The 142,188-nt window shown below is 44.1% G+C and overlaps 4 protein-coding genes, 1 long non-coding RNA gene and 16 other non-coding genes across 24 annotated transcripts; 2 read left to right on the plus strand and 19 right to left on the minus strand.

Annotated features, from left to right (window-relative positions):
* Positions 1 to 918: 918 nt before the first annotated feature.
* Positions 919 to 4,540, plus strand: LOC137348996 (zinc finger protein 383-like). Its single transcript, XM_068014246.1, has 2 exons — positions 919 to 1,301; positions 2,074 to 4,540. The coding sequence occupies exon 2, from the start codon at positions 2,123 to 2,125 to the stop codon at positions 2,906 to 2,908; it is 786 nt and encodes a 261-aa protein (XP_067870347.1). The 5' UTR covers positions 919 to 1,301; positions 2,074 to 2,122; the 3' UTR covers positions 2,909 to 4,540.
* LOC137348999 (zinc finger protein 239-like) lies at positions 3,125 to 30,513 on the minus strand. 3 transcript variants are annotated; one of them, XM_068014253.1, is made up of 3 exons: positions 30,243 to 30,468; positions 27,887 to 29,870; positions 3,125 to 3,371 (listed from the first exon to the last, which is right to left on the minus strand). In XM_068014253.1, the coding sequence occupies exon 2, from the start codon at positions 29,232 to 29,234 to the stop codon at positions 28,872 to 28,874; it is 363 nt and encodes a 120-aa protein (XP_067870354.1). In that variant the 5' UTR covers positions 29,235 to 29,870; positions 30,243 to 30,468; the 3' UTR covers positions 3,125 to 3,371; positions 27,887 to 28,871. The 3 variants fall into 3 exon arrangements, with proteins under 3 accessions (XP_067870354.1, XP_067870355.1, XP_067870353.1); XM_068014254.1 differs by lacking the exons at positions 3,125 to 3,371; positions 30,243 to 30,468 and adding exons at positions 17,254 to 18,058; positions 30,480 to 30,513; XM_068014252.1 differs by lacking the exon at positions 3,125 to 3,371 and adding an exon at positions 17,254 to 18,058.
* On the plus strand, positions 7,701 to 17,138 carry LOC137349001 (uncharacterized). The gene is made up of 3 exons (XR_010969191.1): positions 7,701 to 7,776; positions 8,210 to 8,292; positions 14,407 to 17,138. It is a non-coding gene; the product is annotated as an uncharacterized lncRNA (long non-coding RNA).
* A 33,406-nt stretch (positions 30,514 to 63,919) lies between the features above and the next one.
* LOC137348998 (oocyte zinc finger protein XlCOF15-like) lies at positions 63,920 to 73,505 on the minus strand. Of its 2 annotated transcripts, none has more exons than XM_068014251.1 (2): positions 72,360 to 73,505; positions 63,920 to 68,985 (listed from the first exon to the last, which is right to left on the minus strand). In XM_068014251.1, exon 1 carries the CDS (start codon positions 72,935 to 72,937, stop codon positions 72,485 to 72,487), a length of 453 nt encoding a protein of 150 aa, XP_067870352.1. In that variant the 5' UTR covers positions 72,938 to 73,505; the 3' UTR covers positions 63,920 to 68,985; positions 72,360 to 72,484. The 2 variants fall into 2 exon arrangements, with proteins under 2 accessions (XP_067870352.1, XP_067870351.1); XM_068014250.1 differs by lacking the exon at positions 63,920 to 68,985 and adding an exon at positions 70,068 to 71,109.
* Positions 73,506 to 74,770: 1,265 nt separating this feature from the next.
* trnan-guu (transfer RNA asparagine (anticodon GUU)) lies at positions 74,771 to 74,844 on the minus strand. The gene has a single exon. It is a non-coding gene; the product is annotated as a tRNA-Asn (tRNA).
* Positions 74,845 to 77,542: 2,698 nt separating this feature from the next.
* trnan-guu (transfer RNA asparagine (anticodon GUU)) lies at positions 77,543 to 77,616 on the minus strand. Its single transcript has one exon. It is a non-coding gene; the product is annotated as a tRNA-Asn (tRNA).
* A 2,679-nt stretch (positions 77,617 to 80,295) lies between these two features.
* Positions 80,296 to 80,369, minus strand: trnan-guu (transfer RNA asparagine (anticodon GUU)). Its single transcript has one exon. It is a non-coding gene; the product is annotated as a tRNA-Asn (tRNA).
* A 2,679-nt stretch (positions 80,370 to 83,048) lies between these two features.
* trnan-guu (transfer RNA asparagine (anticodon GUU)) lies at positions 83,049 to 83,122 on the minus strand. Its single transcript has one exon. It is a non-coding gene; the product is annotated as a tRNA-Asn (tRNA).
* Positions 83,123 to 90,702: 7,580 nt separating this feature from the next.
* trnan-guu (transfer RNA asparagine (anticodon GUU)) lies at positions 90,703 to 90,776 on the minus strand. The gene has a single exon. It is a non-coding gene; the product is annotated as a tRNA-Asn (tRNA).
* Positions 90,777 to 92,271: 1,495 nt separating this feature from the next.
* On the minus strand, positions 92,272 to 96,035 carry LOC137348559 (zinc finger protein 774-like). Its single transcript, XM_068013859.1, has 3 exons — positions 96,013 to 96,035; positions 95,050 to 95,271; positions 92,272 to 92,518 (listed from the first exon to the last, which is right to left on the minus strand). The coding sequence occupies exons 1-3, from the start codon at positions 96,033 to 96,035 to the stop codon at positions 92,272 to 92,274; spliced, it is 492 nt and encodes a 163-aa protein (XP_067869960.1).
* On the minus strand, positions 93,455 to 93,528 carry trnan-guu (transfer RNA asparagine (anticodon GUU)). Its single transcript has one exon. It is a non-coding gene; the product is annotated as a tRNA-Asn (tRNA).
* A 172-nt stretch (positions 96,036 to 96,207) lies between the features above and the next one.
* On the minus strand, positions 96,208 to 96,281 carry trnan-guu (transfer RNA asparagine (anticodon GUU)). The gene has a single exon. It is a non-coding gene; the product is annotated as a tRNA-Asn (tRNA).
* A 2,726-nt stretch (positions 96,282 to 99,007) lies between these two features.
* Positions 99,008 to 99,081, minus strand: trnan-guu (transfer RNA asparagine (anticodon GUU)). The gene has a single exon. It is a non-coding gene; the product is annotated as a tRNA-Asn (tRNA).
* Positions 99,082 to 101,759: 2,678 nt separating this feature from the next.
* trnan-guu (transfer RNA asparagine (anticodon GUU)) lies at positions 101,760 to 101,833 on the minus strand. The gene has a single exon. It is a non-coding gene; the product is annotated as a tRNA-Asn (tRNA).
* Positions 101,834 to 104,514: 2,681 nt separating this feature from the next.
* On the minus strand, positions 104,515 to 104,588 carry trnan-guu (transfer RNA asparagine (anticodon GUU)). Its single transcript has one exon. It is a non-coding gene; the product is annotated as a tRNA-Asn (tRNA).
* A 2,679-nt stretch (positions 104,589 to 107,267) lies between these two features.
* Positions 107,268 to 107,341, minus strand: trnan-guu (transfer RNA asparagine (anticodon GUU)). Its single transcript has one exon. It is a non-coding gene; the product is annotated as a tRNA-Asn (tRNA).
* Positions 107,342 to 110,024: 2,683 nt separating this feature from the next.
* On the minus strand, positions 110,025 to 110,098 carry trnan-guu (transfer RNA asparagine (anticodon GUU)). The gene has a single exon. It is a non-coding gene; the product is annotated as a tRNA-Asn (tRNA).
* A 2,679-nt stretch (positions 110,099 to 112,777) lies between these two features.
* Positions 112,778 to 112,851, minus strand: trnan-guu (transfer RNA asparagine (anticodon GUU)). Its single transcript has one exon. It is a non-coding gene; the product is annotated as a tRNA-Asn (tRNA).
* Positions 112,852 to 115,541: 2,690 nt separating this feature from the next.
* Positions 115,542 to 115,615, minus strand: trnan-guu (transfer RNA asparagine (anticodon GUU)). Its single transcript has one exon. It is a non-coding gene; the product is annotated as a tRNA-Asn (tRNA).
* A 2,680-nt stretch (positions 115,616 to 118,295) lies between these two features.
* Positions 118,296 to 118,369, minus strand: trnan-guu (transfer RNA asparagine (anticodon GUU)). Its single transcript has one exon. It is a non-coding gene; the product is annotated as a tRNA-Asn (tRNA).
* Positions 118,370 to 121,049: 2,680 nt separating this feature from the next.
* On the minus strand, positions 121,050 to 121,123 carry trnan-guu (transfer RNA asparagine (anticodon GUU)). The gene has a single exon. It is a non-coding gene; the product is annotated as a tRNA-Asn (tRNA).
* Between the last annotated feature and the right edge of the window lie 21,065 nt (positions 121,124 to 142,188).

Here is a 142,188-nt window from a genome sequence, read left to right on the forward strand (position 1 = left end):
GGTACACCACTGATCACAGGCTTCCACTCACAAAAACAACCCTCAACCATTACCCTCTGCCTCCTGTCACTAAGCCAATTTTGGATCCAATTTGCCAAATTGCCCTGGATCCCATGGGCTCTTACCTTCTTAACCAATCTCCCATGCGGGACCTTATCAAAAGCCTTACTGAAGTCCATATAGACTACATTAACTGCTTTACCCTCATCTACACATTTCATCACCACCTCAAAAAATTCAATCAAATTTATTAGACATGATCTCCCCCTGACAAAGCTATGCTGACTATCCCTGATTAATCCCTGCTTCTCCAAGTGGAGATTAATCCTGTCTCTCAGAATTTTTTCCAATAATTTCCCTACTGCCAGCTTACCGGCCTGTAATTACATGGTTTATCCCTGCTACCCTTCTTGAATAATGGTACCACATTCACTGTCCTCCAATCCTCTGGTACTTCTCCTGTGGCCAGAGAGGATTTGAAAATTTGTGTCAGAGGCCCTGCAATCTCCTCCCTAGAACATTTAAACAGTAGGAATGTACTAAAACTGAATCAGATCCTTTTAAATTTTAAAGCTAGGATATTAACAGGTGGGAAAACTTTGTAAATCCCTTCATACATGTTAAGTACCTGAACGTTCTCTCTCCAGTGCGCCTGTGTGAGTAAATGGGATGACTGAGTGAATTCCTTGCCACGTTCAGTTGGTGCACACGCTCTCCCCAGCATGGACATATCTATCAGCTTTCAACTCAGACGGAAAACTGAATCCCTGCCCACAGCCAATCTCGCATAAATTCGCTCCATTTTATTATGTAACAATGGCGGACGAAGCTACCCAGAACGCTCCGTGCGAGTGAATACGACCCATTGTCAGCAACAGGGCCACAACGCGCAGGCGCACAGAGGCCACGCCCCCTGAAGCCGCCAGTCTCGAGGAGCATGCGGAGTGCGGTTCCAGAAACCCGAACAGGGGTGAGCACAGGCTCAGCGATTTTTAGGCCCCAAATCAGAGCTACAGGGCCTGGCGGTTGTGCGGCGTGGGCCTCGGAAGGCGGGGGGGACACCATTGAACCGATGGTGCCGCGCCTCCCCCATCCTACCTGCCGCTTCCCGATTTCTTCTCCCGTTTCCACCGAATCCGACCCACAACAAAGGACAGGACCGAGGCCGCCCAGAGTTCCCCGCGCCTGGTCCTGGGGAGCATGCGCACTCTCAGCACATGGGGGAAATCAGCGCTTTGGATAGAGTGGTTTCTGGGGCGCAGAGAGTTGTGGGAATCTATCGCCGCCATTAGTGGCTGTCGGTAAGTCTTTTATGAAGCCTTTTATTGCAGACGCAGTACCGAGTCAAGAAACATAGACGGACGAATTTAGAGCTGGTTTGTATCAGAGTGTGTGTTGGATGCGGAAGTCGGTCCCTGGTTTGGCCTTCCAATGTAAAAGAGCATTGCTTCAGATAGAAGTATTTTGTAGACCTTTTAATCTTTTTTCTTTTACTCTTTTTTCCCATTATTTCTTGCAATATGTTTGCGGTTAGCAAGGCCAGTTCTCCTGTTGAGAAGATAATGGTGGGCCTTCTTTGTGAACCGCTGCGTTCCATGTGGTATTCCCACAATGCAATGATTTCCAGGGTTGTCATCCAGTGACGATGAAGGAACAATGATATATCTCTGAGTCGGGATGGTGTGTGGCTTGGAAGGGAACTTGCAGAGGATGGTGTTATTTTGCACCTGCTGCTCTTGTCCTTAGGTGTTGGGAGATTTGGTGGACGCTTTCTCGAGTTGCAGATGTAGAAAGTCTCTCTCCTTTGCCACCTCCCACCTCTCTTTCGCTCCTCCCATAGCACCAGAGTCTTGTTTAGGCTGAGACTGGTTACTAACTTCCCTTCCCTGAAAGCCATTAGTGAACCAGTTGGAGATGGTCTTTATGAAAATCTGGAAGCTTTCAAGGTCACTTTTCCCTGGTGCCAGCCCACAATTTATCACATTCATGAGCGTTCAATTTCACAACCTGCTTATGTCCTTCAGTAGCTTCTCTCTCTCACTCCCTTTTTCCGGTTTTGAATACATTTTGCAGGGTATTAGAAGGCGAGGATTCGTGAACAGAGTATCATTGGCCTTTGAATATGGAATCAAAAAGCACCACTTGCAGTGGGGAAAAACCGTACACATGTTGTGTGTGTGGTCGAAGCTTCAGTCGATCATCTGGTCTTTCGAAACACAAGTGCTGTCACACTGGGGAAAAGTCATGGAAATGTGGGGACTGTGGGAAAGGATTCAGTTATCCTTTTGAGTTGGAAAGTCATCGATGCATTCACACCAGGGAGAGGCCGTTCACTTGTTCCATGTGTGGGAAGGAGTTCACTCATTTCTCTGCTCTGCTGAGGCATCAGCGGGTTCACACTGATGAGAGAGAGTTTAAATGCTCTGACTGTGAGAAGAGTTATAAAAGTCCTTCAGCACTGAGGGAGCACCAGCGCATTCACACTGGGCATGCACCATTCAGCTGTTCTCAGTGTGGGAAGAAGTTCAGGGGATCATCCAGCCTGCTGCAACATCAACGAGTTCACACTGGAGAGAGGCCGTTCACCTGCTCTGTATGTGGGAAGCAATTCACTAATTCATCCAACCTGCTGAAGCACCAGCGAGTTCACACTGAGGAGAGACCTTTTAAATGCCTGGATTGTGGGAAGTGCTATAAAAGTCCTGGAGACCTAATGTGCCATCAACGTGTTCACACTGACGAGAGACCGTTCAGGTGCTCTCACTGTGGGACTGGGTTTAGGCGATCATCTCAACTCACTGCACACCAGCACATTCACACTGGGGAAAGGCCGTTCACCTGCTCTGTGTGTGGGAAGGGATTCACTCGTTCATCCAACCTGCTGAGACACCAGCAAGTTCACAAGTAACAGCAGGGGTTGGATTCTGCTGTTCATCACTTCCAGGACTGAACCATGTTCATTGAGGTCTGTTGCTTCCAATGTTAATAAACTCCAGCCTCGTTATTGGGGCTAATATTCTGCATAAATAACAAATATATCAACCATGTGTTAAACACACAATGTGTCGAGTATTTTGAATATCTGTAAGACATGTCAGCTGCTTTTGAAGTGCTGTCCCTATTGTATTACTGCAGCAATTTGTGCACAGCAAGATTCCACCAACTGCAATGGGACAAGTGGCGAATTAATCAACTTTTTATGGTGGTGTTGGTTGAAGCACGAATGTTGGTTCCACTGCACCAGGGGAATTCCCCGGTGGACAGTATGTGGAGTTGGTGATGTCTCTTGAGCTGTCGAGCTGGAGCGTAGCTTGAAGAATCGCTGTCTGGGATCGTTCCTCATAATTCATTGACTCCCAGCTGAAGTATTTCTGCAATAAAATAGTAAACTCTGAATATCAATCCCAAATTAATCTTTGGGGCAAAATCTACAACTTTAAATGGAGGAAGAAAATTCGTCATTTAGCACCTTTCACACCCTCAGAACATCCCAAAGTGATTTACAGCAAATGATGCATTGTAAATTTTCAAATGATATGATACTTGGCAAAGTATCAGATAATGATGAGGATATCTATAGGCTTCAGGATGGCAGAGACAGGAAGGTGAAATGGGCAGAATCATGGCAGATGGAGTTCAATGTGGAGAAGTGTTAAGTGATGTACTTTGGGAGGACTGATATAGAAAGACAGACTAATTATAAATGGCATGACTTTGAAAAGTGCAGAGCAGAGAGACCTTGATGTCCGTATCAACAAATCCTTAAAGGTGGCAGGGCAACTTGATAAGGTGGTTAAAAAGCATTACTTGGGTTTATAAATAGAAGAATAGAATAAAAGCAAAAAAAAAATCATGCTAGGACTACATAAATCACTAGTTAGGGCTCAGTTGGATATTGTGGACAATTCAGGCCACCACACTTCATGAAAGATGTAAAGGCCTTAGAAAAGCTACAGAGGAGATTTACCAGGATGCTACCAGTGATGAGGGACTTCAGCTATCAGGAGAGTTTGGAAAAGTTAGGCCTGTTCTCCTTGCAACAGAGAAGGTTAAGAGGTAACCAAATAGAGGTTTTCAAGATGATGAAAAGCATTGATAGAGTAGATAGAGAAAACCTATTCCCTCTGCCGAGTGGGTCAATAACCAGAGTCATAGATTCAAAATCATTGATGTAGAGGGGGAATGAGGAGAAATGTTTCCACTCTGAGAGTTGTCAGGACCTGGAATGCTCTAGCTGAAAAGATGGTAGAAACTGATTATATAAATCACTTTAAACAGGGAGTTGGACAGGTACTCGAGGATGAGGAACTAACAATGTCATGGATAAAAAAAAAAACAGGGATGTTGGACCAAGCACAACTGCTGTTTCAGGGAGCTGGCACAAACATGGAGGGCCGAATGGCCTCCTCCTGTGCTGTCAGTTCCTATGAATCTATGTTGTTTATCATGGATCATTACATTATTGTAAATAATTAAACATGATTATCATGGATCATTATACGATTATAACTCATCATTTATGATGTTTATCATGGATTATTGTATGATGTTAACTGAACTGATGTTTCTGTGAAGACTGAACAATTGAGAGAAGGTTAGATTGTCAGGACAATTGGAATCTGTGTTCCTGTAAACAAAGTCATTGCTGACAGGAAAAGAAAGGATTAAATTTGATGTGTAGAGAATGATCTGCTCACTTCATGTGTGTGGTTAAAATTGTGAGCAAGGTTGTGCTGGTCTGAACAATGATAAAAGACTGGGAATACACAAGAGAAGCTTAAAGACAAGATGGGGGAGAATAACAGGGGTCAGAGGGCTGAGGTCACTGTCCAAATATGAGAAGTAAAACATGGCAACTGGTCTGAACAGAGGGATTATTAAAAGCGTAGTGGGAGAGTGAATTGTGCCGTCGGACAAGAGGAGTAGTGGAAGGTCCGGATCATCAATCCAGATTAAACAGCTGGTTCTGTGACATCAGACTGAGGACAGGAAGCACAAAGGCATTATTCAGACGTCCGGACCCAGATCCGGCTCGAACTCTTGCTGGTGCTATTGGGAAATGTGGTCTTCAGTCCCTGCTACAAACCCTGCTCCCTTGCCACCAACACCATCGCTCTCCCTGGCAACTGTCTGAGACTGAACCAGACTGTTTGCAAGTTTGGTATTGTATTTGACCCTGAGGTGAGGTTCTGACCACAAATCCAAGCCATCAGTAAAACCTGATGTAGCCTTTAAGCTTGACTATTGCAATGCACACCTGGACAGCCTCCCACATTCTACCCTCAGTAAACTCGAGGTCATCTAAAACTCTGCTGCCCATATCCTAACTTGCACCAAATTCCTTTCACCCATCACCCCTGTGCTTACTACCTATATTGACTCCCGTTGAAATAACTCCTTGATTTTAAAATTCTCATCCTTGACTTCAAATCCCTCCATGGCCTTTCCCCTCCCTCCCTCTTCCAGCCCCACAACCATCCGAGGTAACTGCGCTCCTTTAATTCTGATCTCTTGAGCATCCCCGATTATAATCGCCCCACCCTTATTTTTTTTCCCAAAAATATTTTATTCACAAATTTTTTTTAATTACAAAACAATTCAAATTGGACATTACATAAAATGCAATAAAGATCAGTTTCTTTCAATTCAGAACATGAAGGGTCTCACTGCCCTTGCCATTTCCCGTTATATTTACACTTAGCATCGCAAACCAAAGACACTTTCTGGTGCACACAGCCCGAGGAGTTTTACACGGTTCCCAGCCCCTCGGTTGGTGGCCATCCTTTCAGCTGCCTGGGCTCCAAGCTCTGGAATTATCTCCCTAAACCTCATCACCATTCTACCTCTCTTTTCTCAGTTAAGTAACTCCTTAAAACGTGGCTCTCTGACCAAGCTTTTAGTCATCTGATGTAATAACTCCTATGTTTTTCAATTTCATATTTTGCTTCATAATGCTCCTATGGGTGTGGAGCAAATATTTCAATATTTGTTCGTGAAATGGATTCATTTGGGACAGACACGGGGTGGCGCAGTGGTTAGCACCGCAGCCTCACAGCTCCAGCAACCTGGGTTCGATTCTGGGTACTGCCTGTGTGGAGTTTGCAAGTTCTCCCTGTGACTGTGTGGGTTTCTGCCAGGTGATCCGGTTTCCTCCCACAGCCAAAGACTTGCAGGTTGATAAGTAAATTGGCCATTGTAAATTGCCCCGAGTGTAGGTAGGTGGTAGGAGAATGGTGGGGATGTGGTAGAGAATATGGGATTAATGTAGGATTAGTATAAATGGGTGGTTGTTGGTTGGCACAGTCTCAGTGGGTCAAAGGGCCTGTTTCATTGCTCTATCTCTATGAATCTATGACAAATGAATGCACGATAATGGGAAAATACTGAGAGGTGAAAAGGAAGTGAGGAACCTTGGAGTAAATGTCCACAGATCCCTGAAGGCAGCAGGACAGGATGATAAGATGGTTAAGAAGGCACATAGATTCCTTTTCTTTATTAGCTAAGGTATAGAATATAAGAGTAGGGAGGTTATGCTGGAACTGTATGAATCATTGGTTAGGCCACAACTTGAGTACTATGTGCAGTTCTGGTCACCTCATGAATGAAAGGATGTAATTGCATTAGAGAGGGTAGAAAGGAGATTTATGAGGATGTTGCCAGGACTGGAAAAATGCAGCTATCAGGAAAGCTTGGATAGGCTGGGGTTGTTCTCCTTGGACCAGAGAAGGCTGAGGGGAGATCTGATTGAAATGTTCAAAATTTTGTGGGACCTGGGTAAAGTGGAGGTGAAGGGCCTATTTACCTTAGCAAAGAGGTCAGTGACTAAGCAGCATCGATTTAAAGTGACTGGTAGAAAGATTAGAGGGGAGATGAGGAAAAACATTTTCACCCAGAGGGTGGTGGGGGTCTAGAACTCACTGCCTGAAGGGGTAGTTGAGGCAAAAACCCTCAACTCATTCAAAAGGAGTCCGGATATGCACCTCAAGTACCGTAATCTGGACCAGATGCTAAAAGGTAGGATTAGAATGGTTGGAACGTTTTTCAGCCGGCACAGACACAATGGGCCAAGTGGCTTCTTTCTGTGCAGTAAATTTTCTATGATTCTCTGAAAGTAAGGATTATTTGAGGAATAACAGTGTAGTGACAAAGGAAATGCAATGGTTGTTGTGTCGATGATTTTTTAGTTTAGTTTAGAGATACAGCACTGAAACAGGCCCTTCGGGCCACCGAGTCTGTGCCGACCATCAACCACCCATTTATACTAATCCTACACTAATTCCATATTCCTACCACATCCCCACCTGTCCCTATATATTTCCCTACCACCTACCTGTACTAGGGGCAATTTATAATGGCCAATTAACCTATCAACCTGCAAGTCTTTGGCATGTGGGAGGAAACAGGAGTACCCGGAGGAAACCCACGCAGACACAGGGAGAACTTGCAAACTCCGCACAGGCAGTACCCAGAATCGAACCCAGGTCCCTGGAGCTGTGAGGCTGCGGTGCTAACCACTGTGCCGCCCTGTCAAAAGATGTTTGATGAGGTGCCAGACAGGAAGCTTGTTGATAAAATTAAAGCTCATGGTCTTATTGCACAGTTTATTGTAGATGAAGTTTCCACTGAGGTGATGGACAGTGACAGTGCATTGACAGCTGAAGCCCTGGTCACACGTCAGGAGCCCACTACGCAGGCGCAGTGCTGGTCTCTATCTGGAGCGTGCGCAGTGTCACTTTGATCGGGGTTGTGCATGTGTTGTAGACGCTTTTGCAGCGGGTGAGAGCCGGCAGGTGGGCGGAGAGGCTTCAGAAAAACCTGGCGTCGGCTGCAAGCCCCGAATAAGAACCTCCTGGTCCCGCGTTTGCAGTTCCGAGGCTTTATCCTGAGTACAGGCCCTGGATAATGGCCGCCATCTTGCTTGAGCGGGAAGCAGAGGACATGCCCCTCCATCTTGGTGACATCACAGAGTGGGCGGCGCTTCAGGGTCCCAGGGACCAGGAGAGAAAATCATTCACTCGTTGATTTGATTCTTACTCTGCACACCGGGGCTGGAGAACTGAACCCAGTCAGAGTAGAGGGAGGGAGAAAACTGGCAGTGGGGGAAAGAAATGATGCGATGAGTTTGGATTAAGAGAGGAAAACTAGAATTGTTTGTTCTGAATTTTTATCCTGTACTTGAAGTGAGGACTTTTGTAAACTCCTTTCACAGGGTATTAGAACGGGCGATTTGCAGACAATTTTATTCTCATTCTGCACACAGCGGGTTTCCCACCATCTCTTCTGAAAATGCTGGTAAGTGCCGGGGTTACTGTTTACCTCCCACTGAATTGTAACTGAAATGATCTGAAATTGTTGAACTCAGTTTTAAGTCTGGAAGACTGAAGTGACAAATTGAATGATGAGCTGCTGTTCCTCAAGCTTCTGTTGAGCTTTCACTAGTGTAGGAGGCTGAGAATAGAGAGGGCAGAGTGGGAGTGGAACAGACAATTCAGATGACCAGAAGCTCAGGGTCATGCTTGTGAACTGAATGGAGGTGTTCCACAAAGTTGAGTGATCAGCGTTTGGTCTCCTCAGTTTAGTGGAGACTACATCATGAATAGTGAATATATAGTATGCTAAGTTAAAAGAAGTACAAGTAAATCACTTTCACTTTAACGGAGTGTTTAGGGTCTTGGACAGTGAGAAGGGTGGAGTTAAAAGGGCAGGTGTTACATTTCCTGTGCTTACATGGAAAGGGAAGTGGATGTTGGATATGACAGAGGTTTGGACCAGGGTGTCGCTGAGCAAATGGTTCCACCGGAATGCTGAAAGCAGAGCGGAAGATGTGCTTGGTGGTGGCATCTCACTGAAGTGGGGAACTAAGTGTTGGATGGGGAACTAAGTGTTGAATGTGGAGGCTGGTGGGATAGAAGGTGAGAACAAGGAGAATCCTATACTGCTTGTGGGAGACGGGGAAGGGTTGAGAACAAAAGTGGGGGAAATGGAATGGAACAGGAAGGAGGTGGTTGGAGGGAGCGGGTTTATAAACCCTGGGGGATGTGGGCTTCACACACACCGAGTGCAGCCCCAGATCCCCATATAAAACAGAGAACATTATCCAATTTACAAACACCCATTGTAGGCCTCAACACCCCAATTAAGAAGCTACCGGTCCCGTGTTTGCACTGTGCGGCAGCTGCGGGGCTTCTCCTGGTGACAGGCCTGAATTAATAATCGCCATCTTTATAGACTGTGCATGCATGGCCATCCTGGGCCAGGAAGCAGGAGGAGAGAATGTTGTGAATTTCCATCCTGGACTGACAGTGATGGTTTTTGTAAATTATGAAATTACAGCTGTCAGGAGAGGATGAATAGGTTGGAAAAGGGAAGACTTAGAGGTGATGTGATAGAAGTCTTTAAAATTATGAATGATATGGACAGGGTAGATATGGAGAGAATGTTTCTACTTATGGGCGAATCCAAACTTTGTGGCAATAAATACAAGATAGTTATAAATGCAACAGGAGAAATTTCTTTACTCTGAGAGTGGGTGGAATGTGGAACTCAGTGTCACAGGAACTGGTTGAGGAAAATGGCTTAGATGCTTTCAACAGAAAACTAGATGAGAATATGAGAGCAAAGGCAAAAGCAAGATCTCCTGAAGGCTGAGAGGAGGTAGATGGAATGGGAGAAGACGCATATGGGATGGAAAGACCAATAAAGACTAGCTTGGCTGAATGGCCTGTTTGTATATATTCTAAGTAATACTGCGTAAACTACTTTTACGGGGGATTAGAAGGGAAGGATTTGCAGACAGCAAACCAAAGATCATGTCAAGATGCGACAATCACTCAATTTATCAGGACCTGAAGCGGGCCCTTCGGCCCACCGAGTCTGTGCCGACCATCAACCACCCATTTATACTAATCCTACACTAATCCCATATTCCTACCACATCCCCACCTGTCCCTATATTTCCCTACCACCTACCTATACTAGGGGCAATTTATAATGGCCAATTAACCTATCAACCTGCAAGTCTTTGGCATGTGGGAGGAAACCGGAGCACCCGGAGGAAACCCACGCAGACACAGGGAGAACTTGCAAACTCCACACAGGCAGTACCCAGAATTGAACCGGGGTCGCTGGAGCTGTGAGGCTGCGGTGCTAACCACTGCGCCACTGTGCTGCCCTAATCGGCCTTTGGAATATGAAAGGAGAAATGTTTGTCTCTTCTGTCTGTGGGAGAAGATTTTCAACATCAGTGTGACTGGAAAAGCACTGAGACACACACACCTGAGTGAGAGTGTTCCAGTGCACTGACTGTAAAGAACTTTAACCAGTTACACTGCCTGAAAAAACATCGCACCATTCACAGTGGTGAGAAACGTGTGTTCTGTAAGTGGACAAGGGTTCAACTGATCATCCAACCTGGAGAGCCACGAGGACACCTGCACCATGGAGAAACCCTGGAAATGTGGGGACTGTCGGAAGGGATTCAGTTACCCATCCCTGCTGGAAATTCATCAACGCAGTCACACTGGGGAGAGGCCATTCATCTGCTCTGTGTGTGGGAAGGGATTCACTCAGTCATCAGGTCTTTATACACATCAGCAAGTTCATACTGGAGAGAGGCCATTCACCTGCCGGAAATGTGGGAAGGGATTTACTGTTTTATCAACCCTCCTGTCACACCAGCAAGTTCACTCTGATAAGAGACCATTTAAATGTTCTGACTGTGAGAAGAGCTTTAAAAGCTCAAAGAATCTACTGACACACCAACGCACTCACACTGGGGAGAGGCCGTTCACTTGCTCAGTGTGTTGGAAGGGATTCACACAGTCATCCAGCCTGCTGAGACACCAACTTGTTCACACTGATAAGAGACCTTTTCAATGTTTTGACTGTGAGAAAAGCTTTAAAAGTAAAAAGGATTTACGGAATCACCGACGTACTCACACTGGGGAGAGACCGTTCATCTGTTCCATGTGTGGGAAGGGATTCATTCATTCATCCAGTTTCTATATACATCAGCGAGTTCATACTAGGGAGAGGCCGTTCACCTGCTCAGTGTGTGGTAAGGGATTCACTCAGACATCTACCCTCTATACACATCAGCGAGTTCATACTGGAGACAGGCCATCCATCTGCCTTGAATGTGGGAAGGGATTTTATGCTTTACCACACCTCCGGCACAGTGGCGCAGAGAACTACAGCGAGTCAATAGAGTTACATCAAATCGACAGCAGTGATTCTCAAAGATTTTTGGTTGAAGGTCCTCTTTTCAAATGGATTAGTAATCATAGACCTCACACCTAAATGATAACATAAACTCCTTGTACATTTTACATTTCTGAATGTAAAATTTTACAATACAAATGATATGTGAGTGTTAATTCAGCTTTATATCACTTCCCAGTGAGACTGTCTGGCCTTTTGATGCTGGATCAGGCCCTGTCCAGCTCCACCAGCCCCGGTGACATGGGCCATCTCGACATCCATGTGTGAGGAAGACTATCCCAGATCTGATTTGCTCCAAATTAAATCTCATGTTTCATATTTCACTCCTGGGAATGGTTTATTTATTGAGGGTAGGATTATCAGGATTGGGTAAGGGGAAAAAAAAGGCTTATGGCAGATTCAGAGTACTGAAAACAGCAGAGTACCCAGAGGAGTATAGAAAGCGTAGGAGGTACTTAAAAAAGTAATGAGGAGAGCGAAGAGGGGGCATGAAAAAACACTGGCAGGCAAGATAAAGGAAAATCCCAAGATGTTTTATTAGTATATAAAGAGTAGGGCTCATTAAGGACCAAAGTGGCAATGTGTGTGTGGAGCCGCAGGACGTAGATGAGGTTTTAAATGATTACTTTTCATCTGTGTTCACTATGGAGAAGGACGATGTAGGTGTAGAGATCAGGGAGGGGGATTGTGATATACTTGAACAATTTAGCATTGAAAGGGAGGAGGTATTAGCGGTTTTAGTGGGCTTAAAAGTGGATAACTCCCCAGGCACAGATGAGATGTATCCTCGGCTGCTATGTGAGGAAAGGGAGGAGATTGCAGGGGCTCTGACACAAATTTTCAAATTCTCTCTGGCCACAGGAGAAGTGCCAGAGGACTGCAGGTCAGTGAATGTGGTACCATTATTCAAGAAGGGTAGGAGGGATAAACCAGGTAATTACAGGCCTAACATCAGTGGTAGGGAAACCATTGGAAAAAATTCTGAGGGACAGGTTTAATCTCCACTTGGAGAGGCAAGGATTAATCAAGGATAGTCGGCATAGCTTTGTCGGGGGAGATCATGTCGAACAAATTTGATTGAATCTTTCGAGGTGACTAGGTGTGTAGATGTGGGTAAAGCAGTTAATGTAGTCTACATGGACTTCAGTAAGGCTTTTCATAAGGACCTGCATGGGAGATTGGTTAAGAAGGTAAGAGCCCATGGGGTCCAGGGCAATTTGGCAAATTGGATCCAAAATTGGCTTCGTGTCAGGAGGCAGAGGGTGATGGTCGAGGGTTGTTTTTGCGAGTGGAAGCCTGTGACCAGAGGTGTACCACAGGGATTGGTGCTGGGACCCTTGCTATTTGTAGTGTAGATTAATGATTTAGATGTGAATGTAGGAGGTATGATCAGTAAGTTCGCAGATGACATGAAAATTGGTGTCATAAATAGTGAGGGAGGAAAGCCTTGGATTACAGGAGGATATAGATGGGCTGGTACGATGGGCAGAGCAGTGACAAATGGAATTTAATCCTGAGAAGTGTGAGGTGATGCATTTTGGGAGGACTAACAAGGCAAGCGGCCAAATCTATAGCCCCATGGATGTCAAGGCGCTTACAGGTAAGATAAGGCAGAAAAGGAAAGCTTATGTCCAACAGCGAGAACTCAATACTACAGAAAGCCGAGAGGAGTATAGAAAGTGGAGGGGTGAAATCATAAAGGAAATTAGGAAAGCAAAAAGAGGGCATGAAAGAATATTGGCAAGCAAAATCAAGGTGAAGCCGAAGATGTTTTATCAATACATTAAGAGTAAGAGGATAACTAAGGAGAGAGTAGGGCCCATAAAAGTCCAAAAAGGTAACCTATGTGTAGGAGTGCAAGATATGAGTATAGTATACTGAAGGTCCCACCCTCTGGCCTAATGAGCTGATGGACCGTACTTACACCTGCCTGTGCACAGCTCCACCTCCCTCCCCTGAGGAGCCCTCTCTTCACTGTCCGGTCACACTGGGAGAGCCAGACACTTCAGGGGTCACAAAAATGGACACTGGCACAGAATCGTCTGTTTCTTCATCCACCCACGAAACAACCATGCAGAGAATTCTGAGGCTCCGTGATTGTCGGCTGACAAACAGCGAGGGTGGGCAAAGGTCTCAAGCACTTGGAGCACGTTCAGTCAGGAGAAACAGCAGACAAAATGAAGACAGTGTCCAGTGGCAGTGTGAACATGAATCCTGTCCCTGATTCCACAATTGCTGGGGTTGGGAGTGCATCCACACTGTTCTCCATGGTCTACGTTAGCTCCCACTACAGCAACACCTCCCGTGAATGATTCTCCTCCTTGTTCTCCAACATCACCTCGCTCCGCTCCATCACCATAATCTCCAGCCCCACACTCGATGGGGCAAGGATGAGGACAGCAAGGGAGTAGAGAAGACATCGGGGTCAAGCGAGGTAGAGGCTTCTTTACAACTCACCTGACAGTGGCTATTCACCTCGCACTTCCTCAAAGATCAACTTTCCTCTGGATTCACTGTTAAGGGACGTGTTTGGTTACAACACAACCATTAGGAGGCACACTACTGCACATTGCAGCCTCATTGACTGAGACGTTACTGTCTGCGGTGTCACCGGCACCTGCCTGTGATAAAGATGGCGCTGCTCAACTTGACACACGCAAGCAAATTAAACCCAAACCCCCTCCCTTATCAATGGCCACTTCCTGCCTCCCCCTCCCCCAACCCCACTGTCCTCGGCTCCCTCCTGCGTTCAGTGCTTCAATGGCTGCAATCAGTTTCCCGCTCATGAGGGAGTCCAAAACTAGAGGCCATAATAAATCCAATGAGGAATTCAGGAGAAACTTATTTACCCAGAGACTGGCTAGAGTGTGGAATAGCACAGATGTGTTTAAGGTGAAGCTAGATAGCATATAAGGTCAAAAGGAATGGAAGGTTATGCTGATAGTGTTAAATAATCGAGTGGGAGAAGCCTTGTGTGGAATATAACCACCAGCATGGACCAGTTGGGCTGAATAACCTGTTTCTGTGCTGCAGCTTGATGTAATTCTATGTAAACCTGAGCAGAATTATTCTGCTGCCAAGAAACAAACTCCCCTTTGTTGGATAGCAGGAGATAAAGAGAAGAGGAAAATTAATAATTGAACAGTGTTATCCTCAATTTAAAAAGAAATGTATTTGTGTTTCTAGGATGACCAAGCTTACCTTGCTGTGACACCTGGTTATTCCAGAAGACCCGATATTCATTCCTGTTGTCATCTCTGAGATCAACATTGAACCACTAAGAGATCGGACCAGAGACAGCGTTCTGAATGAAGCCCTACAGCTGAGGTGGGCAATTACTGTTGGATAAGGTTTCATCAGAGATATTTTTAATCGATGCTTTTGTTCTGGAAGTTATGCAGATATGTAAAAACCTAAAACCACTGGAGGAATCCTTAATGTTGATCGCTTACTTTGATTCTGAGGCAGTTGCCAGACCAGTCAATTCGAATGAAGTGAATTGCAAATTGAATAAGTGAATAATCCTGGTAGGAAACTGATCAGGAATGTACAAACCTGTGCAATGTACAATCTCCTGCATACTTTAAATGGGAATTTATTCTAAATGGAACTTGTTCAGTAGTAATTTAATTTGATAAACTATACAGAAATTATATAATAGTGCAATATATTGCAAAGAAGCTAACCCTTTAATGTTTGTTTCATAAACCTGGTAAAATGAGGATTTTGGAAATCAAACTCAAAGGAGAGATTCCGATGTTCTTGTCGTTCTTTTCATAAATTGCTTCACTTTAGCCCCTACTGGATGAAGTAAAAGTTATTACTAAGATAATCCACTCCATATCAAAACTCACAAGCTACCTTAAAGGAAAAACTAATGTTGGGTAGCACAGCTAATTGGTAAAAGGTTCTTGATTCAAATTCTGGTAGAGTGCATTCAGCATCTTAGGCTACAAGAAGACAGCAGGAGACTGCTTGCCACACTACAGCATGGCTACCTGACCCGAACCTGACGACATGTGTCGGGTTCAGATTGGATCGCTCTTCTGGGTCCGGCATTCAGGCTCTGGCTAGGCCGGACTCGCTCTATCACCACCTCCGGTACGTGGCTCCAATTTTAAATGTACCTTTTAAGTAACAACCTTTCAAGTCCAGTTACAGTTTTTGTTGCTTATCTGCACAAGCTTAACAAGTGAAAAATGGAAGCTAGGTTAACTGAACGTTCCAGTGGTCGGGTCAGGTCAGGGGCGGGAAAAAATGAAAGGACTCGGGCCGGGTCGGATGTGGTTCTGTTGAGCTCGGGTTGGGTTTCATTTGCAGACCCGAGCCAGCCTTTACATCACCTATTGCAAACTCTAGCTAAAAACTTGGGGGAATAACACAGTGTAGTGAGAAAGGAAATGCAGTGGATGTTGTGTAGATGGATTGTCAACAGGTGTTTGATAAAGTGTTGGACAGGAGGCTTGTTGGTAAAATTAAGAATGACGATATTATTGGATAAGTTTATTTTAGATGGAGTTTGCAATAGGTGATGGACAGTGACAGTGCATTTACTGGTGGAGCCTGTGGACTGAACCTGCAAGGTAAGGCTGACTCAGATAAAACAGGGATCAGGAGACTGGAGAGAAAATGCAACTTGCCTCAGTACCCTCATAGATTAGATTTAGAGATACAGCACTGAAACAGGCCCTTCGGCCCATCGAGTCTGTGCCGACCATTAACCACCCATTTATACTAATCCTACACTAATCCTATATTCCTACCACATCCTCACCTGTCCTTATATTCCCCTACCACCTACCTATACTAGGGGCAATTTATAATGGGCAATTTACCTATCAACCTGCAAGTCTTTTGGCTGTGGGAGGAAACCGGAGCACCCGGAGGAAACCCACGCAGACACAGGGAGAACTTGCAAACTCCACACAGGCAGTACCCAGAATTGAACCAGGGTCACTGGAGCTGTGAGGCTGCGGTGCTAACCACTGCGCCGCTAAATGAACTTGTGCTGACATGTACATGTCACAAACGATGAAAACGAACTGTAAGTTATATTATTAATGTGCATTTGGGTGTTATTGTCAGCTGCCATTATACACAATATGTTAAGTTGATCGACCCTCTGTGTTCAGCTTGGTTAACATGGAGGGGAGATCACTTCACCACCTCTAACATGTGGTAAGGCCAACAGGAGGTGGGACAACTACTTGAAGGGGTCTGGTCACCTGAGCTAGAAACCACCCTTTTTAGCCCGTCTGGTTTTGAAACCGTTTCAGTTCGAGGGAACAGCTCACTCAGGAAAGCAGCTGCCTGGAAGCTGTGCACCTGACCATCTCCTGGGCCTGCCGACAAGAAAGGGAAAAAGTCACAGTGTGAAACGCAGAAAGAAAATCGGTGTCTGCTTTCTGCCAGTTTCTCTCTCATCGAAAAGGACGCAGTCAGAAAATAAGCTGCCTCAGCTCCTCTCCGAAGTGCAGAGAAGAAAGATTAAGAAATGAGATTTCCTACGACCCCTACTCCACTCGGCATTTACAGTCCGTTAATTCCACCTTTGGACTTTGTTAGTTTAAAAAAAAAACAGGACTCAGGTTTCAACTGGGACCTCCGTCAGTTTGTAATTAAACTATTTTCTGATTGGTAACTGTCCTTGCCTTTTTTGATGCCTTTACGTTTCCTTGTATATTTGTGAGTGTGCGTTGTGAAGTTAACCCACTGCTGAGTTTAAGGGTATGTGTTAATAAACCCTACTTTTTTTTTAAAAACTTTAACAAGTGTTGTTGCGGTCCATTAAAAGTCAGGGTTCACAAACTGAGGGAGGGGAGAAATACACCATCAGGATTTCTTTTTAAAAAAGGGAAAAATTAAAATCACAATCTGCTTATGGACAGGTTGTTGAAAATATAGAGAAACTTGTTTTCAAAAATTAACTACCTGTTCATAACACAGTTAAATTATCTGAAGGCTGATAGGACTCTAGAAACTCTCTCAATGTGGTTTGTTGTTAAAGAATGGGATCAGACCGATCCTAAACCATCTTTTCTTCAATTCAATTCTTTCTTGTATATATATTTCACATTGACTGTTCAATTTGTGTTAATAGATGAATTTATCCATCTGGTTAAGTCACTCTGATCCCCCTTATGCTGGTCCCTCACTCCAGTTTGCTCCAATCAGTAAATTTCAGATAACTAAAAGTTCTGTATTTCTCTTTTTGAAATGAATTGTACAAACACCAGAGTCCCAGTCGAGGTCTGTGTAGAATACTTCACTTTTCTATTAATAAACTACTTCTAACCTCCAGTTGGTCATGTCAACATTAAAGGAATACCAGTTCAATTTGATATTTAATTATAACCAATTCACAACCATTCGCCACTCCAATAATGGTCAGAAAATGCAAAATCTTACATTAAAAACATTTGATTTCAGTTCAGTGGGTTCTGATTCTCACTTTACAAGCTGGAAGTGACATTAGTGATGGAGTTACAAAAATATCCAGCTTATTTCCAGAGTGCAGTCTGAGACTCGGGCCTGCTGTTTCCTCTCGTCAGCACAATCTCACTTCCACCCAAGTCCACACAATGTTTTAAGCTTCATAAATTGTTTGTGCCCAGACTGCACATCCCTCTGTGCCAAGGAAACTCCGAGCCTGGATGTGGTGTACAGGGAAGTTCAACTACTGCTGGATACAACTGCAATATTATTGCCTTTAAAGCAACCACATTCTGTACAACTGAGGCCATTGATCTGTGTCCAATTATTTCTGTCAAGTTCCAGTTACTATCCTCCAATCCTCACGGAAGGTCACACTGTTATACACCTAATGATATCCAGAATACTGAAACCAACATTGAGAAAAACACAAAGATAAAATGACTGCAGGCTCAGTTGAGTATCAGTAACATTTTCAGTATTAAACTTTGATGATTTTCAGTGTTTATTTTCAGAATTGGGGTTTATTCAAATACATTAGCTTTTATTTTCTTTAAAAATAAACAGGATACTTGGTGAAAAGCAGAAAACCCCAAGTATCACCTCAACCTGGTCATTCTCTTAATCACAGGCAAGGCCATCGCTGTTCAGTTCCTTGTATCCGTCACCACTCACAATCTCCTTCCTTCTGTGTCCATCCTGGAAAAAACTCTCCCCAAGTCACTTACAACTGCTCTTTCAAACTCTCAATTGGTTTAGCCATTCATTACCAGAGCCAGCTGCACCACACATCAAACTCTATCTGGCCCTGCTCTCCTCCGCCAAAACTGCTCACTATTTCAGGATCATTCTTGAAAGCAAAGATAACCCCAGCTTCATTTCTCCACCACCGTCTCCTTAAACCCCTCTCACCTGAATTCAAACAAGTTCAAGGAGCTCGTGGAATTCTTTGTCACTAACATGGAGACCATCCATTCAGCTGCATCCTCCTCTTCTCCACCAAGGCAAACATCCCCCGAGGTTCCCTCTTCCCTCACCCTGAACCTGTGTCTTCATCTAGTTTCTCTCCCATTATGTCCTCTCTGAGCTCATCTTATCCATGAGACCCACCTCCTTCTCTCTCACCCCATTCCCACTAAACTGATCAACCAACTTCCCTTCCTGGCCCTCGTGCTAACTGCCATTGTAAACAGTTCCCTTTCCTCAGGTATATCATATTCCCTTTTAAAACTGTCATTATCACCCACCTCGTCAAAACCCTCACCCCCTCTGTCCTTGTAAACTACCAACTCATCTTCAACCTCTCATTCCTCTCCAAAGTCACTGAATGTCTTCATTCCTCCCAAATCCGTGCCCATCTTTCCCGTAACTCCATGTTTGAACCTTTCCAATCAGGTTTCCATCCCTACCACAGCACTGAAACAGCTAAAATCCATGCCACAAAGGACATCCTCTGTGACTGTGGGACACTATCCCTCCTCATACGTCCTGACCTCCCAGTCGATCACACCATCCTCCAACGCCTCTCTCCACTGTCCAGCTGAGTGGGACTGACCTCATTTGGGCTCCACTCAGATCTATCCAATCGGAGCCAAAGAATCTCCAGCAATGGCTTCTCTTCTCACCCCTTTGGAGTTTCCCAAGGATCTATCGATGGCTCCTTCTATCCCTCATCTATCTGCTACCCCATGGTGCCATCATCCGAAGATATGACATCACGTTCCACATGCACACTGATGACACCCATTTCTACCTCACCACCACCTCTCTTGACCCCTCCAGTGCTTCTGTGTTGTCAGCCTGCTTGTGTATTCTAATGCTCTTCTCACTGATCTCCATCCTGCTTAAACTTGAGCTCATCCAAACTCTGCTGCCTTTTACCCCAACCATCACAAAGTCCCACTCATCCATCACGACTGTCTCACTGACCTACAATGGCTCCAGGTCAACCAATGCCTCCATTTTAAAATTCTCATCTCAGGTTCAGATCCCTTCAAGGCCTCACCCCTCACTATATCTGTAACCTCCTCCAGCCCCACAACACTCAGAGAACTCTGCAATAGAGGCCTGCTTTAGGTCAGGAAAAAGAACCTGACCGAACCTCAGCGGACCCGAGCCCGACCCGACTCCCTCCGATTTTGCCCTGAGCCTGACCCTACCCCGCCACTACACAGCCCGACCTGACCATCCGTTTACTTACCTTCCTGACATTGAACCTGCAAGAAGCTGCAGCGCATGTGCGATGACGTCATATGACATCACTCGCTCACTGTGCAGACTCAGTTCTGTCCCAGACTCCCAGCTCAGGTAAGTTTTTTATTTTTTATTTTGAATACTTACCAGCAGAGCGCTTACCGTGTGTGTCCGGCCCGACCCGACCCAACTCGATCTGGACTCGGCCCGACCTAACCCGAGCCCGAAAGCTTCGACAACATGTCTCTATTTTCAGCAATGCTCAAGTTCTATACTACCAAACGACTATTTGCATTTTGGAAAATTAAAACCAATACATCAACTATCGCAATAGCCACTTCTTTTAAGACGCTAGGAAGAAGTCCATCAGGACCTGGCGACTTGTCAGCCCACAGCTCCAACAATTTGCTCAGTACCACATCCCTTGTGATTGTAATTTTGTTGAGTTCCTATCACCCTTCCATTTCCTGATTTGCAGCTATTTCAGGGATGTTATTTGTATCCTCTATAGTGAAAACTGAGGCAAAACACCTGTTCAATTCATCTGCCATCTCCTTATTTTCCCTTAAAAGTTCCCCAGACTCACTTTGTGAACTCTTTTTAAAATATCTATAGAAACTCTTACTGTCTGCTTTCATATTTCTAGCTAGCTTTCTCTTGTACTCTAATTTTTCCCTCCTTATCAATATTTTAGTCATCTTTTGCCGTTTTTAATACTCTGTCCAATCTTCTGACCTACCACCCATCTTTATGCAATTATATGCTTTTTCTTTAAGTTTGATACTATCTTTAATTTTTTTAGTTAACCACAGATGGTAGAACCTCCTCTTGGAATTTTGCTTTCTTGTTGGAATGTATCTATTCTGTGTATTCTGAAATATCCCCTTAAATGTCTGCCACAGCATCTTTGTTGACCTATGCCTTTATATAATTTGCCAGTTCTCTGAGGTCATCAATTACTCCTACGCTGTTGTACAGTCCCCATTTCTCCTCCATTTCCAGATGCTCCCTGACCAGTTTCCATTTCTCCTCCATTTTACAGATGCTCCCTGATCAGTTTCCATGTCTCCCCCATTTACAGAGTTTCCCTGACCTGTCCCCATTTCTCCTCCATTTACAGATGCTCCTTGAGAGTTCCCAGCACTTGCTGTTACACCCAGAGTTTGCTGCTTACACTGTGCTTTCCGGCCAGGGTGAACCCGGGAACCGCTCCCCCCAGGATTTATTGACCCACTCCCTCCACACCCCTTGCCTGGCAGCTCACAATGCCCAGTGAGTGAAATGAGCTCGGACGAATAAGGTTAGCCTGCACCACCATTCAATAAGATCATGGCTGATCTGGTTGTGACCTCAACTCCATTTTCCAACCTGCCCCCCTAATGTTTGACTCCCTTATAGATCAAAAATGTGTCTAACTCAACCTTGAATATCTTCAATGACCCAGCCTCCACTGTTTACCTGAGTAGAGAATTCCAAAGATTAACAACCCTCTGAGAAGAAATTTCTCCCCATTTCTGTCTTAAAAGGGCGATCCTTTAGTTTGAAATTGTGCCCCCTCGTTCTAGATTCCCCATGAGAGGAAACACCCTCTCAGCATCTACCCTGTCAAGTCCCCTCAGAATCTTAAATAATTCAATAAGATCACCTCCCATTCTTCAAAACTTCAATCAGTATAGGCCCAACGTGCTCAACATTTCCTCATAAAAACCCCTTCATCTCAGGAATCAGCCTAGCAAACCTTCTCTGAACGGCTTCCAGTGTGAGTATATCACCCCTTAAATAAAGAGACCAAAACTGTCCACAGTAATCTAGGTGCAGTCTCACCAATGGCCTGTATAGTTGCAGCAAGACTTCCCTGCGTTTGTACTCCATCCCCCTTGCAATAAAGGCCAACACTTCATTTGTCTTCCTCATTACTTGCTGAACCTGCATGCTAACTTGTTGTGATTTGTGTACAAGGACACCCAGATCCCTCTAATGCAGCTCTCTCCATGTAAATAATATTCTGCCTTTCTATTCTTCCAAAGTGCACAACCTTATATTTTCCCCCATTACACTCTGTCAATTTTTTGCCCACTCACTTAACCTGGGGCGGCGCAGTGGTTAGCACCGCCGCCTCACAGCTCCAGGGACCCGGGTTCGATTCCGGGTACTGCCTGTGTGGAGTTTGCAAGTTCTCCCTGTGTCTGCGTGGGTTTTCTCCGGGTGCTCCGGTTTCCTCCCACAAGCCAAAAGACTTGCAGGTTGATAGGTAAATTGGCCATTATAAATTGTCACTAGTATAGGTAGGTGGTAGGGAAATATAGGGATAGGTGGGGATGTTTGTTGGGAATATGGGATTAGTGTAGGATTAGTATAAAATGGGTGGTTGATGTTCGGCACAGACTCGGTGGGCCGAAGGGCCTGTTTCAGTGCTGTATCTCTAATCTAATCTAATCTATCTATATCTCTTTGCAGATACTTTGTGGCCTCACAACTTGCATTCCTATCTATCTTTGTATCATCCACAAATTTGGCTACAACACACTTGGTCTCTCCATCCAAGTCATTAATATCGATGGTAAATAGTTGAGGGCCCAGCACTAATCCCTATGGCACTCCACTAGTTATAGTTTGCCAACCTGAAAATGTCCCATTTGTCCTGACTCTCCTTTTCCTGTTAGTTCGCCTATCCTCTATCCATGCTCATATATATTACCCCCAACACCACAAGCTCTTATCTTGTGTCGTAACCTTTTATGTAGCACCTTATCATATGTCTTTTGGAATTCCAAATATACTATATCTACTGGTTCCCCTTTATATTCAAAGAACTCTAATAAGTTTGTCAAACACTATTTGCCTTTCATAAAACCATGTTTACTCTGCTTGATTGTATTATCATTTTCGAAGTGTCTTTCTACTACTTTCTTAATGGATCTAGCATTTTCCCAATGACATGTTAGTCTAACTGGCCTACAGTTTCCTCCTTTCTGTCGCCCCCCACCCCCCCACCCCACCCCACCCCCCGCCACCCACTCCCCCGCCACTCTTTTTGAATAGAGGGGTTACATTTGCGGTTTTCCAATCTGCTGGGACCTTCCCAGAATCTAGCGAATTTTGGAAGATTAAAACCAATGCAGCCACTTCTTTTCAGACCCTATGATGCAAGCCATCAGGTCCAGGGGACATCTCAGCCTTTCGTCCCATTAGTTTTCCTAGTCTTTTTTCTCTAGTGATAGTGATTGTTTTAAGTTCCCCCCTCCCTTTCAACTCTTGATTTTCTGCTATTTGTTGGATGCTTTTTGTGTCTTCTACTGTGAAGACGGATACAAAATACTTGTTTAAAGTCTCTGCCATTTCCTTGTTTCCCCATTATTAATTCCCCAGTCTCATCCTCTAAGGGACCAACATTTACTTTTGCTTCTCACCCTTTTTATATAGAAGCTTTTCCTGTCTTTTTTTAATGTTTCTCGCTCGTTTACTCTCATACTCTAATTTCTCCCTCTTTTTTTTTTACTCATCCTCTGCTGGTTTCCAAAATAGTCCCAATCTTCTGGCCTTTTCAGCATTGAACACCTTTTCTGTCCAATGAAGGAGCTCCAGGCTCAGCCCACCCACTCAGTGCCACAGGCCACGCCCATCACTCACTCTGGTTGGAGAACCGCCCGCCAGCTCGGTCCTCCAGCCCCGCCCCATTCCATCTGCCAAATGTTTGCCCATTCACTTAACCTATCTATAATATCTCTTTGCAGACACATTGCTCTTCTCAATATAGAGAAATGATCTGGTCTTGGGTATATGAGGCACAAGATCAAAATCTCCAGATGACTTGACAACAGGGAGAGTGGGAAACTGAAGAGGAATGTAAGTGATTTCAGTGTGAATACACAGGTTACTAAACGGAGCAGGTCGATGTCAGAAAAATGTGACACAATAGGTATTGGGAGGAAGAAAAAGGGGAGGAAATGTAAACTAAATGGTAAAAGTGCAAAAAGAGTAGAGGAACAGAACAGTAAAGAGATGTACAATTCTAGCTGATGTCTTGTCCTATTGATTCGCAGTTTTGAGAGTCCAGTGTTAGCACCTTTAATACTGTATTAAGAAACATAAATTGAACAGATTCTCTGTCCTCCACAGTATCTTATATTGATCCATCAATCAGAGTAATCATGCAAGTCCTGTGTGTTCACAGTCACTTACACGATGTCAGCCCGCTGGATGGAACCTCGGGTGCCCTGAGCTTGTTCTCCGGTGTCTCCAGTCCTGACTGCCCCCTTACAGCAGTATCCCCTCACCTTTATACCCTGTAGTGATCCAGCGCCAGTCCCTGACTCTTTGTCTTCTCTGCTGGGTTTTGGTAGGAAGTGTGGAAAAGAACAAAGAAAATTACAGCACAGGAACAGGCCCTTCGGCCCTCCAAGCCTGCGCTGATCCAGATCCTCTATCTAAACCTGTCGCCTATTTTCTAAGGGTCTGTATCTCTTTGCTTCCTGCCCATTCATGTATCTGTCTAGATACATCTTAAAAGACGCTATCGTGCCCGCGTCTACCACCTCCGCTGGCAACGCGTTCCAGGCACCCACCACCCTCTGCGTAAAGAACTTTCCACGCATATCCCCCCTAAACTTTTCCCCTCTCACTTTGAACTCGAGACCCCTAGTAATTGAATCCCCCACTCTGGGAAAAAGCTTCTTGCTATCCACCCTGTCTAGCACCGCAGCCTCACAGCTCCAGCGACCCGGGTTCAATTCTGGGTACTGACTGTGCGGAGTTTGCAAGTTCTCCATGTGTCTGTGTGGGTTTTCTCCGGGTGCTCCGGTTTCCTCCCACAAGCCAAAAGACTTGCAGGTTGGTAGGTAAATTGGCCATTATAAATTGCCACTAGTATAGGTAGGTGGTAGGGAAATATAGGGACGGGTGGGGATGTGGTAGGAATATGGGATTAGTATAGGATTAGGATAAATGGGTGGTTGATGGTCGGCACAGACTCGGTGGGCCGAAGGGCCTGTTTCAGTGCTGTATCTCTAAACCTAAACCTCTCATGATTTTGTACACCTCAATCAGCTCCCCCCTCAACCTCCGTCTTTCTAATGAAAATAATCCTAATCTACTCAACCGCTCTTCATAGCTAGCGCCCTCCATACCAGGCAACATCTTGGTGAACCTCCTCTGCACCCTCTCCAAAGCATCTACATCCTTTTGGTAATGTGGCGACCAGAACTGCACGCAGTATTCCAAATGTGGCCGAACCAAAGTCTTATACAACTGTAACATGACCTGCTAACTCTTGTACTCAATACCCCGTCCGATGAAGGAAAGCATGCCGTATGCCTTCTTGACCACTCTATTGACCTGCGTTGCCACCTTCAGGGAACAATGGACCTGAACACCCAAATCTCTCTGCACATCAATTTTCCCCAGGACTTTTCCATTTATTGTATAGTTCACTCTTGAATTGGATCTTTCAAAATGTATCACCTCGCATTTGCCCGGATTGAACTCCATCTGCCATTTCTCTGCCCAACTCTCCAATCTATCTATATTCTGCTGTATTCTCTGACAGTCCCCTTCACTATCTGCTACTCCACCAATCTTAGTGTCGTCTGCAAACTTGCTAATCAGACCACCTATACTTTCCTCCAAATCATTTATGTATATCACAAACAACAGTGGTCCCAGCACGGATCCCTGTGGAACACCACTGGTCACACGTCTCCATTTTGAGAAACTCCCTTTCACTGCTACTCTCTGTCTCCTGTTGCCCAGCCAGTTCTTTATCCATCTAGCTAGTACACCCTGGGCACCATGCGACTTCACTTTCTCCATCAACCTACCATGGGGAACCTTATCAAACGCCTTACTGAAGTCCATGTATATGACATCTACAGCCCTTCCCTCATCAATCAACTTTGTCACTTCCTCAAAGAATTTTATTAAGTTGGTAAGACATGACCTTCCCTGCACAAAACCATGTTGCCTATCACTGATAAGCCCATTTTCTTCCAAATGGGAATAAATCCTATCCCTCAGTATCTTCTCCAGCAGCTTCCCTACCACGGACGTCAGGCTCACCGGTCTATAATTACCTGGATTATCCCTGCTACCCTTCTTAAACAAGGGGACAACATTAGCAATTCTCCAGTCCTCCGGGACCTCACCCGTGTTTAAGGATGCTGCAAAGATATCTGTTAAGGCCCCAGCTATTTCCTCTCTCGCTTCCCTCAGTAACCTGGGATAGATCCCAGCTGGAATTTCTCTAATTATGATTTATAAGGACACATTCGTGGTTCCCAGCAGTTATTTTTCTTCAGTAATTTTCTCATTATCTCTAAACTACCCTGTCTACTGTTAATTCTGTTATTTCTTACAGTTTCACAATTATCGGGATAAACATCACACATTATAGTCTAATCTATTCCTCACTCTGGTTTAAATTTATATTGTGGTTAATAACAGATAAACCCGGTTCTTTCTCCTGATCTGATTACAGTTTCCAATGAGCTGATTCTGTGGAATGAAATGTCTTGTCAGTGTTGCCATGGTGACCTATCTGCAGTGAGGCGGCCGTTTGAGTTTCTAACTCGGACTAAACCTCTCTATCCCATAATACACAATTATATCAGACATTTGTGCCACTGTTTTTTTAAACATGCGATGGTAATATCTCAAAACCCTACAAAGGGTTCAGAGACTCAAATCTTTAAAAGTGGGAGGACAGGTTGATAAAGTGGTTAAAAAGCACAATGGGATCCTCGGTTTTATAATTAGGGGTGTCGAGTACAAAAGGACAGAGGTCATGTAAACCTGTACAAATCATTGGTTAGGCTGCAGTTAGAATATTGGGTGAAGTTTTGGGATCTTACACCAGGAAGGATGTTAAGGCCATGGAGGGGGTGCAGAAGAGATTCACTGAGATGATACCAGGGAAGAGAGGCTTTAGTTATCAGGAGCGATTAGAGAAACTGGGGCTCTTTTCATTAGAACAAAGGGTCATTGGAGATCTAAGGGAGAGGTCCAAAACTTTATCAGGTAAATGAGGAAAATGTATTCCCAGTGGTCGGTGAGTCAATAACTAGAGGATCTCAAAGTCAAATCATCACCAAAAGGTGGAAACCTTTTTATCGAGCAGACTGTACAAAAATGTTCCAGACACTCACTGTCCCTCCAGATCTGTGACTGAGGAGAAACTGATGGGTTTATCTCATCTTTGGTCTGTAGTGATGGTTGTCAGTATCAGGGAAATGGAAATGGGAAATTCTGAGTAACTGGTGTCTGCTTGAAGCATTCTCCATACAGCATAGGCTACATACAGAGTAAAGCTCCCTCTACACTGTCGCATCAAACACTCCCATCGCAAGTACACCACGGGTTAGATGCAAACATAGGACTGGAAGGTTCTTATTCTGGGTTTAAGACCTGCATCGGCTGTTTGTAAATCGGATAATGTTCCCTGTTTTATATTGGGGTCTGGGACGACACTCGGTGTATGTGAAGCCTGCATTGCCCCAGGGTTTATTAACCCACTCCCTCAAGCCTTCTCTATCCTGTTCCATTCCATTTCTCGCAATTTTGCTCTCAACCCTTTCCCCATCTCTCAGAAGCACTATAGGGTTCCCCTTATCCTCAACTTCCACCTTACCAGCATCCACATTCAACACATCATCCTCCATCAGTTCCCTCACCTCCAGTGTGATGCCATTTTCAGACACACCTTCCCCTTCCCTTTTAGCGTTCTGGTGGGACAGTTCCCGCCACAATGGCAGGATCCAAACCTCTATCACGTCCAGCACAAAGGATAGAGACAAGGCAAGAGAGAAAGGTATTAATATGGGAAAAGATAAATCGACTGTGACAGGAAGGGACAGTGAGTCCAAATCTATCTGACAGTAAATCAGCAGATAAGGCTCGAGGTTATAAAAACAATAAAAGAACAAAACTAAAGGCTCTGAATCTGATTACACGAATTCAAAACGAATCAGATGAACTGATAGTGCAAATAGAATAAATAAGTATGATCTACACTTCGCAGGATCCTACCATTCACTGTGCATTACCTTACCTTGTTTGTCCTCCCCAAAATGCATTACATCACACTTCTCCAGACTGAGTTCCATTTACCACTTTTCTGCCCAACTGACTAATTCGTTGAGAGCTTTCCGTTGGCTTCAGATTTCTTTTCTTTTTATTCGTTCATGGGATGTGGGCGTCGCTGGCCAGGCCAGCATTTATTGCCCATCCCTAATTGCCCTTGAGAAGGTAGTGGTGAGCCGCCTTTTGAACTGCTGCAGTCCATGTGGGGTAGGTATACCCACAGTGCTGTTAGGAAAGGAGTTCCAGGATTTTGACCCAGCGACAGTGAAGGAAAAGTGATTATAGTTCCAAGTCAGGATGGTGTGTGACTTGGAGGGGAACTTTCATGTGGTGGTGTTCCCATGCATCTGCTGCCCTTGTCCTTCTAGGTGGTAGAGGTCGTAGGTTTGGAAGGTGCTGTCTAAGGAGCCTTGTTGCATTGCTGCAGCGCATCCTGTCGATGTTGTACACTTCTGCCACTGTGCTTTGGTGATGGAGGGAGTGAATGCTTGTGGATGGGGTGCCAATCAAGCAGGCTGCTTTGTCCTGGACGATGTTGAGCTTCTTGAGTGTTGTTGGAGCTGCACCCATCCAGGCAAGTGGAGAGTATTCCATCACACTCCTGACTTCTGCCTTGCAGATAGTGGACAGGCTTTGGGGAGTCAGGACATACCTGGGCAATTTTCCTCATTGTCGGGTAGATGCCAGTGTTATAACTGTACTGGAACAGCTTGGCTAGTGTTCCTGCAAGTTCTGGAGCACAAGTTTCCTTTACTATCAACCTTATGACCAATTGTTGATATCACCTTAATCAGCGCCCCTACATTTAAGTCTAAATCATTGATATATAACCATAAAAGTAAGTGGCCTAGTGCTGAGCCCGGTGGAAACCCAACTGGAAAAAGGCTTCCAGTCAGGATTCAATTCTAGATGTAATTAACAGCAGCAACAACAGCAGAATCCAAACCCTGCAGTCACTTGTGAACTCGCTGGTGTTTCAGCAGATTGGATGATTGATTAAATCCCTCTCCACAAATGGAGCAGGTGAACGGCCTCTCCCCAGTGTGAATGCGCTGGTGTCTCAGAAGGTGAGATGACTGAGTGAATTCCTTCCCACAAACGAAGCAGGTGAACGGCTTCTCCCCGGTGTGAATTCGCTGGTGTCTCAAAAGGTTGGATGCTTTAGTGAATCCCTTCTCACACACGGAGCAGGTGAATGGCCTCTCTCCAGTGTGACTGCGCTGGTGTTTCAGCAAGACAGATGAATTAATGAATCCCTTCTCACACACGGAGCAGGTGAATGGCCTCTCCCCAGTGTGAATGCGCTGGTGAATCATCAGGAGATATGAATTAATGAATCCCTTCTCACATATGGAGCAGGTGAATGGCCTCTCCCCAGTGTGAATTCGCCGGTGTGTCAGAAGGTGAGATGATTCAGTGAATCCCTTTCCACACTCGCAGCAGGTGAACGGCCTCTCCCCAGTGTGAACTCGCTGGTGTCTCAGCAGGTTGGACCCGTGATTAAATCCTTTTCCACAAATGGAGCAAGTGTATGGCCTCTCCCCAGTGTGACTGCGGCGATGAGTTTCCAGCAGGGATGGGCAACTAAATCCCTTCCCACAGTCCCCACATTTCCATGGTTTCTCCACGGTGTGGGTGTCCTTGTGTCTCTCCAGGTTGGATGATCAGTTGAAGCCTCGTCCACACACACAACACGTATATGGCTTCTCTCCACTGTGAACGGTGTGATGTATTTTCAGACTGTGTAAACAGTTAAACCTCTTCTCATAGTCAGTGCACTGGAACACTCTCACTCACTGTCTGTGTCTCGGTGCTCTTCCTGTCACACTGACGTTTGAAATATTTTCCCACACACAGAACAAACATTTCTCCTTCCACATTCAAAGGCTGATGATATTCAGATCCTGACGTGATGTTTGGTTTGAGTTCACAAATCCACCCCTTCTAATCCCCTGTAAAAGGAGTTTACAAAAGTCATCACTATCAGTACAGGATAGAAATTCAGAAGAGTTTCTATGGAACATTTTTTCCTCTCTTGTTCCCCCAAAGCTGTAAATCCCCATCCCACACACTCTCCCTCCTCCCTGTGCTGAAATCCAAAGGAATCGCATCATCTGCAACATTTCTTTCCTCCACTGCCAGTTTTCTCCCTCCCTCTACTCTGACTGGGTTCAGTTCTCCAGCCCCTGTGTACAGAGTGAGAATCAAATCAATGAGTCAATGATTTTTTCTCCTGGTCACTGGGACCCTGAAGCCCCACCCCACTATCTGTGACATCACCGACACGGCCGCGCATGCGTCGTTCCCTGAACACACCAACGTACCAACATGGCGGCCGGTTGCCTGGGTAACCCGGGCCTGTCGCCGAGGGAGGAAGCTCCGCCTCCTTGATCCGCCCGAATTCCTCGCGTCAGTGATCCCGCTGCATCGGGCCCGTCCCGGCGGAGGAAAAGTGAGACCTAGTGGTTCTTACTCGGGGCTTGCGGCCTACACCAGGTGTTTCTGAAGCCTCCCCGCCACCCGCCGGCTCCATTCCTCCCCTGCGCCCCGCCAACTCTCACCCGCTGCAGAAGCGCCTCCAGCACTCGCACAGCTCTGATCAAAGTGACACTGCGCATGCTCCAGATACAGTCCAGCACTGCCGCTGCGCACTGGGCTCCTTTTTTTTTATTGGTTGGATGTGGGCGTCACTGGCCAGGCTAGTGTTTATTACCCCTCCATAATTGATCTTGAGAAGGTGGTGGTGAGCTGCCTTTTTGAACCGCTACAGTTCATTTGGGGTAGGTAGACCCACAGTGCTGTTAGGAAGGGAGTTGCAGGATTTTGATTCAGTGATAGTGAAGGAACGGTGATATTGTTCCAAGTCAGGCTAGTGTGTGACTTGGTGGGGAACTTGCGGATGGTGGTCTTCCCAAGCGTCTGCTGCCCTTGTCCTTCTAGGTGGTAAAGGTTGCAACTTTGGAAGGTGCTGTCTGTGGAGCCTTGATGCAGTGCATCTTGTTGATGGTACACACTTCTGCCACTGTGTGTCGGTGGTGGAGGGAGTTGAATGTTTGTGGATGGGGTGCCAATCAAGTGGGCTGCTTTGTCCTGGATGGCGTCGAGCATCTTGAGTGTTGTTGGAGCTGCACCCATCCAGGCAAGTGGAGAGTATTCCATCACACACCTAACTTGTGCCTTGTAGATGGTGGACAGGCTTTGGGGAGTCAGGAGGTGATTTACTCGCTGCAGGACCCATCTGACCTGCTCTCGTAGCCACGGTATTTATATGGCAACTCCAGTTCAGTTTCTGGTCAATGGTAACCCCCGGATGTTGATAGTGGGGGATTCAGCAATAGTAATACTGTTGAATGTCAAGGGGAGATGATTAGATTCTCTCATTGGATATCTGACAGTTACTCGATTCATCAGGACCTGAATATCATCATCGTGTGAATGTAGAAGGTGAAATGTTTGTCCTGTATGTGGGGCAAGATTTCAAACATCAGCGTGAGCGGAAAAGCACCAAGATACACACACCCGAGTGAGAGTGATTCTGTGAACTGTCTGTGGAAAGAGCTTTAACCAGTTACACAGCCCAAAAATACATTGCCCCATGCACAGTGGGGAGAAACTAAATACATGTTGTGTTTGTGTGAACAAGGCTTCAACTGATCATCCAACCTGGAGAGACACAAGGACACCTGCACCACGGGGACTATGGGAAGGGATTCAATTACCCATCCCAGCTGGAAACCCATCAATGAGGTCACACTGGGGAGAGGCCATTCGCTTGCTCCGTGTATGGGAAAGGATTCACAGGATCAGCTGGCCTACTGAATCGCCAGCATGTTCATCTGTCCCATATGTGGGAAAGGATTTACAAATGTATCCAGCCTCTAGACACATCAGTGAGTTCACACTGGGGAGAGACCATTCACCTGCACTAGGTGTAGGAAGCAATTCGCTGCTTTATCCAACCTGCTGGCACATATACAAGTTCACCCTGAGGAGCGACCTTACAAATGCTGTGACTGTGGGAAGGGTTTTAAAAGCTCCACAGAACTGATTAGACACCAGAGAGTTCACTCTGACGAGAGACCGTTCAGTTGCTCTCACTGTGGGAAGAGGTTCGGGTGATCACACAACCTCAGTGCACACCAGCGAGTTCACACCAGGGCGAGACATTTCAACTGCTCTGTGCATGAGAAGGGATTCACTTGGTCATTTAAACTTCATACTGCTTAGAGACCGTTTATCTGTGTGTGTGTGTCTGGGAAAGGATTCAATCAGTCATCACATCTGCAAAAACTTGAAATACAAAGTGGAGAGAGGCCATTCACCTGCTTCCTGTGTGGAAACAAATTCACTGATAATGAATGCAGTGTTTTTTGGAGATCCTCGGATTTGTTTCAGCTTGTTACAGGGTGATAGCAATTTACCCCCCAACAGGATTATCTGTATCCAGAACCCCTTTAAACAAACTCGTAAAGTGGGAAAAAAGGAGACATTGGTTTAATGCTTTTTTTATTGCACAACCCACTCCATACTGAGACCATGTGATTACTGGATACTCACGGGAGGACTCAACAGAAAGAGCTGTGAGCGCATCATTCTAATCTGGTTAGTCTGCTCGAAGCTAGAGCAGGTCAAGAGCTCTGAACATTTGTGTATTGAATCTTTTTTGGTTTTACCAATGTCTCGCTAACATGTCAACACATTCAGGTTACTTTTTTATTAAAATGGAACATGTTAATCTATTAAGTCATCCTGTAAATGATGTAATCGTCTTTAGTGAGTCAGTGCAATACTCTCATTGCTTTTTCTACAGTTTGTACCTGAATATCTCATCTCTTTGTTATAGGTTTAATAACATATTTGTATTCATTTCATCTCCTGACCATCTGACTCGGCCTCTAAAACACATTGTGTCTGTCCTTTCAGATCAATAATCTATTAATATCTGTTCACAGGTTCTAATCGTATCCTCAAAGTGACCTTTTGGAACCTGTTTCTATTGCAGATTCTTCGTTTTAATCTGTGTAAGTGTCTTTACTATTGAGAAATATTTAATAAAGTTATTAGAATTATTTGGGTCTTCCCCACCAGGCCTACCTCTGTCTGCATTCCCCACCTCTTGGTCAGTGCAAACATTTCCATTCTATTCTTTCTCCTTGTAACCTGTCTCTGAGCTCTCGACATCAAACAGACCATCAATATAAAGGTAATTAACATCATCTGTAATACCAAGAGGAAAGTTGAGGCTGTAATTACCCTGGGATGTTGTCCTGTATTGTATACTATCTCCCACTGGGGCTGATCACCCAGAGTGGTGATAAACCATTCAATGTTATTGTTTTTGTTGTTGCCTCTGTCCCAGATGCTGTTCAATATAGATTTAAGGTTCAGGGAAAGGGGAAAGGAATTGGATGGTCAAAACTGCTCGCAGTCCCTGGAGGGTGAGGTTTTTATTTGAATTTTTCTAACATTGTGGCCCTTACAGGCACTGATTTATTTATTTGTCCCAATTTTCGTCAGCTTGGTTAGTGTGAGGCAAAGTGTTGTCCACCCGATGGGATAAGATATGTCCCCGTGTGTGTTTGTACTGCTTCTCATCAGCTGTAACACAAACCTTCCTCTCTCCGAGCAGACGTTGTTGGTCCTCTGAGAATCCCATTGAGTGATTTGAATGGTCCAATTTGGAGATTCTTCATCCAGGGTGAAACCAAAGGCTGACCGTGTGCTGTGTAAAACCTGACATATTGGCATTGTCACTGGACTAGTAACCCAGAGACCCAGGGTATTGCTCTGGGGACGTGGGTTCAAATCCCACCACAGCAGAAGGTGGAATTTGAATTCAATTAATAAATCTGGAATTAAAGCTAGTCTAATGATGGCCATGAAACCATTGTCGATTGTTGTAAAAACCCATCTGGTTCACTAATGTCCTTTAAGGAAGGAAATCTGCTGTCCTTACCTGGTCTGGCCTACATGTGACTCCAGACCCACAGCAATGTGGTTGACTCTTACATGCCCTCTGAAATGGCCTAGCAAGCCACTCAGTTAGGGCAATTAGGGATGGGCAATAAATGCTGGCCTGGCTAGCGACAACCACATCCCATGAATGAATTTTAAAAAAACAACCACCCCCCACTTCACCCAGAACAACATGAAGTGTCTGGTGCCTTCCACATCCCTTCTTTTCCCTTCAATAATCTCCTTGGACAGTTCATAAATTCCTTGTGTATATCATCCCCCAAGATGCCTGTGGTCTCCACTTTAAATACTTCCATCAGTCTTACACTGGCTGATAGCAATGGAATCACAGGAATCAGTTTGGAAATAATGTCACTCTGATTGCAAGGCTTCCTGGAGTAATACACTGATCCAAATCCTCCCACCTAACACCAATCCATATCTCCATCTGAGTTCCAGATTATAATATGATTGTCTGTCTGACATAGGAAACATATATCATTTAATCCTTGTGAACCTGATTCAGCACATTCCCTTCCTATATGCTGCAAAAGTTTTTCTTTAAGATCATTGTTCATTTATACTCTGTGTTGTTTTGAATGTTGACAGCATTAACCATACCCCGAAACTGTCCTAACCCTTCTGCCAGTTCATTTATTGAAGAGAGGGACTTGTCTTTTTCTAATCCCTGTCTGCCCAGTTATTCCCTTACGTTAGCCCTTGAATTGTTTGTACATTGTTTCATGTTCCCACATTGTTTTTATGTCAATTCATCTAAATCTCACCCTGACTTGTGCTTACTAAAACCGCGCACCATTTCTCTTAACGCTTAAAATCTTGATAAACTTGATGACATAAATCAGATGACAAGAATACAGGAGAAAAATTGAACAGAGTAGGAATAATCCGGAATCACAATTCACTGTACCAGAAATTTCAAGTGTACATGTCACTTCAAGTCCGTTTACAGGTTCTTCCAGAAGATGAGGGCACTGAGGCTGCTTTTCTCTGCAGTCTCCTGATCCCTGTTTTATCTGAGTCAGCCTTACCTTGCAGGTTCAGTCCACAGGCTCCAGCAGTAAATGCACTGTCACTGTCCATCACCTACTGCAAACTCCATCTAAAATGAACTTGTCCAATAATACCGTGATTTTATCAATAAGCCTCCTGTCCAACACCTCATCAAACAACTGTTTGGCAATCCATCATCCACTGCATTTCCTTTCTCACTACACTCTTTTAAATGGTATTTGCAATTGCTGATGGACAGTGCACAGGCGCGGTGCTGGACTGTCTGGAGCATGCGCACTGTCACTTTGATCAAAGCTGTACAAGTGCTGGAAACGCTTTTACAGTGGGTGAGAGTCGGCGAGGCGCAGGGGAGGGGAGGAATGGAGCCGGCGGGCGGGCAAGGAGGCTTCAAAAACACCAGGTGTAGGCCGCAAGCCCCGAATAAGAACCTCCAGGTCCCGCGTTTGCCGTTCCGGAGCTTTTTCTCGGGAACAGGCCCAGGTGAATGGCCGCCATCTTGGTTGAACGCGGAGCAGAGCGCATGCGCGGCCATCGTGGTGACGACACAGTGGGTGGGGTTTCAGGGACCAGGAGAGAAAATTAGTGATTGTGTCTGCTTGCACCGTCCTTCTGGGCAGCGAGTTCCAGGTCATTAACGTCTGCTGCATTAGAAACTTCCTCAAATTCCCCCTTTATCTTTTTCCCAAAACTTTCATTCTGTGTCCCCTAGTCCTTATACCACTTGTTAATGGGAACAGTTTTTCCTTGTCTAACTAACTTATAGAAAATAGGAGTAGGCCATTCGGCCCTTTGGGCTTGCTCCTCCATTCAAAAAAGATCATGGCTGATTGTCTAATTCAGTAAAATAAAAGCAAAATACTGCGGATGCTGGAAATCTGAAACAAAAACAAGAAATGCTGGATTCACTCAGCAGGTCTGGCAGCATCTGTGGAAAGAGAAGCAGAGTTAACGTTTCGGGTCAGTGACCCTTCTTCGGAACTGAAGAACCGAAGAAGGGTCACTGACCCGAAACGTTAACTCTGCTTCTCTTTCCACAGATGCTGCCAGACCTGCTGAGTGAATCCAGCATTTCTTGTTTTTGTGTCTAATTCAGTACCCTGTTCACGCTTTCTCCCCATATCCCTTGATCCCTTTGGCATTAAGAAATATATCAGTCTCCTTCTTGAATATATTTAATGACTTGGCCTCCACTGCCTTCTGTGGTAGTGAATTCCACAGGTTCACCACTCTCTGAGTGAAGAAATTTCTCCTCATCTCGGTTATAAATGGAATACTCCGTATCCTGAGACTGTGACCCCTGGTTCTGGACTCCCCAGCCATTGGGAACATCCTCCCTGCATCTAGCCTGTCTGGTCCTGTAAGAGGTTTATAGGTTTCTATGAGATCCCCCCCTCATCATTCTAAACTCTAGTGAATATAGGCCTAGTCGACCCAATCTCTCCTCATTATGTGAATCCTGCCATCCCAGGTATCAGCCTAGTAAATCATCTTTGCACTCCCTCCATGGCAAGAATATCCTTCCTCAGATAAGGAGACCAAAACTGCACACAATGTTCCAGATGTGGTCTCACCAAGGCCCTGTATAACTGCAGTAGGACATCCTTGCTCCTGTACTCAAATCCTCTTGCAATGAAGACCAACATACCATTCGCCTTCCTAATTGCTTGCTGCAGCTGAATGCTTGCTTTCAGCGACTGGTGTACAAGGACACTCAGGTCTTGTTGCACCTCCCCCTTTCCCAATCTATCACTATTCAGATAATAATCTGCCTTTCTGTTTTTACAACCAAAGTGGATAACCTCACATTTATCCACGTTATACTGCATCTGCCATGCATTTGCCCAATCACATTGGAGCCTCTTTGGATCCTCCTCACAGCTCACATTCCCCTCCCCCCCAGCTTTGTGTCATCTGCAAACTTGGAAATGTTACCTTTAGTTCCCTCACCCAAGTCATTAATATATATCGTGAATAGCTGGGGCCCAAGCACTGATCCCTGTGGTACCCCAGTGGTCACTGCCTGCCACCCAGAAAAAGACCTGTTTATTCCTACTCTCTGTTTCCTGTTTGTCAACCAATTCTCAATCCATATCAGTATATTACCCCCAATCCCATATGCTTTAATTTTGCACACTAACCTCTTATGTGGGACCTTATCAAAAGCCTTCTGAAAATCCAAATACACCACATCCACTGGTTCTCCCTTATCTATTTTACTAGTTACATCCTCAAAAAACTCCAGTAGATTTGAGTGAGGGTGGATCTCATAGAAACCTATAAAATTATAACAGGACTTGACAGGGTAGATGCAGGAAGGATGTTCCTGATGGTGGGGGAGACCACAACCAGGGGTCATAGTCTAAGGATACGGGGTAAACCTTTCAGGACTGAGATGAGGAGAAATTTCTTCACCCAGAGAGTGGTGAGCCTGTGAAATTCATTACTACAGAAAGCAGTAAAGGCCAAAACATTGTATGTTTTCAAGAAGGAGTTAGATATAGCTGTTGGGGCGAAAGGGATCAAAGGATATGGGGGGAAAGCGAGAACAGGTTACTGAGTTGGATGATCAGCCATGATCATAATGAATGGTGGAGCAGGCTCGAAGGGCTAAATGGCCTACTCCAACTCCTATTTTCTATGTTTCTATGTTAAGCATGATTTGCCTTTCGTAAATCCATGCTGAATTTGTCCAATCCTGTTTATGCTTTCCAGGTGTTCTGCTATCACATCCTTTAGAATAGACTATAGCATTTTCCCCACTACTGATGTAAGGCTCACTGGTCTGTAATTCCCTGTTTTTTCTCTCCCTTCTTTTTAACTAGTGGGGTTACATTTGCCACCCTCAAATCTGTACGAACTGCTCCAGAGTCTATAGAATTTTGGAAGATGACCACCAAAGCATCCACTATTTCCAGGGCCACTTCCTTTAGTACTCTGGGATGTAGATTATCAGGCCCTGGGGATTTGTCAGCCTTTAACCCCATTAATTTCCCTAGCAGTATTTTGTTTACTAATACTGATTTCCTTTAGTTCCTCCCTCTCATTAGACTCTTGGTTCCCTAACATTTCTGGGAGATTATTTGTGTCCTCCTTTGTGAAGACAGAACCAAAGTATGTGTTTAATTGTTCTGCCATTTCTTTGTTCCCCATTATAATTTATGGGCGGCACAGTGGCGTAGTGGTTAGCACTGCAGCCTCACAGCTCCAGGGACCCGGGTTTGATTCCGGGTACTGCCTGTGTGGAGTTTGCAAGTTCTCCCTGTGTCTGCGTGGGTTTTCTCCGGGTGCTCCGGTTTCCTCCCACAAGCCAAAAGACTTGCAGGTTGATAGGTAAATTGGCCATTATAAATTGTCACTAGTATAGGTAGGTGGTAGGGAAATATAGGGACAGGTGGGGATGTTTGGTAGGAATATGGGATTAGTGTAGGATTAGTATAAATGGGTGGTTGATGTTCGGCACAGACTCGGTGGGCCGAAGGGCCTGTTTCAGTGCTGTATCTCTAATCTAATCTAATTTCCCCCATTTCTGACTGTAAGGGACCAACATTTGTCATCACTAATCTTTTTCTCTTCACATATTTATAGAAGCTTTTACAGTCAGTTTTTATGCTCCCAGCAAGTTTACTCTCATACTCTATTTTCTCCCGCTTGATCAATCTCTTTGTTCTCCTTTGTTGAATTCTAAACTGCTCCCAATATTGAGACTTGCGGCTTTTTCTGGCAATTTTATATGCCTCCTTTTTGGATCCCTAATTTATTTTGTAAGTCACAGTTGAGCCACCTTTCCAGTTTCATTTTTGTGCCGGACAGGAATGAATAATTGTTGTAATTCATGCACACGTTCATTAAATATTATCCATTGCCTATCCACCATCAACACTTTTAGTAAAGTTCCCCAATCTACCATAGCCAACTCGCGCCTCATACCTTCGTAGTTTCCTTTATTTAGATTCAGGACCCTAGTTTTGGATTCAACTACTTCACTCTCCATCTTAGTGAAGAATTCTATCATGTTATGGTCACTCCTCCCCAAGGGACCCCACACAACAAGATTATTAATTAATCCTTTCTCATTGCACAATATCCAGTCTAGGATAGCCTGTTCTCTAGTTGGTTCCTCAGCGTATTGGTCTAAATAACCATCACGTATGCACTCCAGGAAATCCTCCTTCACAGTGTTATTGCTAATTTGGTTTGACCAATCTATATGTAGACTAAAGTCACCCGTGATTACAATTATACCCTTATTGCATGCATCTCTAATTTCCTGTTTAATGCCATCCCTTACATCTCCACTACTGTTTGGGGGCCTATAGACAATGCCACCAACGTTTTCTGCCTGTTGGTGTTTCTTAACTCCACCCATACAGATTCCACATCATGATTTTCCGAGCCAATATCCTTCCTCACTGTTGCATTGATTTCCTCCTTTATTAACGATGCTACCCCACCTCCTTTCCCTTTTTGCCTGTCCTTCCTAAATATTGAATACCCCTGGATGTTCAGTTCCCATCCTTGGTCGCCTTGCAGCCATGTCTCTGTAATCGCAACTATATCGTAACTGTTTATATCTATTTGCGCTGTTAATTCATCTACCTTATTGTGAATGCTGCGTGCATTAAGACACACTGCCTTTAGACTTGTCTTTTTAACTTTGTCAGTCATCTTAGCTTTATTTTGCACCTTGGCCCCATTTATTTCTCACCCTTGATTTCGTCATATACCTGATGAGATTTTGAACCCCTCCCTCAGATATCCAAAGACCCTTTTTATAATGAAAAGAGGCCCACTTTCTCTAATCCCTCCTGATAACTAAAGCCTCTCTTCCCTGGTATCATTTCAGTGAATCTCCTCTGCACCCTCTCCATGCCTTGACATCCTTCCTGGTGTAAGGTCCTCAAAACTTGTCCCAATGTTCTAACTGCAGCCGAACAAATAATTTATACAGGTTTACATAGCCTCTGTCCTTCCCCTAATTATAAAACCGAGGATCCCATGTGCTTTTTAACATACTAACATACAAATTACGAGCAGGAGTAGGCCACTCGGCCCCTCGAGCCTGCTCCGCCATTCAATAAGATCATGACTGATCTGATTATAACCTCAACTCCACATTCCTACCTACTCCTAATAACCTTTCACCCCCTTGCTTATCAAGAATCTATCTACCTCTGCCTTAAAAATATTCAAAGACTCTGCTTCCACCGCCTTTTAAGGAAGAAAGTTCCAAAGACACTCAACCCTCAGAGAAAAAATTTCTCCTCATCTGTCTTAAATGGGCGACCCCTTATTTTTAAACAGTGACCCCCAAGTTCTAGATTCTCCCACAAGAGGAAACATCCTTTCCACATCCACCCTGTCAAGACCCCTCAGAATCTTATGTTTAATCAAGTCGCCTCTTTCTCATCTGAACTCGAGCAGATACAAGCCTAGCCTGTCCAACTTTCCTCATAAGGCAACCCGCCCATTCCAGGTATTAGCCAAATAAACCTTCTTTGTACTGCTTCCAATGCATTTACATCCTTCCTTAAATAAGGAGACCAGTACTGTACAAGATGTAGTCTCACCAATGCCCTGTATAGCTGAAGCATAACCTCCCTACTTTTCTATTCAATTCCCCTCACAACGATTAGTTTTCCTAATTACTTGCTGTACCTGCATACTAACCTTTTGCGAATCATGCACTAGGACATCCAGCTCCTTCTGCATCTCAGAGCTCTACAATCTCACCATTTAGATAATATGCTTCTTTAGTCTTCCTGCCAAAATGAACAATTTCACATTTTCCCACGTTATGCTCCAATTGCCAGATCTTTGCCCACTCAGTTAACCTACCTATATCCCTTTGTAGCCTCCTAATGTCCTTTTCACAACTTACTTTCCTATCTATCTTTGTGTCATCAGCAAATTTAACAATCATACCTTTGTTGCCTTCCTCCAAGTCATTTATATAAATTGTAACTTTATATAAATTATACAAAAAGTTGAGGCCCCAGCACTAATTCCTGTGGCGCACCACTCTTTTCATCTTGCCAACCAGAAAATGACCCATTTATGCCTACTCTGTTTCCTGTTGGCTAGCCAATCTTCTATCCATGCCAAAATGTTACCCCCGACTCAGAGTTTTTATTTTTCACAGTAACCTTTGATGTGGCACCTGATCAAATGCCTTCTGGAATTCTAAGTGCAGTACATTCACCGGTTCCCCTCTTTCCACAGTGTATGTTACTTCTTCAAAGAACTCCAATAAATTGGTTAAACATGATTTCCCTTTCGCAAAATCATGTTGACTCTGCCTGATTACCTTGAATTTTTCTAATTGCCCTGCTATAATGTCTTTAATAATAGCTTCTAACATTTTCCCTATGACAGATGTTAAGCTAACTGGCCTGTAGTTTCCTGATTACTGTCTCCCTCCCTTTTTGAATAAAGGAGTTACATTGGCTATTTTCCAATCTAACGTAACATTCCCCGAATCCAAGGAAGTTTGGAAAATCATAACCAGCACACCTACTATCTCACTAGCCACTGCGTTTAAGACCCTAGGATGAAGTCCATCAGGACCCGGGGACTTCTCAACCTGCAGCTCCAACAATTTGCTCAGTCCCACTTCCCTGGTGATTGTAATTTTCTTGAGTTCCACCCTCCCTTCCATTTCCTGATTTACAGCTATTTCTGGGATGTTAGTTGTATCCTCTATGGCCAAGACAGATGCAAAATACCTGTCCAATTCATCTGTCTTCTCCTTATTTTCCTTTATGAATTCCCCAGACTCACTTTCTATGGGACCAATGCTCACTTTGTTAACTCTTTTCTATTTTAAATATCTATTGAAACTCTTACTATGTTTTTATATTTCTAGGTAGCTTTCTCTCATACTCTAATTTTTCCCTCCTTATTAATCTTTTAGTCATTCGTTGCTGCATTTTATATTCTGTCCAATCTTCTGACCTGCCACCCATCTTTGCATAATTATATGCGTTTTCTTTAAATTTGCACACGAGGGTATTCAGGGTGGTCTAGACAGGACAACAACCTCCCCTTCGTAGATACATGATTTTGGCTGCAAGACAATGGTGTGTCCCGGGACAACGATGTGTGGATACAGTGCGTGTTGTCATTGTAATGATAATCCTACCCTCAATAAACAAACTATTCCCAGGAGTGAAATTTAAAACATGAAATTTAATTTGGAGCAAATCAGATCTGGGATTGTCTTTCTCACACATAGATGTCAAGATGGCCCGTGTTATCAGGGCTGGTTGTGCTGGACAGGGCCTGACCCAGCACTGGCAGGACAGGACAGTCCCACTCGGAGGTGATATAAAGCAGAATTAACACTCGTGTATCATTTTCATTGTCTAATCAATTAACAATCAGACTTAGTGGATATTTCCTGTCTGGTTACGTTTCAGCTGAAGGGAGGATAAAAGTTTTCACATCATTAATCACATCAGTGTTCACTACATTGGACAGTCCTGGAAAACATTCCTGCAAATCCCTTTAATAGGACACTGATGAACATTACATTCAGAAATGTAAATGTACAAGGAGTTTATAGTACAATTTAGGTGTGGGATCTGTGATTACTAATCCATTTGAAAAGGGGTCCTTCAACTAAAACACTTTGAGAATCACTGCTGTCGTTTCAATGTAACTCTATGTACTCGCTGTAATTCTCTGTAACTCTATCTTACTATGTCTCTGACTCCTGATTTGGCTGGAAAAACTTTTACTATTAACACAATTATGCACCATCTCTCAGCTTCTCTAATAGCTGCTTTTGACTCCCTTAATTGTGGGTGATATTTGTCCCTATTCTCCTGAATTCATCTTGATCCAAACTGGGTTCAATGTAAAACAGTTCGGGGAGTCAGGCATCATTCACCCCTAGACCTATGTGGAAGAAACTAGAGCAAAATAAATCAAACTTCCTCGGATGAGTACTCGCAAACTACTTTATTAACTTGTGCACAAGGAGAACAAACACAGTAGAGCTCACATTGAGACTCAGTGCGATGTTCTAAAGAATTACAGTCAAACAGTGGCAATTATACTATTCTGCAACCAATAATCTTACAACAATATTTCAATCCTTAATTTGCATTCTAAAGCACCAATAATATTACAATTTAATTCTTGCTCTAAACGAATAAGATACAGTCATTTTCAATCCTTTGTTTACATATCTATCTCACCATTGGCCTTGCAGCTGGTGCAGCGCAACAACAGAAAGAGACATCAGGCTTCAACACTCTTCTTATCTCATCAGCCAGACATGGCACATTCCTAAGGAGCAGTTTGCGTGAGAAACATGGAGGCAGTTGGGGCCAGGAAACTGGAAATTGTCAAAATGACATAATGTGTCAGAAGAGTGACTGATGTAGGTGGGAAGAGACTGGACCAGCGAGAAAAGATAGAGTCAAGCTAGGAAGAAATAAGTTCAGTGGGGCAGGAGCAGGCTGACGCAATGGGTCTGCCGGGATAGTCCTGTTGTTGGATTTTGGGAAGGAGGTAGAAGCGGGCTGTCCGGTGTTGCGGGACTATGAAGTTGGAAGCTGTAAAGGGAAGATCTCCAGAAGAGATTAGATCAGTGACAGTCCTGTGGACAGTAGCTTGATGTTCAGTGGTGGGGTCATGGTCCGGAGGGAGGTAGGAAGAAGTGTCTGAGAGTTGGCGCTGAGCCTCTGCAAGATAGAGGTTGGTACGCCATACAACAACAGCACCACCCTTGTCTGCAGGTTTGATGACCATGTTGGGGTTAGACCTGAGAGAACGGAGTGCCTCAAGTACGGAGCGGGGACAGGTTAGAGTGAGTGAGGGGGGCAGAGAAATTGAGATGACCAATGTCTTGCCAACAGTTTTCAGTGAAAAGATCAAGAGCGGGTAAGAGGCCAGGGGGAGGGGTCCAGGTGGAGGCAGAATGCTGGAGGCGGATGAATGGGTCTACTGATCGGGGGGAGGATTCATGGTCGAAGAAGTGAGCCCGGAGGCGACGGAAGAAGAGCTCAACGTCATGCCGAGCGCGAAATTCATTAATTCAAATAAACTAGTGTGTCTTATTTTTCCAAAGCGACTCCCGACAACGCAGTGGCCCATTGACATCATCAGAGCGCTCCAAATGACGCACATGCACAAACGGTGTCCAGCGCTCTGATGCTGCGCATGTGCCCCACATCTTGCCTTGCCAGGACTAACTGACGCATGCGCAGGAAAATGCGTTTCCCTTCCTTTCCCCCCAGCATCCCTCCAGACTCTAGGCCACTTCCCTCCTCTCGGTCACCCACTCCTACATCGCCCTGCTTTGCTGCTTCGAACGGAGTGAGTGGCCAAGAGGAGGGAAGCCATTCGCATCTGGAGAGCGGGATGGGTGGGGTAGGGGAAGGCAGTGAGCGGCCGGAGAGCCAGATGGCACTGACATTTCACAGATGGCCCATCGTACCCGTGCCGGCCATCAAGCACCTATCCATTCTAAACCCAATTTTCCAGCACTTGGTCCGTCGCCTTGTATGCTGTGGCGTTTCAAGTGCTCATTTAAATACTTCTTAAATGTTGTGAGGGTCCCTGCCTCTACCACCCCTTTTGGCAGTGCGTTCCAGATTCCAACCACCCTCTGGGTGAAATTTTTTTTCCTCAAATCCCCTCTAAACCTCCTGCCCCTTACCTTAAATCTATGCCCCCTGGTTATTGACACCTCCGCTAAGGAAAAAGGTTTCTTCCTATCTAATCTATCAATGCCCCTCATAATTTTGTATACCTCAATCAGGACCCCCTCAACCTTCTCTGTTCTCAGGAAAACAACCTTAGCCTATCCAGTCTCTCTTCATAGCTGAAATGCACCAGCCCAGGCAACATCCTGGTGAATCTCCTCTGCACCCTCTCCAGTGCAATCACATCCTTCCTATAGTGTGGTGACCAGAACTATGCACAGTATTCCAGCTGTGGCCTAACTAGCATTTTATACAGCTCCATCATAACCTCCCTGCTCTTATATCTGTGCCTCGGCTAATAAAGGCAAGTATCCTATATACCTTCCTAACCACCTTATCTACCCGTGCTGCTGCCTTCAGTAATCTATGGACAAGTCTTACCATACATTGTATATTCCTTTGCCTTGTTAGTCCTCCCAAAAATGCATCATCTCACACTTCTCAGGATTAAATTCCATTTGCCACTGCTCTGTCCATCTTACCAGCCCATCTATATCATCCTGTAATCTAAGGCTTTCCTCATCACTATTTATGACACCACCAATTTTCCTGTCATCTGTGAACTTAATGATCATACCTCCTATATTCACGTCTAAATCATTAATATATAATACAAACAGCAAGGGTCCCTGCGGTACACTACTGGTCACAGGCTTCCAATCGCAAAAACAACCTTTGACCATCACCCTCTGCCTCCTGCCACTAAGCAAATTTTGAATGCAAATTGCCCTGGATCCCATGGGCTCTTACCTTCTTAACCAATCTCCCATGTGGGACCTTATCAAAAGTCTTACTGACGTCCATGTAGACTACATCAACTGCTTTACCCTCATGGACACATCTAGTCACCTCCTCGAAAAATTCAATCAAATTTGTTAGACATGATTTCCCCCTGACAAAGCCATGCTGACTATCCTTGATTAATCCCTCCCTGCCTCTCCAAGTGGAGATTAATCCTGTCCCTCAGAATTTTTTCCAAGAGTTTCCTACCACTGATGTTAGACTCACTGGACTGTAATTACCACGTTTATCCCTACTACCCTTGAATAATGGTACCACATTCACTGTCCTCCAGTCCCCTGGCACCTCTTCTGTGGCCAGAGAGAATTTGAAAATTTGTGTCAGAGCCCCTGCAATCTCCTCCCTTGCCTCACTTAGCAACTTGGGATACATCTCATCTGGCCCTGGGGATTTATCCACTTTTAAGCCCGCTAAAAGCTCCTCCCTTTCAATGCTAATTTGTTCAAGTCGATCACAATCCCCCTCCCTGATCTCTACACCTACATCATCCTTTTTCATAGTGAACACAGATGAAAAGTAATCATTTAAAACCTCACCTACGTCCTCATTTCCACATACAGATTGCCACTTTGCTCCCTAATGAGCCCTACTCTTTGCCTGGTTATCCTCTTGCCATCAATATACTTATAAAACGTCTTGGGATTTTCCTTTATCTTGCCCACCAATGTTTTTTCATTCCCCCTCTTCGCTCCCCTAATTACCTTTTTAGGTACCCCCGTACACTTTCTCTAGTGTCTCCGCTGTTTTCAGCCCCCTGAATCTGCCATAAGTCTCATTTTTTTCCCCTTATCCAATCCTCTATATCCTTGACATCCAGGGTTCCCTGGACTTGTTGGTCCTACCCTCGCCTTTACGGGAACATGTTGGCACTGAACTCTCACTATTTCCTTTTTGAATGACTCCCACTCGTCTGATGCAAGTAGCTGCTCCCAGTCCACTTTGGCCAGATCCTGTTTTATCATATTGAAATTGGTCTTCTCCCAATTGAGTACCTTTATTTTCAGTCCATCTTTGTCCTTTTCCGTAACTACCTTAAATCTTAAAGTTATGGTCACTATCCCTGAAATGCTCCCCCACTGACACTTCTACCACTTGTCTGGCTTCATTCCCTAGGATTAGGTCCGGTACAACCCCTTCTCTTGTAGGACTTTCTACGTACTGGCTCAAAAAGCTCTCCTGTTTGCATTTTAAGAATTCCGCCCCCTTTAAGCCTTTTGCACTAAGACTATCCCAGTTAATATTGAGAAAGTTGATATCCCCTACTATTATTACTCTGTTATTTTTACACCTCTCTGAGATTTGCCTACATATCTGCTCCTCTCTCTCCCTGACTCTTTGGAGGCCTGTAGTACACTCCCAGCAAAGTGATTGCCCCCCCCCCTTTTTGTTCTTAAGTTTTACCCATATGGCCTCATTTGAGGAACCGTCTAAGATATCATCCCCCTTTACTGCAGTAATTGATTCCTTGATCAATAGTGCAATACCACCTCCTCTTTTACCCCCTCCCCTCCCTTGTCGCGCCAGAAGATTTCTATACCCTGGAATATTGAGCTGCCAGTCCTGCCCTTCCCTCAACCATGTCTCTGTGATAGCAATAATACCATATTCCCAGGTGTTATTCAACACCCTCAATTCATCTGCCTTACTAGTAAGACTCCTTGCGTTAAAATAGATGCAAACCAGGCTTGCATTATTCGCTTGTGCCTTAACAGGTCTATATTTGCTCTGCCTTCCAGACTGACTTCGTTTCTCTTCTATATTTGGTTGTTCATCACCCCCTACTGTACCTCCACTCTATGTCCATGCCCCTGCCAAATTACTTTAACCCCCCCCAACAGCACTAGCAAACCTCCCTGCAAGGTTGTTGGTTCCGTTCCAGTTCAGGTGCAACCCATCCGACTTGTACAGGTCCCACCTTTGCCAGAAACAGACCCAGTGATCCAGGAAACTAAAGCCCTCCTTCCTGCACCATGTCTTCAGCCACGCATTCATCTGCTCTATCCTCCTATTCCTATACTCACTAGCACGTGGCACCAGGAATAATCCAGAGATTACAAACTTTGAGGTCATGCTTTTTAATCTGCTACCTAGCTCCCTAAATTCTTGTTGCAGGACCTCATCCCTCTTTCTACCTATGTCATTGATAGCAATGTGAACCACGACCTCTAACTTTTCCCTCTCCCCCTTCAGAATGTCCTGCAGCCGCTCCGTGACATCCTTGACCCTAGCACCAACATACAGTATCCTGGGCTTTATTAATAGGAGCATCGAGGACAAGAGCAAGGAAGTTATGTTGAACTTGTATAAGACACTAGTACGGCCTCGTCTGGAGTAGTGTGTCCAGTTCTGGTCACCCACTTTAAGAAAGACATGAGGGCACTGGAGAAAGTGCAGAAAAGATTCATGAGAATGGTTCCAGGGATGAGGAATTTCAAGTTCTGAAGATAGACTGGAGAAGTTAGGAGTTTTTCCTTGGTGAAGAGAAGACTGAGAGGTGATTTTGATGGAGGTATTCAAAATCATGAGAGATGTGGACAGAGTAGATAAAGAGAAACTGTTCGCACTGTGAAAGGAGCAAGAATGGAATGGTGCAGGTATTAAGTATTTGATAAAAGAAGCAAAAGTGACATGAGGAAAAACTTTCACACAGCAAGTGGCTAAGGTCTGGAATGCGCTGCCTGAGAAGGTGGTGGAGTCAGGTTCAATTGAAGCATTCAAAAGGAGATGAGGCAGTTAAATGAACAGGAAGAATGGGTAAGGTTATGGGAGAAGGTGATGGAATGGATCTGAGTGAAGTGCTCTTTCGGAGTTCAATATCACTTCCTTGTTCTTATAATCTATGCCCCTATTAATTATTCCTCTCAAGGGATGTGGGCGTCGCTGGCCAGGCCAGCATTTATTGCCCATCCCTAATTGTCCATGAGGTGAGCTGACTTCTTGAACCACTGCAGTTCACGTTGAGTATGTACACCCACAGTGCTGTTAGGAAGGGAGTTCCAGGATTTTGACCCAGCCACAGTAAAGGAGTGGCGATATAGTTCCAAGTCAGGATGGTGTGGGGCTTGGAAGGGAACTTGCAAGTGGTGGTGTTCCCATGCAACTGCTGCACTGAAACAGGCCCTTGTCCTTGTAGGTGATAGAGGTCATGGGTTTGGAAGGTGCTTCATTAACTGCTCTCTCAACCTGTCCTGCCACCTTCAGTGACTTATGCACATATATACACCCAGGTCCCTCTGCTCCTGCACCCACTTTAGAATTGTACCCTTCATTTTATATTGTCTTTCCATGTTCTTTCTACCAAAATGAATCACTTCACGTTTCTCTGCACTGAACTTCATCTGCCACCTGTCTGCCCATGCCACCAACTTGTCTATTGTCCTTTTCAAGTTCTACACTATTCTCCTCACAGTTCACAATGTTTCCAAGTTTCGTATCATCTACAAACTTGAAATTGTGCCCTTTTCACCAGGGTCTAGGTCATGAATATATATCAGGAAAAGCAAGGGAAGGTTTAGTGATTTCGGCCATCTTTGTAAGGGGTGACAAAAGGGTACAAGTAAACCAGCGTTAGAATTCAAATATACCTGAATAATATTTGCCCAAAAATAAATACAAATGAGGTTCACACCAACTGAGAAAGGAGAAAGTATTTTTTTCACAAAATAAGTAATATTGTGAAAAGTCGGAGCGGACGTGGCTTCCATCTTTCTGTGGGGCAACGCAGCTCTATTTCGCCTGGCTGAATGGCGTTGGAACAGACTTGCCCCAAACAAAGATGGGGGCGGGATATGCAAATCCTCGAGGACGTCTGCATTTTCAGCCTCGACCGTAGCCGGTGCGCATGCGCGAATTGCTGACTGTTGGGTGCGTGGAGGATTCTTTTGATATTGAGAAGTTTGAACGGTTTACGGTTGCTGGCGTTGCCATGGCTGCGGGGGCGGGGCTTGGTAATGGCGCGCGCCGGCACAGGTGGGCCCTCGAGCTGGGCAGCAGCAGCAGGTGAGCTGCCAGAAGCAAGGCCGCGGAGAGAGCCTGGGGCTCGAGTGGGAGGCGGCAGCCGGCAGCCGGCAGGCCCCGGGCTGGCCTCTCTCCTGGGGAGGACACCATTCTGACTGGGGCTACCCAAAACACTGAAACACGGGGATTTTAATGTCTTTGAGGAGGCAATGGGTGCGAGAAAACCTGGTTGATAATTACTGAGTTTGGATGGGTTTTGGTGTCTCCAGTGGGTGGGCTTCAGATTTTCCACCAGTCCCTTTGAGGAAAGGACTGGCTGCAAGTTTTTACTAATTAATTCTTGGGATGTGGGCATCACTGGTAAAGCTGGTATTTATTACCCTGTCCCTAGTCTCCCCTTGAGAAGGTGCTGGTGGTGGGCGGCCGCCTCCTTGAACCGGTTTCATACGACTGAGTGGCTCGTTCGCCCCTTCAGGGGCAGTTAATAGTCAACCACAGCAGTTGGTAGGAAAAAAGTCAGAAGCGCAAGGAGCGCTTAACAGCCCTGTCAACCAATTTTATCTGCAGCACCTGTGGAAGAGTCTGCCAGTCTAGGATTGGCCTTTATAGCCACTCCAGGCGCTTGCCCATTGTCTCTCGAGACAAGGAGGCCGAAGAAGAATAGTCAACCATGTTAGTGTAAGACGTCAGACACATATACAGGCCCAGACCAGGTAAGGACAGCAGTTTCCATTGAGGGGCATTAACGAACAATTTTATGCTAATTACGAAAATGTGGACTAGCTGGTTCTTTATCTCTTTGCTGTTTATGGGATCTTGCTGTGCACAACTTGATTGCCGACCTTTTCCTACATTACAAGAGTGAGTACACATTTTAAAGATGCTTAATTGGCTGAAAAGTGCTTTGGAAGACCCTCAGGTCGGGAAAGGTGCTGAATAAATGAACGTTCTCAGGCAATCCAGCAGCTTCATGGTCACTTCTACTGACAACCAGATTTTTTATTTCCACATTTTGGCTTCCAATTCTCAAACTGCTATGGCAGGATTCGAACTCATGGCCTCTGGATTAATGTAACAGAACCACAAATGAGTGCTGTGTGACAGTGCTTAATTTGGGAATTTGGTAAATGTGGGAATTTCAAGGGTTGATCTCTAAAATCTAGACGAGTTTCCATTTAGCATTTAACTTGATTTTAACATTATATTGTAGTTGCTTTCAGTCTTACTCAATGGCTAACAAGCTGCCTGCTAGTGTAGGCTGCAATTAGTTACTTAGGTAACTAGTTCCCCAGTCAGCAGGGCCTGACTCAGGTCTGTGGAATTCTAGCCAGTATAAATACAGGAGGTTTTTCTAATGCACAAAGATCTGCTCGACTTAGTCCTGCAAGACAAAGTGTTGAACATGGGAATTTGGTGCAATGTGGGAGGAAGTGCTGTTCTGGTCTTTTAAAGAACAAGTGGTGATCCAAGAGAGGGAGCCGGAGACAGTGAGAATTGAGAGCTGAAGCCAGAGGCATCAATCTCACAGCTCCAGGAACCTGGGTTCGATTCTGGGTACTGCCTGTGCGGAGTTTGCAAGTTCTCCCTGTGACTGCGTGGGTTTTCGCCGGGTGCTCCGGTTTCCTCCCACAGCCAAAGACTTGCAGGTTGATAGGTAAATTGGCCATTGTAAATTGCCCCTAGTGTAGGTAGGTGATAGGGAATATGGGATTACTGCAGGGTTAGTATAGATGGGTGGTTGTTGGTCGGCACAGACTCGGTGGGCCGAAGGGCCTGTTTCAGTGCTGTATCTCTAAATAAATAAAATAAATTAGGGAGCAGGTAGGTGATTAGTTGCTGAGTTTTAAGTTTTTTTTTCCCTTTCTAAGCTGGGTCAGTAGTACTGGCGAGATAAAAGTATTTTAAATTTGTGGCTTAACTAGTTGAACTACTTAATGTAACTACAAATTATCAGTGCAATTTCTACACTTGAAACTAATTAGTTAAATAAAACACTAAAGATAGCAGGGCAGGTGATGTGTTGTAGCTGTAGCATGTGGGAGCTGTGATCCACTGCAACCACATCTGCAGTAAGTGTCTGCAGCTCGAGGAACTTCGGCTCAGATTTGATGAGCTGGAGTCCAATTTTCGGTCACTGTGATGCATCAGAGGGGAGAAAGTTACCTGGACGCTTTGTTCCAGGAGGCAGTCACACTCTTTAAGCTAGGTACTTCAGATTTGGTCCTTAGTCAGGGACAGGAGGGTGTGTCTGTGAGTGAGGCAGGTATGGGGATCCAGAAGGTAGCACTGGAGAAGCCTTGGCCTTGCAATTGTCCAACAGGTTTGAGGTTCTTGCAGCTTGTGTGGGCGAGAGCAGGGACTGCAGGGTGGGTGAGCAAACTGACCAGGGCTCCATGGCATAGGGACCCATTCAAAAAGGGGGAGTAAAAGGAATGTAGTTGCAGGGACTAGATACTGTTGTGTACAGCCGAGAGCATGAGTCCCGAAGGCTGTGTTTCCTGCCTGGTGCCAGCGTTGACATCTCCTTGGGGCTGGAGGGGAAGGATCCAGATGTTGTGGTGCACGTGGGTACCAAAGACATAGGTAGGACTAAGAAAGAGTTCTGCTGATGGAATAAGCAGCTAGGGGCTAAATTAAAAAAGCAGAATCACAAAGGTGATAATTTCTGTGTTACTACCTGAGCCATGAGTGAATGCGTGGCTCAAAGATTGATGTGGGAGAAATGGGTTTTGATTCATAGGTCACTGGCACCAGTAGTGGGGAAAGAGGGAGCTGTACCATTGGGACGGCCTCTGCCTGAACCACGCTGGGACTAGTGTCCTGATGAATCGCATAACTAGGGCTGGGCTGCAGAAAGGGCTTGAAATTAAATAGTTGGGGGAGTGGGGTGGTGGGGAACGTGTGGGTTCATGTGAGGGGAGATTTGAAAAGTTAAAGTGAAAAGACAAGGCAATAATGCAGGGTAGCGATATGGATAATGGTAGCCAGGGTGTACCAGCAAATATAGTCAGATTAGGGAAAAATGGGTTTTAACTAATAGAGTTGGAGGAGGGTTTGGGTGAAGGGAAATTTAGAAATCCAAAGGTGAAAGTTGAGGTACTATAATATTATATCGATGTGGGTAAAGACAAGCTGAAGGGATGGAAAGGGACAGAGTGTTTAATGGTAATATTGCATCAGAGAATAAGGACCTTGCAGGGAAAAGTAGTTAAGAAATAAAATTGAAGTCACTTTATCTGAATGCGTGGAGCATCTACAATAAGATAGGTGAACTAATGGCATAAATAGATAAAATAGATCTAATTGCCATTACAAAGATATGGTTACAAAGTGACTAAGGTTGGGAAATAAATATTCCAGGGTACACAATATTTCAAAAAAGACAGGCAGAATGGCAAAGGAGGAGGGGTAACCCTGATAGTAAAGGATGACATGAGGGCATTAGTGAGAAAGGATCTTGGCTCAGAAAATCAGGAAGTAGAATCAGTCTGGGTGGAGCTTAGGAATAGCAAGGGTCAGAAAATACTGGTGGGAATAGTTTATAGGCCCTCCAGCAGTAGTTATATTGTTGGACTGAGCATTAAACAAGAAATAATTGGAGCTTGTAACAAAGGCAATGTAATGCTTGTGGCTGATCTAATCTTGATATGGACTGGACCATTCAAATTGGCAAAGGTGGTCCAGAATTTGAGTTTATAAAATGCTTTTGTGACAGTTTCCTGGAGCAATATGGTGTGGAACCAACTCGGAATAAAGGCATTTTAGATCTAGTTTTGTGCATTGAGGCAGGGTGAATTAATAATGTCAAAGTAAAGGATCCACAGGCAAGTAGTGATCATAGAACAAATGTATTCCACTTTAACTTGAAAAAGACATACTCCAATCACAAACAAGAATCTTACACTTAAAGCCAATTATGTAGATATGAGGGGAGAACTGGCTACGGTTGATTGGCTAAATAGACTGAAAGGTATGGTGGTAAATGAACAGTGGGAAACATTTAAAGGAACAGTTCAAAATGTGCAACAAAAATACATTCCTTGCAAAACAAAAGCTGAGAAAAATCCATCCGTGGCTTACTAAGGCGGTTACTGATAGTATTAGATTAAAAGAGACTTAAGGTTGCAAAAGATAGTAGTAAGTCTGAGGATTGGGAGTGAATTAGAAACCAGCAAAGGACCACCAAAAGTTGATAAAAAGGGGGAAAAAAAAGAACATGAGAGTAAACTAGCCAGGAATATAAAAACAGATTGTAAGAGCTTTTACACGTGTATAGAAAATGATAGTAGCTAAAGTAAACATTGGTCCCTTAGAAGCAGCGATAGCTGAAATTATCATGGGTAATGAGGAAACGGTAGAGACATTGAACAAATATTTTGTGTCTGTCTTCACAGTAGAGAGACAAGTTACATACTAGAAATAGCGGGTAATCTAGGGGCTAATAAGAGTGAGATAATTAAGGTAATTAATATCAGCCGAGAAAAAGTACTGGAGAAACTCGAGACTAAAATCCGACAAATCCTCAGGACCTGATGGTCTACATTCTAGGGTTCTAAAAAAGATAGCCAGTACGTCCACTATCTCTGCACCTATGATTTTCCAACATTCCTTCGGTTCTGGATCAGTCCAAGCAGATTGAAAGTTAGCAAATGTAACACTGCTATTCAAGAAAGGTGGAAGAGAGAAATCAGGGAACTACAGGCCAATTAGCCTGACATCAGTCATCAGGAATGTGCTGGAATCAATTATTAGGGAAGTCTTAACAACGCACTTAGAAAAGCATAGTATGATCAGAACAAGTCAGCATGGTTTTATGAAAGGGAAATCCTGTTTGACAAATTTATTAGTTTGAGGATGTACCTTGTAGAGTAGGCAAAGGGAAACAATAGATGTAGTGTAAATAGTCATTTGGTAGTACAGAACTTGAGTATTGCTGGAAATAGAGACGTGTTGTTGAAGCTTTTCATCTTGCACTCATCAGGACAATCCACAAGAATACCAACGTATGGGAAATCAACAACATCATACTGTATGAGATGAGAGTGCTGATTGGTTGGGATGTGAACTCTGATTAGTAGAGGTGTTGTCATAGCGATTGCACCAGTTTATGGTGACTGACAGTTAACTGCCAAGCTTTATTTGAAATTTAAACCAGGCAGCTTGGCTCTGATTGGTCAAGACATTGCCCTGAGGAATGAACCAGCCATCTTGGTGATGCCACAGAGAGTGGGTGGGGCTTCAGGGTCCCAGTGACCAGGAGAGAAAATCATTGATTTTATTCTCACTGCACACAGGGGGTTTCTCACCATTTACATCACCATAAAAAAACAGATTATCTGGTCATTATCACATTGCTGTGTGCAAATTGGCTGCCGGATTTTCTACATTACAACAGTGACAACAAGCAGTCACCCAGTGTGTAGGAGACTGCATTGTGAGCAGTGAATACAGTATACTAAAATGAAAGAAGTACAAGTAAATCACTTTTTGACCTTGGACAGTGAGAAGGGAGGAGTTAAACGCTGAAAGGGGAAAGATGTGTTTGGTGGCATCATGCTGGAGGTGGGTGAGATGATGGATGGTTATTGTATGTGGAGGCAGCTGGGGTGGAAGGTGAAGACAAGAGGAACCCAGTCGTGCTTCTGGGAGTGGTGGATGGGGGGAAAGGGGTGAGAGAAAAAGTGTGGGAAATGGAATGGAACAGGAAGGAGGAGGCTGGAGGGAGCGGGTTAATAAATCCTGGGGCAATGCAGGCTTCACACACACTGATTGAAGTCCCGGGCCCCACTATAAAACAGGGAACATTATCCGATTTACAAACACCCAGTGTAGGCCTCAAACTCCGAATAAGAAGCTACCGGTCCCGCTTTTGCACCGAGCAGGGCGGCAGATGTGGGGCTTCTCCCAATGACCGGTCAGGATTAAGAGCCGCCATCTTTATCGAGAGCAATGTGCAGCAGGGCGCCTGCGCAGCCATCCTGGGCCAGGAAGCAGGAGGAGAGAATCTTGTATATTTCTATCCTGGACTGACAGTGATGGATTTTGAAAACTGCTTTTACAGGGGATTAGGAGAGGATTTACACACAGCAAACTCAAACCAAGAGAAGTTTTGTCTCTTCCGAATTTCTATCATGGGCTGACAGTGATGGCTTTTGTAAACTCCTTTTACAGGGTATCAAAAAAAGAGGATTTGCAGGCCGGAAACACAAAACCAAACATCACGCCGAGGTCTGTCAGTCACCCGATTCATCAGGACCTGAAAATCATCGGCCTTTGATTATGAAAGGAGAAATATTTATCTGTGGGAAAAGATTTCAAACATCATTGTGACTGGAAAAGCACCGAGACACACACCCGAGCGAGAGTGTTCCAGTGCACTGACTTTGGAAAGAGCTTTAACCAGTTACACAGCCTGTAAAAGCATCACACCATTCACAGCAGGAAGAAACTGTACGCGTGTTGTGTGTGTGAATGCACTTCAACTGATCATCCAACCTGGAGAGACAAAAGGACAAGCACACCACGGAGAAACCGTGGAAATGTGGGGACTGTGGGAAGGGATTCAATTACCCGTCCCTGCTGGAAAGCCATCGGCGCAGTCACACTGGGGAGAGACCGTTCACCTGCTCTTTGTGTGGGAAGGGATTCACTCAGTCCTCCCACCTGGTGACACACCAGCGAGTTCACATTGATGAGACTGACTGTGAGAACAGCTTTAAAAGCTCTGAGGTCAAGCACCAGTTCGTTCACACTGAGAGAGAGTTCAGTTGCTCTCACTGCGGGAAGGTGTTTAAACGATCACAGAACCTCATTGAACACGAACGCACTCACACTGGGGAGAGACCGTTCATCTGCTCCGTGTGTGGGAAGGGATTCACACGATCCTCCCACCTTGCTTCACACCAACTTGTTCACACTGATAACAGGCCTTTCAAATGTTCTGAATGTGCGAAGAGCTATAAAACCACAAGTGAACTGCTGATACACCAGCGAGTTCACAATGGGGAGAGGCCATTCAGATGTTCCGTTTGTGGGAAGGGATTCACTCTGTCATCCAGTCTGCAGACACACCAACGTACTCACACTGGGGAGAGGCCATTCACCTGTTCTCTGTGTGGGAAGGGATTTGTTTATTTAACCAGCTTCACTTCACACCAACTTGTTCACACTGATAAGAGACCTTTCAAATGTTCTGAATGTGAGAAGAGCTTTAAAACCTCAAGTGTTCTGCTGAGACACCGGCGAGTTCACACTGGGGAGAGGCCGTTCACCTGCTTCGAGTGTGGGAAGAGATTCACTCGGTCATCCCACCTGCTGACACACCAAAGCACTCACACTGGGGAGAGACCATTCACCTGCTCTGAGTGTGGGAAGGGATTCACTCGTTCAACACATCTCCTGAGACACCAGCAAGTTCACAAGTGACTGCAGGGGTTGGATTCTGCTGCTGTTACTACTGTTAATCACTTCCTGGACTGAACCATGTTTACTCTGACAGTTGGGATTTGTATCTGCTGGAGTTTAGTTTTTTGAGATCTGTCAAATGAATTAATGTTGTTTCAAACACACACTGTGTCAGGTCTTTAATTCTTCCAAGATAAGGTGAAACTAATTGATGTCCTGTTACTGACTGTTCACGTCCCATGAAAGAATTTAAAAGATGCATGCATTGCTGGCAAGGCCAGCATTTATTGCCCATCACTAACTGCCCTAAGAAGGTGGTGGTGAGTTGCTGCCTTGAACTGCTGCAGGGCATGTGGTGTAGGTACACCCACAGTGCTGTTAGGGAGGGAGTTCCAGGATTTTGATCCAGTGACAGTGAAGAAACAGTGATGTAGTTACCAGTCAGGATGGTGGGTGTCTTGGAGGGGAAATTGCAAGTGATGGTGTTCCCATGCATCTGCTGCCCTCATTCTTCTAGGTGGCAGAGGTCACAGGTAAGGATGAGGTCAAGCAGGTTCTTCCCCCTTGTTGGTTCTGTCACTACCTGTCGAAGACCCACTCTGGCAGATATGTCCTTCAGGACTTGGCCAGCTCCGTCAGTAGTAGTGCTCCGGAGCCACTCTTGGTGATGGGCATTGAAGTCCCCCACCCAGAGTACACTTTGTACCCTTGCCACCCTCAATGTTTTTTCCAAGTGGTGTTCAACATGGAGGAGTACTGATTCATCCGCTGAGAGGGTGGGGGGGTGTGGTGGAGAAAGGTAGGTGGTAATCAGCAGAGGGTTTCCTTGCTCGTGTTTGGAGTCAATGTTGAGGATTCCCAAGGCAAATCCCTCCTGTATATCACTGTGCTGTTACCTCCAGCAGGAAAGACCGAGCAATGCTGATGGAGGAGTCTGGGACATTGGCTGTAGGATATGATTCTGAGAGTCTGAGTATGCCAGGCTGTTGCCTGACTAGTCTGTAAGACAGCTCTTCCCAGTTCAGGCATAAGTCCCAAGGTGTTAGCGAGTGGGGTCAACTGGGCAGGTTGTGCTGCTATCGTTTCCAGGGTCTAGGTCATGGCGTGTGGTCCGTATGGTTTTACTTCTATTTGACTTTTCTGTATCGGTTTGCTACAACTGAGTGGCTTGTGTCGACCATGTTACTGTGGGTCACATGTAGGCCAGACTGGGTAAGGATTTCCTTCCCTAAAGGGCATCAGAGAACCAGATGGGTTTTTAAGACAATCCAGTAGTTTCTTCTTCATGACGAGCTTTTTAATTCCAGATTTATTAACGAATTAATTGAATTTAAATTCCCCCAGCTGCCCTGTTGGGATTTGAACTCGTGTCTCTGGAGCATTAGTCTGGGCTTCTGAGTTATGAGTCCAAAAACATTACCACTAAGTTACTTTTCCCTTATGTATGTATTTAACAGGAGCCTGCAGGCTGATGAAACTCTGTTAAGCTGCCAGTATGCTACTGGACTGCTCTGCATTTTACCTGCAATGGAAAATGACTGACCCTTTGTCCCAGTGTAACCTTTGCTGTTCTGAAATGTGGGTGTAGATTAATGAACCTGACATCCTTGCTCATGTCTGCTGCAATTGTGTAGAAAGGGGATGTGTAAAGAGATAGTCTCTGTATGGAGATGTGAAGCAAGGAAACAGTATGTGTGTGTGATAGTGACACAGCCTTGTGCTAACAGTCAGAGCAATGCACAGATATCATTGTGGTTATAGTTTGATCAGGGTCAGATCACAAATGTAGTGAATAAGTTAAATATAAATATCACCAGTGTAGCTGCAGCTTGTTCGATCAGACCTGGGGAGGAGAGAGCTCTGAATCCACTGTATTATCTCTGTTCTCCGGATCGGGTAACTATATACTGTCTATGTTATTGCAGTGCTGTTAATAAAGTCAGTAAAAGACAATCTGTTGCTGTGAGCTTTAATCTCTGGTGTCTGAAACCACAATTCAATATTTAGAGTCAATAAAATGAACAAGGAAACGCATCACAGCCCAATACTCCAGCTTGATATTCACAAGGGAAAGTCTTATCCAATACTTTGAGTGGACAAAACAGAGAAAGATCCCAACTGTAAGAAACCCTCGAATCATTTGTAAATATCTTTCAAATGCTGACAGGTTCCAACTGTTAGTCAATGGAAGACAGGATGGCAGTTATGCTGAAACAAACATGGGGCATAGATTAAAATAATAGGGGCAATGATGAGAGGGGAGTTGAGGATTTTATTTTCACCAGATGGCATTGGGGGTCTGGAACTCACTGCCTGAAAGGATGGTAGAAGCAGAAACCCTCATCACATTTAAAATGATTTGGATATGCACTTGAGGTGCTCTAACCCACAGGGCCATGGAGCAAGAGCTGGAAAGTGGGATTAGGCTTAATAACTTTTTCACCAGCATAGATGCGATGGGCTGAACAGCCTCCTGTGCTGTAAATTTCTATGATTGAGGTGACAAGTGGTCCTTGTGTTTTATCCAAGACAGAACTCAGCCCAGTTATTTGCTCCAAGTGTTGATGTGATGGTTCAAGCTAAGAGGTGCCAGGTATTTGTAGCAGCAGGATCAGTGAATAAAATCTAAATGTCAGTAAGTACCGATATCGTTTATCTGCATCTAGTTCTATTTGAATAACTTCTGCTGAATGTGGCCCTCACCCAGTGCCAGGATCTCGGATCAGACCCACGTGGAAAATCAGTTTGACACCCAAGGTGGACAATGTCAACCGGATCCTCAGTATCTCTGTAACCTCCTCCAGACCCACAACCCTCTATGTAAATACAAGTTGTTGTTGTTTGATTACACCCTGAGATAGACAATGTTAGCCGGACTCCCCTCATCCACCAACACAGCAACTTCTTCACAAAACACAAACAAGTTTGTAAGACACAATCATCTTTTCTGGAAGCCATGTTGAATATCTCTAATGGCTCCTTCTTTTCCCCAGTGATCAGAAACTGCACCTCTTAGGATCCCTTCAAGCATCTTCCCTGTGATCGAGCTCATGGGCCTGTAGTTCCCTGGCCCTGATTTGGAAAATGTGAACTAAGTGAACTTCCTTCCAATCTCAGGGAACAATCCCTGACTCTACTGAGCTGTTCAAGGTATGGGCAAGGGGCTCACAGCGTACCCATCCCATCTCTTTAAACACCCTTGGGTGGATATCATCTGGAGCTGCAGCACCATCTAGTTTGACATTTCCTATTTTATACAGGATGACAATCTCCCTATTTTAATATTTGATGTTATTGTCGACAGCCCATCCCACAGCTGGAATCTGAGCATCATCCACAGGAGTGCAGACTGATGTGAAATAGTGTTACAACCGAGGTGGGAGGAGTGTACTGTTAACTCTGTCTCACTTCAATTGGATACTCTATTTGTCACCAGAATAAAGCAAACCAACCAGGATTCTTTAATCAACAACAAAATTAACTATTTATTATAAAAACAAATCTTAACCAATAATGAAGTAAATCTAGATACAAAAAGTTCCTTTATTTCCCTAGCCTTCCTGCACACATTCACACATCCAAAAAAAGAACTGGTTTACAAGAACTGCTTCACAGGAATGAAAGGAATAATAAAATAACTTAATTTGTCACGTTCTGGTAGGAAGTTCTTCGGTTTGGTGACATGTCCCTAAGTCAAATAGTTGGATGCCAATCGAAATCTTTCCAGGTGTAGTTGATGAATAGTCTGTGATGGTTAGGTGTTCAAGGAAATTCAACTGCAACAGGCTTCACATAGGTCTCCCATCAAGTGTGCAACAACAGGTCTGCTTAGGTCTTAGAGCAGCAATATAGCAGTAGAAGCTTTCTTCAAATTTCAGGATTTCTTAAAACACAGGAGGCAACAGGAACCACACCATGCAGGGATTCTTCAGAGACAGGAGGCAGTAGGAATCTGCTACCTTTTGAAATACAAAGTTTCTTCTCAAGATGCAGGATTCCTTTAGAGAGGTAACACTTTTTCTGGGTCTTCCTCTAATTTCTAGGCAGGTCAAAACCAAATTTCAAATCCCTCTTCTTTGTCTAACTCACTGGCTTTTTAAAAGATCCAAACCTGAACCTGAAACTTCCAGAAACAAGTAACATGCCCAGTCATAAAGTCTCTCGTCATTCAAAGTGTAGCTCTGAGGTCAAACCCCTTGTGGTTTCCTTGAAATTACCTGCTTTCTTGTCCTTGTGTACAAGTTCAGCTTCCTTTCAAAACATTCATAGATTTACACCATTTGCAGGTGTCTCAATGTCCACTGAAATCCTGTTTCAGTTTTTAAATTTTTTTTATTTAGTGATACAGCACTGAAACAGGCCCTTCGGCCCGAGTCTGTGCCGACCAACAACCACCCATTTATACTAATCCTACATTAATCCCATATTCTCTACCACATCCCCATCATTCTCCTACCACTTACCTACACTAGGGGCAATTTACAATGGCCAATTTACCTATCAACCTGCAAGTCTTTTGGAGGTGGGAGGAAACCGGAGCACCCAGTGGAAACCCACGCAGACACAGGGAGGACTTGCAAATTCCGCACAGGCAGTACCCAGAACTGAACCTGGGTCGCTGGAGCTGTGAGGCTGCGGTGCGAACCACTGTGCTGCCAGAATTCTAAGCTTTTAAATACAAAACAAAATCCTTGTAGCAACAGTCATTTAACAGCTCTGTCATAGCCTAGCAATCTGTTTCAGTCAATCCTGAGCTGTCTCTCTGGCACTAAACCATCCTGAAATGTCTTTTCACTCCTGACGTAGCTGGAAAAGCTTTTGCTGTTATTACCACAACTGTGCACCATATTCATTTCCAAAGATTTCAGCTACTCTCAGGATGCTTTTGTCTCTCTCAATTGTGGGTGATATTTGTCCCTATTCTCCTGCAAACTGAATCCATCTTGTTGCAATCTGGGTTCAATTTAAGACGGTTCGGGGAACATAAGAAATAGGAGCTGGAGTAGGCCACTCACTCAACCTATCTATATCCCCTTGCAGATTACGTCCTCATCACAACATGCCCTCCCACCTATTTTTGTATAGTCAGCAAATTTGGATATATTACACACCATCCTGACTTGGAACTATATCGCCGTTCCTTCACTGTCGCTGGGTCAAAATCCTGGAACTCCCTTCCTAACATCACTGTGGGTGTACCTACCCCAAATGGACTGCAGCGGTTCAAGACGGCAGTTCACCACCACCTTCTCAAGGGCAATTAGGGATGGGCAATAAATGCTGGCCTGGCCAGCGACGCCCAAAATCCCATGAATGAATAAAAAAAAAACTCTGCCCCCTCCTCTAAGTCATTAATATAGATAGTAAATAATTGAGGCCCTAGGACCGATCCTGGTGGCACTCCACTAGTTACGTCTTTCCAACCTGAAAAAGACCCATTAATCCCGACTCTGTCATTTGTGAGTTAACCAATCCTCAATCCACGCTAATACATTACCCCCAATACCGTGAGCTCCTATCTTCTGCAATAATCTTTTTTGTGTCACCTTATCGAATGCCTTCTGGAAATCCAAATAAACTACATTTACCGGTTGCCCGCCTCCATTATCTCTGCAGCTGCTTCCTGTAAAACCCTTGGACGTAGGCCATCAGGTTCTGGCAACTTGTCTGCCTTTAATCCCATTAGTTTATCAAACACTTTGTCCCTCGTGATAGAGACTGTTACAAGATCTTTCCTCCCATTAGCTCCTTGCTTATCTGATATCTCTGGAATGTTTATAGTGTCCTCCACCATGAAGCCTGATGCAAAATATTGGTTTAAATTATCTGCCATTTCCCTGTTCCCCATTATTAATTCTCCAGTGGCATCCTCCAATGGTCCCACGCTCACTTTAGCTACTCTCTTTTTATATACCCATAGAAGCTCTTGCTGTTTGTTTTGATATTTCTTGCCAATTTACTTACATAATCAATTTTCTCCCTCTTTATTAGCTTTTTAGTCACTTGCTGCTGGTTCCTAAAAAAAGATTCCCAATCCTCTGGCCTACCACTAGTTTTCGCCGCTTTGTATGTCTTAGTTTTTGATTGGATACTCTCCTTGACCGTCTTTGTTAACCACGGGTGGTTCGTCCTTCTTTTTGACCGGGATAAATTTTTGCTGAGCGTTTTGAAATATCTGCCACTGCTCATCCACTGACCTTCCCCTTGGTCTATTTTCCCAGCCTGCTTTAGACAACTTTCTTCATACCTCTGTAATTGCCCTTATTTAAGTTGAGGACACTGGTTTGAGACCTGAGTTGCTCGCCCTCAAACTTAATTTGAAATTCTACCATGTTGTGATCGCTACCCTCTCAAGGATCCTTAACTATGATATCTCTTATTAATCCTACCTCATTACACATTACTAGATCTAAAATAGCCTGCTCCCTGGTAAGTTCTGCAACGTATTGCTCCAAGTAACAATCCCTGATGCATTCTACAAATTTGTCTTCCATGTTACTTCTGCCAATCTGATTTGTCCAGTCAATATGCAGGTTAAAATCACCCATGACAATTGTAGCGCCCTTCTTATTTGCCTTCGTTATTTCCCAATTTATACTTTGTCCTACAGTGAGGCAACTCTTCGGGGGCCTATAGATTACTCCCACCTGTGACTTCTTCCCCTTGCTATTCCTTATTTCTACCTAAACTGATTCCGCATCACAATCCAATGCACCTACATCACTGCACAGATACCTTCCTACATTAACAAAGCTACCCCACCTCCTTTTCCTTTTTGCCTATTTTTCCGGAATGTCGAATACCCTTGAATATTGAGTTCACAGTCTTGGTCACCCTGCAACCACATCTCTGTAATAGCTATCAAGTCATACTCATTGATTTCTATTTATGCTGTCAACTCATCTGTCTTGTTACAAATGCTGCGTGCATTCAGATAAAGAGCCTTAAGCTTTGCCTTTTTGCCATTATTACTCATTCTGGTTCTAATTTCTGCTGCACTCTTCTGCCCCTTCCTGTCAAACTTTGATTACCGTTTGCCTCTTCACTACCCTGCACCTTTGCTCTCTTATTATTTTGTTTTTTAAAAACTTCCCTTCAATTGAACCCTCCCCCCACCACCCAGTAATTAGTTTAAAGTCCTATCTATAACCCTAATTATACAATTCGCCAGGACACTGGTCCCAGCATGGTTCAAATGGAGCCCGTTCCAACGGAACAGCTTTCTCCTTACCCAGTACTGGTGCTAGTGCCACATGAATCGGAACCCATTTCTCCCACACCAATCTTTGAGAGGAAAGAATGTTTCATAGAAACTAGGATTTCCTGTCCTGAATTTCTATCCTGTACTTACAGTGAAGAATTTTGTAAACTCCTTTTACAGAGTATTTGAAGGGGAAAATTTACAGGCGGGCATCTCAAACCAAAGATCACATCAAGATCTGACAGAGTCACTCGATTCAACAGGACCTGAATATCATCAGCCTATGAATCTGGAAGTAGAAATGTTTATCTGTCCTGTCCATGGGAAAAGATATAAAACATCAATGTGACTGGAAAAGCACTGAGATACACGCGCACCCAAGTGAGAGTTTTCCAGTGCACTGACTGTGGAAAGAGCTTTAACCAGCTACACAGCCTGTGAAAACATCGCACCATTTACAGCAGGAAGAAACTGTACATGTGTTCTGTGTGCACTTGTGTGACCTATGAGGAGAGATTGAGTAGACCTATAGACACATAAGCCTATATTTCCTGGAGTTTAAAAGAATGAGAGGTGATCCACTTGAAATATAGAAAATCCTTAAGGGACACACTGGGAAAATGATTCCCCAGGGTGGGGAATCTAGAACATGGGTCACAGTCTCAGAATAAGGGATTAGACTGAGATGAGGTGAAATTTCTTCACTCAAAGGCTTGTGTATCTTTGGAATTCTCTGCACTAAAGAGCTATAATTGAGCAGTTGTTGAGTATAATCAAGACAGCAGTCAATAGATTTTTGGATTCTAGAGGAATTAAAGGATATAGGGATGGTGCAGGAAGGTGGAATGGAGGTAGATGATCTTGTTGAATGCCGGGGAAGCCTCGAAGGGCCAATTGGTCTACACCTGCTCCCATTTATTATTTACTTATCTTCTGTGTGGATGTGGGTTCAACTGTTTCTCCAACCTGGAGAGACACAAGGGCATCTGCACCATCGAGAAATGTGGAAATATGGGGACTATGGGAAGGGGTTCAGTTCCCTATCCAAACTCCAGTCACACTGGAGAGAGACGATTCACCTGTTCCGTATGTGGGAAAGGATTCATTTGGTCATCCAACCTGCTGACACACCAGCAAATTCACACCAGGGAGACTTCACCTGCTCCATGTGTGGGAAGGGATTCACTCAGTCATCCCCAGGAAATTACAGAGATGTGCAAAAATTATTGGGTAGCAAGAATGGGGGACTTTAATTATCCAAACATAGAATGGGATAGTAGTAGTGTAAATGGCAGTGAGGGGCAAGAATTCCTAGGGTGCGTTCAGGAAAATTTTTGACAGCAGTATGTTTCTAGTCCTGTGAAAGTCCAAGGAGGCACTGCGAGACCTGGATCTTGGAATGAGGTGGGCCAAGTGGATCAAATATCAGCATTTAGGAGACAATGATCATTGTATCTTAAGGTTTAGGCTGACTAAGGAAATGGACAAAAAACAATCCAGAGAAAGAATAATTAACTGGAGGAAAGCCAACTTCAATGGGTTTAAATGACGCTGGGGTGAATAAATTGAAGTCAAAGGTTGGCAGGAAAAACAGTAGCTGAACAATGTGCTACCTTCAAAGAGGAGATAGTTTGGGCACAGTCTAGGTATGCCCCCTCAAAGGGGAAAGGTAAGGCAAACAGATCCAGAGCTCTCTGGATGACAACAGAGAGAGATGAAGATAAAGAAGAAAAAGTGTGCTTATAACAGATACCAGGTAGAAAATACTGTTGAGAACCAGGCTAAATATAGAAGCTCCAGAGAGCAAGTGAAAAAGCAGATAAGAGAAACAAAGAAATTCACGAAAAGAGACTGGCAGCTAACATTAAAGGGAATCACAAAGGTTTCTATAGACATATAAATCGTAAAAGGAGGATGGGGCCAATTAGGGACCATAAATGCGATTTACACATGGAGGCAGTGGCATAGCCGAGGTATGAAATGAATACCTTCCATCTATCTTTACCAAGGAAGAAGATGCAACCCGGGCAATGTTGAAAGAGGAGGTAATTCAGACACCAGAAGGGTTTAAAATTGATAAAGAGGAAATATTAGATAGGCTATCTGGACTTAAAGTGGACAAAACACCAGGACCGGATGAGATGCATCCAAGGATACTGAGGGAAGTGAGGGTGGAAATCAAATGAGGCACAAGCCATAATTGTTCAGTCTTCCTTCGACTCGGAGGTGATGCCAGAGGACTGGAGAATTGCAAATGTTACACCCTTGTTCAAAAAAGGGTGTAAAGATAAGTTCAGCAACTACAGGCCAGTCAGTTTAACTTGGATGGCGGGGAAACTTCTAGAAAGAATAATTCAGGACAAAATTAATAGACACATGGACAAATGCGGGTTAATTAAGGAAAGCCAGCATGGATTTCTTAAGGGAAAAATCATGTTTAACTAACTTGCTGGAGTTTTTTGATGAGGTAACAGAGAGGGTTGATGAGGGCAATACTGTTGATGTGGTATACATGGACTTTCAAAAGGTGTTTGATACAGTGCCACACAATAGAGTTGTGAGCAAGGTTATAGCTCAGGGAACAAAAGGGACAGTAGCAACATGGATACGAAATTGGCTGTGTGACAGAAAACAAAGAGTAGTGGTTAATGGATGTTTTATGGACTGGAGGAAGGTTTGTAGTGGAGTTCCCCAGAGATCAGTGTTGGGACCCTTGCTTTTTCTGATATATATTGACCTAGACCTTGATGTACAGGGCACAGTTTCAAAGTTTGCAGATGATACGAAACTTGGAATCAATGCAAACTGTGAGGAGGATTGTGTCGAACTCCAATAGGACATAGAAAAGTTGGTGGAATGGGCAGACAGGTGGTAGATGAAGTTCAATGCAGAGAAATGTGAAGTATTCACTTTGGTAGGAAGAACATGGAGAGACAATATAAACCTAGGCACCCAGGTGTATATGTGTATAAGTCATTGAAGATGGCAGAACAGATTGAGAGAGCAGTTAATAAAGCATACAGTATCCTGGGCTTTATTAATAGGGCCATAGAGTACAAGAGCAAGGAAGTTATGTTGAACTTGTTCTCAGACACTAGTTCGGTCTCAGCTGGAGAATTGTGTTCAGTTCTGAGCGCCGCACTTTAAGAAACACGTGAGGGCATTGGAGAGAGTACAGAAAAGATCCATGAGACTGATTCTGGGAAGAGGAACTTCAGTTATGAAGGTAGATTAGAGAAGTTAGGACTATTTTCCTTGAAGAGAAGGCTGAAAGGAGATTTGATAGAGGTATTCAAAATCATGCGAGGTCTGGACAGAGTAGATAGAGAGAAAATGCTCCCACTTGTGAAAGGCGAGAGGGCACAGATTTAAAGTATTTGGTAAGAGAAACAAAACTGACATGAGGAAAAACTTTTTCACGTAGCGAGTGGTTAAGGTCTGAAATGCACTGCCTGATGGAGGCAGGTTCAACTGAAGCATTCAAAAGGGAATTAGACTGTTATATGAAAAGGAAGAATAGGCAGGGTTACGGGGAGAAGGCGGGGAAATGGAGCTAAGTGAATTGCTGTCGGAGAGCCGGTGCAGACACGATGGGTCGAATGGCTTGCTAGTGCACTGTAACAATTCTGTGATCCAACCTGCTGAGACACCAGTGGGTTCACGTGACAACAGTGGTTGGAATGTTCATGTGATGCGGGTGTTGCAATACAGCTCTATTCATTGTCCATCCCTAATTACCCTCGGTGGTGAACTGTGTTCGTAAACCACTGCAGTTCATGTGGGGTAGGTACACCCACAGTGCTGTTAGGAAGGGAGTTGCAGGATTTTGACCCGGCGACGGTGAAGGAACAGCAATATAGTTCCAAGTCAGGATGGTGTGTGACTTGGAGGGAAACTTGCAGGTGATGGTGTTCCCATGCAGCTGCTGTCCTTCTAAGTGGTAGAGGTCGCAGGTTTGTTGAAGACAGCATGGTGAGTTGCTGCAGTGCATCTTGTACATGGTACTCACTGCTGCCACTGTGCATCGATGGTGGAGAAAGTGAATGTTTACTATGGAGGACTGGGTGCTGATCAAATGGCTGCTTTGTCCTGGATGGGAGCTTCTTGAGTGGTGTTGGAGCCGCACTCATCCAGGAAAGAGGAGATCATTCCATCATACTCCTGACTTGTGCCTTGTACATGGTGGACAGGCTTTGGGGAGACAGAAAGTGAGTTACTCGCCACAGCATTCCCAGCCTCTGACCTGTTGTAGCCACAGTATTTATATGGCTGGTCCAGTTCAATTTCTGGTCAATGGTAACTCCCAGGATGTTGATAGTGGGGGATTCAGTGATGGCAATGTCAAAGCGAGATGGTTAGATTCTCTCTTGTTGGAAATTGCCATTGTCTGGCACTTGTGCTGCTAATAATCACATCCAGGACAGAACCATATGTATTCTGACAGGTCCAGTTTGTTTCTGCTGAACTTAATAATGCTTATAACTGGGCTGGAGTATAATATAAATGTCAAATACATCAGCTTAGCATTAAAGACACAGTGTGTCGAATCCTTGATTTCTCTAAGATAAGTGGAGACTAAATGACGTCCCGTTACTGACTGCTCCATTTTTGGGCCTTTTCTCCTTTCTATCTCTAGATTATTTCAATTCTCATAACTTCGGTTACTCTCATGGAAAAGTCCCAGCTCCCCAAACCTTCCAGAGTGCCTCTCCGAGCCTTGGGATCCAGGGAAGGTATCAGTGACACCCACGAGACCGCTAAACACAAAACCCAGTCTGTTAATCACTTTCAGCTCCAGGACTTAACGTGTGTCCTACAGCATCTCTCTCACCTTTGATGTGTGAATACAGCATCTCGCCTGCAAACCTGGTGTTAAATTTGCCCTTGCCTTGGGCTTTCTGATGACCGTGTGTTGGAGCCCAGTGGGCTTCCACTGCTCCGGGGTAATTCCAGGAGGAGTTTTGTAACAGTTCGATTTCTGACACCAAGAAGTGTTGTGAGCAAGACCTGAAAAAGAACGAATTTCCTTCAAAGCAACAGGTGCCAACTGTTTTCATCCTGTTCTTCCATTCTTCCACTTGTTATCTCAAAACTGCCTTGGTGAACTCATTTTACAATATGGTCATGAAAATAAGTCAAGACACAAATGCTACAAATGTCCTGTTGTTTCAGCAAACACCAAACCCACAGACTCTGTGAAATTCTCCCGACAAATCAAACCAGGAGTGAGCGGCCAAGCTGGGGAAACGGCGAAGCCGGGAGTGAGTGGCCGAGGTGGGGAAACGGCGAAGCTGGGAGCGAGCGGCCGAGGTGGGGATGCGGCGAAGCCGGGAGCGAGCGGACGAGGCGGGGAAGCGGCGAAGCCGGGAGCGAGCGGCCGAGGCGGGGAAGCGGCGAGGCAGGAATTGAGCAGCCGAAGGTGAGTATTGATGCAGGGGGAATATCGGAGGTGGCCACTGCAGGTATTGAGGGGTGAGAAAACGCTCAGACATCATTACGTGGTGATGTCGGTGCACGCATGCGCAGATTCATTCTGGCAAATGTTCGGTCACACTGATGTTGGCAATCGCTCTGCGCATACACTGCACTGTCAGGAGACACTCCGTATTTTAAATCAGTTAACACCTGCCTTAAAACAAATACGTTAGATCTTTAGCCAATAATTACCACAATTGTTTACAGACTGAAAACTTAAACCTGCCATTTCACTTTGTCAGGAACAGATCAGTTTTACACCAATCTCTGATTTGACAGCACGTTTCCAGAATTCACTGTTGTTCTTGCTGACTCTAAACACAGTTGTAAAGGAGCCTTCTGTTCTGTGCTCAGGAGCTCTGAAGCATGGAAGAGAGCGGCTGGGACATATTGCTTACACACTCAGGATTAACCCACATGGGGCCTTTGCTGTCAGTGATAAGAGACGAGAAAGACCAAAGTGCCGTTTGTCCCTCTCAGTGTGACCCTGAAGGACTGTGTCCAGGCTGAAGTTCTGTTCCTGCCGTACGATCCTCCCCCCAGATTTTCCTTTCTGAGCTCCAGCCACATGATGCTAAACACTCAGGTGGGAAAGACAAAAATCTACAACAATGTGTTTAAACCACATTTATCCAGAAGATTAATCTCCAGTCCAGGTAGAAAGTTTGTTAACATCAGCAGGAACAAACCCCAACTGTCAGAATAGAAAGAAAAAATTTACAGCACAGGAGGCCATTTGGCCCTGTTGAAATAAGAGCTATCCAGCCTAATCCCACTTTCCAGCTCTTGATCTGTAGTTCTGCAGCTTAGAGCACTTCAAGTGCATATCTAAGTGTTTTTTTTTAACGTAATGAGGGTTTCTGCCTCTACCACCCTTTCAGGCAGTGTGTGCCAGATCCCCCAACAACCTCTGGGTGAAATGATTTCTCCACTCCCCTCTAATCCTTCTGCCAATTTCTTGAAATCTATGCCACCCCCTCACCCCTGGTTACTGAGCACTCTGCTCAGGAAAACAGGTCCTCCCTATTCACGCTGTCTAGGCCTTTCAGTTTTATGCATTCTTAACGACTTTATTGACCTGTTCTGCTACCTTTAGGGATCTGTGGACATGCCCTCCAAGCTCACTCTGTTCCTCTACACTTCTCAGTATTCTACCAGTAATATTCTATTCCTTGCCTTGTTAGCCTTCCTTAAATGTATCACCTCACACTAAAGTCCAGCTCGGGTCTGCAAATGAAACCCGGCCCGAGCCCGACAGAACCACATCCGACCCCGAGTCTGACCCGGCCCGAGCCCTTTCATTTTTTTTCCCGCGCCGGACCCCACCCGACCATCAGTTAACCTACCTTCCGTTTTTCACTTTGTTGCTTATCTGCACAAGCTTAAAATAACAAAACCACCTTTCAAGTCCAAAAAGTACATTAACATTGGAGCCACCTACCGGAGGTGGTGATAGAGCGTGTCCGACACGATCCGAGCCCGAATGCCGGACCCGGAAGTGCGAACTGAACCCAACACATGTCGTCGGCTCCCGTCGTGTTCAGGTAAGGTAACCGGCCTTTACCTCACTTCTGCGGATTGAACTCCATTTGCCTCTTTTCTGCTCACTTGACTAGTCCATTGGTATCTTCCTGCAGTCTACAGCTTTCTTCCTCACTATCAACCACAAGGTTGCAAATGTTTTAATCATGCTCCCTACATTAAAGTCTAAATAATTGATATATCCTGACATTGATATTCCAATAGTACTGAACCATGCGGAACCCCACTGGAAACAGCCTTCCAGTCACAAAAACACCTCTTGACCAGTATCCTGTGTTTCTGCTTTTCCAGCTGATGACACTTCCTGCACATGTGGTTGTCCAGGACATGAGAAGTGTCCTCGAGTTCCCACATGGAACAAGATGTTCCCTCCACTGGACTGAGATGCCCTGCCATTTCTTTATTTATGTTGACATAACCAGAATAAAGATTTAAGTAAATAAAGACTCATCAGCTACTCACTTGTCATCTGCCTCCTTCGTGCTGATGTCACTTTATTTTATAGAGAGTTAACTTAAATGTTTGACTGAACTCTTATCTATAAATCTCAAATTTTAATTTACCGAAAAATTCAGAACCTTTTATTATCACCATCCCTTGTTATTTAACCTTATATCCTAGATCTGATTGATTTGATTAGATCACGGTGGCGCAGTGGTTAGCACCGCAGCCTCACAGCTCCAGCAACCCGGGTTCAATTCTGGGTACTGCTGTGCGGAGTTTGCAAGTTCGCCCTGTGACCGCGTGGGTTTTCACCGGGTGCTCTGGTTTCCTCCCATAGCCAAAGACTTGCAGGTTGATAGGTAAATTGGCCATTATAAATTGCCCCGAGTATAGGTAGGTGGTAGGGGAATATAGGGAAGGTGGAGATATGGTAAAAATATGGGATTAGTGTAGGATTAGTATAAATGGGTGGTTGATGGTCGGCACAGACTCGGTGGGTCGAAGGGCCTGTTTCAGTGCTGTATCTATAAATAAAATTTAAAAAATTAATTGAACACTGACTAATTATATGATAAATTATCAAATTGGCTTCAGTGTTATGCTAATTAATTGATCCAGTCTTACTTTATACTTGATTAATGCAGAGGCCAGATCTGTATGTAGTTCTCTAGCTGTGGGCCGGGGGGGGGTCTAACGAGTGATTTATACAATTCTAGCATTATCTCCCTGCTCCTGTACTCTAGGCCTCGGCTAATCAGAGAAAGTAATCTATATGTCTTCTCGAACACCTTATCTAACTGTGCTGTCTTCGGGTATCTGTGGACGTGTACTTCATGGTCCCTCTGCTGCTCTACACTTTTCAGGATCCTACCATTCACAGTATATTCCCTTGCCTTGTTTTCTCTCCCCAAATGCATTACCTCACATCTCTCCAGGTTGAAGTCCATTTGTCACATTTATGCCCATCTGACCAGTCCATTGATATCTCCCTGGAGTTCTGGATGCGATTAACAGCAGCAATAACAGCAGAATCCAATCCCTGCAGTCACTTGTGAATTTGCTGGTGTCTCAGCAGTTTGTTTGAATTAGCAAATCCCTTCCCACAGACAGGGCATGTGAACGGCCTCTCCCTGGTGTGACCTCCTTGGTGTCTCAGCAGACTGCTTTTACTTTTAAATCTCTTCTCACAGTCAGAACATTTAAAAGGTCTCTCATCAGTGTGAACAAGTTGGTGTTCAGTGAGGTGGGATGTTTTTGTGAATCCCTTCCCACATACGGAGCAGATGAATGGTATCTCCCCAGTGTGAACTCGCTGGTGCATCAGAAGCTCAGATGAATCAGTGTGTTCCTGGCCACACTCAGAGCAGGTGAACGGCATCTCCCCAGTGTGAAGCCGCTGGTGTCTCCGAAGGTGGGATAATCGAGTTGATTCCTTTCCACACGGAGCAGGTGAACGGTCTCTCCCCAGTGTGAGTATGTTGGTGTTGCAGCAGCTCATTTTTGCTTTTAAAACTCTTCTCACAGTCAGAACATTTAGATGGTCTCTTATCAGAGTGAACCCACTGGTTTATCTGGAGGTTTGATAAAGCATTAAATCCCTTCCCACATTCAAGGCAGGTGAATGGTGTTTCCACAGTGTGAACTCGCTGGTGTGTTTTGAGGCTGGATGACTGAGTGAATCCCTTCCCATAGTCTCCACATTTCCACAGTTTCTCTGTGGTTCGGGTGTCCTTGAATCTCTCCAGATTGAACAATCAGTTGAAGCCTCATCCACACACACAGAACGTGTACAGTTTCTCCAGGCTGTGAATGGTGCAATGTTTTCTCAGTCTGCGTAACTGGTTAAAGCTCTTTCCACAGTCAGTGCAGTGGAACACTCTCACTCGGGTGCATATGTGTCTTGGTGCTTTTCCAGTCACATTGATGTTTGAAATCTTTCCCCACAGACAGAACAGACAAACATTTCTCCTTCCATGTTCAAATGCTGATGATATTCAGGTCCTGATGAATCCAGTGACTGTGAGATCTTGATAGAATGTTTGGTTTGAGTTTCCCGTCCGCAAATCCTCCCCTTCTAATACCCTGTAAAAAGAGATTACATAGAATAACATAGAATACACAGTATACAAAGAGGCCATTCAGTCCAACTAGTCTATGAAGGTGTTTATACACCTCATGTGTCTGCTCCCATTCAAGAAGCAGTTCAAGAAGGTGGCCCACTATCACCTCAAGAGCAACGACGGATTGACAATATGTGATGCTCTTGCTTATAATGTCCATATCCCAAGAAATAAGTTAAAAAAATCTACAGTTATAAAATGGATTAAAAGCCTCTACAGAAATACTTGTTCCTAAAACAATACTCTTTATGCAGTATGGACACTGTCACTTTAGCAACCTAATCTCCCCTAGAATCTACCTCCCTTGACAGTCCCACATCAGATGTCGGGCCGGACTGGGCTCAAAAGTACTTGGCATTAAACCCAGCAGCTTCCCCTCCATCTGCACGGAAGGTCAGGGACTGACTTCAGCATCCAACACCCATCCCGAAACAAACCAGCTCTTAATTGGTCCGTCTGTGTTTCTCGGCTCAGTTCTGGGAGCAACGCCTGCAAAAAAAAAAGCAAAATACCGTGGATGCTGGAAATCTGAAATAAAAAGAGAAAGTGCTGGAAATACTTAGCACAAGAACACAAGAAACAGGAGAAGTAGACCATATGGCACATCGAGCCTGTTCCGCTATTCAATATGATCATGGCTGATCTTGGGTTTCAATTCCACTTTCCTGCCTACTCCCCATATCCCTTGATTCCCTGCGAGACCAAAAATCTATCTATCCCAGCCTTAAATATATTCAATGATGGAGCATCCACAACTCTCTGGGGGAAGAGAATTCCAAAGATTCACAACCCTTTGAGTGAAGTAATTTCTCCTCATCTCAGTCCTGAATGACTGACCCCTTATCCTGAGACTGTGTCCTAGATTCTCTGACCAGTGGAAATAAACTCTCAGCTTCTACCCGATCAAGCCCTTTCAGAATCTTGTACGTCTCAGTTAGATCGCCTCTCATTCTTCTAAACTCCAGAGAATATAGGCCCAATTTACTCAGCCTCTCAATGTTGACTCTGCCTGACTGCATTATTATTTTCTAAAGGTCCTGCTACCACTTCCTTAATTATGGATTCTAGCATTTTCCCAATGGCAGATGTTAAGCAAACTGGCCTATAGTTTCCGGCTGTTTGTTCCCTCCTTTCTTGAATGGCTGCGTTTGCTGACAACGCAAATGACGTCCCCGCTGCGTTGTCAGGAATCACTTTGTTTAAAAAGGCACCGTCCCTGGGTGGGCTTGAACCACCAACCTTTCAGTTAACAGCCGAACGCGCTAGCCGATTGCGCCACAGAGACCGATAGCGGCAGCGTTTGCAAGAGACTTCAAAGCAGGATATCAGTGAATTATCGTTTCAGGTTGTCCGGCCTGTGTCATCTTGGCAGTGATCAGTTTTTCCAGATAGACTCTGCCGGATAATTCCTGGGGTGTTGCTGCCATCTGGTGGAATAAATCAGAATTTCTCCCCAGCAATCTTTCCTTCAATCGGAGAACTTCTTTTGTAAGACATTCAAAAGGAGACACAACCGAAATGGCTGTGGCAATTAAATAGTTGCATTTAGTACAAAATAAAGAATATTTAACAATGTCAAATTGCTAAAAAAAAAATTTAGGGGCAGAGAGACTGTTCTCTGTGGCTAGGATCGAGAGTCCCGAAGGCTCTGTTGCCTACCTGGTGCCAGGGTTCAGGATATCTCATCTGGGCTGCAGAGGAACTCGGAGTTGGAGGAGAAAGATCCAGTTGTCGTGATCCACGTAGGTACCAACGATATATGGAGAACGATGTTAGAGGTTCTGCTGAGGGAATATGAGCAACTAGGAGCGAAATTAAAAAGCAGAACCAAAAAGGTAATAATCTCCGGATTACTACCTGAGCCACGAGCAAATTGGCAAAGGTCAATGAGATTAAAGAGGTAAATGCGTGGCTCAAAGATTGGTGTGGGAGAAATGGATTTGAAATCGTGGACATTGGCACCAGTACTGGGGAGGGAGGGAGCTGTTCCGATGGGACGGGCTCCACCTGAATAATGCTGGGACCAGAGTCCTGGCAAATCATATAACTAGTGCTGTAGATAGGGCTTTAAACTAAATAGTCGGGGAGTTGGGGGGTTGGGGTTGGGGTTGGGGTTGGGGGTGGGTTCAGTTACATGGAAAAACAGGAAGTTAAAGGAGAAGGTAGGAGTGCAGGTTGGTGGTGAAGCCGATTGTTACAAAACTGCAACAAGTATACTGGTTAAACCAGAAGAGAGAAATAATAAACAGGCGAATAAAGCTGAGGGACAGGTTAGGGGCTATAGCCCAAATAAGAGTTCTATATACAAATACACGGAGTGTAAGGAATAAACTAGATGAGCTGCAGGTGCAAAATCAAATGGAAGATTATGATGTGGTGGCTATTGCGGAGACGTGGCTGCAGGATGGTCGGGACTGGAAACTAAATATATCTGGTTATAAAGTTTACAGGAGGGACAGAGAAAATAGCAGGGGGGGTGGAGTAGCCTTACTGATTAGAAATAATATCACCTCATTGGTGAGGGAGGATATAACCAGGGGAAAGCATCCAGTGGAGAGCTTATGGGTAGAATTGAGGAACAGAAAAGGATCTAAAACTGTAATGGATGTTGTATTTAGACCCCCTGGTGGCAGTTCTGAGGTGTTAGATTGTATAAATTCACAAATTAGGCAAGTGTGTAACAAAGGCAGAATAGTATTAATGGGGGATTTTAACTCACACATAGATTGGGAGAGGTGGAATGACCGAGTGAATCCCTCCCTACACTCGGAGCAGGTGAATGGCCTCTCCCCAGTGTGACCTAGTGTCTCAGAAGGTGGGATGACCGAATATATTCCTTCCCACTCTCAGTGCAGGTGAAAGGCCTCTCTCCAGGGTGAGTACGTTGGTGTTGCAGCAACTCATTGTTACTTTCAAATCTCTTCTCACAGTCAGAACATTGAAAAGATCTCTTAGCAGTGTGAACTTGTTGGTGTGTCAGAAGATTGGATGAGTGAGTGAATCCCTTCCCACACCCGAAGCAGGTGAACAGTTTCTCCCCAGTGTGACTGTGTCGATGAGTTTCCAGCTGGGATGGGTAATTGAATCCCTTCCCACAGTCTCCACATTTCCACGGTTTCTCCATGGTGAGGGTGTCCTTGTGTCTCTCCAGATTGGACAATCAGTTGAAGCCTCATCCACACTCAGAACACATGTACAGTTTCTCTGCGCTGTGAATGGTGTGATGTTTTTTCAGTCTGTGTAACTTGTTAAAGCTCTTTCCACGGTCAGTTCACTGGAACACTCTCTCTCGGGTGTGTGTGTGTCTCGGTGCTTTTCCAGTCACACTGATGTTTGAAATATTTTCCCACAGACAGAACAGACAAACATTTCTCCTTCCACATGCAAAGGCCGATGAATCGAGTGACTGTCAGATCTTGATGAGATGTTTTGTTTGAGTTTCCCATCTGCAAATCCTCCCCTTCTAGACCCCTGTGAAAGGAAATTATATAGAATGGCATAGAATACACAGTACACAAACAGGCCATTCAGTCCCACTAGTCTGTACAGGTGTTTATTCACCTCATGTGTCTGCTCCCATTCCATCTCCCTCATATCAGCCTTTCAGCAGACCCTTTTATTCCCTTTTCTCTCATATTTTCATCTAGTTTCCTTTTGAAAACATCTCAACTATTTGCTTCAACCACTTCCACATTCTACCCACTCTCTGAGTAAAGAAATCTCTCCTTATTTCCTTATTGGATTTTTCAGTAACTGTATTCATGACCCCTGGATTTGGATTCACTCACAAGCGGAAGCATTCTCTCCACATCTACTCTGTCCAACTCATTGATAATTTTAAAGAGCTCCATCATGTCACCGCTAAGTCTTCTGTTTTCGGAACAAAAAAGCTCCACCCTGTTCATGCTTTTCGGCTGCGTTTGCTGACAACGCAAATGACGTCCACGCTGCGTTGTCAGGAATCACTTTGTTTAAAAAGGCACCGTCCCTGGGTGGGCTTGAACCACCAACCTTTCAGTTAACAGCCGAACGCGCTAGCCGATTGCGCCACAGAGACCGATAGCAGCGCCGTTTGCAAGAGACTTCAAAGCAGGATATCAGTGAATTATCGTTTCAGGTTGTGCGGCCTGTGTCATCCTGGCAGTGATCAGTTTTTCCAGATAGACCCTGCCGGATAATTCCTGGGGTGTTGCTGCCATCTGGTGGAATAAATCAGAATTTCTCCCCAGCAATCTTTCCTTCAATCGGAGAACTTCTTTTGTCAGACATTCAAAAGGAGACACAACCGAAATGGCTGTGGCAATTAAATAGTTGCATTTAGTACAAAATAAAGAATATTTAACAATGTCAAATTGCTAAAAAAAAATTTTTAGGGGCACAGACACTGTTCTCTGTGGCTGGGATTGAGAGTCCCGAAGGCTCTGTTGCCTACCTGGTGCCAGGGTTCAGGATATCTCATCTGGGCTGCAGAGGAACTCGGAGTTGGAGGAGAAAGATCCAGTTGTCGTGATCCACGTAGGTACCAACGATATAGGGAAAACGATGTTAGAGGTTCTGCTGAGGGAATATGAGCAACTTGGAGCTAAATTAAAAAGCAGAACCAAAAAGGTAATAATCTCCGGATTACTACCTGAGCCACGAGCAAATTGGCAAAGGGTCAATGAGATTAAAGAGGTAAATGCGTGGCTCAAAGATTGGTGTGGGAGAAATGGATTTGAAATCGTGGACATTGGCACCAGTACTGGGGAGGGAGGGAGCTGTTCCGATGGGACGGGCTCCACCTGAATAATGCTGGGACCAGAGTCCTGGCAAATCATATAACTAGGGGTGTAGATAGGGCTTTAAACTAAATAGCGTGGGGGGAGGGGAGGGTTCAGTTACATGGAAAAACAGGTAGTTAAAGGAGAAGGTAGGAGTGCAGGTTGGTGGTGAAGCTGATTGTTACCAAACTGCAACAAGTGTACTGGTTAAACCAAAAGAGAGAAATAATAAACAGGCGAATAAAGCATGTGCTGAGGGACAGGTTAGGGGCTATAGCCCAAATAAGAGTTCCATATACAAATACACGGAGTGTAAGGAATAAACTAGATGAGCTGCAGGCGCAAATTCAAATGGAAGATTATGATGTGCTGGCCATTGCGGAGACGTGGCTGCAGGATGGTCGGGACTGGAAACTAAATATATCTGGTTATAAAGTTTACAGGAGGGACAGAGAAAATAGCAGGGGGGGTGGAGTAGCCTTACTGATTAGAAATAATATCACCTCATTGGTGAGGGAGGATATAATGAGGGGAAAGCATCCAGTGGAGAGCTTATGGGTAGAATTGAGGAACAGAAAAGGATCTAAAACTGTAATGGATGTTGTATATAGACCCCCTGGTGGCAGTTCTGAGGTGTTAGATTGTATAAATTCACAAATTAGGCAAGTGTGTAACAAAGGCAGAATAGTATTAATGGGGGATTTTAACTCACACATAGATTGGGAGAGGTGGAATGACCGAGCGAATCCCTCCCTACACTCGGAGCAGGTGAATGGCCTCTCCCCAGTGTGACCTAGTGTCTCAGAAGGTGGGATGACCGAATATATTCCTTCCCACTCTCAGTGCAGGTGAAAGGCCTCTCTCCAGGGTGAGTACGTTGGTGTTGCAGCAACTCATTGTTACTTTCAAATCTCTTCTCACAGTCAGAACATTGAAAAGATCTCTTAGCAGTGTGAACTTGTTGGTGTGTCAGAAGATTGGATGAGTGAGTGAATCCCTTCCCACACCCGAAGCAGGTGAACAGTCTCTCCCCAGTGTGACTGTGTCGATGAGTTTCCAGCTGGGATGGGTAATTGAATCCCTTCCCACAGTCTCCACATTTCCACGGTTTCTCCATGGTGAGGGTGTCCTTGTGTCTCTCCAGATTGGACAATCAGTTGAAGCCTCATCCACACTCAGAACACATGTACAGTTTCTCTGCGCTGTGAATGGTGTGATGTTTTTTCAGTCTGTGTAACTTGTTAAAGCTCTTTCCACGGTCAGTTCACTGGAACACTCTCTCTCGGGTGTGTGTGTGTCTCGGTGCTTTTCCAGTCACACTGATGTTTGAAATATTTTCCCACAGACAGAACAGACAAACATTTCTCCTTCCACATGCAAAGGCCGATGAATCGAGTGACTGTCAGATCTTGATGAGATGTTTTGTTTGAGTTTCCCATCTGCAAATCCTCCCCTTCTAGACCCCTGTGAAAGGAAATTATATAGAATGGCATAGAATACACAGTACACAAACAGGCCATTCAGTCCCACTAGTCTGTACAGGTGTTTATTCACCTCATGTGTCTGCTCCCATTCCATCTCCCTCATTTCAGCCTTTCAGCAGACCCTTTTATTCCCTTTTCTCTCATATTTTCATCTAGTTTCCTTTTGAAAACATCTCAACTATTTGCTTCAACCACTTCCACATTCTACCCACTCTCTGAGTAAAGAAATCTCTCCTTATTTCCTTATTGGATTTTTCAGTAACTGTATTCATGACCCCTGGATTTGGATTCACTCACAAGCGGAAGCATTCTCTCCACATCTACTCTGTCCAACCCATTGATAATTTTAAAGAGCTCCATCATGTCACCGCTAAGTCTTCTGTTTTCGGAACAAAAAAGCTCCACCCTGTTCATGCTTTTCGGCTGCGTTTGCTGACAACGCAAATGACGTCCCCGCTGCGTTGTCAGGAATCACTTTGTTTAAAAAGGCACCGTCCCTGGGTGGGCTTGAACCACCAACCTTTCAGTTAACAGCCGAACGCGCTAGCCGATTGCGCCACAGAGACCGATAGCAGCGCCGTTTGCAAGAGACTTCAAAGCAGGATATCAGTGAATTATCGTTTCAGGTTGTGCGGCCTGTGTCATCCTGGCAGTGATCAGTTTTTCCAGATAGACCCTGCCGGATAATTCCTGGGGTGTTGCTGCCATCTGGTGGAATAAATCAGAATTTCTCCTCAGCAATCTTTCCTTCAATCGGAGAACTTCTTTTGTCAGACATTCAAAAGGAGACACAACCGAAATGGCTGTGGCAATTAAATAGTTGCATTTAGTACAAAATAAAGAATATTTAACAATGTCAAATTGCTAAAAAAAAATTTTTAGGGGCACAGACACTGTTCTCTGTGGCTGGGATTGAGAGTCCCGAAGGCTCTGTTGCCTACCTGGTGCCAGGGTTCAGGATATCTCATCTGGGCTGCAGAGGAACTCGGAGTTGGAGGAGAAAGATCCAGTTGTCGTGATCCACGTAGGTACCAACGATATAGGGAAAACGATGTTAGAGGTTCTGCTGAGGGAATATGAGCAACTTGGAGCTAAATTAAAAAGCAGAACCAAAAAGGTAATAATCTCCGGATTACTACCTGAGCCACGAGCAAATTGGCAAAGGGTCAATGAGATTAAAGAGGTAAATGCGTGGCTCAAAGATTGGTGTGGGAGAAATGGATTTGAAATCGTGGACATTGGCACCAGTACTGGGGAGGGAGGGAGCTGTTCCGATGGGACGGGCTCCACCTGAATAATGCTGGGACCAGAGTCCTGGCAAATCATATAACTAGGGGTGTAGATAGGGCTTTAAACTAAATAGCGTGGGGGGAGGGGAGGGTTCAGTTACATGGAAAAACAGGTAGTTAAAGGAGAAGGTAGGAGTGCAGGTTGGTGGTGAAGCTGATTGTTACCAAACTGCAACAAGTGTACTGGTTAAACCAAAAGAGAGAAATAATAAACAGGCGAATAAAGCATGTGCTGAGGGACAGGTTAGGGGCTATAGCCCAAATAAGAGTTCCATATACAAATACACGGAGTGTAAGGAATAAACTAGATGAGCTGCAGGCGCAAATTCAAATGGAAGATTATGATGTGCTGGCCATTGCGGAGACGTGGCTGCAGGATGGTCGGGACTGGAAACTAAATATATCTGGTTATAAAGTTTACAGGAGGGACAGAGAAAATAGCAGGGGGGGTGGAGTAGCCTTACTGATTAGAAATAATATCACCTCATTGGTGAGGGAGGATATAATGAGGGGAAAGCATCCAGTGGAGAGCTTATGGGTAGAATTGAGGAACAGAAAAGGATCTAAAACTGTAATGGATGTTGTATATAGACCCCCTGGTGGCAGTTCTGAGGTGTTAGATTGTATAAATTCACAAATTAGGCAAGTGTGTAACAAAGGCAGAATAGTATTAATGGGGGATTTTAACTCACACATAGATTGGGAGAGGTGGAATGACCGAGCGAATCCCTCCCTACACTCGGAGCAGGTGAATGGCCTCTCCCCAGTGTGACCTAGTGTCTCAGAAGGTGGGATGACCGAATATATTCCTTCCCACTCTCAGTGCAGGTGAAAGGCCTCTCTCCAGGGTGAGTACGTTGGTGTTGCAGCAACTCATTGTTACTTTCAAATCTCTTCTCACAGTCAGAACATTGAAAAGATCTCTTAGCAGTGTGAACTTGTTGGTGTGTCAGAAGATTGGATGAGTGAGTGAATCCCTTCCCACACCCGAAGCAGGTGAACAGTCTCTCCCCAGTGTGACTGTGTCGATGAGTTTCCAGCTGGGATGGGTAATTGAATCCCTTCCCACAGTCTCCACATTTCCACGGTTTCTCCATGGTGAGGGTGTCCTTGTGTCTCTCCAGATTGGACAATCAGTTGAAGCCTCATCCACACTCAGAACACATGTACAGTTTCTCTGCGCTGTGAATGGTGTGATGTTTTTTCAGTCTGTGTAACTTGTTAAAGCTCTTTCCACGGTCAGTTCACTGGAACACTCTCTCTCGGGTGTGTGTGTGTCTCGGTGCTTTTCCAGTCACACTGATGTTTGAAATATTTTCCCACAGACAGAACAGACAAACATTTCTCCTTCCACATGCAAAGGCCGATGAATCGAGTGACTGTCAGATCTTGATGAGATGTTTTGTTTGAGTTTCCCATCTGCAAATCCTCCCCTTCTAGACCCCTGTGAAAGGAAATTATATAGAATGGCATAGAATACACAGTACACAAACAGGCCATTCAGTCCCACTAGTCTGTACAGGTGTTTATTCACCTCATGTGTCTGCTCCCATTCCATCTCCCTCATTTCAGCCTTTCAGCAGACCCTTTTATTCCCTTTTCTCTCATATTTTCATCTAGTTTCCTTTTGAAAACATCTCAACTATTTGCTTCAACCACTTCCACATTCTACCCACTCTCTGAGTAAAGAAATCTCTCCTTATTTCCTTATTGGATTTTTCAGTAACTGTATTCATGACCCCTGGATTTGGATTCACTCACAAGCGGAAGCATTCTCTCCACATCTACTCTGTCCAACCCATTGATAATTTTAAAGAGCTCCATCATGTCACCGCTAAGTCTTCTGTTTTCGGAACAAAAAAGCTCCACCCTGTTCATGCTTTTCGGCTGCGTTTGCTGACAACGCAAATGACGTCCCCGCTGCGTTGTCAGGAATCACTTTGTTTAAAAAGGCACCGTCCCTGGGTGGGCTTGAACCACCAACCTTTCAGTTAACAGCCGAACGCGCTAGCCGATTGCGCCACAGAGACCGATAGCAGCGCCGTTTGCAAGAGACTTCAAAGCAGGATATCAGTGAATTATCGTTTCAGGTTGTGCGGCCTGTGTCATCCTGGCAGTGATCAGTTTTTCCAGATAGACCCTGCCGGATAATTCCTGGGGTGTTGCTGCCATCTGGTGGAATAAATCAGAATTTCTCCTCAGCAATCTTTCCTTCAATCGGAGAACTTCTTTTGTCAGACATTCAAAAGGAGACACAACCGAAATGGCTGTGGCAATTAAATAGTTGCATTTAGTACAAAATAAAGAATATTTAACAATGTCAAATTGCTAAAAAAAATTTTTTAGGGGCACAGACACTGTTCTCTGTGGCTGGGATTGAGAGTCCCGAAGGCTCTGTTGCCTACCTGGTGCCAGGGTTCAGGATATCTCATCTGGGCTGCAGAGGAACTCGGAGTTGGAGGAGAAAGATCCAGTTGTCGTGATCCACGTAGGTACCAACGATATAGGGAAAACGATGTTAGAGGTTCTGCTGAGGGAATATGAGCAACTTGGAGCTAAATTAAAAAGCAGAACCAAAAAGGTAATAATCTCCGGATTACTACCTGAGCCACGAGCAAATTGGCAAAGGGTCAATGAGATTAAAGAGGTAAATGCGTGGCTCAAAGATTGGTGTGGGAGAAATGGATTTGAAATCGTGGACATTGGCACCAGTACTGGGGAGGGAGGGAGCTGTTCCGATGGGACGGGCTCCACCTGAATAATGCTGGGACCAGAGTCCTGGCAAATCATATAACTAGGGGTGTAGATAGGGCTTTAAACTAAATAGCGTGGGGGGAGGGGAGGGTTCAGTTACATGGAAAAACAGGTAGTTAAAGGAGAAGGTAGGAGTGCAGGTTGGTGGTGAAGCTGATTGTTACCAAACTGCAACAAGTATACTGGTTAAACCAAAAGAGAGAAATAATAAACAGGCGAATAAAGCATGAGTGCTGAGGGACAGGTTAGGGGCTATAGCCCAAATAAGAGTTCCATATACAAATACACGGAGTGTAAGGAATAAACTAGATGAGCTGCAGGCGCAAATTCAAATGGAAGATTATGATGTGCTGGCCATTGCGGAGACGTGGCTGCAGGATGGTCGGGACTGGAAACTAAATATATCTGGTTATAAAGTTTACAGGAGGGACAGAGAAAATGGCAGAGGGGGTGGAGTAGCCTTACTGATTAGAAATAATATCACCTCATTGGTGAGGGAGGATATAACGAGGGGAAAGCATCCAGTGGAGAGCTTATGGGTAGAATTGAGGAACAGAAAATTATCTAAAACTGTAATGGATGTTGTGTATAGACCCCCTGGTGGCAGTTCTGAGGTGTTAGATTGTATAAATTCACAAATTCGGCAAGTGTGTAACAAAGGCAGAAGAGTATTAATGGGGGATTTTAACTCACACATAGATTGGGAGAGGTGGAATGACCGAGTGAATCCCTCCCTACACTCGGAGCAGGTGAATGGCCTCTCCCCAGTGTGACCTAGTGTCTCAGAAGGTGGGATGACCGAATATATTCCTTCCCACTCTCAGTGCAGGTGAAAGGCCTCTCTCCAGGGTGAGTACGTTGGTGTTGCAGCAACTCATTGTTACTTTCAAATCTCTTCTCACAGTCAGAACATTGAAAAGATCTCTTAGCAGTGTGAACTTGTTGGTGTGTCAGAAGATTGGATGAGTGAGTGAATCCCTTCCCACACCCGAAGCAGGTGAACGGTCTCTCCCCAGTGTGACTGTGTCGATGAGTTTCCAGCTGGGATGGGTAATTGAATCCCTTCCCACAGTCTCCACATTTCCACGGTTTCTCCATGGTGAGGGTGTCCTTGTGTCTCTCCAGATTGGACAATCAGTTGAAGCCTCATCCACACTCAGAACACATGTACAGTTTCTCTGCGCTGTGAATGGTGTGATGTTTTTTCAGTCTGTGTAACTTGTTAAAGCTCTTTCCACGGTCAGTTCACTGGAACACTCTCTCTCGGGTGTGTGTGTGTCTCGGTGCTTTTCCAGTCACACTGATGTTTGAAATATTTTCCCACAGACAGAACAGACAAACATTTCTCCTTCCACATTCAAAGGCCAATGAATCGAGTGACTGTCAGATCTTGATGAGATGTTTTGTTTGAGTTTCCCATCTGCAAATCCTCCCCTTCTAGACCCCTGTGAAAGGAAATTATATAGAATGGCATAGAATACACAGTACACAAACAGGCCATTCAGTCCCACTGGTCTGTACAGGTGTTTATTCACCTCATGTGTCTGCTCCCATTCCATCTCCCTCATTTCAGCCTTTCAACAGACCCTTTTATTCCCTTTTCTCTCATATTTTCATCTAGTTTCCTTTTGAAAACATCTCAACTATTTGCTTCAACCACTTCCACATTGTACCCACTCTCCGAGTAAAGAAATCTCTCCTTATTTCCTTATTGGATTTTTCAGTAACTGCATTCATGACCCCTGGATTTGGATTCACTCACAAGCGGAAGCATTCTCTCCACATCTAGTCTGTCCAACCCATTGATAATTTTAAAGAGCTCTATCATGTCACCGCTAAGTCTTCTGTTTTCGGAACAAAAAAGCTCCACCCTGTTCATGCTTTTCGGCTGCGTTTGCTGACAACGCAAATGACGACCCGGCTGCGTTGTCAGGAATCACTTTGTGCAATTAAATAGTTGCATTTAGTACAAAATAAAGAATATTTAACAATGTCAAATTGCTAAAAAAAAATTTTTAGGGGCATAGACACTGTTCTCTGTGGCTGGGATCGAGAGTCCCGAAGGCTCTGTTGCCTACCTGGTGCCAGGGTTCAGGATATCTCATCTAGGCTGCAGAGAAACTCGGAGTTGGAGGAGAAAGATCCAGTTGTCGTGATCCACGTAGGTACCAACGATATAGGGAAAACGATGTTAGAGGTTCTGCTGAGGGAATATGAGCAACTAGGAGCGAAATTATAAAGCAGAACCAAAAAGGTAATAATCTCCGGATTACTACCTGAGCCACGAGCAAATTGGCAAAGGTCAATGAGATTAAAGAGGTAAATGCGTGGCTCAAAGATTGGTGTGGGAGAAATGGATTTGAAATCGTGGACATTGGCACCAGTACTGGGGAGGGAGGGAGCTGTTCCGATGGGACGGGCTCCACCTGAATAATGCTGGGATCAGAGTCCTGGCAAATCATATAACCAGGGGTGTAGATAGGGCTTTAAACTAAATAGTGTGGGGGGAGGGGAGGGTTCAGTTACATGGAAAAACAGGAAGTTAAAGGAGAAGGTAGGAGTGCAGGTTGGTGGTGAAGCTGATTGTTACCAAACTGTAAGGCGTATACTGGTTAAACCAGAAGAGAGAAATAATAAACAGGCGAATAAAGCATCAGTGCTGAGGGACAGGTTAGGGGCTATAGCCCAAATAAGAGTTCTATATACAAATACACGGAGTGTAAGGAATAAACTAGATGAACTGCAGGTGCAAAATCAAATGGAAGATTATGATGTGGTGGCCATTGCGGAGACGTGGCTGCAGGATGGTCGGGATTGGAAACTAAACATATCTGGTTATAAAGTTTACAGGAGGGACAGGGAAAATGGCAGAGGGGGTGGAGTAGCCTTACTGATTAGAAATAATATCACCTCATTGGTGAGGGAGGATATAACCAGGGGAAAGCATCCAGTGGAGAGCTTATGGGTAGAATTGAGGAACAGAAAAGGATCTAAAACTGTAATGGATGTTGTATTTAGACCCCCTGGTGGCAGTTCTGAGGTGTTAGATTGTATAAATTCACAAATTAGGCAAGTGTGTAACAAAGGCAGAATAGTATTAATGGGGGATTTTAACTCACACATAGATTGGGAGAGGTGGAATGACCGAGTGAATCCCTCCCTACACTCGGAGCAGGTGAATGGCCTCTCCCCAGTGTGACCTAGTGTCTCAGAAGGTGGGATGACCGAATATATTCCTTCCCACTCTCAGTGCAGGTGAAAGGCCTCTCTCCAGGGTGAGTACGTTGGTGTTGCAGCAACTCATTGTTACTTTCAAATCTCTTCTCACAGTCAGAACATTGAAAAGATCTCTTAGCAGTGTGAACTTGTTGGTGTGTCAGAAGATTGGATGAGTGAGTGAATCCCTTCCCACACCCGAAGCAGGTGAACGGTCTCTCCCCAGTGTGACTGTGTCGATGAGTTTCCAGCTGGGATGGGTAATTGAATCCCTTCCCACAGTCTCCACATTTCCACGGTTTCTCCATGGTGAGGGTGTCCTTGTGTCTCTCCAGATTGGACAATCAGTTGAAGCCTCATCCACACTCAGAACACATGTACAGTTTCTCTGCGCTGTGAATGGTGTGATGTTTTTTCAGTCTGTGTAACTTGTTAAAGCTCTTTCCACGGTCAGTTCACTGGAACACTCTCTCTCGGGTGTGTGTGTGTCTCGGTGCTTTTCCAGTCACACTGATGTTTGAAATATTTTCCCACAGACAGAACAGACAAACATTTCTCCTTCCACATTCAAAGGCCGATGAATCGAGTGACTGTCAGATCTTGATGAGATGTTTTGTTTGAGTTTCCCATCTGCAAATCCTCCCCTTCTAGACCCCTGTGAAAGGAAATTATATAGAATGGCATAGAATACACAGTACACAAACAGGCCATTCAGTCCCACTGGTCTGTACAGGTGTTTATTCACCTCATGTGTCTGCTCCCATTCCATCTCCCTCATTTCAGCCTTTCAACAGACCCTTTTATTCCCTTTTCTCTCATATTTTCATCTAGTTTCCTTTTGAAAACATCTCAACTATTTGCTTCAACCACTTCCACATTGTACCCACTCTCCGAGTAAAGAAATCTCTCCTTATTTCCTTATTGGATTTTTCAGTAACTGCATTCATGACCCCTGGATTTGGATTCACTCACAAGCGGAAGCATTCTCTCCACATCTAGTCTGTCCAACCCATTGATAATTTTAAAGAGCTCTATCATGTCACCGCTAAGTCTTCTGTTTTCGGAACAAAAAAGCTCCACCCTGTTCATGCTTTTCGGCTGCGTTTGCTGACAACGCAAATGACGACCCGGCTGCGTTGTCAGGAATCACTTTGTGCAATTAAATAGTTGCATTTAGTACAAAATAAAGAATATTTAACAATGTCAAATTGCTAAAAAAAATTTTTTAGGGGCATAGACACTGTTCTCTGTGGCTGGGATCGAGAGTCCCGAAGGCTCTGTTGCCTACCTGGTGCCAGGGTTCAGGATATCTCATCTGGGCTGCAGAGAAACTCGGAGTTGGAGGAGAAAGATCCAGTTGTCGTGATCCACGTAGGTACCAACGATATAGGGAAAACGATGTTAGAGGTTCTGCTGAGGGAATATGAGCAACTAGGAGCGAAATTAAAAAGCAGAACCAAAAAGGTAATAATCTCCGGATTACTACCTGAGCCACGAGCAAATTGGCAAAGGTCAATGAGATTAAAGAGGTAAATGCGTGGCTCAAAGATTGGTGTGGGAGAAATGGATTTGAAATCGTGGACATTGGCACCAGTACTGGGGAGGGAGGGAGCTGTTCCAATGGGACGGGCTCCACCTGAATAATGCTGGGACCAGAGTCCTGGCAAATCATATAACCAGGGGTGTAGATAGGGCTTTAAACTAAATAGTGTGGGGGGAGGGGAGGGTTCAGTTACATGGAAAAACAGGAAGTTAAAGGAGAAGGTAGGAGTGCAGGTTGGTGGTGAAGCTGATTGTTACCAAACTGTAAGGCGTATACTGGTTAAACCAGAAGAGAGAAATAATAAACAGGCGAATAAAGCATCAGTGCTGAGGGACAGGTTAGGGGCTATAGCCCAAATAAGAGTTCTATGTACAAATACACGGAGTGTAAGGAATAAACTAGATGAACTGCAGGTGCAAAATCAAATGGAAGATTATGATGTGGTGGCCATTGCGGAGACGTGGCTGCAGGATGGTCGGGATTGGAAACTAAACATATCTGGTTATAAAGTTTACAGGAGGGACAGGGAAAATGGCAGAGGGGGTGGAGTAGCCTTACTGATTAGAAATAATATCACCTCATTGGTGAGGGAGGATATAACGAGGGGAAAGCATCCAGTGGAGAGCTTATGGGTAGAATTGAGGAACAGAAAAGGATCTAAAACTGTAATGGATGTTGTGTATAGACCCCCTGGTGGCAGTTCTGAGGTGTTAGATTGTATAAATTCACAAATTAGGCAAGTGTGTAACAAAGGCAGAATAGTATTAATGGGGGATTTTAACTCACACATAGATTGGGAGAGGTGGAATGACCGAGTGAATCCCTCCCTACACTCGGAGCAGGTGAATGGCCTCTCCCCAGTGTGACCTAGTGTCTCAGAAGGTGGGATGACCGAATATATTCCTTCCCACTCTCAGTGCAGGTGAAAGGCCTCTCTCCAGGGTGAGTACGTTGGTGTTGCAGCAACTCATTGTTACTTTCAAATCTCTTCTCACAGTCAGAACATTGAAAAGATCTCTTAGCAGTGTGAATATGTTGGTGTGTCAGAAGATTGGATGAGTGAGTGAATCCCTTCCCACACCCGAAGCAGGTGAACGGTCTCTCCCCAGTGTGACTGTGTCGATGAGTTTCCAGCTGGGATGGGTAATTGAATCCCTTCCCACAGTCTCCACATTTCCACGGTTTCTCCATGGTGAGGGTGTCCTTGTGTCTCTCCAGATTGGACAATCAGTTGAAGCCTCATCCACACTCAGAACACGTGTACAGTTTCTCTGCGCTGTGAATGGTGTGATGTTTCTTCAGTCTGTGTAACTGGTTAAAGCTCTTTCCGCGGTCAGTTCACTGGAACACTCTCTCTCGGGTGTGTGTGTGTCTCGGTGCTTTTCCAGTCACACTGATGTTTGAAATATTTTCCCACAGACAGAACAGACAAACATTTCTCCTTCCACATTCGAAGGCCGATGAATCGAGTGACTGTCAGATCTTGATGAGATGTTTTGTTTGAGTTTCCCATCTGCAAATCCTCCCCTTCTAGACCCCTGTGAAAGGAAATTATATAGAATGGCATAGAATACACAGTACACAAACAGGCCATTCAGTCCCACTGGTCTGTACAGGTGTTCATTCACCTCATGTGTCTGCTCCCATTCCATCTCCCTCATATCAGCCTTTCAAGAGACCCTTTTATTCCCTTTTCTCTCATATTTTCATCTAGTTTCCTTTTGAAAACATCTCAACTATTTGCTTCAACCACTTCCACATTCTACCCACTCTCTGAGTAAAGAAATCTCTCCTTATTTCCTTATTGGATTTTTCAGTAACTGTATTCATGACCCCTGGATTTGGATTCACTCACAAGCGGAAGCATTCTCTCCACATCTGGTCTGTCCAACCCATTGATAATTTTAAAGAGCTCTATCATGTCACCGCTAAGTCTTCTGTTTTCGGAACAAAAAAGCTCCACCCTGTTCATGCTTTTCGGCTGCGTTTGCTGACAACGCAAATGACGTCCCCGCTGCGTTGTCAGGAATCACTTGGTTTAAAAAGCAAAGTGATTCTTGACAACGCAACCGGGTCGTCATTTGCGTTGTCAGCAAACGTCCCTGGGTGGGCTTGAACCACCAACCTTTCAGTTAACAGCCGAACGCGCTAGCCGATTGCGCCACAGAGACCGATAGCAGCGCCGTTTGCAAGAGACTTCAAAGCAGGATATCAGTGCATTATCGTTTCAGGTTGTGCGGCCTGTGTCATCCTGGCAGTGATCAGTTTTTCCAGAGAGACCCTGCCGGATAATTCCTGGGGTGTTGCTGCCATCTGGTGGAATAAATCAGAATTTCTCCCCAGCAATCTTTCCTTCAATGGGACAACTTCTTTTGTAAGACATTCAAAAGGAGACACAACCGAAATGGCTGTGGCAATTAAATAGTTGCATTTAGTACAAAATAAAGAATATTTAACAATGTCAAATTGCTAAAAAAAAAAATTAGGGGCATAGACACTGTTCTCTGTGGCTGGGATCGAGAGTCCCGAAGGCTCTGTTGCCGACCTGGTGCCAGGGTTCAGGATATCTCATCTGGGCTGCAGAGAAACTCGGAGTTGGAGGAGAAAGATCCAGTTGTCGTGATCCACGTAGGTACCAACGATATAGGGAAAACGATGTTAGAGGTTCTGCTGAGGGAATATGAGCAACTTGGAGCTAAATTAAAAAGCAGAACCAAAAAGGTAATAATCTCCGTATTACTACCTGAGCCACGAGCAAATTGGCAAAGGTCAATGAGATTAAAGAGGTAAATGCGTGGCTCAAAGATTGGTGTGGGAGAAATGGATTTGAAATCGTGCACATTGGCACCAGTACTGGGGAGGGAGGGAGCTGTTCCGATTGGACGGGCTCCACCTGAATAATGCTTGGACCAGAGTCCTGGCAAATCATATAACTAGGGCTTTAAACTAAATAGTGTGGGGGGAGGGGAGGGTTCAGTTACATGGAAAAACAGGAAGTTAAAGGAGAAGGTAGGAGTGCAGGTTGGTGGTGAGGCTGATTGTTACCAAACTGCAACAAGTATACTGGTTAAACCAGAAGAGAGAAATAATAAACAGGCGAATAAAGCATGAGTGCTGAGGGACAGGTTAGGGGGTATAGCCCAAATAAGAGTTCTATATACAAATACACGGAGTGTAAGAAATAAACTAGATGAACTGCAGGCGCAAAATCAAATGGAAGATTATGATGTGGTGGCCATTGCGGAGACGTGGCTGCAGGATGGTCAGGACTGGGAACTAAATATACCTGGTTATAAAGTTTACAGGAGGGACAGAGAAAATGGCAGGGGGGGGGGGCGGCGGCTGGAGTAGCCTTACTGATTAGAAATAATATCACCTCATTGGTGAGGGAGGATATAATGAGGGGAAAGCATCCAGTGGAGAGCTTTTGGGTAGAATTGAGGAACAGAAAAGGATCTAAAACTGTAATGGATGTTGTATTTAGACCCCCTGGTGGCAGTTCTGAGGTGTTAGATTGTATTAATTCACAAATTAGGCAAGTGTGTAACAAAGGCAGAATAGTATTAATGGGGGATTTTAACTCACACATAGATTGGGAGAGGTGGAATGACCGAGTGAATCCCTCCCTACACTCGGAGCAGGTGAATGGCCTCTCCCCAGTGTGACCTAGTGTCTCAGAAGGTGGGATGACCGAATATATTCCTTCCCACTCTCAGTGCAGGTGAAAGGCCTCTCTCCAGGGTGAGTACGTTGGTGTTGCAGCAACTCATTGTTACTTTCAAATCTCTTCTCACAGTCAGAACATTGAAAAGATCTCTTAGCAGTGTGAACATGTTGGTGTGTCAGAAGATTGGATGAGTGAGTGAATCCCTTCCCACACCCGAAGCAGGTGAACGGTCTCTCCCCAGTGTGACTGTGTCGATGAGTTTCCAGCTGGGATGGGTAATGGAATCCCTTCCCACAGTCTCCACATTTCCACGGTTTCTCCATGGTGAGGGTGTCCTTGTGTCTCTCCAGATTGGACAATCAGTTGAAGCCTCATCCACACTCAGAACACATGTACAGTTTCTCTGCGCTGTGAATGGTGTGATGTTTTTTCAGTCTGTGTAACTTGTTAAAGCTCTTTCCACGGTCAGTTCACTGGAACACTCTCTCTCGGGTGTGTGTGTGACTCGGTGCTTTTCCAGTCACACTGATGTTTGAAATATTTTCCCACAGACAGAACAGACAAACATTTCTCCTTCCACATTCAAAGGCCGATGAATCGAGTGACTGTCAGATCTTGATGAGATATTTTGTTTGAGTTTCCCATCTGCAAATCCTCCCCTTCTAGACCCCTGTGAAAGGAAATTATATAGAATGGCATAGAATACATAGTACACAAACAGGTCATTCAGTCCCACTGGTCTGCACAGGTGTTTATTCACCTCATGTGTCTGCTCCCATTCCATCTCCCTCATTTCAGCCTTTCAACAGACCCTTTTATTCCCTTTTCTCTCATATTTTCATCCAGTTTCCTTTTGAAAACATCTCAACTATTTGCTTCAACCACTTCCACATTCTACCCACTCTCTGAGTAAAGAAATCTCTCCTTATTTCCTTATTGGATTTTTCAGTAACTGTATTCATGACCCCTGGATTTGGATTCACTCACAAGCGGAAGAATTCTCTCCACATCTAGTCTGTCCAACCCATTGATAATTTTAAAGAGCTCTATCATGTCACCGCTAAGTCTTCTGTTTTCGGAACAAAAAAGCTCCACCCTGTTCATGCTTTTCGGCTGCGTTTGCTGACAACGCAAATGACGTCCCCGCTGCGTTGTCAGGAATCACTTTGTTTAAAAGGACAGCGTCTCTGGGTGGGCTTGAACCACCAACCTTTCAGTTAACAGCCGAACGCGCTAGCCGATTGCGCCACAGAGACCGATAGCAACGCCGTTTGCAAGAGACTTCAAAGCAGGATATCAGTGAATTATCGTTTCAGGTTGTGCGGCCTGTGTCATCCTGGCAGTGATCAGTTTTTCCAGATTGACTCTGCCGGATAATGCCTGGGGTGTTGCTGCCATCTGGTGGAATAAATCAGAATTTCTCCCCAGCAATCTTTCCTTCAATCGGAGAACTTCTTTTGTCAGACATTCAAAAGGAGACACAACCGAAATGGCTGTGGCAATTAAATAGTTGCATTTAGTACAAAATAAAGAATATTTAACAATGTCAAATTGCTAAAAAAAAATTTTAGGGGCATAGACACTGTTCTCTGTGGCTGGGATCGAGAGTCCCGAAGGCTCTATTGCCGACCTGGTGCCAGGGTTCAGGATATCTCATCTGGGCTGCAGAGAAACTCGGAGTTGGAGGAGAAAGATCCAGTTGTCGTGATCCACATAGGTACCAACGATATAGGGAAAACGATGTTAAAGGTTCTGCTGAGGGAATATGAGCAACTAGGAGCTAAATTAAAAAGCAGAACCAAAAAGGTAATAATCTCCGGATTACTACCTGAGCCACGAGCAAATTGGCAAAGGTCAATGAGATTAAAGAGGTAAATGCATGGCTCAAAGATTGGTGTGGGAGAAATGGATTTGAAATCGTGGACATTGGCACCAGTACTGGGGAGGGAGGGAGCTGTTCCGATGGGACGGGCTCCACCTGAATAATGCTGGGATCAGAGTCCTGGCAAATCATATAACTAGGGGTGTAGATAGGGCTTTAAGCTAAATAGCGTGGGGGGAGGGGAGGGTTCAGTTACATGGAAAAACAGGAAGTTAAAGGAGAAGGTAGGAGTGCAGGTTAGTGGTGAAGCTGATTGTTACCAAACTGTAACAAGTATACTGGTTAAACCAGAAGAGAGAAATAATAAACAGGCGAATAAATCATCAGTGCTGAGGGACAGGTTAGGGGCTATAGCCCAAATAAGAGTTCTATATACAAATACACGGAGTGTAAGGAATAAACTAGATGAACTGCAGGTGCAAAATCAAATGGAAGATTATGATGTGGTGGCCATTGCGGAGACGTGGCTGCAGGATGGTCGGGCTTGGAAACTAAACATATCTGGTTATAAAGTTTACAGGAGGGACAGAGAAAATGGCAGAGGGGGTGGAGTCGCCTTACTGATTAGAAATAATATCACCTCATTGGTGAGGGAGGATATAACCAGGGGAAAGCATCCAGTGGAGAGCTTATGGGTAGAATTGAGGAACAGAAAAGGATCTAAAACTGTAATGGATGTTGTATTTAGACCCCCTGGTGGCAGTTCTGAGGTGTTAGATTGTATTAATTCACAAATTAGGCAAGTGTGTAACAAAGGCAGAATAGTATTAATGGGGGATTTTAACTCACACATAGATTGGGAGAGGTGGAATGACCGAGTGAATCCCTCCCTACACTCGGAGCAGGTGAATGGCCTCTCCCCAGTGTGACCTAGTGTCTCAGAAGGTGGGATGACCGAATATATTCCTTCCCACTCTCAGTGCAGGTGAAAGGCCTCTCTCCAGGGTGAGTACGTTGGTGTTGCAGCAACTCATTGTTACTTTCAAATCTCTTCTCACAGTCAGAACATTGAAAAGATCTCTTAGCAGTGTGAACATGTTGGTGTGTCAGAAGATTGGATGAGTGAGTGAATCCCTTCCCACACCCGAAGCAGGTGAACGGTCTCTCCCCAGTGTGACTGTGTCGATGAGTTTCCAGCTGGGATGGGTAATGGAATCCCTTCCCACAGTCTCCACATTTCCACGGTTTCTCCATGGTGAGGGTGTCCTTGTGTCTCTCCAGATTGGACAATCAGTTGAAGCCTCATCCACACTCAGAACACATGTACAGTTTCTCTGCGCTGTGAATGGTGTGATGTTTTTTCAGTCTGTGTAACTTGTTAAAGCTCTTTCCACGGTCAGTTCACTGGAACACTCTCTCTCGGGTGTGTGTGTGACTCGGTGCTTTTCCAGTCACACTGATGTTTGAAATATTTTCCCACAGACAGAACAGACAAACATTTCTCCTTCCACATTCAAAGGCCGATGAATCGAGTGACTGTCAGATCTTGATGAGATATTTTGTTTGAGTTTCCCATCTGCAAATCCTCCCCTTCTAGACCCCTGTGAAAGGAAATTATATAGAATGGCATAGAATACATAGTACACAAACAGGTCATTCAGTCCCACTGGTCTGCACAGGTGTTTATTCACCTCATGTGTCTGCTCCCATTCCATCTCCCTCATTTCAGCCTTTCAACAGACCCTTTTATTCCCTTTTCTCTCATATTTTCATCCAGTTTCCTTTTGAAAACATCTCAACTATTTGCTTCAACCACTTCCACATTCTACCCACTCTCTGAGTAAAGAAATCTCTCCTTATTTCCTTATTGGATTTTTCAGTAACTGTATTCATGACCCCTGGATTTGGATTCACTCACAAGCGGAAGAATTCTCTCCACATCTAGTCTGTCCAACCCATTGATAATTTTAAAGAGCTCTATCATGTCACCGCTAAGTCTTCTGTTTTCGGAACAAAAAAGCTCCACCCTGTTCATGCTTTTCGGCTGCGTTTGCTGACAACGCAAATGACGTCCCCGCTGCGTTGTCAGGAATCACTTTGTTTAAAAGGACAGCGTCTCTGGGTGGGCTTGAACCACCAACCTTTCAGTTAACAGCCGAACGCGCTAGCCGATTGCGCCACAGAGACCGATAGCAACGCCGTTTGCAAGAGACTTCAAAGCAGGATATCAGTGAATTATCGTTTCAGGTTGTGCGGCCTGTGTCATCCTGGCAGTGATCAGTTTTTCCAGATTGACTCTGCCGGATAATGCCTGGGGTGTTGCTGCCATCTGGTGGAATAAATCAGAATTTCTCCCCAGCAATCTTTCCTTCAATCGGAGAACTTCTTTTGTCAGACATTCAAAAGGAGACACAACCGAAATGGCTGTGGCAATTAAATAGTTGCATTTAGTACAAAATAAAGAATATTTAACAATGTCAAATTGCTAAAAAAAATTTTTAGGGGCATAGACACTGTTCTCTGTGGCTGGGATCGAGAGTCCCGAAGGCTCTATTGCCGACCTGGTGCCAGGGTTCAGGATATCTCATCTGGGCTGCAGAGAAACTCGGAGTTGGAGGAGAAAGATCCAGTTGTCGTGATCCACGTAGGTACCAACGATATAGGGAAAACGATGTTAAAGGTTCTGCTGAGGGAATATGAGCAACTAGGAGCTAAATTAAAAAGCAGAACCAAAAAGGTAATAATCTCCGGATTACTACCTGAGCCACGAGCAAATTGGCAAAGGTCAATGAGATTAAAGTGGTAAATGCATGGCTCAAAGATTGGTGTGGGAGAAATGGATTTGAAATCGTGGACATTGGCACCAGTACTGGGGAGGGAGGGAGCTGTTCCGATGGGACGGGCTCCACCTGAATAATGCTGGGATCAGAGTCCTGGCAAATCATATAACTAGGGGTGTAGATAGGGCTTTAAGCTAAATAGCGTGGGGGGAGGGGAGGGTTCAGTTACATGGAAAAACAGGAAGTTAAAGGAGAAGGTAGGAGTGCAGGTTAGTGGTGAAGCTGATTGTTACCAAACTGTAACAAGTATACTGGTTAAACCAGAAGAGAGAAATAATAAACAGGCGAATAAATCATCAGTGCTGAGGGACAGGTTAGGGGCTATAGCCCAAATAAGAGTTCTATATACAAATACACGGAGTGTAAGGAATAAACTAGATGAACTGCAGGTGCAAAATCAAATGGAAGATTATGATGTGGTGGCCATTGCGGAGACGTGGCTGCAGGATGGTCGGGCTTGGAAACTAAACATATCTGGTTATAAAGTTTACAGGAGGGACAGAGAAAATGGCAGAGGGGGTGGAGTCGCCTTACTGATTAGAAATAATATCACCTCATTGGTGAGGGAGGATATAACCAGGGGAAAGCATCCAGTGGAGAGCTTATGGGTAGAATTGAGGAACAGAAAAGGATCTAAAACTGTAATGGATGTTGTATTTAGACCCCCTGGTGGCAGTTCTGAGGTGTTAGATTGTATAAATTCACAAATTAGGCAAGTGTGTAACAAAGGCAGAATAGTATTAATGGGGGATTTTAACTCACACATAGATTGGGAGAGGTGGAATGACCGAGTGAATCCCTCCCTACACTCGGAGCAGGTGAATGGCCTCTCCCCAGTGTGACCTAATGTCTCAGAAGGTGGGATGACCGAATATATTCCTTCCCACTCTCAGTGCAGGTGAAAGGCCTCTCTCCAGGGTGAGTACGTTGGTGTTGCAGCAACTCATTGTTACTTTCAAATCTCTTCTCACAGTCAGAATATTGAAAAGATCTCTTAGCAGTGTGAACATGTTGGTGTGTCAGAAGATTGGATGAGTGAGTGAATCCCTTCCCACACCCGAAGCAGGTGAACAGTCTCTCCCCAGTGTGACTGTGTCGATGAGTTTCCAGCTGGGATGGGTAATTGAATCCCTTCCCATAGTCTCCACATTTCCACGGTTTCTCCATGGTGAGGGTGTCCTTGTGTCTCTCCAGATTGGACAATCAGTTGAAGCCTCATCCACACTCAGAACACATGTACAGTTTCTCTGCGCTGTGAATGGTGTGATGTTTTTTCAGTCTGTGTAACTTGTTAAAGCTCTTTCCACGGTCAGTTCACTGGAACACTCTCTCTCGGGTGTGTGTGTGTCTCGGTGCTTTTCCAGTCACACTGATGTTTGAAATATTTTCCCACAGACAGAACAGACAAACATTTCTCCTTCCACATGCAAAGGCCGATGAATCGAGTGACTGTCAGATCTTGATGAGATGTTTTGTTTGAGTTTCCCATCTGCAAATCCTCCCCTTCTAGACCCCTGTGAAAGGAAATTATATAGAATGGCATAGAATACACAGTACACAAACAGGCCATTCAGTCCCACTAGTCTGTACAGGTGTTTATTCACCTCATGTGTCTGCTCCCATTCCATCTCCCTCATTTCAGCCTTTCAGCAGACCCTTTTATTCCCTTTTCTCTCATATTTTCATCTAGTTTCCTTTTGAAAACATCTCAACTATTTGCTTCAACCACTTCCACATTCTACCCACTCTCTGAGTAAAGAAATCTCTCCTTATTTCCTTATTGGATTTTTCAGTAACTGCATTCATGACCCCTGCATTTGGATTCACTCACAAGCGGAAGCATTCTCTCCACATCTAGTCTGTCCAACCCATTGATAATTTTAAAGAGCTCTATCATGTCACCGCTAAGTCTTCTGTTTTCGGAACAAAAAAGCTCCACCCTGTTCATGCTTTTCGGCTGCGTTTGCTGACAACGCAAATGACGTCCCCGCTGCGTTGTCAGGAATCACTTTGTTTAAAAAGCAAAGTGATTCTTGACAACGCAACCGGGTCGTCATTTGCGTTGTCAGCAAACGTCCCTGGGTGGGCTTGAACCACCAACCTTTCAGTTAACAGCCGAACGCGCTAGCCGATTGCGCCACAGAGACCGATAGCAGCGCCGTTTGCAAGAGACTTCAAAGCAGGATATCAGTGCATTATCGTTTCAGGTTGTGCGGCCTGTGTCATCCTGGCAGTGATCAGTTTTTCCAGAGAGACCCTGCCGGATAATTCCTGGGGTGTTGCTGCCATCTGGTGGAATAAATCAGAATTTCTCCCCAGCAATCTTTCCTTCAATGGGACAACTTCTTTTGTAAGACATTCAAAAGGAGACACAACCGAAATGGCTGTGGCAATTAAATAGTTGCATTTAGTACAAAATAAAGAATATTTAACAATGTCAAATTGCTAAAAAAAAAAATTAGGGGCATAGACACTGTTCTCTGTGGCTGGGATCGAGAGTCCCGAAGGCTCTGTTGCCGACCTGGTGCCAGGGTTCAGGATATCTCATCTGGGCTGCAGAGAAACTCGGAGTTGGAGGAGAAAGATCCAGTTGTCGTGATCCACGTAGGTACCAACGATATAGGGAAAACGATGTTAGAGGTTCTGCTGAGGGAATATGAGCAACTTGGAGCTAAATTAAAAAGCAGAACCAAAAAGGTAATAATCTCCGTATTACTACCTGAGCCACGAGCAAATTGGCAAAGGTCAATGAGATTAAAGAGGTAAATGCGTGGCTCAAAGATTGGTGTGGGAGAAATGGATTTGAAATCGTGCACATTGGCACCAGTACTGGGGAGGGAGGGAGCTGTTCCGATTGGACGGGCTCCACCTGAATAATGCTTGGACCAGAGTCCTGGCAAATCATATAACTAGGGCTTTAAACTAAATAGTGTGGGGGGAGGGGAGGGTTCAGTTACATGGAAAAACAGGAAGTTAAAGGAGAAGGTAGGAGTGCAGGTTGGTGGTGAGGCTGATTGTTACCAAACTGCAACAAGTATACTGGTTAAACCAGAAGAGAGAAATAATAAACAGGCGAATAAAGCATGAGTGCTGAGGGACAGGTTAGGGGGTATAGCCCAAATAAGAGTTCTATATACAAATACACGGAGTGTAAGAAATAAACTAGATGAACTGCAGGCGCAAAATCAAATGGAAGATTATGATGTGGTGGCCATTGCGGAGACGTGGCTGCAGGATGGTCAGGACTGGGAACTAAATATACCTGGTTATAAAGTTTACAGGAGGGACAGAGAAAATGGCAGGGGGGGGGGGGGGCGGCTGGAGTAGCCTTACTGATTAGAAATAATATCACCTCATTGGTGAGGGAGGATATAATGAGGGGAAAGCATCCAGTGGAGAGCTTTTGGGTAGAATTGAGGAACAGAAAAGGATCTAAAACTGTAATGGATGTTGTATTTAGACCCCCTGGTGGCAGTTCTGAGGTGTTAGATTGTATTAATTCACAAATTAGGCAAGTGTGTAACAAAGGCAGAATAGTATTAATGGGGGATTTTAACTCACACATAGATTGGGAGAGGTGGAATGACCGAGTGAATCCCTCCCTACACTCGGAGCAGGTGAATGGCCTCTCCCCAGTGTGACCTAGTGTCTCAGAAGGTGGGATGACCGAATATATTCCTTCCCACTCTCAGTGCAGGTGAAAGGCCTCTCTCCAGGGTGAGTACGTTGGTGTTGCAGCAACTCATTGTTACTTTCAAATCTCTTCTCACAGTCAGAACATTGAAAAGATCTCTTAGCAGTGTGAACATGTTGGTGTGTCAGAAGATTGGATGAGTGAGTGAATCCCTTCCCACACCCGAAGCAGGTGAACGGTCTCTCCCCAGTGTGACTGTGTCGATGAGTTTCCAGCTGGGATGGGTAATGGAATCCCTTCCCACAGTCTCCACATTTCCACGGTTTCTCCATGGTGAGGTTGTCCTTGTGTCTCTCCAGATTGGACAATCAGTTGAAGCCTCATCCACACTCAGAACACATGTACAGTTTCTCTGCGCTGTGAATGGTGTGATGTTTTTTCAGTCTGTGTAACTTGTTAAAGCTCTTTCCACGGTCAGTTCACTGGAACACTCTCTCTCGGGTGTGTGTGTGACTCGGTGCTTTTCCAGTCACACTGATGTTTGAAATATTTTCCCACAGACAGAACAGACAAACATTTCTCCTTCCACATTCAAAGGCCGATGAATCGAGTGACTGTCAGATCTTGATGAGATATTTTGTTTGAGTTTCCCATCTGCAAATCCTCCCCTTCTAGACCCCTGTGAAAGGAAATTATATAGAATGGCATAGAATACATAGTACACAAACAGGTCATTCAGTCCCACTGGTCTGCACAGGTGTTTATTCACCTCATGTGTCTGCTCCCATTCCATCTCCCTCATTTCAGCCTTTCAACAGACCCTTTTATTCCCTTTTCTCTCATATTTTCATCCAGTTTCCTTTTGAAAACATCTCAACTATTTGCTTCAACCACTTCCACATTCTACCCACTCTCTGAGTAAAGAAATCTCTCCTTATTTCCTTATTGGATTTTTCAGTAACTGTATTCATGACCCCTGGATTTGGATTCACTCACAAGCGGAAGAATTCTCTCCACATCTAGTCTGTCCAACCCATTGATAATTTTAAAGAGCTCTATCATGTCACCGCTAAGTCTTCTGTTTTCGGAACAAAAAAGCTCCACCCTGTTCATGCTTTTCGGCTGCGTTTGCTGACAACGCAAATGACGTCCCCGCTGCGTTGTCAGGAATCACTTTGTTTAAAAGGACAGCGTCTCTGGGTGGGCTTGAACCACCAACCTTTCAGTTAACAGCCGAACGCGCTAGCCGATTGCGCCACAGAGACCGATAGCAACGCCGTTTGCAAGAGACTTCAAAGCAGGATATCAGTGAATTATCGTTTCAGGTTGTGCGGCCTGTGTCATCCTGGCAGTGATCAGTTTTTCCAGATTGACTCTGCCGGATAATGCCTGGGGTGTTGCTGCCATCTGGTGGAATAAATCAGAATTTCTCCCCAGCAATCTTTCCTTCAATCGGAGAACTTCTTTTGTCAGACATTCAAAAGGAGACACAACCGAAATGGCTGTGGCAATTAAATAGTTGCATTTAGTACAAAATAAAGAATATTTAACAATGTCAAATTGCTAAAAAAAAATTTTAGGGGCATAGACACTGTTCTCTGTGGCTGGGATCGAGAGTCCCGAAGGCTCTATTGCCGACCTGGTGCCAGGGTTCAGGATATCTCATCTGGGCTGCAGAGAAACTCGGAGTTGGAGGAGAAAGATCCAGTTGTCGTGATCCACGTAGGTACCAACGATATAGGGAAAACGATGTTAGAGGTTCTGCTGAGGGAATATGAGCAACTAGGAGCTAAATTAAAAAGCAGAACCAAAAAGGTAATAATCTCCGGATTACTACCTGAGCCACGAGCAAATTGGCAAAGGTCAATGAGATTAAAGAGGTAAATGCGTGGCTCAAAGATTGGTGTGGGAGAAATGGATTTGAAATCGTGGACATTGGCACCAGTACTGGGGAGGGAGGGAGCTGTTCCGATGGGACGGGCTCCACCTGAATAATGCTGGGACCAGAGTCCTGGCAAATCATATAACTAGGGGTGTAGATAGGGCTTTAAACTAAATAGTGTGGGGGGAGGGGAGGGTTCAGTTACATGGAAAAACAGGAAGTTAAAGGAGAAGGTAGGAGTGCAGGTTGGTGGTGAAGCTGATTGTTACCAAACTGTAAGGCGTATACTGGTTAAACCAGAAGAGAGAAATAATAAACAGGCGAATAAAGCATCAGTGCTGAGGGACAGGTTAGGGGGTATAGCCCAAATAAGAGTTCTATATACAAATACACGGAGTGTAAGAAATAAACTAGATGAACTGCAGGCGCAAAATGAAATGGAAGATTATGATGTGGTGGCCATTGCGGAGACGTGGCTGCAGGATGGTCAGGACTGGGAACTAAATATACCTGGTTATAAAGTTTACAGGAGGGACAGAGAAAATGGCAGGGGGGGGCTGGAGTCGCCTTACTGATTAGAAATAATATCACCTCATTGGTGAGGGAGGATATAATGAGGGGAAAGCATCCAGTGGAGAGCTTTTGGGTAGAATTGAGGAACAGAAAAGGATCTAAAACTGTAATGGATGTTGTATTTAGACCCCCTGGTGGCAGTTCTGAGGTGTTAGATTGTATAAATTCACAAATTAGGCAAGTGTGTAACAAAGGCAGAATAGTATTAATGGGGGATTTTAACTCACACATGGATTGGGAGAGGTGGAATGACCGAGTGAATCCCTCCCTACACTCGGAGCAGGTGAATGGCCTCTCCCCAGTGTGACCTAGTGTCTCAGAAGGTGGGATGACCGAATATATTCCTTCCCACTCTCAGTGCAGGTGAAAGGCCTCTCTCCAGGGTGAGTACGTTGGTGTTGCAGCAACTCATTGTTACTTTCAAATCTCTTCTCACAGTCAGAACATTGAAAAGATCTCTTAGCAGTGTGAATATGTTGGTGTGTCAGAGGATTGGATGAGTGAGTGAATCCCTTCCCACACCCGAAGCAGGTGAACGGTCTCTCCCCAGTGTGACTGTGTCGATGAGTTTCCAGCTGGGATGGGTAATTGAATCCCTTCCCACAGTCTCCACATTTCCACGGTTTCTCCATGGTGAGGGTGTCCTTGTGTCTCTCCAGATTGGACAATCAGTTGAAGCCTCATCCACACTCAGAACACATGTACAGTTTCTCTGCGCTGTGAATGGTGTGATGTTTTTTCAGTCTGTGTAACTTGTTAAAGCTCTTTCCACGGTCAGTTCACTGGAACACTCTCTCTCGGGTGTGTGTGTGACTCGGTGCTTTTCCAGTCACACTGATGTTTGAAATATTTTCCCACAGACAGAACAGACAAACATTTCTCCTTCCACATTCAAAGGCCGATGAATCGAGTGACTGTCAGATCTTGATGAGATATTTTGTTTGAGTTTCCCATCTGCAAATCCTCCCCTTCTAGACCCCTGTGAAAGGAAATTATATAGAATGGCATAGAATACATAGTACACAAACAGGTCATTCAGTCCCACTGGTCTGCACAGGTGTTTATTCACCTCATGTGTCTGCTCCCATTCCATCTCCCTCATTTCAGCCTTTCAACAGACCCTTTTATTCCCTTTTCTCTCATATTTTCATCCAGTTTCCTTTTGAAAACATCTCAACTATTTGCTTCAACCACTTCCACATTCTACCCACTCTCTGAGTAAAGAAATCTCTCCTTATTTCCTTATTGGATTTTTCAGTAACTGTATTCATGACCCCTGGATTTGGATTCACTCACAAGCGGAAGAATTCTCTCCACATCTAGTCTGTCCAACCCATTGATAATTTTAAAGAGCTCTATCATGTCACCGCTAAGTCTTCTGTTTTCGGAACAAAAAAGCTCCACCCTGTTCATGCTTTTCGGCTGCGTTTGCTGACAACGCAAATGACGTCCCCGCTGCGTTGTCAGGAATCACTTTGTTTAAAAGGACAGCGTCTCTGGGTGGGCTTGAACCACCAACCTTTCAGTTAACAGCCGAACGCGCTAGCCGATTGCGCCACAGAGACCGATAGCAACGCCGTTTGCAAGAGACTTCAAAGCAGGATATCAGTGAATTATCGTTTCAGGTTGTGCGGCCTGTGTCATCCTGGCAGTGATCAGTTTTTCCAGATTGACTCTGCCGGATAATGCCTGGGGTGTTGCTGCCATCTGGTGGAATAAATCAGAATTTCTCCCCAGCAATCTTTCCTTCAATCGGAGAACTTCTTTTGTCAGACATTCAAAAGGAGACACAACCGAAATGGCTGTGGCAATTAAATAGTTGCATTTAGTACAAAATAAAGAATATTTAACAATGTCAAATTGCTAAAAAAAAATTTTAGGGGCATAGACACTGTTCTCTGTGGCTGGGATCGAGAGTCCCGAAGGCTCTATTGCCGACCTGGTGCCAGGGTTCAGGATATCTCATCTGGGCTGCAGAGAAACTCGGAGTTGGAGGAGAAAGATCCAGTTGTCGTGATCCACGTAGGTACCAACGATATAGGGAAAACGATGTTAAAGGTTCTGCTGAGGGAATATGAGCAACTAGGAGCTAAATTAAAAAGCAGAACCAAAAAGGTAATAATCTCCGGATTACTACCTGAGCCACGAGCAAATTGGCAAAGGTCAATGAGATTAAAGAGGTAAATGCATGGCTCAAAGATTGGTGTGGGAGAAATGGATTTGAAATCGTGGACATTGGCACCAGTACTGGGGAGGGAGGGAGCTGTTCCGATGGGACGGGCTCCACCTGAATAATGCTGGGATCAGAGTCCTGGCAAATCATATAACTAGGGGTGTAGATAGGGCTTTAAGCTAAATAGCGTGGGGGGAGGGGAGGGTTCAGTTACATGGAAAAACAGGAAGTTAAAGGAGAAGGTAGGAGTGCAGGTTAGTGGTGAAGCTGATTGTTACCAAACTGTAACAAGTATACTGGTTAAACCAGAAGAGAGAAATAATAAACAGGCGAATAAATCATCAGTGCTGAGGGACAGGTTAGGGGCTATAGCCCAAATAAGAGTTCTATATACAAATACACGGAGTGTAAGGAATAAACTAGATGAACTGCAGGTGCAAAATCAAATGGAAGATTATGATGTGGTGGCCATTGCGGAGACGTGGCTGCAGGATGGTCGGGCTTGGAAACTAAACATATCTGGTTATAAAGTTTACAGGAGGGACAGAGAAAATGGCAGAGGGGGTGGAGTCGCCTTACTGATTAGAAATAATATCACCTCATTGGTGAGGGAGGATATAACCAGGGGAAAGCATCCAGTGGAGAGCTTATGGGTAGAATTGAGGAACAGAAAAGGATCTAAAACTGTAATGGATGTTGTATTTAGACCCCCTGGTGGCAGTTCTGAGGTGTTAGATTGTATAAATTCACAAATTAGGCAAGTGTGTAACAAAGGCAGAATAGTATTAATGGGGGATTTTAACTCACACATAGATTGGGAGAGGTGGAATGACCGAGTGAATCCCTCCCTACACTCGGAGCAGGTGAATGGCCTCTCCCCAGTGTGACCTAATGTCTCAGAAGGTGGGATGACCGAATATATTCCTTCCCACTCTCAGTGCAGGTGAAAGGCCTCTCTCCAGGGTGAGTACGTTGGTGTTGCAGCAACTCATTGTTACTTTCAAATCTCTTCTCACAGTCAGAATATTGAAAAGATCTCTTAGCAGTGTGAACATGTTGGTGTGTCAGAAGATTGGATGAGTGAGTGAATCCCTTCCCACACCCGAAGCAGGTGAACAGTCTCTCCCCAGTGTGACTGTGTCGATGAGTTTCCAGCTGGGATGGGTAATTGAATCCCTTCCCATAGTCTCCACATTTCCACGGTTTCTCCATGGTGAGGGTGTCCTTGTGTCTCTCCAGATTGGACAATCAGTTGAAGCCTCATCCACACTCAGAACACATGTACAGTTTCTCTGCGCTGTGAATGGTGTGATGTTTTTTCAGTCTGTGTAACTTGTTAAAGCTCTTTCCACGGTCAGTTCACTGGAACACTCTCTCTCGGGTGTGTGTGTGTCTCGGTGCTTTTCCAGTCACACTGATGTTTGAAATATTTTCCCACAGACAGAACAGACAAACATTTCTCCTTCCACATGCAAAGGCCGATGAATCGAGTGACTGTCAGATCTTGATGAGATGTTTTGTTTGAGTTTCCCATCTGCAAATCCTCCCCTTCTAGACCCCTGTGAAAGGAAATTATATAGAATGGCATAGAATACACAGTACACAAACAGGCCATTCAGTCCCACTAGTCTGTACAGGTGTTTATTCACCTCATGTGTCTGCTCCCATTCCATCTCCCTCATTTCAGCCTTTCAGCAGACCCTTTTATTCCCTTTTCTCTCATATTTTCATCTAGTTTCCTTTTGAAAACATCTCAACTATTTGCTTCAACCACTTCCACATTCTACCCACTCTCTGAGTAAAGAAATCTCTCCTTATTTCCTTATTGGATTTTTCAGTAACTGCATTCATGACCCCTGCATTTGGATTCACTCACAAGCGGAAGCATTCTCTCCACATCTAGTCTGTCCAACCCATTGATAATTTTAAAGAGCTCTATCATGTCACCGCTAAGTCTTCTGTTTTCGGAACAAAAAAGCTCCACCCTGTTCATGCTTTTCGGCTGCGTTTGCTGACAACGCAAATGACGACCCCGCTGCGTTGTCAGGAATCACTTTGTTTAAAAAGACAGCGTCTCTGGGTGGGCTTGAACCACCAACCTTTCAGTTAACAGCCGAACGCGCTAGCCGATTGCGCCACAGAGACCGATAGCAGCACCGTTTGCAAGAGACTTCAAAGCAGGATATCAGTGAATTATCGTTTCAGGTTGTGCGGCCTGTGTCATCCTGGCAGTGATCAGTTTTTCCAGATGGACTCTGCCGGATAATGCCTGGGGTGTTGCTGCCACCTGGTGGAATAAATCAGAATTTCTCCCCAGCAATCTTTCCTTCAATCGGAGAACTTCTTTTGTCAGACATTCAAAAGGAGACACAACCGAAATGGCTGTGGCAATTAAATAGTTGCATTTAGTACAAAATAAAGAATATTTAACAATGTCAAATTGCTAAAAAAAAATTTTTAGGGGCATAGACACTGTTCTCTGTGGCTGGGATCGAGAGTACCGAAGGCTCTGTTGCCTACCTGGTGCCAGGGTTCAGGATATCTGATCTGGGCTGCAGAGAAACTCTGAGTTGGAGGAGAAAGATCCAGTTGTCGTGATCCACGTAGGTACCAACGATATAGGGAAAACGATGTTAAAGGTTCTGCTGAGGGAATATGAGCAACTAGGAGCTAAATTAAAAAGCAGAACCAAAAAGGTAATAATCTCCGGATTACTACCTGAGCCACGAGCAAATTGGCAAAGGTCAATGAGATTAAAGAGGTAAATGCGTGGCTCAAAGATTGGTGTGGGAGAAATGGATTTGAAATCGTGGACATTGGCACCAGTACTGGGGAGGGAGGGAGCTGTTCCGATGGGACGGGCTCCACCTGAATAATGCTGGGACCAGAGTCCTGGCAAATCATATAACTAGGGGTGTAGATAGGGCTTTAAACTAAATAGTGTGGGGGGAGGGGAGGGTTCAGTTACATGGAAAAACAGGAAGTTAAAGGAGAAGGTAGGAGTGCAGGTTGGTGGTGAAGCTGATTGTTACCAAACTGTAAGGCGTATACTGGTTAAACCAGAAGAGAGAAATAATAAACAGGCGAATAAAGCATCAGTGCTGAGGGACAGGTTAGGGGGTATAGCCCAAATAAGAGTTCTATATACAAATACACGGAGTGTAAGAAATAAACTAGATGAACTGCAGGCGCAAAATCAAATGGAAGATTATGATGTGGTGGCCATTGCGGAGACGTGGCTGCAGGATGGTCAGGACTGGGAACTAAATATACCTGGTTATAAAGTTTACAGGAGGGACAGAGAAAATGGCAGGGGGGGGGCTGGAGTCGCCTTACTGATTAGAAATAATATCACCTCATTGGTGAGGGAGGATATAATGAGGGGAAAGCATCCAGTGGAGAGCTTTTGGGTAGAATTGAGGAACAGAAAAGGATCTAAAACTGTAATGGATGTTGTATTTAGACCCCCTGGTGGCAGTTCTGAGGTGTTAGATTGTATAAATTCACAAATTAGGCAAGTGTGTAACAAAGGCAGAATAGTATTAATGGGGGATTTTAACTCACACATGGATTGGGAGAGGTGGAATGACCGAGTGAATCCCTCCCTACACTCGGAGCAGGTGAATGGCCTCTCCCCAGTGTGACCTAGTGTCTCAGAAGGTGGGATGACCGAATATATTCCTTCCCACTCTCAGTGCAGGTGAAAGGCCTCTCTCCAGGGTGAGTACGTTGGTGTTGCAGCAACTCATTGTTACTTTCAAATCTCTTCTCACAGTCAGAACATTGAAAAGATCTCTTAGCAGTGTGAATATGTTGGTGTGTCAGAAGATTGGATGAGTGAGTGAATCCCTTCCCACACCCGAAGCAGGTGAACGGTCTCTCCCCAGTGTGACTGTGTCGATGAGTTTCCAGCTGGGATGGGTAATTGAATCCCTTCCCACAGTCTCCACATTTCCACGGTTTCTCCATGGTGAGGGTGTCCTTGTGTCTCTCCAGATTGGACAATCAGTTGAAGCCTCATCCACACTCAGAACACATGTACAGTTTCTCTGCGCTGTGAATGGTGTGATGTTTTTTCAGTCTGTGTAACTTGTTAAAGCTCTTTCCACGGTCAGTTCACTGGAACACTCTCTCTCGGGTGTGTGTGTGACTCGGTGCTTTTCCAGTCACACTGATGTTTGAAATATTTTCCCACAGACAGAACAGACAAACATTTCTCCTTCCACATTCAAAGGCCGATGAATCGAGTGACTGTCAGATCTTGATGAGATATTTTGTTTGAGTTTCCCATCTGCAAATCCTCCCCTTCTAGACCCCTGTGAAAGGAAATTATATAGAATGGCATAGAATACATAGTACACAAACAGGTCATTCAGTCCCACTGGTCTGCACAGGTGTTTATTCACCTCATGTGTCTGCTCCCATTCCATCTCCCTCATTTCAGCCTTTCAACAGACCCTTTTATTCCCTTTTCTCTCATATTTTCATCCAGTTTCCTTTTGAAAACATCTCAACTATTTGCTTCAACCACTTCCACATTCTACCCACTCTCTGAGTAAAGAAATCTCTCCTTATTTCCTTATTGGATTTTTCAGTAACTGTATTCATGACCCCTGGATTTGGATTCACTCACAAGCGGAAGAATTCTCTCCACATCTAGTCTGTCCAACCCATTGATAATTTTAAAGAGCTCTATCATGTCACCGCTAAGTCTTCTGTTTTCGGAACAAAAAAGCTCCACCCTGTTCATGCTTTTCGGCTGCGTTTGCTGACAACGCAAATGACGTCCCCGCTGCGTTGTCAGGAATCACTTTGTTTAAAAGGACAGCGTCTCTGGGTGGGCTTGAACCACCAACCTTTCAGTTAACAGCCGAACGCGCTAGCCGATTGCGCCACAGAGACCGATAGCAACGCCGTTTGCAAGAGACTTCAAAGCAGGATATCAGTGAATTATCGTTTCAGGTTGTGCGGCCTGTGTCATCCTGGCAGTGATCAGTTTTTCCAGATTGACTCTGCCGGATAATGCCTGGGGTGTTGCTGCCATCTGGTGGAATAAATCAGAATTTCTCCCCAGCAATCTTTCCTTCAATCGGAGAACTTCTTTTGTCAGACATTCAAAAGGAGACACAACCGAAATGGCTGTGGCAATTAAATAGTTGCATTTAGTACAAAATAAAGAATATTTAACAATGTCAAATTGCTAAAAAAAAATTTTAGGGGCATAGACACTGTTCTCTGTGGCTGGGATCGAGAGTCCCGAAGGCTCTATTGCCGACCTGGTGCCAGGGTTCAGGATATCTCATCTGGGCTGCAGAGAAACTCGGAGTTGGAGGAGAAAGATCCAGTTGTCGTGATCCACGTAGGTACCAACGATATAGGGAAAACGATGTTAAAGGTTCTGCTGAGGGAATATGAGCAACTAGGAGCTAAATTAAAAAGCAGAACCAAAAAGGTAATAATCTCCGGATTACTACCTGAGCCACGAGCAAATTGGCAAAGGTCAATGAGATTAAAGAGGTAAATGCATGGCTCAAAGATTGGTGTGGGAGAAATGGATTTGAAATCGTGGACATTGGCACCAGTACTGGGGAGGGAGGGAGCTGTTCCGATGGGACGGGCTCCACCTGAATAATGCTGGGATCAGAGTCCTGGCAAATCATATAACTAGGGGTGTAGATAGGGCTTTAAGCTAAATAGCGTGGGGGGAGGGGAGGGTTCAGTTACATGGAAAAACAGGAAGTTAAAGGAGAAGGTAGGAGTGCAGGTTAGTGGTGAAGCTGATTGTTACCAAACTGTAACAAGTATACTGGTTAAACCAGAAGAGAGAAATAATAAACAGGCGAATAAATCATCAGTACTGAGGGACAGGTTAGGGGCTATAGCCCAAATAAGAGTTCTATATACAAATACACGGAGTGTAAGGAATAAACTAGATGAACTGCAGGTGCAAAATCAAATGGAAGATTATGATGTGGTGGCCATTGCGGAGACGTGGCTGCAGGATGGTCGGGATTGGAAACTAAACATATCTGGTTATAAAGTTTACAGGAGGGACAGAGAAAATGGCAGAGGGGGTGGAGTCGCCTTACTGATTAGAAATAATATCACCTCATTGGTGAGGGAGGATATAACGAGGGGAAAGCATCCAGTGGAGAGCTTATGGGTAGAATTGAGGAACAGAAAAGGATCTAAAACTGTAATGGATGTTGTATTTAGACCCCCTGGTGGCAGTTCTGAGGTGTTAGATTGTATAAATTCACAAATTAGGCAAGTGTGTAACAAAGGCAGAATAGTATTAATGAGGGATTTTAACTCACACATAGATTGGGAGAGGTGGAATGACCGAGTGAATCCCTCCCTACACTCGGAGCAGGTGAATGGCCTCTCCCCAGTGTGACCTAATGTCTCAGAAGGTGGGATGACCGAATATATTCCTTCCCGCTCTCAGTGCAGGTGAAAGGCCTCTCTCCAGGGTGAGTACGTTGGTGTTGCAGCAACTCATTGTTACTTTCAAATCTCTTCTCACAGTCAGAATATTGAAAAGATCTCTTAGCAGTGTGAACATGTTGGTGTGTCAGAAGATTGGATGAGTGAGTGAATCCCTTCCCACACCCGAAGCAGGTGAACAGTCTCTCCCCAGTGTGACTGTGTCGATGAGTTTCCAGCTGGGATGGGTAATTGAATCCCTTCCCACAGTCTCCACATTTCCACGGTTTCTCCATGGTGAGGGTGTCCTTGTGTCTCTCCAGATTGGACAATCAGTTGAAGCCTCATCCACACTCAGAACACATGTACAGTTTCTCTGCGCTGTGAATGGTGTGATGTTTTTTCAGTCTGTGTAACTTGTTAAAGCTCTTTCCACGGTCAGTTCACTGGAACACTCTCTCTCGGGTGTGTGTGTGTCTCGGTGCTTTTCCAGTCACACTGATGTTTGAAATATTTTCCCACAGACAGAACAGACAAACATTTCTCCTTCCACATGCAAAGGCCGATGAATCGAGTCACTGTCAGATCTTGATGAGATGTTTTGTTTGAGTTTCCCATCTGCAAATCCTCCCCTTCTAGACCCCTGTGAAAGGAAATTATATAGAATGGCATAGAATACACAGTACACAAACAGGCCATTCAGTCCCACTAGTCTATACAGGTGTTTATTCACCTCATGTGTCTGCTCCCATTCCATCTCCCTCATTTCAGCCTTTCAGCAGACCCTTTTATTCCCTTTTCTCTCATATTTTCATCTAGTTTCCTTTTGAAAACATCTCAACTATTTGCTTCAACCACTTCCACATTCTACCCACTCTCTGAGTAAAGAAATCTCTCCTTATTTCCTTATTGGATTTTTCAGTAACTGTATTCATGACCCCTGGATTTGGATTCACTCACAAGCGGAAGCATTCTCTCCACATCTAGTCTGTCCAACCCATTGATAATTTTAAAGAGCTCTATCATGTCACCGCTAAGTCTTCTGTTTTCGGAACAAAAAAGCTCCACCCTGTTCATGCTTTTCGGCTGCGTTTGCTGACAACGCAAATGACGTCCCCGCTGCGTTGTCAGGAATCACTTTGTTTAAAAAGACACCGTCCCTGGGTGGGCTTGAACCACCAACCTCTCAGTTAACAGCCGAACGCGCTACCCGATTGCGCCACAGAGACCGATAGCAGCGCCGTTTGCAAGAGACTTCAAAGCAGGATATCAGTGCATTATCGTTGCAGGTTGTGCGGCCTGTGTCATCCTGGCAGTGATCAGTTTTTCCAGAGAGACCCTGCCGGATAATTCCTGGGGTGTTGCTGCCATCTGGTGGAATAAATCAGAATTTCTCCCCAGCAATCTTTCCTTCAATGGGACAACTTCTTTTGTAAGACATTCAAAAGGAGACACAACCGAAATGGCTGTGGCAATTAAATAGTTGCATTTAGTACAAAATAAAGAATATTTAACAATGTCAAATTGCTAAAAAAAAAAATTTAGGGGCATCGACACTGTTCTCTGTGGCTGGGATCGAGAGTCTCGAAGGCTCTGTTGCCGACCTGGTGCCAGGGTTCAGGATATCTCATCTGGGCTGCAGAGAAACTCGGAGTTGGAGGAGAAAGATCCAGTTGTCGTGATCCACGTAGGTACCAACGATATAGGGAAAACGATGTTAGAGGTTCTGCTGAGGGAATATGAGCAACCTGGAGCTAAATTAAAAAGCAGAACCAAAAAGGTAATAATCTCCGTATTACTACCTGAGCCACGAGCAAATTGGCAAAGGTCAATGAGATTAAAGAGGTAAATGCGTGGCTCAAAGATTGGTGTGGGAGAAATGGATTTGAAATCGTGCACATTGGCACCAGTACTGGGGAGGGAGGGAGCTGTTCCGATTGGACGGGCTCCACCTGAATAATGCTTGGACCAGAGTCCTGGCAAATCATATAACTAGGGCTGTAGATAGGGCTTTAAACTAAATAGTGTGGGGGGAGGGGAGGGTTCAGTTACATGGAAAAACAGGAAGTTAAAGGAGAAGGTAGGAGTGCAGGTTGGTGGTGAAGCTGATTGTTAGCAAACTGCAACAAGTATACTGGTTAAACCAGAAGAGAGAAATAATAAACAGGCGAATAAAGCATGAGTGCTGAGGGACAGGTTAGGGGGTATAGCCCAAATAAGAGTTCCATATACAAATACACGGAGTGTAAGAAATAAACTAGATGAACTGCAGGCGCAAAATCAAATGGAAGATTATGATGTGGTGGCCATTGCGGAGACGTGGCTGCAGGATGGTCAGGACTGGGAACTAAATATACCTGGTTATAAAGTTTACAGGAGGGACAGAGAAAATGGCAGTGGGGGGGGGGGGGGCTGGAGTAGCCTTACTGATTAGAAATAATATCACCTCATTGGTGAGGGAGGATATAATGAGGGGAAAGCATCCAGTGGAGAGCTTTTGGGTAGAATTGAGGAACAGAAAAGGATCTAAAACTGTAATGGATGTTGTATTTAGACCCCCTGGTGGCAGTTCTGAGGTGTTAGATTGTATTAATTCACAAATTAGGCAAGTGTGTAACAAAGGCAGAATAGTATTAATGGGGGATTTTAACTCACACATAGATTGGGAGAGGTGGAATGACCGAGTGAATCCCTCCCTACACTCGGAGCAGGTGAATGGCCTCTCCCCAGTGTGACCTAGTGTCTCAGAAGGTGGGATGACCGAATATATTCCTTCCCACTCTCAGTGCAGGTGAAAGGCCTCTCTCCAGGGTGAGTACGTTGGTGTTGCAGCAACTCATTGTTACTTTCAAATCTCTTCTCACAGTCAGAACATTGAAAAGATCTCTTAGCAGTGTGAACATGTTGGTGTGTCAGAAGATTGGATGAGTGAGTGAATCCCTTCCCACACCCGAAGCAGGTGAACGGTCTCTCCCCAGTGTGACTGTGTCGATGAGTTTCCAGCTGGGATGGGTAATGGAATCCCTTCCCACAGTCTCCACATTTCCACGGTTTCTCCATGGTGAGGGTGTCCTTGTGTCTCTCCAGATTGGACAATCAGTTGAAGCCTCATCCACACTCAGAACACATGTACAGTTTCTCTGCGCTGTGAATGGTGTGATGTTTTTTCAGTCTGTGCAACTGGTTAAAGCTCTTTCCACGGTCAGTTCACTGGAACACTCTCTCTCGGGTGTGTGTGTGACTCGGTGCTTTTCCAGTCACACTGATGTTTGAAATATTTTCCCACAGACAGAACAGACAAACATTTCTCCTTCCACATTCAAAGGCCGATGAATCGAGTGACTGTCAGATCTTGATGAGATATTTTGTTTGAGTTTCCCATCTGCAAATCCTCCCCTTCTAGACCCCTGTGAAAGGAAATTATAAAGAATGGCATAGAATACATAGTACACAAACAGGTCATTCAGTCCCACTGGTCTGCACAGGTGTTTATTCACCTCATGTGTCTGCTCCCATTTCATCTCCCTCATTTCAGCCTTTCAACAGACCCTTTTATTCCCTTTTCTCTCATATTTTCATCCAGTTTCCTTTTGAAAACATCTCAACTATTTGCTTCAACCACTTCCACATTCTACCCACTCTCTGAGTAAAGAAATCTCTCCTTATTTCCTTATTGGATTTTTCAGTAACTGTATTCATGACCCCTGGATTTGGATTCACTCACAAGCGGAAGAATTCTCTCCACATCTAGTCTGTCCAACCCATTGATAATTTTAAAGAGCTCTATCATGTCACCGCTAAGTCTTCTGTTTTCGGAACAAAAAAGCTCCACCCTGTTCATGCTTTTCGGCTGCGTTTGCTGACAACGCAAATGACGTCCCCGCTGCGTTGTCAGGAATCACTTTGTTTAAAAGGACAGCGTCTCTGGGTGGGCTTGAACCACCAACCTTTCAGTTAACAGCCGAACGCGCTAGCCGATTGCGCCACAGAGACCGATAGCAACGCCGTTTGCAAGAGACTTCAAAGCAGGATATCAGTGAATTATCGTTTCAGGTTGTGCGGCCTGTGTCATCCTGGCAGTGATCAGTTTTTCCAGATTGACTCTGCCGGATAATGCCTGGGGTGTTGCTGCCATCTGGTGGAATAAATCAGAATTTCTCCCCAGCAATCTTTCCTTCAATCGGAGAACTTCTTTTGTCAGACATTCAAAAGGAGACACAACCGAAATGGCTGTGGCAATTAAATAGTTGCATTTAGTACAAAATAAAGAATATTTAACAATGTCAAATTGCTGAAAAAAATTTTTTAGGGGCATAGACACTGTTCTCTGTGGCTGGGATCGAGAGTCCCGAAGGCTCTGTTGCCTACCTGGTGCCAGGGTTCAGGATATCTCATCTGGGCTGCAGAGAAACTCGGAGTTGGAGGAGAAAGATCCAGTTGTCGTGATCCACGTAGGTACCAACGATATAGGGAAAACGATGTTAGAGGTTCTGCTGAGGGAATATGAGCAACTAGGAGCGAAATTAAAAAGCAGAACCAAAAAGGTAATAATCTCCGGATTACTACCTGAGCCACGAGCAAATTGGCAAAGGTCAATGAGATTAAAGAGGTAAATGCATGGCTCAAAGATTGGTGTGGGAGAAATGGATTTGAAATCGTGGACATTGGCACCAGTACTGGGGAGGGAGGGAGCTGTTCCGATGGGAAGGGCTCCACCTGAATAATGCTGGGATCAGAGTCCTGGCAAATCATATAACTAGGGGTGTAGATAGGGCTTTAAGCTAAATAGCGTGGGGGGAGGGGAGGGTTCAGTTACATGGAAAAACAGGAAGTTAAAGGAGAAGGTAGGAGTGCAGGTTAGTGGTGAAGCTGATTGTTACCAAACTGTAACAAGTATACTGGTTAAACCAGAAGAGAGAAATAATAAACAGGCGAATAAATCATCAGTGCTGAGGGACAGGTTAGGGGCTATAGCCCAAATAAGAGTTCTATATACAAATACACGGAGTGTAAGGAATAAACTAGATGAACTGCAGGTGCAAAATCAAATGGAAGATTATGATGTGGTGGCCATTGCGGAGACGTGGCTGCAGGATGGTCGGGATTGGAAACTAAACATATCTGGTTATAAAGTTTACAGGAGGGACAGAGAAAATGGCAGAGGGGGTGGAGTCGCCTTACTGATTAGAAATAATATCACCTCATTGGTGAGGGAGGATATAACGAGGGGAAAGCATCCAGTGGAGAGCTTATGGGTAGAATTGAGGAACAGAAAAGGATCTAAAACTGTAATGGATGTTGTATTTAGACCCCCTGGTGGCAGTTCTGAGGTGTTAGATTGTATAAATTCACAAATTAGGCAAGTGTGTAACAAAGGCAGAATAGTATTAATGGGGGATTTTAACTCACACATAGATTGGGAGAGGTGGAATGACCGAGTGAATCCCTCCCTACACTCGGAGCAGGTGAATGGCCTCTCCCCAGTGTGACCTAATGTCTCAGAAGGTGGGATGACCGAATATATTCCTTCCCACTCTCAGTGCAGGTGAAAGGCCTCTCTCCAGGGTGAGTACGTTGGTGTTGCAGCAACTCATTGTTACTTTCAAATCTCTTCTCACAGTCAGAATATTGAAAAGATCTCTTAGCAGTGTGAACATGTTGGTGTGTCAGAAGATTGGATGAGTGAGTGAATCCCTTCCCACACCCGAAGCAGGTGAACAGTCTCTCCCCAGTGTGACTGTGTCGATGAGTTTCCAGCTGGGATGGGTAATTGAATCCCTTCCCATAGTCTCCACATTTCCACGGTTTCTCCATGGTGAGGGTGTCCTTGTGTCTCTCCAGATTGGACAATCAGTTGAAGCCTCATCCACACTCAGAACACATGTACAGTTTCTCTGCGCTGTGAATGGTGTGATGTTTTTTCAGTCTGTGTAACTTGTTAAAGCTCTTTCCACGGTCAGTTCACTGGAACACTCTCTCTCGGGTGTGTGTGTGTCTCGGTGCTTTTCCAGTCACACTGATGTTTGAAATATTTTCCCACAGACAGAACAGACAAACATTTCTCCTTCCACATGCAAAGGCCGATGAATCGAGTGACTGTGAGATCTTGATGAGATGTTTTGTTTGAGTTTCCCATCTGCAAATCCTCCCCTTCTAGACCCCTGTGAAAGGAAATTATATAGAATGGCATAGAATACACAGTACACAAACAGGCCATTCAGTCCCACTAGTCTATACAGGTGTTTATTCACCTCATGTGTCTGCTCCCATTCCATCTCCCTCATTTCAGCCTTTCAGCAGACCCTTTTATTCCCTTTTCTCTCATATTTTCATCTAGTTTCCTTTTGAAAACATCTCAACTATTTGCTTCAACCACTTCCACATTCTACCCACTCTCTGAGTAAAGAAATCTCTCCTTATTTCCTTATTGGATATTTCAGTAACTGCATTCATGACCCCTGGATTTGGATTCACTCACAAGCGGAAGCATTCTCTCCACATCTAGTCTGTCCAACCCATTGATAATTTTAAAGAGCTCTATCATGTCACCGCTAAGTCTTCTGTTTTCGGAACAAAAAAGCTCCACCCTGTTCATGCTTTTCGGCTGCGTTTGCTGACAACGCAAATGACGACCCCGCTGCGTTGTCAGGAATCACTTTGTTTAAAAAGACACCGTCCCTGGGTGGGCTTGAACCACCAACCTTTCAGTTAACAGCCGAACGCGCTAGCCGATTGCGCCACAGAGACCGATAGCAGCACCGTTTGCAAGAGACTTCAAAGCAGGGTATCAGTGAATTATCGTTTCAGGTTGTGCGGCCTGTGTCATCCTGGCAGTGATCAGTTTTTCCAGATGGACTCTGCCGGATAATGCCTGGGGTGTTGCTGCCACCTGGTGGAATAAATCAGAATTTCTCCCCAGCAATCTTTCCTTCAATCGGAGAACTTCTTTTGTCAGACATTCAAAAGGAGACACAACCGAAATGGCTGTGGCAATTAAATAGTTGCATTTAGTACAAAATAAAGAATATTTAACAATGTCAAATTGCTAAAAAAAATTTTTTAGGGGCATAGACACTGTTCTCTGTGGCTGGGATCGAGAGTCCCGAAGGCTCTGTTGCCTACCTGGTGCCAGGGTTCAGGATATCTCATCTGGGCTGCAGAGAAACTCTGAGTTGGAGGAGAAAGATCCAGTTGTCGTGATCCACGTAGGTACCAACGATATAGGGAAAACGATGTTAAAGGTTCTGCTGAGGGAATATGAGCAACTAGGAGCTAAATTAAAAAGCAGAACCAAAAAGGTAATAATCTCCGGATTACTACCTGAGCCACGAGCAAATTGGCAAAGGTCAATGAGATTAAAGAGGTAAATGCGTGGCTCAAAGATTGGTGTGGGAGAAATGGATTTGAAATCGTGGACATTGGCACCAGTACTGGGGAGGGAGGGAGCTGTTCCGATGGGACGGGCTCCACCTGAATAATGCTGGGACCAGAGTCCTGGCAAATCATATAACTAGGGGTGTAGATAGGGCTTTAAACTAAATAGTGTGGGGGGAGGGGAGGGTTCAGTTACATGGAAAAACAGGAAGTTAAAGGAGAAGGTAGGAGTGCAGGTTGGTGGTGAAGCTGATTGTTACCAAACTGTAAGGCGTATACTGGTTAAACCAGAAGAGAGAAATAATAAACAGGCGAATAAAGCATCAGTGCTGAGGGACAGGTTAGGGGGTATAGCCCAAATAAGAGTTCTATATACAAATACACGGAGTGTAAGGAATAAACTAGATGAACTGCAGGTGCAAAATCAAATGGAAGATTATGATGTGGTGGCCATTGCGGAGACGTGGCTGCAGGATGGTCGGGATTGGAAACTAAACATATCTGGTTATAAAGTTTACAGGAGGGACAGGGAAAATGGCAGAGGGGGTGGAGTAGCCTTACTGATTAGAAATAATATCACCTCATTGGTGAGGGAGGATATAATGAGGGGAAAGCATCCAGTGGAGAGCTTATGGGTAGAATTGAGGAACAGAAAAGGATCTAAAACTGTAATGGATGTTGTATATAGACCCCCTGGTGGCAGTTCTGAGGTGTTAGATTGTATAAATTCACAAATTAGGCAAGTGTGTAACAAAGGCAGAATAGTATTAATGGGGGATTTTAACTCACACATAGATTGGGAGAGGTGGAATGACCGAGTGAATCCCTCCCTACACTCGGAGCAGGTGAATGGCCTCTCCCCAGTGTGACCTAGTGTCTCAGAAGGTGGGATGACCGAATATATTCCTTCCCACTCTCAGTGCAGGTGAAAGGCCTCTCTCCAGGGTGAGTACGTTGGTGTTGCAGCAACTCATTGTTACTTTCAAATCTCTTCTCACAGTCAGAACATTGAAAAGATCTCTTAGCAGTGTGAACATGTTGGTGTGTCAGAAGATTGGATGAGTGAGTGAATCCCTTCCCACACCCGAAGCAGTTGAACGGTCTCTCCCCAGTGTAACTGTGTCGATGAGTTTCCAGCTGGGATGGGTAATTGAATCCCTTCCCACAGTCTCCACATTTCCACGGTTTCTCCATGGTGAGGGTGTCCTTGTGTCTCTCCAGATTGGACAATCAGTTGAAGCCTCATCCACACTCAGAACACATGTACAGTTTCTCTGCGCTGTGAATGGTGTGATGTTTTTTCAGTCTGTGCAACTGGTTAAAGCTCTTTCCACGGTCAGTTCACTGGAACACTCTCTCTCGGGTGTGTGTGTGACTCGGTGCTTTTCCAGTCACACTGATGTTTGAAGTATTTTCCCACAGACAGAACTGACAAACATTTCTCCTTCCACATTCAAAGGCCGATGAATCGAGTGACTGTCAGATCTTGATGAGATATTTTGTTTGAGTTTCCCATCTGCAAATCCTCCCCTTCTAGACCCCTGTGAAAGGAAATTATATAGAATGGCATAGAATACACAGTACACAAACAGGCCATTCAGTCCCACTGGTCTGTACAGGTGTTCATTCACCTCATGTGTCTGCTCCCATTCCATCTCCCTCATATCAGCCTTTCAACAGACCCTTTTATTCCCTTTTCTCTCATATTTTCATCTAGTTTCCTTTTGAAAACATCTCAACTATTTGCTTCAACCACTTCCACATTCTACCCACTCTCTGAGTAAAGAAATCTCTCCTTATTTCCTTATTGGATTTTTCAGTAACTGTATTCATGACCCCTGGATTTGGATTCACTCACAAGCGGAAGCATTCTCTCCACATCTGGTCTGTCCAACCCATTGATAATTTTAAAGAGCTCTATCATGTCACCGCTAAGTCTTCTGTTTTCGGAACAAAACAGCTCCACCCTGTTCATGCTTTTCGGCTGCGTTTGCTGACAACGCAAATGACGACCCCGCTGCGTTGTCAGGAATCACTTTGTTTAAGAAGACACCGTCCCTGGGTGGGCTTGAACCACCAACCTTTCAATTAACAGCCGAACGCGCTACCCGATTGCGCCACAGAGACCGATAACGGCAGCGTTTGCAAGAGACTTCAAAGCAGGATATCAGTGAATTATCGTTTCAGGTTGTGCGGCCTGTGTCATCCTGGCAGTGATCAGTTTTTCCAGATGGACCCTGCCGGATAATTCCTGGGGTGTTGCTGCCATCTGGTGGAATAAATCAGAATTTCTCCCCAGCAATCTTTCCTTCAATCGGAGAACTTCTTTTGCAAGACATTCAAAAGGAGACACAACCGAAATGGCTGTGGCAATTAAATAGTTGCATTTAGTACAAAATAAAGAATATTTAACAATGTCAAATTGCTAAAAAAAAAATTTAGGGTCATAGACACTGTTCTCTGTGGCTGGGATCGAGAGTCCCGAAGGCTCTGTTGCCTACTTGGTACCAGGGTTCAGGATATCTCATCTGGGCTGCAGAGGAACTCTGAGTTGGAGGAGAAAGATCCAGTTGTCGTGATCCACGTAGGTACCAACGATATAGGGAAAACGATGTTCGAGGTTCTGCTGAGGGAAGATGAGCAACTAGGAGCTTAATTAAAAAGCAGAACCAAAAAGGTAATAATCTCCGGATTACTACCTGAGCCACGAGCAAATTGGCAAAGGTCAATGAGATTAAAGAGGTAAATGCGTGGCTCAAAGATTGGTGTGGGAGAAATGGATTTGAAATCGTGGACATTGGCACCAGTACTGGGGAGGGAGGGAGCTGTTCCGATGGGACGGGCTCCACCTGAATAATGCTGGGACCAGAGTCCTGGCAAATCATATAACTAGGGGTGTAGATAGGGCTTTAAGCTAAATAGCGTGGGGGGAGGGGAGGGTTCAGTTACATGGAAAAACAGGAAGTTAAAGGAGAAGGTAGGAGTGCAGGTTAGTGGTGAGGCTGATTGTTACCAAACTGCAACAAGTATACTGGTTAAACCAGAAGAGAGAAATAATAAACAGGCGAATAAAGCATGAGTGCTGAGGGACAGGTTAGGGGCTATAGCCCAAATAAGAGTTCTATATACAAATACACGGAGTGTAAGGAATAAACTAGATGAACTGCAGGTGCAAAATCAAATGGAAGATTATGATGTGGTGGCCATTGCGGAGACGTGGCTGCAGGATTGTCGGGACTGGGAACAAAATATAACTGGTTATAAAGTTTACAGGAGGGACAGGGAAAATGGCAGAGGGGGTGGAGTAGCCTTACTGATTAGAAATAATATCACCTCATTGGTGAGGGAGGATATAATGAGGGGAAAGCATCCAGTGGAGAGCTTATGGGTAGAATTGAGGAACAGAAAAGGATCTAAAACTGCAATGGATTTTGTGTATAGACCCCCTGGTGGCAGTTCTGAGGTGTTAGATTGTATAAATGCACAAATTAGGCAAGTGTGTAACAAAGGCAGAATAGTATTAATGGGGAATTTTAGCTTACACATAGATTGGGAGAGGCAGACTAGCACCTGTCAGAAGGTAGTGAATTTCTGGAATGTGGATAGTCAGAAGCTTTTTCCCAGGATGGAAGAGTCAGTTACTAGGGGACATAGGTTTAAGGTGAGAGGGGCAAAGTTTAGAGGGGATGTGCTAGGCAAGTTCTTTACACAGAGGGTGGTGAGTGCCTGGAACCTGCTGCCGGGGGAGGTGGTGGAAGCAGGTACGATAGCGACGTTTAAGAGGCATCTTGACAAATACATGAATAGGATGGGAATAGAGGGATACGGTCCCCGGAAGTGCAGAAGGTTTTAGTTTAGGCAGGCATCAAGATCAGCGCAGGCTTGGAGGGCCGAATAGCCTGTTCCTGTGCTGTACTGTTCTTTGTTCATTGTGGCCGGGATAGTTTCCTACAGCCATATGTCCGAGATGTAACAAGGGGACAGACAATATTAGATTTAGTTATGAGTAATGAGCCAAATTTAATTAGTAGCCTAACTGTGCGTGAACGTTTATCAAATAGTGATGACAACATGATCGAATTCAAGGGAGCGTTTGAAAGTGAAAAGCACAAATCAGCTACTAGAATTTTAGACTTGGGTAAGGCTGACTTTAGCAGGGTGAGAGAGAGACTGTCCACGGTAAACTGGGGTAGATCTGTTAATGGGACAAACGACTGAAGAACAGTGGAGAATATTTAAAGAAACATTTAATGAAATACAGAGCGAGTATATACCCCTCAGAGGAAAAAGCTCCACTTCACACAAAAAACAGCCGTGGACAACTAAAGAGATTAGGGATAGCATAAAACAAAAAGAAATGGCTTACAAAAATGCAAAACACAGCACAGATCTGGCCAAATGGGATCGATACAAAGACCAGCAAAGGGTCACAAAGCAGCTTATAAGAGCTACTAAAAGAAATTATGAAAAGGAAACTTGCAAGGGATATCAAAATCAATAAGAAGAAATTTTATAGTTACATAAAGGGAAAACGGGTGGTCAAGAGCAATGGAGGCCCACTAAAAGCTGAAACTGGAGATATTGTCATTGATAATGGGGAAATGGCAGACATGTTGAACAATTACTTTGCCTCAGTATTTACAGTTGAAAAGGAGGATAACTTGCCGGAAGTCTCGAAAAAATAAATCGCCGATAGTGGACAGGGACTTAATACAATAAACATAAGTAAATCATCAGTAACAAGGAAATTGATGGAACTAAAGAGTGAGAAATCCCCAGGACCTGACTGTTTCCATCCGAGGGTGTTAAAGGAAGTAGGGGAGCACATTGTAGATGCCCTAACTATAGTCTTTCAGAGTTCCCTAGACTCAGGAGTGGTCCCTCTGGATTGGAAAGTTGCACATGTCACTCCACTTTTTAAGAAGAGTGAAAGGGGGAACCAAGGAAATTACAGACCAGTTAGCCTGACATCTGTGGTGGGCAAGTTGTTGGAGTCTATAATCAAGGATAGGGTGACTGAACACCTAGAAAAATTTCAGTTAATCAGGGACAGCCAGCATGGATTCATGACGGGAAGGTCATGCCTGACAAATCTCGTTGAATTTTTTGAAGAGGTGTCTAAGGTAGTGGACAGGGGAATGTCTATGGATGTTATTTATATGGACTTCCAGAAGGCATTTGATAAAGTCCCACATAAGAGACTGTTAACTAAGGTAGAAGCCCATGGAGTTGAGGGCAAATTATTGACATGGTTAGAAAGTTGGTTGAGTGGTAGGCGACAGAGAGTGGGGATAATGGGTAAGTACTCGGATTGTCAGGATGTGACTAGTGGTGTCCCACAGGGATCTGTGTTGGGGCCTCAATTATTCACATTATTCATGAACGACTTGCATGATGACATAGTAAGTCATATCTCCAAATTTGCTGATGATACAAAGTTAGGCGGCATTGTCGACAGTCTAGATAAAATTGCAAAGAGATATTGACAGACTAGGTGAGTGGCAAAACTGTGGCAGATGGATTTCAATGCGGGCAAGTGTGAGGTTATCCATTTTGGACCAAAAAGGATAGAGCAGGGTACTTTCTTAATGGGAAGAGGTTAAGTACAGTGGATGCACAAAGAGACTTGGGGGTTCCGATGCCTAGATCTTTAAAATGCCACGAGCAAGTGCAGAAAGTAATCAAAAAGGCTAATGGAATGCTAGCCTTTATATCTAGAAGATTGGAGCATAAAGACACAGAGGTTATGCTGAAGCTGTACAAAACCCTGGTTAGACCCCACTTGGAGTACTGTGAGCAGTTCTGGGCACCACACCTTGGGAAAGATATATTGGCCTTGGAGGGAGTGCAACGTAGGTTTACAAGAATGATACCTGGACTACAGGGGTTAAATTACGAGGAGAGATTACACAAATTAGGCCTATCTTCGCTAGAATTTAGAAGGATTAAGGGGTGATCTGATTGAAGTCTTCAAGATATTAACAGGAAAAGACAGGCTAGATAAAGATAAACTATTTCCTCTGGTTGCAGATTCTAAAACTAGGGGGCATAGTCTAAAAATTAGGACCAGACCATTCAGGAGAGATGTTAGGAAGCACCTCTTCACGCAAAGGGTGGTAGAGGTTTGGAACTGTCTCCCACAAACAGCAGTTGAAGCTGGAACAGTTGTGGATTTTAAATCTGAGATAGATAGATTTTTGTTAAGAGAAGACATTAAGGGATATGGGCCAAAGGCAGGTATATGAAGTTAGGCCGCGGATCAGCCATGATCTCGTTGAATGGCGGGACAGGCTCGAAGGGCTGAATGGTCTACTCCTGTTCCTATCTTCCCATGTCCCTATGTTCCTGAGGCAATAGATAGATAGAACAGCGTTGATACAGAGAGAATCCAATAGGAGGGAGATTATTCAAGGTTTGTGTGTGCAATGACAGAATGTGTTACAGGGATCCTCACTCAGTCTCTGCACTGAACAACTTCTGCCCAGTAATTTCAACTGTTTAACTCTTCTTGCTCTCTCTCTGTCCTTTAAGCTCACTGTCCTCCTCTCCTCCCCAAATCTCTCCCCTGACATATAAACTCTCTTGGCCATATTTCCACCCGATGCCAGACCTTCCCTCCTCCCCTTTCTCTCTGCCTCTGAACTCGCTTTAAACCTGTTACATCTCTGGCCTTTTTCCAGTTCTGAAGAAAGGCCACTCACCCGAAACGTTAATTCTGTTTCTCTCTCCAGATTCTCTGCCAGACCTGCTGAGGATTTCCAGCATTTTCTGTTTTCATTTCAGATTTCCAGCATCTACATTTCCAGCATTTGGCTTTTGCACCCAAATGGTTGAAGGATCATCTTCAGCTACCATTAGACCCGGCTCTCCAGGGAAAGAGGCTTCATTCAGGAGACTGGCACATGGCAGAAGTTCCATTCGCCCTCCCGGACACAGACCGATTCAGTTTGTGCTCTCCCATACCTGGGAGACAGGTTCCGAGGCACAGAAAGCTGCTACCTGATAGGTGACTCACACTGGGCTGGGTGGAGCGTGGTTTGAGTGACAGGTCTCATGCTATATCAGGAGTGGTCTGAGCCATTGCTCCCTCTTTTGCTCCTGGAATGGACAGATGCAGTCAGGTTGTTGAAGGTCTCTGATTTTAAACTCTATCTCGCTCAACAGCTACTTTAAATATTTTGTGCGACTGTGTTAGTTTCTGTGTGTGTCTCTGAACCGTGTTGTGGGAAAGTGTCAGTTTGTGCATTTGTCTCTGAACTGTATTATGCCCCTGTCCACTCTGCCTAGGCCCCTTATAATTTTATACGCCTCAACTAAATCTCCGTCCAGTCTCCTCTGTTCCAAAGAAAACAAGCCCAGCCTATACAATCATTCCTCATTGCTAAAATTCTACAGCCTTGTCAACATCTTGTTAAATCTCCTCTGTATCCTCTCTGGTGCGATCGCACCTATCCTGTAATGCAGTGACCAGAACTCTACACAGTACAGCTACTGTACACAGTAGTTACTGTGGTCTAACTAGTGTTTTATTCAGGTCTAGGATAACCTCCCTGCTCTTGTAATAAAAGATCAAATACTGGAAAAAAATACTTGCTGCTCTTATAGACAAGGTTCGGCTAATAAAGGAAACTATCCCATATGCATTCTTAACCATCTTATCTCCCTGCCTTGCTGCCTTCAGGGATCTGTGAACAACTACTCCAAGGTCTCTCTACACTTCTCAGTATTCTACCAATAATATTGTATTCCCTTACCTTGTTAGCATTCCCCAAATGCATTACCTCAACTTGTCCATATTGAAATCCATTTGTCTCCTTTCCACTCACTTGACCAGTCCATTGATATCTTACTGCAGTTTACAGCTTTCTTCCTCACTGTCAACCACAAGGCTGCAAACATCGTAATCACGACCCCTACATTAAAGTCTAAATTATTGATATATACTGTCATTGATAATGATATAATACTGAGTCATGCAGATCCCCACTGGAAACAGCCTTCCAGTCACAAACACCTCTTGACCATTACCCTTTGCTTCCTGCTGCTCCAGCTGACAACACTTCCTGCACATATGATTGAGAAGTGTCCTTGAGTTCCCACATGGAACAGGATGTACACGCCACTGGACTGAGATGCTCTGCCATGCTTTTATTTATTAAACTTTTAATTGACTTAACCAGAAAAAAATTAAGATTAAAATAAAGATTGATCAGCTTTTGTTTCCTTTGTGCTGATGTCACTTTATTTCATAATGAGTTAAATGTTTTACTGAACTCTTATCTGTATAGCTCAGATTTTAATTTACAGAAACATTCAAAACCATTTATTCTCATTATCCCTTGTTATTTAACTTTAGCCCCTTGATATGATTAACTGAACACTAACTGTAATTATGATAAATTATCAAATTGGTTTGAGCTTTATGCTAATTAATTGAACTAGTCTTACTTTCTAGTTGATTAAATGTAGTGACCATATCTGTACACAGTTCTCTAACTATGGGGTGTCTGACGAGTGTTTTATACAGTTCTAGTATGATCTCCCTGCTCTTATGCTCTAGGCCTTGGCTAAGAAAGGAAAGTCTACTGTACGCCTTCTTGAGCACCTTATAAACCTGTCCTGCTACCCTCAGGTATCTGTGGACTTGCACTCCAAGGTTCCTCTGTTCCTCTACACTTTCCAGAATTCTCACTGTGCATTCCCTTGCCTTGTTTTCCCTCCCCAAATGCATTACCTCACACTTCTCCGGTTGAATTCCATTTGCCACTTTTTGCCCACCTGACAATGATATCTTCCTGCAGTTTATGGATTTCTTTCTTAATATCAACCGCACGACTAATCTTTGTATCATTTGCGAACTTCTTAATCATGGCCCCTACAGTTAAGTCTAAATCGTTGATATATACCGTGAAAAGCAAGAGGCCTAATGCTGAGCTCTGGAAACAGGTTTCCAGTCAGGATTCAGTTCTGGAAGTGATTAATAGCAGCAATATTAGCATCCAACCCCTGCAGTCACTTGTGAACTCGTTGGTGTTTCAGCAGGTTGCCTGACTGAGTTAATCTCTTCCCAGATGCAGAGCAGGTGAACGGTCTTTCCCCTGTGTGAACTCTCTGGTGTTTCAGAAGAGAGGATGAAGCAGTGAATTCTGCTCACATTCAGTGCAACTGAACGGCCTCTCCCCAGTGTGAGTACGTTGGTGTTTTATCAGATCGTTTTTGCATTTAACTCTCTTCTCACAGTCAGAACATTTCAAAGGTCTCTTATCAGTGTGAACAAGTTGGTGCATCTGCAGGGTGGATGACTGAGTGAATCCCTTCCCATGCACAGAGCAGGTGAACGGCCTCTCCCCAGTGTGAGTACTTTGGTGCATCAGTAGATTGTTTTTGCATTTAAATCTCTTCTCAGTCAGAATATTAAAAGGGTCTCTTATCAGAATGAACCTGCTGGTGTGTCCGGAGGTGTGGTAAAGCATAAAATCCCTTCCCACATTCAAGGCAGATGAATGGCCTCTCTCCAGTATGAACTCGCTGATGTGTATAGAGGGTGGATGACTGAGTGAATCCCTTCCCACACACTGAGCAGGTGAACAGTCTCTCCCCTGTGTGAGTGCGTTGGTGGTTCAGTAAATCTTTTTTACTTTTAAAGGCCTTCTCACAGTCAGAACATTTAAAAGGTCTCTTATCAGTTTGAACAATTTGGTGCGTCAGGAGGTGGGATGACTGTGTGAATCCCTTCCCACACACTGAGCAAGTGAATGGTCTCTCCCCTGTGAGAGTGTGTTGGTGTGTCAGTAGATTGTTCGAACTTTTAAAGTTCTTCTCACAGTCAGAACATTTAAATAGTCTCTTATCAGAGTGAACCCGCTGGTGTTTCTGGAGGGTTGATAAAACATTAAATCCTTTCCCACATTTAAGGCTGGTGAATGGCTTCTCTCCAGTATGAACTCGCTGACGTATACAGAGACTGGGCGACAAAGTGAATCCTTCCCCCATACCCTGAACAGGTGAACGGCCTCTCCCCTGTGTAAGTGCGCCGATGAATTTCCAGTTCAGACGGGTAACTGAATCCCTTCCCAAGGTCTCCACATTTCCATGGTTTCTCCGTGGTGTGGGGTGTCCTTGTGTCTTTCCAGGTTGAATGATCAGTTGAAGCCTCGTCCACACACAGAACACATGTACAGCTTCTCCCTGTTGTGAATAGTGTGATGTTTTTTCAGGCTGTGTAACTGGTTAAAGCTCTTTCCACAGTCAGTGCACTGGAACACTCTAACTCAGTTGTGTGTATCTCGGTGCTTTTCCAATCACACTGATGTTTGAAGTATTTTCCCACAGACAGAAAAGACAAACATTTCTCCTTCCACATTCAAAGGCTGATGATATTCGGATCCTGATGAATTGAGTGACTGTCAGATCTTAACCTGATGCTTGGTTTGAGCTTACCGTCTGCAAATCCTCCCCTTCTAATCCCCTATAAAAGGAGTTGACGCAGCACTACTTGGAATATACAGAACACAAACAGGCCATTCAGCTGAACTAGTTTTTGTTGGAGCTTCTACCCCACATGCGTCTTCTCCCATTTCATCTACCTCCTCTCAGCCTTCAGTATATCTTTCTATTGCCTTTGCTCTCATATTCTCATCTAGTTTTCTTTTGAAAGTATCCAAGCTATTTTTGTCATGGTTTAGTTTTTTACCACTGGGGAATATGTGATGTGTCTATAAGGCGGGAAAAGGAACCGTACTGCTTTAAGAACCAGCAAGTCTCAGGAGTTTGAGAAAATGCATTTTGGCTGCCGTTGGATACAGCCATTTGGAGACTGTGATTCAAAGGGTGCATTCTCGTTACCATGGATACAGCCACTTGGACTGAGCATCAAGCAATACATTTTTACAATTTATATTGAACTGGCTTTTTAGTTGAAGACAGTCTGTTCTAACAGAACACAGACAGACAGCTGGTGTTAGCACCTGAAAAAAGAGCTGTCTGCCCTTTAAATTGAAGGAAGAGAATTTTGTTTAATTATTATTATCTTACAAAATTCTAAAAAAAGTCAAGTCAAAACAGAGATCTCTGTTAGTTAAACTGAAGGAAGGGAAGCTAGACTGTGACAATCTTTTATCCCTCAAAAACTCCAAAGTCATATTGATTCTATTGAAAATGTTTGCAAGTTGTTAATTGTTGAAATCCATTACTGAAGGAATTAGACTACGGGCCATTCTGCTGTGGAAGAACCTTGTTTTCCCCATCAGACAACTGTGAGGACTTCAAGCAACATTGGACTGTAAATTTGCAAGGACTTTATTTTTTTTTTCCATTTAATATGTTGTTTATATCTTCATAGTGATTAAGAATTTAGTTTTTTTAAATTAAAAAGTTAATTTGTTCGTTTAAAGACACCTTGTTGGTTAGCCTCATTCGGGGGTTAATAGATGGTACAATTTGGCTGGGTCTCTCTTTAATTTGGAAGTTTTAAATGATATGTTATGCGATCTGTGGAGCGACGGGATTTAATTATCAGTGCGTTTCTCCCACCACATTCAGAATCGTATATTTTGATTGGGGGCTTTGACTGGAGCGGTCGGTCGTAACAATTTCCTCAACCACTTTCTGTGATACCGAGTTCCACATTTCATCCACTCTGAGTAAGGAAATCTGTCCTGTTGGATTTATAACTACCTATCTTGCCCCTAACTTTGGATTCTCCCACAAGAGGAAATATTCACTCCATATCTACCCTGTCCATATCATACATAATTTTAAAGAATTCCATCACATCACCTCTAAGTCTTCCCTTTTCTAACATGAAAAGACCCACCCTGTTTAACCTTTCTCAATAGCTGTAATTTAATAATTTACAAAAGGCATCACTGTCAGTCCAGGATGGAAATTCAGCAGAGACAAACATTTCTCTTGGTTTAAGATTCCTGTGTGTAAATCATCCCATTCTAAGCCCTGTAAAAGGAGTTTACAAAAGCCATCACTGTCAGTCCAGAATAGAAATTCACAACATTCTCTCTTCCTGCTTCTTGGCCCAGGACGGCCGCACATGCGCTCTGCTGCACAATCCCCTCTATAAATATGGCGGCTGTTACCCTGGGCCTGTCACTGGGAGAAGTCCAGTAGCTGCCGCCCCGCTCGGTGCAAACACGGGACCAGTAACTTCTTATTCGGGGTGTTGAGGCCTACACTGGGTGTTTGTAAATTGGATAATGTTCCCAATTTTATATGGGGTCCTCGGGCTGCCCTTTTAACTCCTCCCGTCTCACTGTCCAAGGCCCCAAACACTCCCTCAAGGTGCAACAATGATTTACTTGTACTTCTTTCAATTTAGTATACTATATTTACTGCTCACAATGCATTTTCCTCTACACTGAGGAGACCAATCACAGATTGATTGACCGCTTTGTGGAATACCTCCATTCAGTTCGCCAGCATGACTCTGAACTTCTCCGTTCCACTCCCACTCTGCCCTCAGCCTCCTACACTGTTCTACTGAAGCTCAACAGAAGCTCGAGGAACAGCAGCTCATCTTTCAATTTGGCATTTCAGTCTTCTGGACTCAACACTGAGTTCAACAATTTCAGATCATTTCTGTTACAATTCAGTGGGATGTAAACAGCAACCCTGGCACTTACCAGCACCTTCAGGAGAGATGGTGAGAAACCCCCTGTGTGCAGAGTGAGAATACAATCATTGTCTGCAAATCCTCCCCTTCTAATATCCTGTAAAAGGAGTTGACAACATTCATCACCGTCAGTTCAGGATAGAAATTCAGAACAGACAATTCTAGTTTCTAAGGAACATTCTTTCCTCTCTTGTTCCCCCAAAGCTGTAAATATCTGCCCCACACACTCTCCCTCCTCCCTGTGCTGAAATCCAAAGCCATGGCACTATCTGCACCATTTCTTTCCTCCACTGCCAGTTTTCTCCCTCCCTCTACTCTGACTGGGTTCAGTTCTCCAGCCCCTGTGTGCAGAGTGAGAATCAAATCAACGAGTCAATGATTTTCACACCTGGCCACTGGGACCCTGAAGCTCCGCCCCAATCTCTGCCGTCACCAAGATGGCCGCGCATGCGCTCCGCTCCCCACTTAACCAAGATAGCGGCCGTTATCCTGGGCCTGTTCCCAGGAAAAAGCCCCGGAGCTGCAATCGTGGGACCTGCAGGTTCTTAAATAAGAGCAAAATTTGGAGTTTTTTATTCGAGGCTTGCGGCCTACACCAGGTTTTTCTGAAGTCTCCCCACCGACCCGCCGACTCCATTTCTCCCCTACACCCCGCCGATCGTCACCCCTGCAATGTTCACTGAGAGAGCCCGGAGGAGCAAGAGGGGAGAAACAGTGAGAATTTACCCAGACGAGGGGGATTTCCGCCACCGTTGTCAGGCGTTCATTCGAGGTGCGACATCACAGGAAAGTCGGTAAGTGATTGGCTGCTGCGTATTTCTTGGTTATTTAACCAGGAAATAAATTGGTGTGTCTTTCCTTTTCAGCTGAGGTTTATTATTACTAAGATGGTATTAAGTATTAGCATTGTTTATTAGTTTTGATAAGGTTTATTAACATTGGTAAGATTTATTAGTGTTGGTAAGGATTTATTAACAGTCACACGGTTATTAACTAACGAATAAACGAAGAGCAGGGCTGCTCCAACCTCCAAAGTGCACAGGATGTGTGCTATGTGGCAACTCCAGGATTCCTCCATTGTCCTGGATAACCATATGTGTAGCAAGTGTTGTCAGTCGCAGCAGCTTAAGTTCCGAGATTTGGAATTTGAGCAGCACAGGAATCACTGCAGTGCATTCGTGAGGCTGAGCGCTACGTGGATAGCATGTTTATAGATGTGTTCAACCTGCAGCTTAAGAGTTGGCAGGGAGAGAGGGAATGGGTGACCGCCAGGCAGCCAAAAAGAAACAGTGCGGGAGACCCCGTATCACTCTCCAGCATGTATTCATGCCAGCATTGAGGGAGGAGGCAATGGGCGTGAGAAAACCTGCTTGATAATTACAGTAAATAGGCAGGAAGGTAACAGCTCGAGATGGAGTGTGAAATTGGGAATTTTGTAAGTATGGGAATTTTAAGGGTTAATTTTAAGGGTTAGTCTCTTTCTAAAAGCTAGTCAAGTTTGCATATGGCTTTTGACAACAATTCACTGTTGAAGTAGTTTAATTAAGTCTTGGGGATAAACAAGCTCCCTGCTGGAGAGGTAGCTACTGTTCTTTAATGAGGTAGCTAGTTGGAACTGGTTTCTCCAGCCAGCAGTACCTGACTCAGCTCTGTAGCGTTTCACCCAGAATAAATACAGGTGGTTTGACTAAGCACAGAAAGTAAGCAGACATGCAGGTAGCAGCTCGAGACAGAGTGTGAGCTTGGAAATTCACTAAGGGTGGAAATTCGACCAGTGTGGAATTCGGGAGTAGTGTCATGGAGGACGTGTTGCTCTGACCCTTCGTAAAGACTGTGTGGTCTTAGCAGTGGTGATCAGCAGTGAGAAGAGAAAGCTGAAGGCTGGAAACATTAATTAGGTGACCAGTCAGGCGAGTGGCTGCAGAGTTTTAAGTTTTTTTTTCTCTAAATGGGGAGAGTAGTTTAATTAGTTTGTGAGTTATAAATGTTGCATTAAATTTATATCTAGAGCGGTGGATTAGAAAAGAGCAGGGTCAGTGAGGGAGCAGAGCCAAAGCAGTGGATTAGAAAAGAGCGGGGCTGGTGAGAGAGCAGAGTCAGAGTGGTGGATTAGAAAAGAGTAGGGCCTATGAGGGAGCAGAGTCAGAGCGGTGGATTAGAAAAGAGCGAGGTCAGTGAGGGAGCAGAGCCAAAGCAGTGGATTAGAAAAGAGCGGGGCCGGTGAGGGAGCAGAGTCAGAACGGATTAGAAAAGAGTGGGGTCGATGAGGGAGCAGACTCAGAGCGGTGGATTAGAAAAGAGCGAGGTCAGTGAGGGAGCAGAGCCAAAGCAGTGGATTAGAAAAGAGCGGGGCCGGTGAGGGAGCAGAGTCAGAGCGGTGGATTAGAAAAGATTGGGGTCAATGAGAGAGCAGAGTCAGAGCAGATTAGAAAAGAGCGGGGCCTGTGAGAGAGCAGAGTCAGAGTGGATTAGAAAAGAGCGGGGCCGGTGAGAGCCGAGTCAGAGCAGTGGAGTAGAAAAGAGCGGAGCCAGTGCGGGAGCAGAGCCAGAGCGGTGGATTAGAAATGAGCGGGGCCAGTGAGGGAGCAGAGCTCGGGCAGTGGATTCGAGAAGAGCGGGGCCAGTTAGGGAGCCGATTCAGAGCGGTGGATTAGAAAAGAGTGACGCTGGTGATGGAGTCGGAGCCAGAGCAGTGGATTAGAAAATAGCAGGGCCGGTGATGGAGCAGCGCCAGAGGGGTGGATAGCTTCTGGTTTCAGAGCGGACCAGCTGTATTCTCAAGAAAATCAAGCGTGCTGTGACTGTGGAGCAGGTAAGTGATTGGTGAGTATATTTTTCTCTTTTTCTTACTTTTTAAAACCTCCTTTCTCTCTTGAAACGCAGGTAGTTATTAGTAGTGGTATAGTTTATTCATAGTAGCACAGTTTATTAGTAGTGGTAAGGTTTATTCGTAGTAGCACAGTTTATTAGTAGTGGTGAGGTTTATTTGTAGTAGCACAGTTTATTAGTAGTGGTGAGGTTTATTTGTAGTACCACAGTTTATTAGTAGTGGTGAGGTTTATTTGTAATAGCACAGTTTATTAGTAGTGGTAAAGTTTATTCAGAGTAGCACAGTTTATTAGTAGTGGTAAGGTTTCGTTGTCGTAGCACAGTTTATTAGTAGTGGTAAGGTTTAGTTGTCATAGCACAGTTTATTAGTAGTGGTGAGGTTTATTTGTAATAGCACAGTTTATTAGTAGTGGTAAAGTTTATTCAGAGTAGCACAGTTTATTAGTAGTGGTAAGGTTTCGTTGTCGTAGCACAGTTTATTAGTAGTGGTAAGGTTTAGTTGTCATAGCACAGTTTATTAGTAGTGGTAAAGTTTATTCAGAGTAGCACAGTTTATTAGTAGTGGTAAGGTTTATTCGTAGTAGCACAGTTTATTAGTAGTGGTAAGGTATATTCGTAGTAGCACAGTTTATTAGTAGTGGTAAGGTTTATTTGTAGTAGCACAGTTTATTAGTAGTGGTAAGGTTTATTTGTAGTAGCACAGTTTATTAGTAGTGGTGAGGTTTATTTGTTGCAGCACAGTTGATTAGTAGTGGTAAGGTTTATTCGGAGTAGGACAGTTTATTGGTAATAGTAAGGTTTATTCGTAGTAGCACAGTTTATTAGTAGTGGTCAGGTTTATTTGGAGTAGCACAGTTTATTAGTAGTGGTAAGGTTTATTTGCAGTAGCACAGTTTATTAGTAGTGGTAAGGTTTATTCGTAGTAGCACAGTTTATTGGTAATAGTAAGGTTTATTTGCAGTAGCACAGTTTATTAGTAGTGGTCAGGTTTATTTGGAGTAGCACAGTTTATTAGTAGTGGTAAGGTTTATTTGCAGTAGCACAGTTTATTGGTAGTGGTAAGGTTTATTCGGAGTAGGACAGTTTATTGGTAATAGTAAGGTTTATTCGTAGTAGCACAGTTTATTAGTAGTGGTCAGGTTTATTTGGAGTAGCACAGTTTATTAGTAGTGGTAAGGTTTGTTTGCAGTAGCACAGTTTATTAGTAGTGGTAAGGTTTATTTGGAGTAGCACAGTTTATTAGTAGTGGTCAGGTTTATTTGGAGTAGCACAGTTTATTAGTAGTGGTAAGGATTATTTGGAGTAGCACAGTTTATTAGTAGTGGTCAGGTTTATTTGGAGTAGCACAGTTTATTAGTAGTGGTAAGGTTTATTTGGAGTAGCACAGTTTATTAGTAGTGGTCAGGTTTATTTGGAGTAGCACAGTTTATTAGTAGTGGTCAGGTTTATTTGGAGTAGCACAGTTTATTAGTAGTGGTAAGGTTTATTTGGAGTAGCACAGTTTATTAGTAGTAGTAAGGTTTATTTGGAGTAGCACAGTTTATTATTAGTGGTCAGGATTATTTGGAGTAGCACAGTTTATTAGTAGTAGTAAGGTTTATTTGGAGTAGCACAGTTTATTAGTAGTGTTCAGGTTTATTTGGAGTAGCACAGTTTATTAGTAGTGGTCAGGTTTATTTGGAGTAGCACAGTTTATTAGTAGTGGTAAGGTTTATTTGCAGTAGCACAGTTTATTAGTAGTGGTAAGGTTTATTTGGAGTAGCACAGTTTATTAGTAGTGGTCAGGTTTATTTGGAGTAGCACAGTTTATTAGTAGTGGTCAGGTTTATTTGGAGTAGCACAGTTTATTAGTAGTGGTCAGGTTTATTTGGAGTAGCACAGTTTATTAGTAGTGGTAAGGTTTATTTGGAGTAGCACAGTTTATTAGTAGTGGTCAGGTTTATTTGGAGAAGCACAGTTTATTAGTAGTGGTCAGGTTTATTTGGAGTAGCACAGTTTATTAGTAGTGGTAAGGTTTATTTGGAGTAGCACAGTTTATTAGTAGGAGTAAGGTTTATTTGGAGTAGCACAGTTTATTAGTAGTGGTCAGGTTTATTTGGAGTAGCACAGTTTATTAGTAGTAGTAAGGTTTATTTGGAGTAGCACAGTTTATTAGTAGTGTTCAGGTTTATTTGGAGTAGCACAGTTTATTAGTAGTGGTAAGGTTTATTTGGAGTAGCACAGTTTATTAGTAGTAGTAAGGTTTATTTGGAGTAGCACAGTTTATTAGTAGTGGTCAGGTTTATTCGTAGTAGCACAGTTTATTAGTAGTGGTCAGGTTTATTCGTAGTAGCACAGTTTATTAGTAGTGGTAAGGTTTATTTGGAGTAGCACAGTTTATTAGTAGTGGTAAGGTTTATTTGGAGTAGCACAGTTTATTAGTAGTGTTCAGGTTTATTTGGAGTAGCACAGTTTATTAGTAGTGGTCAGGTTTATTTGGAGTAGCACAGTTTATTATTAGTGGTAAGGTTTATTTGGAGTAGCACAGTTTATTAGTAGTGTTCAGATTTATTTGGAGTAGCACAGTTTATTAGTAGTGGTCAGGTTTATTCGTAGTAGCACAGTTTATTAGTAGTGGTAAGGTTTATTTGGAGTAGCACAGTTTATTAGTAGTAGTAAGGTTTATTTGGAGTAGCACAGTTTATTAGTAGTGTTCAGGTTTATTTGGAGCAGCACAGTTTATTAGTAGTGGTAAGGTTTATTTGGAGTAGCACAGTTTATTAGTAGTGGTCAGGTTTATTTGGAGTAGCACAGTTTATTAGTAGTGGTAAGGTTTATTTGGAGTAGCACAGTTTATTAGTAGTGGTCAGGTTTATTTGGAGTAGCACAGTTTATTAGTAGTGGTCAGGTTTATTTGGAGTAGCACAGTTTATTAGTAGTGGTAAGGTTTATTTGGAGTAGCACAGTTTATTAGTAGTAGTAAGGTTTATTTGGAGTAGCACAGTTTATTAGTAGTGGTCAGGTTTATTTGGAGTAGCACAGTTTATTAGTAGTAGTAAGGTTTATTTGGAGTAGCACAGTTTATCAGTAGTGTTCAGGTTTATTTGGAGTAGCACAGTTTATTAGTAGTGGTAAGGTTTATTTGGAGTAGCACAGTTTATTAGTAGTCGTAAGGTTTATTTGGAGTAGCACAGTTTATTAGTAGTGGTCAGGTTTATTCGTAGTAGCACAGTTTATTAGTAGTGGTCAGGTTTATTCGTAGTAGCACAGTTTATTAGTAGTGGTCAGGTTTATTCGTAGTAGCACAGTTTATTAGTAGTAGTAAGGTTTATTTGGAGTAGCACAGTTTATTAGTAGTGGTAAGGTTTATTTGGAGTAGCACAGTTTATTAGTAGTGGTCAGGTTTATTTGGAGTAGCACAGTTTATTAGTAGTGGTCAGGTTTATTTGGAGTAGCACAGTTTATTAGTAGTGGTCAGGTTTATTTGGAGTAGCACAGTTTATTAGTAGTGGTCAGGTTTATTTGGAGTAGCACAGTTTATTAGTAGTGGTAAGGTTTATTTGGAGTAGCACAGTTTATTAGTAGTAGTAAGGTATATTTGGAGTAGCACAGTTTATTAGTAGTGGTCAGGTTTATTTGGAGTAGCACAATTTATTAGTAGTAGTAAGGTTTATTTGGAGTAGCACAGTTTATTAGTAGTGTTCAGGTTTATTTGGAGTAGCACAGTTTATTAGTAGTGGTCAGGTTTATTTGGAGTAGCACAGTTTATTAGTAGTGGTAAGGTTTATTTGCAGTAGCACAGTTTATTAGTAGTGGTCAGGTTTATTTGGAGTAGCACAGTTTATTAGTAGTGGTCAGGTTTATTTGGAGTAGCACAGTTTATTAGTAGTAGTAAGGTTTATTTGGAGTAGCACAGTTTATTAGTAGTGTTCAGGTTTATTTGGAGTAGCACAGTTTATTAGTAGTGGTAAGGTTTATTTGGAGTAGCACAGTTTATTAGTAGTAGTAAGGTTTATTTGGAGTAGCACAGTTTATTAGTAGTGGTCAGGTTTATTCGTAGTAGCACAGTTTATTAGTAGTGGTCAGGTTTATTCGTAGTAGCACAGTTTATTAGTAGTGGTAAGGTTTATTTGGAGTAGCACAGTTTATTAGTAGTGGTAAGGTTTATTTGGAGTAGCACAGTTTATTAGTAGTGTTCAGGTTTATTTGGAGTAGCACAGTTTATTAGTAGTGGTCAGGTTTATTTGGAGTAGCACAGTTTATTATTAGTGGTAAGGTTTATTTGGAGTAGCACAGTTTATTAGTCGTGTTCAGATTTATTTGGAGTAGCACAGTTTATTAGTAGTGGTCAGGTTTATTCGTAGTAGCACAGTTTATTAGTAGTGGTAAGGTTTATTTGGAGTAGCACAGTTTATTAGTAGTAGTAAGGTTTATTTGGAGTAGCACAGTTTATTAGTAGTGGTAAGCTTTATTTGGAGTAGCACAGTTTATTAGTAGTGGTCAGGTTTATTTGGAGTAGCACAGTTTATTATTAGTGGTAAGGTTTATTTGGAGTCGCACAGTTTATTAGTAGTGTTCAGGTTTATTTGGAGTAGCACAGTTTATTAGTAGTGGTAAGGTTTATTTGGAGTAGCACAGTTTATTAGTAGTGGTCAGGTTTATTTGGAGTAGCACAGTTTATTAGTAGTGGTAAGGTTTATTTGGAGTAGCACAGTTTATTAGTAGTGGTCAGGTTTATTTGGAGTAGCACAGTTTATTAGTAGTGGTAAGGTTTATTTGGAGTAGCACAGTTTATTAGTAGTGTTCAGGTTTATTTGGAGTAGCACAGTTTATTAGTAGTAGTAAGGTTTATTTGGAGTAGCACAGTTTATTAGTAGTGGTCAGGTTTATTTGGAGTAGCACAGTTTATTCGTAGTGTTCAGATTTATTTGGAGAAGCACAGTTTATTAGTAGTGGTCAGGTTTATTTGGAGTAGCACAGTTTATTAGTAGTGGTAAGGTTTATTTGGAGTAGCACAGTTTATTAGTAGTAGTAAGGTTTATTTGGAGTAGCACAGTTTATTAGTAGTGGTCAGGTTTATTTGGAGTAGCACAGTTTATTAGTAGTAGTAAGGTTTATTTGGAGTAGCACAGTTTATTAGTAGTGTTCAGGTTTATTTGGAGTAGCACAGTTTATTAGTAGTGGTAAGGTTTATTTGGAGTAGCACAGTTTATTAGTAGTAGTAAGGTTTATTTGGAGTAGCACAGTTTATTAGTAGTGGTCAGGTTTATTCGTAGTAGCACAGTTTATTAGTAGTGGTCAGGTTTATTCGTAGTAGCACAGTTTATTAGTAGTGGTAAGGTTTATTTGGAGTAGCACAGTTTATTAGTAGTGGTAAGGTTTATTTGGAGTAGCACAGTTTATTAGTAGTGTTCAGGTTTATTTGGAGTAGCACAGTTTATTAGTAGTGGTCAGGTTTATTTGGAGTAGCACAGTTTATTATTAGTGGTAAGGTTTATTTGGAGTAGCACAGTTTATTAGTAGTGTTCAGATTTATTTGGAGTAGCACAGTTTATTAGTAGTGGTCAGGTTTATTCGTAGTAGCACAGTTTATTAGTAGTGGTAAGGTTTATTTGGAGTAGCACAGTTTATTAGTAGTAGTAAGGTTTATTTGGAGTAGCACAGTTTATTAGTAGTGTTCAGGTTTATTTGGAGTAGCACAGTTTATTAGTAGTGGTAAGGTTTATTTGGAGTAGCACAGTTTATTAGTAGTGGTCAGGTTTATTTGGAGTAGCACAGTTTATTAGTAGTGGTAAGGTTTATTTGGAGTAGCACAGTTTATTAGTAGTGGTCAGGTTTATTTGGAGTAGCACAGTTTATTAGTAGTAGTAAGCTTTATTTGGAGTAGCACAGTTTATTAGTAGTGGTCAGGTTTATTTGGAGTAGCACAGTTTATTAGTAGTGGTAAGGTTTATTTGGAGTAGCACAGTTTATTAGTAGTAGTAAGGTTTATTTGGAGTAGCACAGTTTATTAGTAGTGGTCAGGTTTATTTGGAGTAGCACAGTTTATTAGTAGTAGTAAGGTTTATTTGGAGTAGCACAGTTTATCAGTAGTGTTCAGGTTTATCTGGAGTAGCACAGTTTATTAGTAGTGGTCAGGTTTATTTGGAGTAGCACAATTTATTAGTAGTAGTAAGGTTTATTTGGAGTAGCACAGTTTATTAGTAGTGTTCAGGTTTATTTGGAGTAGCACAGTTTATTAGTAGTGGTCAGGTTTATTTGGAGTAGCACAGTTTATTAGTAGTGGTAAGGTTTATTTGGAGTAGCACAGTTTATTAGTAGTGTTCAGATTTATTTGGAGTAGCACAGTTTATTAGTAGTGGTCAGGTTTATTTGGAGTAGCACAGTTTATTAGTAGTAGTAAGGTTTATTTGGAGTAGCACAGTTTATTAGTAGTGTTCAGGTTTATTTGGAGTAGCACAGTTTATTAGTAGTGGTAAGGTTTATTTGGAGTAGCACAGTTTATTAGTAGTAGTAAGGTTTATTTGGAGTAGCACAGTTTATTAGTAGTGGTCAGGTTTATTCGTAGTAGCACAGTTTATTAGTAGTGGTCAGGTTTATTCGTAGTAGCACAGTTTATTAGTAGTGGTAAGGTTTATTTGGAGTAGCACAGTTTATTAGTAGTGGTCAGGTTTATTTGGAGTAGCACAGTTTATTATTAGTGGTAAGGTTTATTTGGAGTAGCACAGTTTATTAGTAGTGGTCAGGTTTATTTGGAGTAGCACAGTTTATTATTAGTGGTAAGGTTTATTTGGAGTAGCACAGTTTATTAGTCGTGTTCAGATTTATTTGGAGTAGCACAGTTTATTAGTCGTGGTCAGGTTTATTCGTAGTAGCACAGTTTATTAGTAGTGGTAAGGTTTATTTGGAGTAGCACAGTTTATTAGTAGTAGTAAGGTTTATTTGGAGTAGCACAGTTTATTAGTAGTGGTAAGCTTTATTTGGAGTAGCACAGTTTATTAGTAGTGTTCAGGTTTATTTGGAGTAGCACAGTTTATTAGTAGTGGTCAGGTTTATTTGGAGTAGCACAGTTTATTATTAGTGGTAAGGTTTATTTGGAGTAGCACAGTTTATTAGTAGTGTTCAGGTTTATTTGGAGTAGCACAGTTTATTAGTAGTGGTAAGGTTTATTTGGAGTAGCACAGTTTATTAGTAGTGGTCAGGTTTATTTGGAGTAGCACAGTTTATTAGTAGTGGTAAGGTTTATTTGGAGTAGCACAGTTTATTAGTAGTGGTCAGGTTTATTTGGAGTAGCACAGTTTATTAGTAGTGGTCAGGTTTATTTGGAGTAGCACAGTTTATTAGTAGTGGTAAGGTTTATTTGGAGTAGCACAGTTTATTAGTAGTAGTAAGGTTTATTTGGAGTAGCACAGTTTATTAGTAGTGGTCAGGTTTATTTGGAGTAGCACAGTTTATTAGTAGTAGTAAGGTTTATTTGGAGTAGCACAGTTTATTAGTAGTGTTCAGGTTTATTTGGAGTAGCACAGTTTATTAGTAGTGGTAAGGTTTATTTGGAGTAGCACAGTTTATTAGTAGTAGTAAGGTTTATTTGGAGTAGCACAGTTTATTAGTAGTGGTCAGGTTTATTCGTAGTAGCACAGTTTATTAGTAGTGGTCAGGTTTATTCGTAGTAGCACAGTTTATTAGTAGTGGTAAGGTTTATTTGGAGTAGCACAGTTTATTAGTAGTGGTAAGGTTTATTTGGAGTAGCACAGTTTAT

This window comes from Heterodontus francisci, chromosome 34 (genome assembly GCF_036365525.1).
Source record: "Heterodontus francisci isolate sHetFra1 chromosome 34, sHetFra1.hap1, whole genome shotgun sequence".
NCBI classification, from domain to species: domain Eukaryota; kingdom Metazoa; phylum Chordata; class Chondrichthyes; order Heterodontiformes; family Heterodontidae; genus Heterodontus; species Heterodontus francisci.

Bases quoted from the DNA above. Each gene is read 5' to 3' on its own strand.
- LOC137348996 (XM_068014246.1), top strand. From the start codon at position 2,123: ATGGAATCAAAAAGCACCACTTGCAGTGGGGAAAAACCGTACACATGT.
- LOC137348999 (XM_068014253.1), bottom strand. From the start codon at position 29,234: ATGATTCACCAGCGCATTCACACTGGGGAGAGGCCATTCACCTGCTCC.
- LOC137348998 (XM_068014251.1), bottom strand. From the start codon at position 72,937: ATGAGCTGCTGCAACACCAACATACTCACACTGGGGAGAGACCGTTCA.
- LOC137348559 (XM_068013859.1), bottom strand. From the start codon at position 96,035: ATGTGGAGAGAATTCTTCCGCTT. The intron at 95,272-96,012 runs GTGAGTGAATCC...TCATCGACACAG, and splicing joins TGGAGAGAATTCTTCCGCTT to TCACACTGGGGAGAGACCGT. The intron at 92,519-95,049 runs GTCATCCCACCT...TCATCGACACAG, and splicing joins AGTGGGAAGGAATATATTCG to TCACACTGGGGAGAGACCGT.